Raw genomic sequence first — 144,179 nt, 5'->3', positions numbered from 1 at the left:
GTGATGTTTGCCCTGTCCTGGACGGGGTTGCACTCTCCCTAAAGGATCGGGTCTGTAGTTTGCGGGTGCTCTTGGATCCAGAACTGACACTTGAGGCACAGGTAAACTCAGTGGCAAAGAGCACCTTTTATCAGCTTAGGCTGATATACCAACTGTGTATCTGGACAGAGATAGCCTAGCTACAGTTATCCATGCTCCGATAACCTCTTCTTTGGATTACTGCAATGCGTTATACGTGGGGCTGCCTTTGAAAACGGTCCGGAAACTTCAACTGGTACAAAACAGGGCAGCACATTTACTAACAGGGACTGGCCGACGAGACCACATCACGCCAGTCCTTTTCCAGCTTCATTGGCTGCCAGTCCAGGTCCGATTCAAAGTGCTGGTATTAACATTTAAAGCCCTAAACGGCTTGGGGCTAGGCTATCTGAAGGAACGCCTCCTCCCATATGTACCTGCCTGGACCCTAAGGTCATCCTCAGGGGTCCTTCTCCGTGAGCCCCTGCCAAAGGAAGTGAAGCAGGTGGCTACTAGGAGGAGGGCCTTCTCTGCTGTGGCACCCCGGCTGTGGAATGAGCTCCCTAAGGAGGTTCGCTTGGCACCTACATTATATGCTTTTAGAGGCCAGGTGAAGACCTTTTTATTCTCCCAGCATTTTAACAGTCTATAAATAAATTTTAACTTGGTGTTTTAAATTTGTAATTTGTAATTTTGCATTGCTGCTGTTTTTATCTGGTTGAGCTTTTATATTGTATTTTATATCATGGTTTTATACTGTTGTTTTATACTTTGAATGTTTTTAATTTTTGTGAACTGCCCCGAGAGCTCTGGCTATTGGGCAGTATAGAAATGTAAAATAAATAAATAAATAAATTTTAAAAATGTATTTATGTATGTATTTACAACATTTCTATGCTGCTCCACATTGAAGGCAGATTCCAGAGTGGTGAATGTAAGAGTAAAACATTAAAAAGACAAAAAAGGTTAAAACACCATATTAAGATTGTTCTTTTATTTGTATATATTTATTGCATTTGTATACTCCCCCCTCCCCCTATAGCCGAAGCTCTCTGGCCAGTTTACATAGGATAAAAACACTTAAAAACAATATACAAATATTTTAAACCACAAAAACATACAAAAACAAACCCAGGCTAATTACATATTGCTAAATGCCTGGGAGAAGAGAAAAGTCTTATCTTGGTGCCGAAAAGATAACAATGTCGGCGCCAGGTGGGCCTCGTCAAGGAGATTGTTCCACAATTAAGGGGCCACCACAGAAAAAGCCCTCTCTCTTGTTGCCATCCTCCAAGTTTCCCTCAGAGTAGGCATGTGGAGGAGGATCTTAGATGTTGAGCGTAGTGTACGGGTAGGTTCATGTCAGGAGAGGCATTCCATCAGGTATTGTGGTCCCAAGCTGTGTAAGGCTTTATAGGTTAAAACCAGCACCTTGAATCGGACTCGGAAACATACAGGCAGCCAATGAAAGAGGACCAGAGTGGGTCTTATATGTTCAAACCTTCTGGTCCCTGTTATTACTCTGGCAGCTGCATTTTGCACAAGCTGCAGCTTCCGAACCGTCTTCAAAGGCAGCCGCATTGCAGTAATCTAACTTGGAGGTTACCAGAGCATAGGAAACTGAAGCGAGGTTATCCCTGTTCAGATAGGGGCATAGCTGGGCCACCAACCGAAGCTGGTAGAAGGTACTCTGTGCCACTGAGACCAACGCACTCCAAAATACCAGATGACTGCACCCAATGGTTTAATGTAGATGTTGAACAGCATGGGAGACAAGACTGACCCTATACTGGATAATCCATGGGGCCCGGCAATGTTCCCCAAGCACCACCTTCTGGATCTGCCCTGTCAAGTAGAAGGGGAACCACTGCAATGAAGTACCTCCCACTCCTAACTCAGACAGTCATCCCAGAAGGATATCATGGTTGATGGTATCGAAAGCCGCTGAGAGATCAAGGAGAATCAACAGAGTCACACTCCCCCTGTCCTTCTCCTGACATAGGTTATCATACAGGGCAACCAAGGCTGTTTCCATATCAAAAACAGGCCTGAAACCCGACTGAAATGGATCCAGATAATTGGTCTCATCCAAGAGTGCCTGGAGCTGGTTCGTAACCACCCACTCAAGGACCTTGCCCAGGAATGGAATATTTGCTACCGGCCTATAGCTTTTAAGATTGTCAGGGTCCAAGGAAGATTTCTTTCAGGTGGCCCGGGACCACTCCCTCTTGCAAAGAGGCATTAATAACTTCCCTGGCTCAGCCAGTTGTTCCATCCCTGCTAGCTTTTATTAGCCAAGAGAGGCAAGGATCCAATATGGAGGTGGTTGCACGAACTTGTCCAAGTACCTTGTCAACATCCTCGAGCTGCACCAGAATACCCATAAAATGCCAATAAAAACCATGGATAGTCAATTAAGGAATGGTTCCTGGAATAGGACTGTTTTCAGGAGGCATCAGAAGGAACATAGTGTTGGGGCCTGCCTGACCTCCAGGGGCAGGAAGTTTCAAAGACAAGGGACCACCACACTGAAGGCTCTTCTCTGAGTGGACACCAGTCAGACCACAGATCCATGTGGAACCACCAGGACCATGTATCCACCCCACCTCTTCATTAGCTTTGGTGGTAATGTGGAAGGCCCATTCTCCAACAACCAGGAAAATGTAACATACTGCCTCTCTTCTTCTCTTCAGTGGAAAACAGGAGTGAGCATCAGCCAAGGACATGTTGGTCCTGATGAAACTCACATACTTTTTCAGCAACTTAATTTATAATGCAATCCTATGCATGTCTACCCAGTTGCATTGAATTCAAGGGGCCTTACTCCCAAGAAAGTGTGTAGAAGATGATAACAATAGTCCAGTAAGAAATGTTGACAAATGTATTTGGTGTAGCCAAAGTGGATATGATCATATGCAATGTTAATGAATGATATTCAGACCTTGCACTACCATTATGGAACAAAGCCTCATGGTTTGTGCCATCGGCTCCACATTGCAGGAGGCTCCATGTTGAACCAGAGAAAAATAACTATCAACAGCATGTGTCCTCTTTTCCTTGCTCTCTTTTGTAGCCTTCTCTCACTCTTGAGAATATGAGGCTGATGGCAGTGTGATTACCGCCCAGAGAGCTTAGGCTATGGGCAGTATATTATTATTATTATTATTATTATTATTATTATTATTATTATTATTAATAATAATAATAATAATACATACATACATACATACATACATACTATGCATACTATGTCCCATGCAGTGCTGGTTCCAGGTTTTGGAGGGCCCTCGGACAAGACATCTTCAATGCCTCCCCTCCCTCAGTGAGTCTACCTTCTCACGGCCATTGTCACCAGCTGCTCTTGCTTCTCATCCTTTCTTTCTCACCATTACTACCACTTGTTTGCTTGACAGGCAGAGTGACAATGAATAAATAGGCAATGGAGCATCTACTGCTCCTCCTTCTCATCACCACCATTGTCTGGGCCAGAGCATGATGCTGGTCAAGAAGTAGGGTACAGTGGTGAAGCAGCAGCAGCAGCACTACTACTACTCCTGGGTGTTCTTGTCAGTGGGCCCCTGCTGGGGTGTGGATCCTCAGCAGGAACCCAACCATGCCTACCTTGACTCTGGCTCCATGTTAACTCCATTGACTTCAGTGAGACTTTCTCCCAATCCAATGTTTGGACTGCAGTCTGAATCAAGCACTCGCCCTTCAAGAGGTTGTCCCAGCAGCAGATAAGAAAAGAGAAGACTTCCAGGGAGGGAGAAGGTAGGCAGGGCTCTGTGTCTAAAATACGAGATGCTGAATCTGAAGCCTCCCTGGGATTTTAGGTCTGAGCTATATAACCTGTCTCCTCTACTTATTCCAGACATATCAAATACAGCTGTAGTTGCCCAGTGGTGAAGGTAAGGTGCTCTGTGCATGCTTACACACATTTCACTTAGGTCTGACATCTCAGCCTGGAATCCTTGCCCTGAAAACTGGTTCTGGAGCAAGGCTCTGGCAAGTCCTTGCTCAAATGAAACCTGGAAGTAGAAACTGGCAATAGAGAAGCTGAGCAGGGAATAATGGCCAGAGGCAACCTGGATTAGTTTATGGCAGCCTTCAATGGAGGGCACCATGCCAGGGAAGGCTGCTTCTGACGTGCTATTCCTCATTTTACACTTTCTGTTCAAGCCACCCAAAACAATATTAAAAAGGTTGTTCTTAATGGTTTACTAGGTTTTTATTTGATTATGTTTTCTATTTTCTATTGGTTAACCGCCTTAGTTGACTTCAGAAAGGACAACTGATTGTATAGAATTATATAGAGCTCCTTCAGACTGGGGGAAATCGTGTTCTCTTACCATGATTCTGCTTCCTGCATCTTTTCTGCTTCTACCAAGAGCTGTAATTACACAAGGAAGAGACCAGCAACCACAAGGCTTGCATATCCTCAATGCAGTTGAATGGGACAGTGCCCTCTGGAAGGAAAGGAAAGGAGCCTCTCGTGCAAGCACTGAGTCATTACTGACTCTTGGAGGGATGCCAGTTTTCACTGACGTTTTCTTGGCAGGCCTTATAGTGGGGTGGTTTGCCGTTGCCTTCCCTGGCCGTTATTACCTTTCCCCCAGCTAACTGGGTACTCATTTTACCAACCTCGGGAGGATGGAAGGCTGAGTTGACCCGAGCTGGCTGCCTGAAACCAGCTCCCAGTGGGATCGAACTCAGGCTGTGGAGAGGAAATACCAATAAATACAGACTTTTTCAGAAGAGTTGGGTTTTCTGAGCCTTTTTTAAAATTGCTAAAACTGGGAAATGGAGGATCACTGCATCATCAAAATGACACATGAACATCCATGCTATAAAACTCTTGTTTAAAGAAGCTTACAGACAGATAGAAGATAGAATGTTGTTATCCCAGGCAGGTTGAGCTTTCCTAGATTTTGGACCATTGGAGGCACACTTCTGGCACTGTGCAACACACAATGCCATTACCTCAGGATGTAGTGATGCCACCAATTTGGATGGCTTTAAAGGGTGGTTGGATAAAGTCTTGGAGGAGAAGACTATCAATGGCTACTACTCCTGAAGGCTATGTGCTACCTCCAGTATCAGAGGCAGTAAGCCTATATACACACCAGTTGCTGTGGAACATGGGTGGGAGGGTGCTGTTGCATCGTGTCCTGCTTTAGGGTCCCTGGTCAACAGCTGGCTGGCGACTGTGTAAACAGAGTGCTGGACTGGATGGACCCTTAATCTGATCCAGCATGGCTCTTCTTATGTTCTTAAGTATTCAAGTATATCCTTTCCCACTATTTTGGTCTGGCCCTGGGGGTGGGTGGTGGGGGTAAGTAAGCTTGTATGAAGTAGTGACTATTGAGTTCAAATGGGGGTCAGCCAGTATCCTGAGAATGTTATTTTGAGAAGAAGCTGCATTGCCCTCTTTCATGCTGTCTTTCCTGTGATCCAGGATTTCTCACTCAACAGCACCTCATGTCATTTTCCAGCACATACATTAACCTCTGCAGTGTCCGTGTTTGCTCGGTTCCACTTCTCCTCTTGCGTTTTTTGGATTCCGTTAGTTCCTGCTGGGCCTATGATGTCACATTCTCTTTGCCGCACCCTCCGGGGTTATCCCAATGTCATTTTGTGCATTGCGCGCCTCCTCCCTTTCAGGAAGACGACAACTGCGGGTGGCCTCTGAAGAGCAAGTTTGACACATGATGCAGATTCTATTAGTTTCCCTATTGAGGAATATTGTAAGATGAGACGGGTAAATTAAATGGAGTGTGAGAAAAGCCTCGTGACCTAGTTTGCCCACCCTTGGGGCAGCTCATTTATTCATGAGTCTGCAAGGTTCTTCTCCCCCACCCCTTATTCTCTATACAGAATCTTGCTGCAGACTTGAGACAATTATCACTTATATTCAAAAGCTGGTAAGTGAAATTGGCAATGCCTGAAAAACATTCAAAACATTATTAATGTGAACAAGTGGACAAAAGGACTGTCAGTGGTAGGGTGACCACATGAAAAGGAGGAAGGGGCTCCTGTATCTTTAAAAGTTGTATAGGAAAGGGAATTTCAGCAGGTGTCCTTTGTAGGCATGCAGCACTTGGTGAAATTCCCACTTTGTCACAAGAGTTGATGCTGCAGGAGCCCTGCCTTCTTTTATATCTGGTCATCATGCTAGGCAGGGAATTTCACCAGGTGCTGCATGCCTACAAAGGACACCTGCTGAAATTCCTTCTTCTATGCAACTATTAAAGATTCAGGAGCCCTGTCCTCCTTCCCGTATGGTCACCAGTATTGTCAGTGGTGCCCCTAGGACAGGACTTTAGGCTAGGAGCCCAGGGCTCCACTGAACGGACTTTGCTGAAAAGTCCCCAAATGCAGCAGGGCTGGCTCACCACATTTTGATGTTAAGTCAGACAAACTGTGGACCTCCAGATGTTTTGGCCTTCAACTTCCAACACCTCTCATCACCATTGGCTATGCTGGCTAGGGATGATGGGAGTTGAAGGCCAAAACATCTGGAAAGCCACATGTTGCCCACCCCTAATATGTGAAGTAATTATCATCTAAGGAGCCTCTTGTAAGGCCATTAAATTTAGAGTTTAAAATTATGTAACTGCATCACAGCCTATTGTTATTCCTAACACCTGAAATGCAGGGCTTATACTACCCATAAACATGGAAGTTTTTTAGTTGCAAATGGATGGAGAACTACATTTTTCCAGCAAAAAACTACTGCAATTTGAATGATTTTGAAACCATTCTCCTCAATAGGAGTCCTATCTTGGGTAAAGACATTGGAAGGCCTGCGGTGGCTCAGTTAACAAATGCACTTCTTTGAAGGAAGATGTTTGGCTATCCTACAACAATTGAGCAATTGTTGGATGTTGACATTTTTAAAAAACTCTATAGCCTGATAACCACATTATTAATAGTGGCCACTCACAAAACAATTGTTTCTGATGGCACAGACATCTTGGCATCGGTAAACTAATTAAGATATGTGGCATGATTTAAACACACACACAGCCTTAATCTCTATTTAGGGTGTTTCCAGATGAAGGGTAAAACCCAACATAAATCCTATTTAGAGTTAGTCCCATTCCTTTCAATGGGTCTATTCTAAGTAGGACGTATATTGGATTTTACCCAAAGCTTTTATGGCACCATCACCCTGCCTCATTCACAGAATGATATGAGGTTTCCAGATGCCATTGTCCTCAACCTGTAACTTCTGTCTTGTTTTTCATTTCGATAATCCATTAAGAAAGAAAAGATAGAATAGTTGCACAAAATGAATGCCTGCCTACTCACTGGTAGTGCTAGGCGCCCTGCTTCTAGAATTACCCACAAGCCATGCATCTCCTGGTGGATTGTAATTCAACAGTCTCCCTTTGAAGTTCTTTTGTTCAAGATCGTTTCTCTTTCATCTCAATTATTTTTGGAGAAGTGCTTCCTGGTTAGGCAGCTTGAGTGTGTCTACTATTTTTCGTGTGTGCTTCCAATTTCTCTATTGTGGGTTTCTATAATGTAATAATTATTGAGCATTCAACAATCGTAAACACCATTGTGAAAACTGATCTACAATACCAGTGCTGCAGTCCTAGAATATTCACCCAGCTTCTCAGCCAGAAATTTGTCCTTTCTTGATCAAGTGTTGAAGGGGGAATTGTTGACTGGTTGCACAGAGTGTGCTTCCAGATGGAGGGCTCCTTGCACTAGCAAATAGAAGATACTGTGCAGCAAGTCTGTCATTTTTTAAAAGGGTTTTCTGTGGTAAGGGAAAAGGTAGAAGGTAGGATGGGAAAACTTGAGATGGTAATGAGTAGAAGATCACAACGTCTGACACCTCCCACCCACCCCCACCCCCCAATGTCTGTGAAAGTGACAGGGCAATAGCATCATAAATTCCCGGTCTGCAAGCACCCAGTGCCATTCCACTTTACAAAACCTCCTAATGTTGTTCTAACTCTTCATGGTAAGGTGCTGCTATCTGGTGGCCAAAACATGTTCCTGACATTTTATTTATCAAAAATAAATAAAATGAGACGTGTGTGAAAAAAAGACTGACTAATTTTGTTGGAAGTGCAAAGTAAAACCCAGGCTCTGTCTATATGTGGGGAAAGCCCCGCGGTCGCTGTGGATCTGCGCTGCCTCTGTTAGATGATGCAAGTACAGCTTCACGGCCACCGCAGGGCTTTCCCGTGATGCTGTGATATGAAAACATCAGAGATTTACCCGGACTTTTTCAAAGGGAGCGACGTCAACACGGCGCATCTGCTGTGTAACACCGCTCCATGGCCAATCTGGGGTCAACCCAGGGGTGGATCCTGGTGGAAGGTGACCAGCAATTGGTCGCCTTCCATCAGGAAGAGGGCCAGGGTGGCTCTGGGATCCAGATGGCCGCCTCCCCCCTTGGCGCCGGGAGAGGGAAAGTGCAGAGTTGAAGAGGGAGGCCCGGCCAACCTGGTGCTGTGAAGACAGCCCCACAAAGATGGATTCAAGTCAGCTCTTCTTTCATTTCTATGCTAAATGTTCTCTGAGTCAGCTCCCTCCTCCTAAACCCCACAGTTTTGCTTACCTGGGGTGGCTTCAGGTAATCCCCCATACCAACGAGGGAGCGCAGGGGTTTCTGGCGGTCATCCGGCTGCTGGAGCTGCTCCTCCGCCCCCTTCCTAGCATCCAACCCCCTTTTAAAGTCATCCAAATTGGTGGACATCACTACATCTTGTGGTAGTGAGTTCCATAATTTAACTATGCGCTGTGTGAAGATGTACTTCCTCTTATTTGCTCTGGATCTCCCACCAATCAGCTTCATGGGATGACCCCGGGTTCAAGTATTTTGAGAGGGAGAAAAATGTCTCCCTGTCCACATTCTCCATACCATGCATATTTTTGTATATCTCTATCATGTCTCCCCTTAGCCTCCATTTTTCCAAGCTAAACAATCCCAGTTGATGTAACCTTCCCTCGTAGGGGAGATGCTCCAGCCCCTTAATCATTTTAGTTGCCCTTTCTGCACTTTTTCCAGCTCTATAATCCTTTTTTAGGTGTGGTGAAAAGTATTTAGGTGAAAACCCTACCCTGTGCCTGTTTGGTGCATTCTCTTCCCCTCCTTATTGTTTTATTATGATTTTATTAGAATGTAAGCCTATGCGGCAGGGTCTTGCTATTTACTGTTTTACTCTGTACAGCACCATGTACATTGATGGTGCTATATAAATAAATAAATAAATAAATAAATAATAATAATAATAATAATCTGGTGACTAATTACTGGTTGCCTTCCGCCAGGATCCCCACCACCCTGATGGGCCACGGAGTGAGGTCAGACAACAGAACAGCTAGGATGACCTCACTCCCACCAAAGAAGTCAGAATAAGTCACTGTGCAGCTTCACGGAAAAGCCCTGAGGTGGCTGCAAATTCGACACAGTGCAGATTTGCAGCCATCACACATCTTTGAGCACGTACAGACATCCTCTTATTCAGGTTGCTTTGGCCTGAAACCTGAGATCTGAATATCACAGGGTGGAAACTTGTAGGCAGAATTATAACTGCAGGGAAAAATAGCCCACCACCACCACCCCAGTTGAGCTGCTTGTCTAATCTTCATCAGAGTGAATGGACTGACAATTCAGAAATTCACCCAACACATTCCGGCTTTTGTTGCCCCTTTCCATTCCAGCATTATGCACCCAGGCTGAGAGGAGAGACAAACAAGCAGACATCAAAAATTCTGGGGCAGTCTGTGATCTATTTAATGGTGTGTGTGTGTGTGTGTGTGCGCGCGTGCGTGCTTGTGTAACCTTTTAATTAATATAAAATAAATAATAACTAGATTTAATTTTCTAAATATTCTTGTTGTTTACTGTACACAGAAAAGGTTAAATACAGAGACCCCAAGATAAGAATATGTAGGCTGGCCTCTTCCTTTAAAACAACTAGGTAGGCCCATCCTATCCTGAATTCTACCTCTGAATTCTACCCAGTCCCAGCTCCAGGTTTTTGAGGGCTCTTGGACAACACACCTTCAATGGGTTCCCTCCCTTCGTGAGTCTACCTTCTCACGGCCATTGTCACCAGCTGCTATTGCTCCTCATCCTTGTTCTCATGGTTGCGGCCACTCACTTGTTTGATAGGCAGACAGCCTGGGAGCAAGGAGGCCGTGGCATCTCTTGCTCCACCTCTTCCTCCCGCTCACCATCACCACTGCTGTCTGGGCAAGCACAGGAGGCAGGCAAACAAGCAGGTTGCAATAGTGAGAAAGAGCAGCAACTTCAGGTGGGTCTTGTCAGTGGGCCCTTTCTCAGAAGGCGCCTAACCATGCCCACGCTTGACACTGGTCCTGATCTTCCTCCAATCCCAATTTCTGAATATTAGAGAACATTAACACACCCTAATCCTCATACTCCCCAACCCCCTCCCCCACTGATAACCTTCTTGAACACATGTATTCTGTATTTCAGTGAATAAATGTCAATTTTCAACCAGAATAAAAATTATTTTAAATTCCGCTTAAAATTAGCATATATGCGCCTGCCTGGGAATGTGCACGCTTTCTTGGAAATAATTCTCTCTGCATAATCTCCTGTTCCCAGGAGACTACATATTGTACTACGATCTAAATAACATTCCTTGAGCACACAAATGGAAAAAAACCCCACCTACACTCCCCCTCCACTGAAAACTAACCATATTAGCCTAACAGAGATCTACAGAATTAGGCACTATTAATTAGGCAAAAGAACATACTCGTCCAAGTAGTAAAGCAATTAATCAGAAGCAAAACACACGAGAATACAAAAGTAAGCAAATAATTCAAACTAATTAACATTTACTGATGGAATGTGTAGCTGTCATGGTTAATAAGGATATTAAAAATAACTCGCATTTAATTTGATTGCTATTTCCTTTTTCACTGCATTCACCACCTGCTTAATGTGAGATAGATAAGCCTCCAGGGCAACAAGCAAAGACACGGCAGATAGGACAGACTTTCGGCAGCATTTATGAAATAGTTTAGCGTGTTGTTCACAGAGACACTCACACAAAGACAATTTAATGAAATACTCTAGGAACAATGAGGAAGCGGGAGCTTTCTTAAAATAAGGGGAAATGAGTAAGGGCAATAAAAAAAGTGCTAACCGTTTTTTAAGAATATGGGCAAAGCAATCCTATACCGTCATTATACTGGGGTTGGGGAAATAGCCTTCTGCCATACCAAGTACCCACTCAGCCCAGAAGGTCAAGGAATCACAAACTAATCAGAAGATGGTAGTGAAAAGGTAGACAGCGTGTGTGTCCCCCACCCTGAATCGGGGACTGTGCTAGCAATGGTGGCCACATACAGAGGGACATTGCATGTCCATGCCACTAACATGGAAGAAATGCAGAGAACCAGGTAGCAGCCCCAGGTTAAAGCAGGTACAAACACACTTCCAGAGTTGTTGGTATTGGGAAAGGAGCCATTGTGGAGATGTGCCCATGATATTGGGGGACTAAACTTCACTGTGGCAGGGCTGGCTGTTGCTAAATGGGCAGCCCAGAGATGTCTGCTGATCAGCAATGCCTGGGACATTGCAGGAACATTCCCCAGATGTCCCAGGGTGGTGCTGGCCACCACATGCCTCCAAGGGGGCACTGTGGGGAGTGTAGTTTTCTGTTGATGTCACAGATAGCCCCCAAATGTGCCTAGTAATGGAAGGAGCAGAATGGGGCCAGGGGGCTTTGACCAGTAAGCCAAGGAGTCCACAACTGCTGATCTTCAAGGGGAGGGCCACAGCCCCAAATGCCAGGGACTTTGGGGAGATCTTGGTCAAGATGACCCAGCTACATCTTCACAAGCATGGGAGGACTGTGCATTGTGGTTATTCTCTGCAGTATGCTGAAATCAGCTCTGTTCCAGCATTATTACACGGTGGAGCCAGCCGTCCCCAAAACCTGGCTTTTCAGTGCTGAAGAAGACATATTTCCAGGTGCGGGTGGTGGTGGTTGAGTAAATCAATGTCATCGAGAGAGAGGCTTGTTATCTTCCCCTCTCCAGGTTCTCCCTGTCACTACAAATTAATGAATGTGAATGGGGAGTAACTAACTCACAATATTTGCTCCCAATGAGTGTACCCCATTAGCACAAATAAACCCCACTCCAAAAAGTATTGCACCAGCCCTAGCACTACAGCAGAGAACCCAATTAACACATCCCAACTCTGGAACTGCACATCTCTGGAGCTAACACCACAACCCAGAAATGAATGAACATGTTCCCTTTTCTGCTCTGGAGCTGCGCAGCTCCGGAGCTAACAACGCACCAGAGAAGCGAATTAACAAAGTTACAGAGTTAATTAACGCAGGAATCGCACAGACATCTCTCAGAGGGAACACAAGGAAAATAAGTGAATAGGGAAAGAGCCATCCCCCGTCACAGTCAGGTCACAGGCATGCCCAGGATTTAATGTGGAGGCACAGGAGCACATTGCAGGTCAAGCGCCTGGGAGCCATTTTAACTAAAAAGAACGGAGTAAAAGGAATTCTCTACTTTTTCAGGCGGAAGTGTTGGGAGCATGCTGGCCAAGGCATCATGTGACACAAAGGACCTCACAAGGCAACCAAGCCACAGAAACCACCCATGAAGACAGCCCCCTCAGGGGTGGACGACTTCTCCATGGCCCAGCTCCACAATTAGTGAACATTTCCTGGCTGCTGCAGACTGGGAAACTCAAGAAAGAGAGTGTTACATTTCCTCATGCCAAACTACAGTAGGAGCCATGAGCAGTACCTTGCGGGTGCTGTTGCTGCCGTCTTTAAGCCAGGGTTGGAGAACATGTGGCCTTCCAAATGTTGTTGGACTACAGTTCCTGTCATCACTGGCTATTGGTCACACTGGCTGGGGCTGGTGGTAGTTGGTGTCTAATGATATCTGGAAGGCCATGTGTACCCTATCCCAGCTCACAGCCCATGGCAATCTCCACTCATGGCTACTACTACATCCTAAGGCAGCAATTTCCATTAATTAATTCTGTGTTAAGTGAAGAAGGATCTTTGTGCTTCATGGATCTAATGCCAATCAATTTCATTGGTAGACACCGTGTTCTAGTTCTGAGGTAAGAATCTCTCTGTTCTCTCTCCACAATAGCTGTAATTTTATAAACCTCAACAATATTGTCCCTTGGTTGTCGGTCTGTCTGAGGTGAAGGACAATATGGCACTCCACCCTACTGCACATACAGAAGCCAGCCAGATGTATAGCTGAATCTTTCTTCAGCACTGGCAATGGGACAGTATCCTCCATCACACTTGAGGGCAACAAGTTAGTTTAAGGGGTGCAGGGCACACAGCTCTGTCTTCCAATTGGGAACTCCGGAGGAATCACTAGAGGCTGCCACTGCTTTACCTCAGCATCTACTACCTCAGGCGGTTGCCTCACTCTGCCTAATGGTAGGGTGCATCACTGCATCACTCCAAATACTTTAGCATTTTCTTGTAAAAATAAAATAAAATCTTCCACCCCTTTAATCATTTTGATTGTTACAATTCGAAGGACAAACTCTGAGATCAAAATTCATATTTCACCTGTCCCATTTTGCCTGATTTTTAGTTCTTAGTTAGGTGTTATTTTGGTTTTTGTTTTTTACAAAACTATCCAAGAATGTTCTAAGAGCTTCATCCCACGTCCCTGTTTCCCTCAAATTATCCCCACAGCGCTAAACTGCTGGCGTTGTTGTTGTTGTTGTTGTTGTTGCTACCAGGCGGCAAGACCCTTTGCATACCAGGAAATGGGTTTAAGGGGGAAAATGTAAAAAAATCATTAAAAAATCAACAGATGACCCAATCCGGTTCAAATTTGGTATGCTTAAAGCTCTCCTTAATATCTATTACTGTGCCAATTTTGATGTCTTTATCTTTAAATCTTATGCAGATGTAAGCGTTTGTTTAATTTTTCTTCAAATCCTGCTCCTGCGCCCCAGTGGCAGCTCAGATGATAAGCTCGAAAACTAGTAGCAAAATACGGCGAGTCTTTTGCTTTTATAGCACAATTAAAGCAGGATGCATGGGAGTACTTCACAATAAAAGCAGTTTATAAGATGGAAAACTTTGGAGTCCTTTGCACGCAATTTGCAGTGACTGCACAGTATAACGCTGGTGTGATAAAGTTATAATTAGGAGTATGCAGAAGGTGGCATTGATGTCTTATAGGCAAGCAGAGAAATAATGAAACCAGACTTCATTCTGAAAGCTATTTGACTATAACAATGAATGTTAAAAATCTACTAAATCTTCACTGCCAGATAATGAAGTAGGCCATAAAAATCATTTATGAGTCACAGTGGGGAAATTATTGCTCCTAATTTAATTTAATGTGAACAGTTTTAATAAGCAGGACACTCAGTTTATGCAAGCTGATCTTTGTCATTACTTCATAGCGCAGGATGAACCAGATGACTGCTCTGCAGCCAATTTCACAATGTCCCATCCAATTTTGGGGAAACCTGGAAGCCGACAATAGTCCAGAGTCCCACCATTCTCTAAAGAAAATGATAGATTCTTCCCAGGTTTCTGCTTGGCAATAAATGGCCATAATTGTAGATACTGTCCACTTCATCACGTGCATGAAGTGTTAAGCTCAAACTGGCCAGTCTATATACACATGCAGGGGGGTACAAACAGTGATCTCAGAGGGGACATAACATTGTTATGTGTGAACTGGACTACCACCCCCATCCCCAGGAATTGAATCTGGTTGTGGGCAGATTGCATTTTCAGGTGGGTAAGGTGAGGCCTCTGCTCTTGGCAAATGTGGGCTCAAATTGTATGGCAACACGGTAAAAATAAAAAAAGTCATGACCATTTCATTAGTTTTAACTTGTTTTAATTAAAGCTAGTTTTCTTCTTTAATTTAATACCCTTCTTGTTTTCTTGATGTGATTTCACACAACGCTGTTAACGAATGTCTCCAATGCAGGGCGTTCATTTTCAGGCTTTTTTTGTGCATTTGATAATTCTGGTCCTTCAACTGATCTACTTTGTCATTCACATGACGAGGCAGAAGGTGACTGCTTTCTTTCAGACCATAGCACTCTATTCTTCGGTGTAAAAGGAATACTGAACTGAAGGTGTTCTATTGTGTAGTTGTCCGCCTTCATTCATTTCCAAAAAACGTAGCACCAAGATCAAATCAAAATTATTATTTTTAACCACAAAGTGACAGCACTGCAGTACAACTCTGGGGGAAGACGGTGTTCAAAGGATATAGGGACAGATGTTTGGAAGAAATCTCCCCCTGCCCCCCACATACACCCCAACCACCACCACCAAGGAAGATACAATGTAGTGTAGGACAACCTGGCACCAAAATCTCACCTTTGCTTGTCATCATAGTTAAGAAAGGAATGTCCAATTGGAATATATCACTGATTGCCAGTTACTTGGCAGTAAACAACAGGGAATGCTTATTTCCCTCTTGTTGCAAGGTTCCCTTGGCCCAGTTTTGTAAATGGAATGTTGGATAGACAGACCTTTTATGAAGCACTTCCTTCACAAAAGAATGGCACTCCATACTTTGCCTAGGCTCTTTCTTCCCAGGAAACTCTGTATATGTTCAGAGGTACATAACTCTTTGATGTGCAAATAAAAGGTGGAATTCCATTGGTAGAACTTTCATTTTAGATATTTAGTGTGGTATAGTATTGGAATAAGATGGAGAGATCTATGTTCAAATTGCTGCTCAGCCATGTGCCTCCTCTCTTAGAGGTGCTTCCAGATGGGCCCCTGCCTTATTTCACTTGAAACCCTCAATGTTTTACCACCACTTCCGTCTCTTTTCTTACTGCAGAAAATCTGCCAAAGAGGAAACGATGGAATAGCTGCACAATGCCTTCTCACTGCTAGTGCTAGCAACCCTCCATCCTTGGTGACATTGGGCCAGTCAGTATCACTTAGTCCAGCCTACCTCACAGGGTTGTTGCGAGGATGGAACAATTATGGTAAAACTAAGTATGCTGCCATGAGCCCTTGGAGTAAGGGTGAGATAAAAATGTAATAAAAATGTATCAGTCCCCTCTCTCACTTTTTTTGCCGTATAGTTACAACTTTTTTATTCTGGCAGGTATTTGGCTGCTGCATTAATATTGTTATGCTTGTCCTTGCTTTACTTGTTTTATTGTTTTTAAGCATATATGTTGATTTTTATGATTTTATTTAGATTATTTGTTGTTAGCTGCCCTGAGGTATGTGAACGCACTGGAAGACTGGGATATAAATCTCTAATATTGCCAGGGTGAATCCAAACACTGTACTTTCTTAAGTGGAATAGTACAATATGAGTGATCACTCATATTGTACTATTGTTATTTTCAACCACAGCCTTCTATTTTACTTTTTCTTTCTTAAGTGGAAGCAGTTCACACATTTGGCTGAGAGTCATTGTGTAGTTGGACTACAACTACTACCATACCCAGTCAACCTGGCATGGCAACACTGAGAATGATGGGGGTTGTAGTATAACATATCTAGTGGGCACCAGATTGGATAAAGCTGGCTGAAGACTCCAGTAGGGGCAGCGGGGGGGGGGGGGGGAGGCAGAAGAGATCAAATAATCATGTATTTGCATGTTTCCATCAGACCATGAGATTAAATTAACTGGTATGTATGCTTAGGGCAGGGCCGGATTAAGACATGCTCAGCCCCTAAGGCATATCAAGATTTAGAGGCCCTGTACCATAAAAAAAAGTTTATCTCATTATAATAGGAAGGGTAATGAAAGGGTACCAGCCAGCATTAAGGGGTGCTTGAAGTTACAGTGTTAGATAGGCTTCTGTGAAGAAGGGTATAAAAGCACTAATAAAGTAAGTTGATTTGAACTTCTTCTAAACAGGCTCTAATTTGCACTTGCCTCCAATACAAAACGCTGTGTTGCCGTGCTTTCTCTATATAAGTCACACTACACTTTCCAAAATATTTAAGCCAAAGCAATTTCGTCTTAGTTATCTTAAATCTTAGTCACCAACAACATATTTAGAGGTTCCTTATAATATGAAGACCTAAGCCATGGCTTACTTGGCTTGTTCCTAAATCAGCACTCACTTAGGAACACCCAAAGAGTAGCTTCCCTGTAAACTTCTATACAAAACCTTTTGCTTTTATACAACTTGCTGTAAAATACTCCAAGATCTGCTATGATCTGTTAACTCAGGGATGACCAACTTCAGACCCTCCAGATATTTTGGTCTACAACTCCCATCAGCCCTAGCGAACATAGCCAATGGTGAGAGATGACAGGAGTTTTGGGCCCAAAAATCTGGAGAGGCACAAGTTGCCCACCCCTGCCTTAACTCAGCCTTTCCCAACCTGGTGCCCCCCAGATATGTTTCGAGAATGATGGGAGTTGTAGTCAACATGTTCGGAGGGCACCAGGTTAGGGAAGGCTGAGTTAACTGGTTTTAAACTAAGCTTGCAAGTTCTGCGTGGTAGACCCAACTCGCGTCGTGTGCTACCATTGTCAGCTAGAGCGCTGGGCTCGCTGCTCCGGAAGGAAGCCCCATTTAGTTCAATGGGATTGACTGAAGGAGCCCAGCTGGAAACAACGCGGGTCGGCTTCAGATGGACGCTTCTGCTCTCTCCTCCCAGCGAGGAGGGGGGCGGGAAACGAAAGGCGGAGCCGGCGAGTCCTCCGAGGCGCTCTTCGCCCAGCAGAGGGGGCTGGCTGCGGCCCACGGAACGCGGCTCCGCCTCCGCCGCTCCTCGCCACCAGGTTGCGAGGGAGAAGGGGGAAAGGACAGGGACGAGCGGCAGGGCCTGGAAGCGCCGGGCGGAGACAGGTAGTGTGGCAAGCGGTGCATTTGCACGACACACACACACACCCCGCCGCGGGAGTAGGGCGCGAGCGAGCCGTTCGTCTCAGGGCAGGGAACTGCCACTTCCCGGCGAAGGCGCTGCAAATCGGAAGAAGGGCCCTGCGGTACAGTAAGGCGTGGGGGTGCGGAGGTCGGGGGTGGTGGTTACACTGCCGATGTACACCCAGCAGTGTGGAGCAAGCACGGGCTTCCCGGACAGCCTGATCCTAGCCATATTCACTTATTTAATTTAATCTATTAAAGCATTTGTATCCTGCCCTATATCACAAGGATTTCAAGGTGGCCTACAGATAAAATCATGCAAACAATATACACAGCTAAAAAGCAAACCATTAATAAACTAAAACCAGTATAGAATTTAAAAACAGTAAAACGAAATTAAACTATGTTCAGGCTTGGTGAATTTAGCCATCAAAAGCCTTTTTTGAAAAGCCACGTCTTAACTTGACGCCGAAATTAAAGTAAGTCCCATTGTGTTGTCTCCAATGTTAGTCCTACCTAGAGTAGGCCCCTTGAAATAAATAGGATTTAATTTACACTAACATTGGATACAGCCTATTGACTTAAGTGGGATTTGCAGACTCTCCTTATGGATGTATACTCAGAAGTCAGTTTCGTTAAATGGGGATAGGATTGCAACCTATGGGTGTTCTGTTTACTTAGTTCCTAATTTACCCCAAGCAATCTATAGCCCTACATTGTTACAAGAGATTGGCTGACATGCTGTGCATGCTTATTTAGGAATATTGAATTTACACCACAATCCTACTTGGAAGGAGGTCCCGTTGAGATCAGTGGGGCTTACTGCCAGGTAAATGGACATAGTATTGGCGCCATACTGATATTTATTTCTGAGTAAACGTCAGTACAATTGGTTGTGCATCTCTCTAAAAATAAAGCTTGCTTACCTATTTAACTCACTGGAACTTGCTTCCAAAAGATAACAGGATTGGGCAGAAATCCTAAACATCAAAGGGACTTACTTCTGAGAAAAGATTCATGCCCAAGAAAAGCAATACATCTCATATATTCCATGAAGGTTGTAGAAAAATCCTTTTCTTTTTTGAACAGTTTGCTATGGTGAAGAGGAAGAGCAACTCCAGGAGGGTTCTTGTCAGTGGGACCCTACTGGGGTAGATTCTCAGCAGGTGCCCAGCCAAGCCTCCTTTTGATGTTAGCTGTGCATGCCATATATGTAGATGAATGATCTAGTAGGCTTTACGAAGACCTGACTTCTGAATTTTCAGGAAGAGACTGTTTCCAGATTTTCAGATGAGATTTTTATTGTGCAATTTACAGGGGGATCCTGATGCCGTCTTCTGCTTGTGTCTTCTCCTGTGTTTTCCCAAAGCTTCCACACATGCACACTCACAAAGGAAAGATGGAATAGCTGCACAATGCCTTTTGATTGTTAATGTTTGCAGCCGTCCATCTGGGAGCACCCTTGAATACAAAGATGTGCGGTCACTAGACAAGTTCTCAGAGAGCAGAACTTTATTGGTCTTGCTTTGTTGAATTTGTATAATTACCTGTGACACTGGAGCTATGCAGGGAATAAAGTCAGAATGATGCAAGCATTTTCTGCTTATAATAAAGTTTGATTGACATACTGTTGCATATGATGAGAAAGGGCTACATAGGAGCTAAAAACAATGCTGGGAGTTATAGATAGCCATCACACTTTTCTCTCAGTATGTGGTGGTTGGAGGTAGGAAGCTGTTACACTGTCGCTCAGCTATGTGCAGGGTGGGCTACCACAGGATATGATCCAGTTAAGCACTTTTACATCCCATTGAATACAATAGAATTAAGTGGAAACAGAGGCCTTAAAACTGACTGGATGGAGACCAGTGATGGATGGATGATTATTACATAATGGTTACAGATTGGCCCTCTGACATTAAAAAAAAATAGTCTTATGGTGCAATCCTAGGCATGTACACTCAGTAATTAATCCCATTGAGTTCAATGAAACTTACTTCCAAGTAAGTGAATATAGAATTGCAGCCTTAAACTCTTGATTGTCTAAGTGCTATGAGCTCCTACTTTTAATATCCTTCTTCCTAAAGGATTCATGTTTTAGTAGCCTCAGAGAAGTCCTTGATTGCTGAATCCAACTGAGTGTTCCTTCTTTTGTTGCAGGGTATGCTATGACGGGTTGCAGGCTGCCTCTTGGTGCTTTTAGAAATCTAAATGTCTGGCTTGGACTCTTGGAGAATCCTCCTTATAAACTCTGCACACCTTGGAGGAGGTTTCTTTCTTCTGCAAGCCATCAGCCAGTAGTGACAATCACCCAGAAACATTTCTGCGTTTCTCCCATTAAATGCCATGCATTTTTAATACCTTTGCCCCCAAACATGCCAAGGATTTCTGTGAGACTTAAGAGCAATAAAAGCTCTCGAAAGAACATGAAACAAACTTTGCAAGAGGAGACTGACGAGGAGGAGGAGGAGGAGGAGGAGGAGAAAAGTGATTCAGAAGATGAGTTTGAAGATGATTCTACTGTACTGAAAGACTACAAAGATCTTGAAAAAGTAGTACAGTCTTTTCGGTTCGATGTAATCATGAAGGCTGGTCTAGATATTGCAAGAAAGTAAGTATAAAATATTAAAATGGCTTAGCAAATCCTTAGCAAAATAGACTGACCAGCTAAATGTAACTCAGTCTTTATTTGCATTTGCAAATATTTTTAAAAGAAGCACACACAAAACTTGAAGAGACCTGAAAAGTTTAATTTGCAATTCAGTGATTTTGCCTCTAACCCAAAGCTTGCAGGCACTGCATAAACAGATATCCTCTTTCACTTTAGTGTTTGGTGTCCTCCGTGGGCACAGTGAAGACTTTCTCCTTTCACTGAAGTGAAGGTGGATGTCCCAAAGAGCAGAGGGATCAGGGTGCATATTGTTATTTTACTTGCAGAAAACATGGTGGACGGAAGCGTTGGATACAACTCATAGTTGTGAAATTGGTCATATGGTTAGGTTCTATTGGCATCTTGATTTTAAACTTAAATACTTGGAAGTATGCTCTTCTATGTGTAAGAATTAAGGATTTTTGTTTTTGTTTTAAAGCAAAGTGGAAGATGCGTTCTACAATGGCAAACTCAGGCTGAATGGAGAGAAACTATGGAAGAAAAGCAGAGCGGTAAGGCTTTCTGGAGATATATTTTCTGTCTTAAACTAATGAGGATATGTGAAAAAACTTAAAAGATATTCAGTGGACAAAGACGTTTGCATTTAACTCATTCTACACATGTAATATTTATCTTAATAGAATCATAGCACTAAATAAAGAGCTTTGCAGGATCAGAACCTAGTATTTGCCATTTATCTCATCTTCATTGCTTCCTAGTAATGATTCATTTAAAAATCCCTTGATTCTTTAAAACATCAAAAGGAGAATGGCCAAGAGCTGTTCAGATTTATGTGAGTAAAGATTACAGTGGTATGTGCATCCTGTTTTTCACTTTGCTGATATGTATAAACCAGAGATTATGGTTTAAAATTAACTCTAGTCAGTTTCTAAACAAGCCAACTTCAAAACCTGGTTTACAAATTTGGCTAGTTTAATTAACCAGAGTTTATTTTAAACCACAATCTTTGGTCAATTCATAACAAGAAGCCAGGATTTTTTGAAAGTAAAACTAAACTCAAGTGAAATCCTTCTTCTGGATGCATGGAAAGAGAACAAGGGGAGTGTGCGAGCCTGATGCTTTGCTCGGATAGTGCTAATCCATGGTTTAGGGCTGCATCAGGACCAGCCAGTGTGAGGAATAGAAACCATTTCAGCCCTACAGGGTCTGGTTAGGTTTCTAGTGATCATGGCAAAACGGGGAGGGCTACACAAGTACATATGGACTTTACCCAAGCACTTTCCCAGTCCCTGTTTCCCCTCACTTGATCTCCACTGCACCTGGCCCTGCCCCAAAATAAAAGTCAATCTTCACAACATGTTTGAACAATGTATGTAAATCTATACATATACTCAAGTTCATTTCATAACAGTTGGATTGGTCCTGTAAAATTACTCAGTTAACACATTCCAGTAGGGTAGCCACATCAGTGTATGATAGCAAAAAGGGCAGAATCCTGGGGTGCCTTTGAGAGAACAATGGGCGGTGTAGAAATGTAATAAATAAAAATAAAAATAAAAATGCAGCCAGGTGGGCAGCTTTCATGAAAAGTATGGGAATCAACACATCAGGCGAGCTATTTCAACTTATTTCTGGGAACAGGAAATAAAATTGAAGGTTGTTGGTTTTTTTATTCCCTACTTGTCTTCAGGTAAAAGTTGGTGACACTCTGGATCTCATCATCGGAGAGGATAAAGAAACAGAAACTGCTGTAGTTATGAGAGCTGTCTTAAGAAAAGCCTCAGACAAGGATGACAATGATAAATACAGAGTGGTTTTAAGGCGTTGGAGAAACTTAAAGGTGCCCAAGCAAGATGTCTTTAAGTGAACTAGGATTTGCATGTGGCAGTAGTTTCCTTGTGAGCAACTACATTTGTTATACAACATCTGAATTTTGGTTAAACAAAATTCTTGCACTCTAAAAAATATTATTTAAATGGGTATGGAATGACATGCCATCTTCCTTACTGTAAACATCACCTCTATTCATGTGACTGTCAGTTAGCTGCTTTTGTTTCATACTAAGGGAACAAACAATGTTTCTATGAGATGAGGTAACAAAGCAAGCCCCTCAACCCTGCCACAAAGGGTCCTTCAAACCTAGAGCTGATTTTGGGAGAGGTGCAGGGAGGAGGGAGAATCACCCCCCCCTCCTGTTCCAGTGACAGAAGCCTTCCATTGGGAGAGGATCACTAATTGGATTTCACCCTTATTGTTCCCATTAATTTCAAGGTACAGCTTGAGCAAACACCTGTAGAAATCAGTTTACTTCCATAAACAATGTCGGCTTAGCAACCAGTTGAAAAATTACTAGATGATAAAGGGCAAAATATGTGACGACGTAATGATAATTCTTATCACCTAAGCTTGTGTGGTATAGGAAAGCAAAATAAAGACTTCCAGGTTAAAGGTAAGTATTGCATTTCACCCTGGGAAAAATATTTTCTTCATTATTATTATTATTGTCAATACAAAATTGTGCCTGCCTTTAAATGAGATTTGTTGCCATGTGAAAATTTCTGGTGTTTAATACTAGCTTAATAAAGCCCAACAATATATATAAAACTGTAAATGCATTTTTTGTGTCCTTAAAGATTTGGTGTTAAAAAGGTTGGCCAACACAATGAAAAAATTATTGGATTGTTAGGGAATATTTAATTAATGTTTTAAAAAGCTTAGCTTAAAACAGGGCAACAAAACTGTTGGGAGTAAAACTTGGCTGTTAAATCGCAGTTAAACGTAAGACAAGTTTTCAAACCCTCTATCTTTAGAAAATCTTTTCCATGATGCTTACTTCCAAGGAATCCCTGCACATTGGCCATTTGATCCATGTGTTGCAGAGGATTCTGGGAAATCTTCAAGGATACGTTCTCACACTGCTTAGGTAGTCTTGTTGGGCCTCACCATTCCCACAAATTAACTAACAATTCATAGTTGGGTAGCAGAAAGCTAGCTGCCTTAAGAGGACAAACGCCTGTTATTTCTGTTCTCATTGTGCAACTCAGGGTTTACTGGAACAGGTTAAATGAAACCTGCTGATGTGAATTCCAGTCCTTGGAATTTACAGAAAATCCTACTCAATATTCTGGTTTTCTTAATTAAATGTCTCTGTTTAGCCACCCTATGGTAAGGATTTTATTATAGTTGATGCCTATTTTTGCCTTTATAGACTTAGAATAAAATGAATTGGGACACAAAGGAAGTTTACATGTCAAGATTTTAAAATATTTTACAATAAAGGTGTACTGAAAAGTGGAACTCTTTAACTCTTTTGTGAACTGCCCAGAGATCTCCGGCTATTGGGCGGTATAGAAATGTAATAAATAAATAAATAAATAAACAGTATGGAATGAAACACTGAGGGGAGGGAAGCTTCAGTCGGAAAGGAGAGCTGGCAAAATTGACTAATGCATAAGTGCCTTCCATTCACAAAAATGTTTGGATTTATACCAAAACTTTTTAATGCAGTATTTTCTAAATGCAGGACCCCCTTATGTTCACTTACCTACTGGCTATATAAAATATTGTTATATCCAAAATAATTTTTTTGTGCAGTTTTGCACCAATTACCAAGCACTTGGATCCCTATCTTTTATATAAATTTTGATTTTCATGGTGTTGCTTAATCAACCTTGTAAAGGTAAAGAAACTACAAAAGCTGATAGCCATGATGCTTATGATAAACTGGACAAATAAAAAAAACCAGTTGGTGCTCATCTAACTGAACTAGCGATCAATAATACTCAGCCAATTTAAAATGTTCTAAATAAACAGGCAGAAGAATCTTTGTACCACTTCAGTTGGCTGATAGATCACGTTTTTAACAGAGCTTAGATGTTTTGATAAGTATTTTTTAATTATAAAATTGGGAATAATTTTTCTCTTAATGATTGGTTTCAGAATGTTTGGCATGTGATGACATGTACTTCCTGTGCAGCAGCTGGAGCCACCACTAGCACAACAGGAAGTTAGCATTTCCTAAAGTGATCATGGAAAGGAATGGGACATGTCAATGGAGCTCCTTCTGTGATCCTTGTGCTTGTGGATGGTGTACACCTGTAATACAAATTAGGCATGATGACATGGTATATTTTACCATGCCTGCAAGGGTTACAAATGAACTACAGTGCTTCCTTAGCCCTTTTCTAAAGCAGTATGCTTTGAAACTTGAAAACAGCCGTATGCCTTCAGCCCACAAGCATACGCTACACTAAAAAGGATTTCAAGGTTCATTATTTCCATATATAGTATATGTGGATAAACCCCTTAACCTTACTTCAGTAGCCAGATTGGTTGAATGAGGAACTGAAAACCTGACTGTTCTTAAGGTGTTATAATGGACTTAAGCACATATCAAGCTTTCTTCTAAAAACTCCAATGAGAATCTTCAAAACTACTATTTTTTCAATCCAGCGACCATAAGGTCCTCAGTTACGAAGATGCAGTTTTTTCTTTTCCAACTCTAGAAGGAGATGAGATGTAATGTGCCTTTAATTTGTTTAATCACACAATAAAAATGAAAACCAATCACAGTTTCCTAAAACAGCATGTGGTGTATATTGAGATCAGACTAAAATGCCGTAAAAAATGAAACTTGGCAGGAGATCTGCAGGAGAGGCTCTTTTGGGGGACATCATCATCTGCAAAGGGCCATTTCTCATGTAAAAATGATTGCTCATTTTTCAAATGTGTTGCTCCCAAACTATTGCTGTGACACATAGTAGTTGTATGCACATGCAATTCATAGCCCACTGGTATTAACATAAATAGTACTCTGATCCTTCAATAATAACACAGAGCTGTTCCTGGTTTTTCAGTGAATGGGGCAGCCTATCCAAAGACAACCTGTGTGTGTATATTGGCATCTACATTCTCTTAGCAAATCGATCTAAAACTGAATTATTTAAAATGTCAAAATTAGGAAGAAACAGTAATCCTATACACATTTACCTGAAAGTATGTCCTGATAAACTGAATAGACTGGTTTGCATTATTCCTACAGCCCACCATGGCTTATTCAAGCCACGGTAGGTTGTGGTGCTTGCCGGTGGCCATTTTGAATAATCAAGCTGTGGTGGGCAGTCACCATGGCTTATCAGCGAGGGTGTTATTGGCATGGTTAAGAAAGCACCCACAATGCTAAAATCCCATGAGATGCGGATGGTTTGTTAACCATGTCCTGCTTGCCACAGGTTAACTATTCAAAGGGCCTGCCAGCCACAGTGGGCAGCAGAGATCACGCGAACTAGGTCAATAGGGCTTACTTCTGAGTAGATGTGTAGGACTGCACTCTTAATTTTGTCATATCACTTTGTCAAAGCCACTTATAAGTCAATACAGTGTTTATAAAGGAAATCTCTTATCTTCTAAACATGGACAAGAATCAAGTTATCCCTAGAGCTGTCAGAAACAAAGCAGAGTACAAATAATATATGTAGACAGAGTTTGAGCTGCAGAACAAATATAGTTACATGTCAAAGCTAACAACCTGATATTTTCATACTTTATGTCGTCCAAAGAAGTTGGAATTAGATAGCATACAACTAAAATAAGCAAACCCTCCCATCATTTGGTACATTCATTTTGCTAAGTATGCATTAACATTGTAGGAGAAAATGCAGACGTTTTGGTCAGTTTATCTTTGCAAAAATGTTATCTTGGTTCTGATTATGATGCAGGTAGTACATTGGCATGTTTTACATGCATACTTGTAGAATGTTGTTAACTCATAAGGAAAATTGGTTAGCATTTGTCTACTAGTAAATGGTCTCAATAAAGCCTGGCTAGTTCTTGTCATTTAAAAAATGCTATCAGTGTAATAATGGGAGCAATACAGTCTTAAAAACGGCATTCAAATATCACATTTAATTCAGTTGCTACAATATAAAATTTTATTTGGATATATGATAACTTGATCTAAGTAAACACACAGCAGTATCAAATGAGTGTGTCAGACCAGAAATGACTGTTATTAAATTATCGACACTAGCATCAGACAAGTGTCCCAGTCCAGGAGCTATTATGGAGCTATCATGCGTGTGGTTCACAGGCAAGGATTGGTTTCCTTTACTGAACTGAATGCTGGAGAGCTCCAAGGATTTTTCAATAATCCAGTGGTTTGAATACAGAGAAAGCTAGTCATTCTTCAGTCTCACTGACATCAATGAGACGAGATAATGGACTTGTTAATGGGACTTGTTAGGCACAGCTGATTTTAATAGAACTAAATTGTAACTAACTTTCTGTGGAACCAACCCAGAGCCTATAAGAAAACAGTGGTTTAGGGCTTTCCTGTCATGAGAACTTCATAATTACCAAAGAAAGAGGAGAATAATGCCTTGACATGATGCAGCACTCTCCATGACAACGCTAAAAGGTTAATTTTTCACTGCAGTTTGGATATACTCAATAGAAACATACAATCAATGATCCTGATTACCTGAACTGAAGTTAACTATGTAGAAAGTGATTCCAACTCAAATCAACATACAAGGAGAGGGCCCTTAGTATATATAATTAAAAAAAATCAAATATATAAGTACATATATTTAATATCTTAAACATTTGAAAGGCTGCAGTAATTTTACTGACAAAAATAATATGGGCTTAAATGTTTTTGTACATTCTTCAATTCAAGTATCGTTTGTATAAGACTTCTACTAAAAGTAGTGAAAACAAGAAGTAATAGCACCATGTTCTACTGATACAGGGCAGGATTCTGTTTCACAACCTCTACTCATACCAGTAGTTTTTATATCAAGAGGTCACACTGAAGACAATAAAATAACTTATATGAATAAAAACTGAAGTATCAGTTCTACAATCTTAACATAAACACACATTTTAAATAATGCCATAATCATAATCTTAATTAAGCTACAAAATGGAAATCTGTCAAAGAAAAATTATAACTTTTCTGTTCATTGATTTTGTAACATTTTCACTCTTCTGATATTCAAACTAATACAAGGAATAGCTATAATTGGGAAAGAAACTATCTTGATTTTCCATTCTTTTCAGTGTATGGCACTTCAAAAACTACAGTTTGAAAGATTAAAAATTGGTTAATTTCCAAATGACTGATTAAAGATACCTACTGAAAACTGCCTTAATGAGCAGAAGACTACTTACTGTTAAAAATCAATTGAAAATTTAAAAGCTATTTAAGAGACAATATTCATTGTCTCTGATGAATATTATATTTAAATGAGATATTACTGGATCATCTCTGATAATTTACAGTTTCTTATTGTGTACCTAGGTAGGTAGTAAGGGCACTGTCTATCAAGAACCTTGTCTACATAAAGGCATACTGAAATGAATGGAGTTATAAAATATGTTCTCCCAACATATGCATTCATTTCAATAGGATTTTCTAAGATACCTTTCTACTGGATTGTACCTTCCCTACACCCAGAACAATTTTACTGGTCAGCTGCCCTAGTGCTGAGTGAATATACTGAGTAGTCAATCTGCTTCAAAATAATTTAAATAGTCAACATCTTTGGAAACTCAACAGATCCCATCACTTTTTTGCTTTCTTGGCTTTTTTCAGTATGTCACACTTTTTTCTATTGGGACGTCTGCATCTTTCATCAATGCTTGGTATACATTCATAATGCCACACTTCGTCCATTTTCTCAACAGGGTAAACCGCCTCAACGTAATGACGGATTAGTCGCAGTCTGACAGGATCAAGCTGCTTTTTGTTACAAGCCCCTGAATGATTGTATTGCAGTCTGAGGTTATCTGAAGTAAAGAGCTCTGGAAAAAGTCTTACTAGAAGCCTGGCAGCAAAGTTACCAACTGAAAGGCTCTGCTGTACTATCTCTCTTACTTCTTTATCAGACAGCAGATACAGAGAAGGCACAGGAAAGTCTGGAGGAGGAACAACAAGTTCCTCAAGTGGTATCTTGCAAAAATCTTTGTTGCTTCTTTCTGGAGGCAATGGCGGTCCTTCAAATTCTTCTTTAAATCTTTCTGGGTTTATTGCATAGGTCAGAAATTCTCTCCTTTCAGGTCCTGGCACATGGACTTTTCGCTGCAGTTGGTATGTACGTCTCTGCTCAGTATCTCTGCGACGACATCTTTCATCAAGCTTCCCAACAAATTCCAATGTCCATACTCTATCATTCTTGGCTCTTGGGTATAGCATTTGCACATAGTGTCGAATTAATTTAATCCTAATGGGATCAAGCTGTTTCTTGCCCAGAGATCCACTACAATTATATTGCTTCCTTAAATTTTCGTGAGTAAACAATTCAGGGAATAAGTGAACTAGCAACCTAGAAGCAAAATTGCCTATAGACAAGCTGCTTTCATATATATTCTTAAGCTGTTCCTTGCTTAACAGGTAGTCTGTGATAGGGACATCAAAATCAGGGGAAGGAATATCAAGTTTATCAAAGTCTATGGGCACAAGCCAAATCTTTTTTGACCTTCTGCCTGGCCTTTCATATTCAAAATTATCTTCCACTTTTACAATAGACACATCATCGGGCAAACTAGAAGAATCATAGCAATCATCTCTCATTTGTTCACTCTCACTATCATCCAGATACATACTTTCGAGTTCATCATTTATTCGTTGAACACAATGCTGTAGCCAAGCCTTTCTCTCCTGCATAGCAGGAAAATAAATCTCTGTGTACCTGCGGATTACCTGAAGTCGCTGAGGATCCAGCTCTTGTTTCCCACATTCTCCATAACAACTGTATCTTTCAGCTAACTTTCTGTGATCAAAGAGTTCTGGAAACAATCGGTGTAGCAAAAAGACACAAAATTCCCCAGGAGAAGATGCTTCATCTAAAAATTCATTTATATCCTGAGCATCAAATACCCATTCAGAGGCAATGGAATTAGTCCTCTCAATGGGCAGAGGCGCTTCTTCATCTTCCTTATCATCAATGACCTGATCAGTCTCATAAAAACTGGAGGACTGTGTATCTGGCTGGCTATTTTCCATGTCCCTCTGAGCCCAAAAGGTGTTGAAAAAGTCATTGACCTGAGGCAAACACTCTGCCTGCCAAACAGCAGTATTCTTCACAGAAGGATAACAGACTTCCACATAATTTCTTATGAGTTGCAAATGTAATGACTCAAGTTTTTTTTTGTTAAGATAACCACACGTACTACAGGCTCTGCTTAACTCATCCTCATTGAAGAGCTCTGGGAAAAGTTGTACAAGTAATCGGCAGGCCAAATCACCACCTGATGTACTCTGATCCATTATCTGTTTGAGTTCTGAGGCAGTCAGTTGGTATTCAGGAGGTGGCCTGAATTCTGCTACTGTATCTATCGGGCTGACATGCTTTTTAATTCTACTGACTTCTAGTGATAGCAAGTCAACTTTGCTGTGAAGTTGAGTCATATTGGAATTTAAGGTATTCAGTGTGTAAAACATTTTTTGTATCAAAGAATATATATTTGGATCAGACTCTGTAGCTGTAATAGCATTTGTATCTCTTTTCCGCTGCTCATTCAAAGTCCGAAGATTGGAGGGACTGCTAGGATTAACCTTTTCAAACAACTCATAGGATGTGAACTGCTCGGTTCCTGGCAATGTCTTCTTCTCTGTAATTTTGTGTGAGATCCCATACAGAGGTTTCTTATATGATGGCATGACTGTGTTATTCAAGGCTTCTTCTTCACAAGTCCATGTTACGCTCTGATTCTTGCTCTTGTTTGGCTGTTCCACATCTTCTCGGGGTGACTCATCTCTGTGCTTCGAGTTTGAAATAAGCCCCTTTCAATGAACAAATGTGCCATTAGTACTTTCAAAATACATTATTTCTCCTTATGGAATAGATTTTTTAAAATGCATTCCCTAATTTTAAGCAGTGAATTAATTTGATACAATATTGTCATAGGGTTGGATCCAGACTAAGTAAATTGAACTTAATTCTGATTGAAATTAATGGGATTTCACTTAGTCATGATTTAGTCCCACTGATTTCAATGTGACTTAAATGCAACCTAGAAACAAGAAACTTACTCTACATGCATTCCATAATGTGCTGTCAATAATTAAAAGTAAACCATTATTTTAGGAGTAATTTATTATTTATGTGGTAGGATTTTAATCACATCTATGCTGAACTGTGAGCTATGTAATACATCAACCCTGCGGATTTTTCATTTGTATATTTGCAGATATACAAATGAACTGTCTGATTCCCTAATCTCATGAGAGTGAAACCATCAGATTCATTCATTAATCCATATACAACAAGAATGGAATTGAGATCAATGCAGCCAACATCCAATGGTGTTCAAAAAATAATTGAAGCATTCATTATCAAATGAAGTACAAAATGTCACCTAAAAAGCAGTCCTGATAGTGCTGTTTGGGGTATCAGAAGATCATGGCTCAACTTTGCTGGAGCACAAATGTTTACTTATAGCACAATCCTAAAAATCTTGTTTTGGGTCTATTGGACTCCACAATGTCTTTTCAATAAGGGTTTGTCTAACTTACATAACTGCTGGAGATGTAACACACCTAATGCTTCTTTAATTCATATGTTTTGGCAATGCCCAGTAGTTGCCCCCTTTTGGGAGGAGGTTATAATAAGGATAAACTTTATACTGAAACAATATTTCATATGGAATGATGTGCATGTCCTCCTAAACTGCCTACCAGCTTCCTGGAAGTAAAGACATAGTCAGCACAAATGGATTTTCAGAGCTCTTATGACAGCTAAAAGACTTATACGATCATGTTGGAAGGACAAATACCTTCCATAATGCAATGGATTGAGGACTTAATGCTATCAACATTTGAATGGGTGTAATATACACACGACTTGTGAGTTGATAAATAATGGCTATATGGTCTGCTTTTCTTGAAACCTATGCATGACTCTCTCCCCCTTTTTTAATGAATGGTATACGTGATGAATGATGATGATATTTCTATATATGTAATTTCCCCCCACGATATATATGTTTTGTTAATATTCACAATAAAAAGAAAAAAATCTTTATTCAGAGGGAAGTGCCATGGAGCTCATTGGCACTTATTTCATTGTAAGTATGCTTAAGATTAGACTCTTTTAGATGAAATCCACAAGAAAAACCATATTAATCACTACAGCAACAAAAATACTAAGAGGGCTGTTACTGGTGTAATAAGTCTTGAGTTTTTATATGCAAAGTCCAGTTCATCATGTTCTCAGCGTACTGCAGACATCTGATGAATTTTGCTTTTTTAAAAAATAACATTGTGCACCAATAATCCAATTAGTCTCCAAGTTGTCTCTTTGGGGCACTTTATCTCTTTAATTTTTAGATAAATAATTGTGTGTATAATTGCTTTGTTACAGCCTAAAACATCTATAAAACAAAACACCCAAGTGAGTACTGAATATTTCAGAGCAAGGATTAACTAGCTCTGACTAAATACCTTTAACTGCTGGCCAACTTGAAGGCATTAGTTACAAATCTAAGTAAGATGCTTTAAAATCGAAATGTAAAGGAATCACCTCTTGTGCAAGGCCTCTTTTTTTCACACTTGGTAGAATTTCTTGGTGGCTTCCTGAGCCATCACAACCAAATGAAGTCCGTTTTCGTTTGTTGGTGTCTTGTAGGCAAGTCACTAAACCATCCAGTGAGTTTTTTTCAGGTCTTGAGATCACAGAGCAATCTAGGACTTCATCTTCTTTGTCCATTTCTACTTTCATAATATTTTTGATAATAACTGTGAAACAGATAAAATGGTAAGAAATGAGTCAGTGACAGGAAATTCATTATACTATTGATTCCAAGCAAATGTTCTGGTGTTACTGTCTCCCACATCATACCACACCTTACTTCATTTTATATTCTACTTAGGAGGGAATCAGCATGTTTGTATCAAAATGTGTTTTTGAAATAGACTATATCAGTATTTTGGTTGATCAGAAAATATTTATGAGCCAGTGTGGTTTAGTGGGTAGGGTGTTGGACTGGGAATTGGGAGATCTGGGTTCTAGTCCCCTCTCAGCAATAGAAGCTCACTGGGTCATAGACTCTCAGCCCAACCTACCTCACAGGATAAAATGGAGAGGAGGAAGATTAAGTATGCCTTGGGTTCCTTGGAGGAAAAAAGGCAGTATATGCAATAAATAAATAAATAAATAATATCAACAGGTAGATTGCTACCTTCAGCATTGTCTTCATCATCAAATAATTCAGCAGAATTCATATTCTCTTCTTCTATATTAACAACAAAAAAGAGAAATAAGCAAACAAACAAACAAAAAACACCCCACACATCTTAGAAGGGACAAGTCATAAGTATAGTGTAAAGACAACTGCTGAAATCCAGTATCTCTTATGCAGGGTGCTTACAAAGTGCTGTATGTACAAAGACTGCCCCTCTTATTTCAGTGTTAGGAAACACTGAATGAAATGTTGCATGCAGGGTCAATTTCTGTTTTGGTTCCTGATAAGCAAGAATCTATGAAATGAAAAAAGGATTAGTACTGGTTTTCCTAAGAATGTGGGACACCAGTGTGAAACTTCGTCAAAGTTTCACAAAAAGATAGGTTATCATGGATTAAGAGGGTGGATCCTTTCATAGATTAGCAAAAATTGCACAATTTTCACACAATATCATAATGGCATTGATACTTGTGACATAGATAGGTTTGGATCCAACAGAGTGCTTCCATGAATACAAGGAATCCTATTTACAGGACATTAGATTCAGTGGGGGTTCCAAAACAGAAATCTGGGTGATAGGAGGCAATTTTTTAAATTATTTCTTATTGCAGTGCCCCTGCATCACCTCCCATGTTGTTAGAGGGTCCCCCAGCCCTTCAGAGGATATTTTAGGGGACTATAGGAGCAAGGAAAACAGAGACCCCCTTTCCCTAAAAGGAACTCCACTCACAGAGTTCTGGATCCAATCTATAGTGTTTGTTCTAAGCTCTTAATTCTTTATTTTAAATAGCAAGACAAAATATCAGTCAACTTGAACAAATAAGCATTGATCAGGCATGAAACCCATTATTTTTTTCTACAAATACCTAATCCTAAAATAAGTCTTATGCATGTTTATTTGGAACCTAGTCCCACTGTTCAATGGGCCTTACTCTCAGTATGATCAGTAAACACTGGACTGGAGCCCTAAAGACTGTTGGTACAAAAAGATTGTCTCATCTTACCTTTCTAATTTTTATTGGACCAATCAATGATCACTAACACACTGAAAATTATCTGACGGTTAAGTATAAAATTGAAGGTCAATGATTAAGATAATTATATAAACGAAGTATTACATATATTTAAGTAATTCATTGCTCACTTTTTAATAAAAAAAAATTCTCAAAGCAGGATCACTGGAGAATTATATGCACAATGTTGGATTCCAAAATAACTGCTATCTCTCTGAAGAGCACACAAGAGGTAGTACCACAAACAAATCCAGCAGCTTCAGGAGACAATCCAAATGATTTAGGGAGGAAGCCCCATTGAACCCAATGGGAGTTACTTTTGAACAGACATGTATATGATTGGGCTGTTAAATTCCAATTCATCTATTTCAATTACATAGATGACAAACTCCAAAAGGAGCCACTAGCCTGCTGACCCCTAATTTGTAGGCTCCTTTTGAAGCTATTTCTCTAAATTCTTATAGATGTGAATTCTATAATGAATAATTAATTGCAAGAAATGCATTGGGATTTACACCACTTAGATAAATATATTTTCTTCTTGATGTCTATTTTTGTCTCTGAAGTCAGAGTGTGAGATAGGGCAGTTCACTTAAAATGTTGGTTCAATAGTCTAACGACAATGTGCACACACAAATCGGATCTTCCCCATGACATAAACTCCTAAATGTGAGCCCTCCCATTTGTTTAAATGAAGTATAAAGTTGCTGCTTCCTAAGTCATCGAAATTAATAGGCATTTCCCAAAATTCCTGATTTCCACTAGTCACATTTTCTACATTCATATGGGTAACTCTATTTGCAACTATATATGGAACTATTAATTGCAAACACTACACATTATTTATTGCTTTTTTTCTTAAAGTTTTGACATTCTAAAGGACAACAGTACTATTCTTTCTCAGTATTTGGGGTATTAGAAGAACTTGGGGGAAAGGTTTCTTCCACAATTTTCCCACTCTGAGCCCCTCTGACAGGCCCCCAAATCTTTATATTGGCAGGTAACATGGTTTATTTATTTATTACACTTATATACCGCCCCCATAGCCAGAGCTCTCTGGGCAGTTGGGTTATTTAAAGCAAAACGCTCTTAAGCAAAATTATATTGTGTGTAAAATACATGAAAAAACATACTTCACATATTTGTATTTGAACATACACACTGAAATGAGAAATCCAAATGTACTGTTCACACAACTTTGGATATCTGTCTGGTTGGCCATTTGCAGTGAGTAAATACGCTTTCAGATTATCAGCAAGTTCCCAATATGTGAATAGTTACGTGAAAGTTTTCTGTTCTATCAGAGGTGAATGCACATGAAACAGCCACTGTTTGGCCCCTATGTCTCCAGATGATGAAACTCACAATTGCAAGTATAGTTGCTTCATCTACAGTTTTTCTCAGCCAAGAGATTTTATTTTTCTGTTCGTACAATCTTGCGAATTTATGGGTCTTTGTTACATCATTAATGTATGAAAGACATATACATGAGCAGTATCTTTTTTACCTTCTTTATTTTTTGCTTACAATAATTTCTTATGTACCATCAGAACAGACTAGTTGTCAAAGAGACTCACAAGAGCTTTTGTACTGTTCTTCTGTAGAATCACAGTGCAACATTATGGCAGCTCTCCATCTCAGCAGCAAATACTTGGCTGTATGCATGTGTGGTGCTGTTATCTATGTGACCCATATTATTTGTAATCTTTTATCTAGTTCACAGGAGTTTAACTTTTTTTTAAAAAACACACACACAAAGCCACACAAATAGGAACCAATGCAGTCAGCAGATAGTCAGATGGATCTGCAGAAACTCCACCATTGCCATGGACTAATTCTGTGATTGTTGCAATTCACCACCTTATATACTATCCAATTTACTCCAATAAAAATATACTACCTTTTCTTTTTTAAATTGTCAGCAATTGTGACAATTGTGACACTGATCTCAGTGTCAGGATTAATGCCATCAGACAGCTCTGAGGCCCAAGCACTGTAGGAGGGCCTAGAAGTCAGTCAGAAGGGGCAAAGTGCATTTGTTGGTGGGCAAAAATAATGGTATATTTCTCATGAATGCTCCCATCCTAAATATATTTTCTGTGAAATAAATCTATTTAGCTTTTTTTTTTAATTTTGCAAGTACTAACCGAATTCAAATTACACTAAGTAAAAAGGTATTCAAACAAGCTACACATACACTGCCTTGATGTACAAATTATAGAACATTTATGTTTCTATGTTTGCCATGCTTTCCCATGTTTTTGTGGACTGCACACACAGCATTTTCCAACTATATTCCAATCAGTAGTTTGTTCCATGCGTACTTGAAAAATCACCATGATTTGGCACAGGCTGTTGATGGAATTTTTCTTTAGAAGTGGTTGCACTGGACTTTCTTCTTTAGACTGTGCTCTGTCACTCAGACCAGGCAGCTTGTTTACATTGATAGCCACGAACTCAGCCAATAAACCAGTATCCGGCAACTCCAAAACATTTCCCTCTTCAAAATCATTAACTTCACAAACTTAAGATTCACAACTGCTGGATAATTCCTCCTAAGACTGTATAGATGTTGAGCCTGAACATATGTGCACACCCCACCCCAGGTTCCCTACCTACTTTGAGGCCTAACACATTCAGGTTGAACATCTAAATAGGGCTTCAGTTCATTCCTGATTCATTTGGTCTTTTTGAGGAACGCTGCGCTTGTATGGCATCAGTCTTTTGTTTTTTAAAAAACTTTTTGACACGTTTATGAAGTAGTAATCTAAAACTTCTGAAGATTAAGCTTGATCTTTTTGCCTAGAAAATATTGTAAGGCAGGAATGTGTCATTTGCACACAGGATTTAGGTGTTCCTCTCCCCTAGCTTTGACTCAAACTCAGTCCAAGGTGCTTATTAGGCTCACTTCCATCTTAAAGGCACACACAGAGAATGTGGCTTACATAGTTGAACTGTGTATATGCCTAATGATTAAGTCATAGCTATGTATGTCTACCATGGACTGTCAAGTGCAATCTGTATGCCTGCCTACCCATCTTTAATGCCCCCCCTCTTTTTTCACTAAAATAGTTATGTTTCAGAAGCCAATACTAAAAAGCAGTTGGGGATGGTGGAGGTCTGAAAAGTCTATAAAAGTGAGCAATCCTCACTAAATCATAATACCCATACCAATCCCCTATTTATTACTATAACAGATATTTACAAATCAAGGAGTTATCTAGTGCTGGCCCTACCGTCATGTGTGTCAGTCCGCCATTTTGCAAATCCTTGCTCCTTGCACATGTTACCAACCCCTTGCAAATAAAGCCCATCTGAATCTAAGCTCCCTGCAAACAGAGCAGGAGGGGGAAAGCCAATGGACCAAGCTAACTGAAGAGGAGGCAGAATGGTAAGACTTATGAGTTCCTTTCGGTTTCTTTTTAAAAAGTCGAGTGATTGCCTCCCCTCAACTGCGTTGTGTGGCCACCTGTTGTAGCAGCAACACCTCCTATTCTTATCTCCTTCTTAAATCTTGACTTTGAGGGCAGGTTCCGCCTGCCTAAACACCTGCCAAAGCAGGTAAATGAGCAACTCCTGCAAAAATCTGACATTTCTGCTACTTGCCTGCAACTTGGGCTACAATGGAGATCGGGCCTATGAGAAAGAAGGCAAACAAACTGAGATGGCTCTGTCTTCTCCCTGCACAAAATTTTAATGAACTCATAAGGAAGTTATTCTTACATTCAGATGCAACCTACTCTTCAGGAAAGGTGATGGGAAGCCCTATTGGAAGGCCCTCAGCAACAAGCTTTGGCCCCCTATCTTCCCCGCCATCCCCCAAGCGGGTCTAATCCTAACCACTGCCCAGCACAGGCGGGCAAGCAAGCCGAGTATGATTATTTCCCCCCTCTTTCTTTGGTTGGGGTGACAGTGGATATTGGACTCCTATATCATCATAGTAATGCTACCCAGATGGATAGGCACAGAGTTCACAGGGAGAAATAAGAGTGCAAGCAAGCAAAGGCAGCAGCTGGGATTCGGTACAGGAGCTGCAATCCTCACAGCTCTGCCAGCTAGAGGGAGAATGCAGATGAGCCAGCAAGTAGATGTGATTTCAAGGAGCCAACAGCTGCATGCTTCCTTTAGCTAGAGCGGAAGTTTGGATTAGACCCAATCGTCCCTGCCATGCAACCTGAAGAGAAAGAGCAAGCAACCATAGAAACCATACCTATTCATAAAAGCATCACTCCCCACTTATTTCCCTCAATGCTTTCCCTGCCTCCGAGTAGCATGGCGACAGTGATTTGATGCAGTAGGTTAATCCTCACAGAAGTTAGCTTAAGGAGCCATGCCACCGCCCATTCACTTGTGTTTTCTGTAAATCACTTCCTTGCCTGTGCTTTGTCTTTCTGGGCAAGAAGGCTGTGAGGATTGGTCCAATAAACCCATTCCCTACTGGTGTAACCCAGAGAGAAAGATGAACTGAGTGGGGGTAGTTAAGTGGAGATGGCTCCCTCTCATCTCCAGAAGGGGAGCAGGAAGTGTTCAGGGCCTCTGTCATCAACCTGTTGCCAAATTTGCCCTCCCAAATCCGGAACTAGTCCAACATCACTTTCCCCAAATGCAGAAAACATGCAAGTTTCAGAAGGACCTTAGCTTTCTCATCCTTATGAATGAATTAAGATCTTGCCTGGGAAAGAGCAGGAGCCACTTGGAGAAGGAGAACTGGGAATCTCTCCTCCAAGACTTGTCTGATAACCCAGAGCAGGAGGGGGGTGTTGTCGTTAACTCCTGTCACGCAGGGACCATGCCAGGAAATTAGCCAATAAGGAAAGGAAGGCACTGGGCGCGCGGGAACTTGGGATCTCCTCCCTTGAATAGCGCTAGGCAGCAGAGTGCTGGGTCGCGGGGTCACGTGGCCATTCCTTCCCCAAATCCAATGGCCGACGATGGGGGTGGGGTGACGAGGAAAGGAGGGTGACGAGGCCGTGAGAGTCATGCTTCATTCCTCTCGCAACTTCACTAGCAATGAAAGAAGCTGAAGAGCTTAAGCCCAAATTCCGCTACAACGGGCGGGGCGGGGGCACGACGATCCTGGCACAGGCCCCATGACTAGCCGCGAAAGCGTATTCTGTTGGCAAAAGGGAAGCAGTTTCCAGGCAACATGAGCTGGCGGGAGGTGTGCCTGGAAGCAGCTGCGGGGAGAGAGGAAGGCGGCGGCGGTGGCTCGGCTTGCTCGCCACCCCGCTAAAGCGCGTTTTGAGCCAGCCCTCTTTTGGTAGTGCGCCCCGTCGCGGCGGCCGCCGCTTCCGGAATGCTCCCCGACGCCACCGTTCTGAGCTGGTCTATGTGGCAACTGGAAACAGGGGCGCGCAAGAAAGAGAAGAGGCGTCCTACGTCTCCCTGCCCGCCTCCCCCTCAGCCCCCGGAGATGGAGGCGCCCTGGCTGCCTGGTGGCCAGCCGTAGAGCGCAGCCATGGCTCCTTCCCACCGCCGCCAGGCTGAGGGAGCGACGGCGGGGGCTGAGGAGGGGGCTGCTCCTGCTGCTGCACCGAGATGGGGCGGTCAAAAGTAAATTGGGGGGTGGGCGAGCGAGCGGATCATCCCCGCAACGAGGCGACACGCGCACACCCCGTGGGGCCGAGCCTCCTTGGCGGGAGAAAGTTGGGAGCGGGAAGGGGCTTACCTGGGTCCTTCTTAGGCACTGTGGAAAAAGGAGGGTGGGGGTACCCGGCCCCTTGGTCTCGGGTGGGTGGCGTGTTTTAAAAGATCGGCCGTGGCTGGCTCTCGTGTCTTTCCCCTCCCCCTTAGCTCTTTGTGTGTGTGTGTGTGTGCGTGTGCGAGAGGGTCCGCCGCGCGCTGCGCTCTCGCGTGACGTGACGGGACCGTGTGTCATTTCCGCACAAGGACACTGAGCCTCGAGGAACCACTGCGGCCACCCGGGACAGAGAATGTGCAAAGGGAGGGAGGGGGGGAGGCGGGCTGATGAAGTCGAGGCACCACAGCGCGCGAGAGAATGCAGCGGCCCCTTTCGTTCCACACACAGCCCTCCTCCTCCTCCTCCCCGCGCGCGCTTGCGAACCCCGCCCCCTTCCCCGTGGCTGTGCCTGGTGGAAGAAGCCGTTAGGGACAGTCTGTCACTCTCGTGCTCCTTCCTCCGTCAGTGCTCGCCCCCTCCCAATTTCCACACCAACGGTCACGCCGCGAAAAATAACTGCTAATAACACCTCGTGAGAGGCGTCCACGCTCTCTCCCAAGTCATATGCTGGGTGGCGTGGAATTTCCCGGGGGTGGGCGAGGAAAGGGAGAGAAAAGAAGGGAGATGGCAGTTACGTTTTAAATACTTCTGCTCCGTCTAGTCCCAGATTGCCGCTAAACAGACCTTCCTTTCCTAGAGATAAGAGCGGAACAATCCGCCCTGAACTGAGAAGCAAGCACTTGGTTGAGTGCCGTGCTACCTGGCCACCCCACCACCCACCACCCACTTCTGTGTTCTAAGCCCCGCCACCCCCAGCCAGAGGTGAGTAACTTGTGGTCCTCCAGATGTTCTGGCCTACAGCTCCCATCAGCTGTAGTCAGCATAGCCAATGGTGAGGTATTATGGGAGTTGTAGGCTGGAGGACCCCAAAATGCCCACGCCAAAAGGTTTCTCTAGCCCTGCTGCTGTTTGAGCAAATGTGGCCACTTATGCTTCTTCTAGCCCACCATGTTTGGTGGCAGAATTATTTTCTATGCTTAGATTTATTTATTTATAACCCACCTATATACAAAGTACTGTAGGTGGCAAAACAGTTTAACAACAAAAACCCTAATACAGTCTAGAAGCAGTATATAGCGATTGTCAAAGAGAAATAATTCTAAAAAGGGAAGGCCTGCCAGAATAAGAGTCTTTTAATTCCCACTCTAAAACATTCAAAGAGGTCAGCAGGTGCATTTCTAAGGACAGGTCATTCCACAGCTGAGGGGTGGCAAACAAATTGTGTGTGGCAGCCAATCCCACATTAGGCAGTTGCAGCAAGTAATCCTCAGAGGACCCAGTGGCGGACTGGGACATAGGGGAGGAGGTGCTTCCTGAGGTACCTAGGAGCTAGACAATGTAAGGCCTTAAAGGTAATACCAGCACCTTATATTTTGCCCGGAAACAAATTGTCAGCCAGTGTAAAGATTTTAAAACTGTAATGTGGTCCCCAGGGGATGTCCCAAAACCAGCCTGGCTGCCATATTTTGTGCCAGTTGGAGTTAACGAACTTGCTATGTAGTTTTAACGTGGAGCACATAGGACAATAGTGGGATGGATGTAAAAACGTCCATGAATTTATCCTTGGTAGTCCAATTGAGCCTCCAGGGCCAGAGGCAGTATACCTTTCAATGCTAGTTGCTACAGAGCAAACAACACAACTGAGCAAACACCACAACAAATACTGTGATCATGCAAGATAATAATAATAATAATAATAATAATAATAATAATATAATATATTTCTTACCTGCCCCTCCCTTTGGATCGAGGCGGGGAACAACATTAGAACAATACATCTTAAAAATTCTTGATTTAACATTGATCTGGATAGTCCTGCCACAAAAGGCTAGTCTTTAAAGCTGCCTTAAAATCACACAGAGTTAATTTCACGAATCTCCTCCGGCAGGCCATTCCACAATCTGGGGGCGACAGAAGAAACGGTCCTCTGGGAAACTGATGTCAGCCTAGTTTTAGCTGACTGAAGTAAGTTCGCCCCAGAGGACCTGAGTGTGCAGGGCGGACTGTATGGGAGAAGGCGATCCCGCAGGTAACCTGGACCCAAACCATTTAGGGCTTTAAAGGTAATGACCAACACTTTGTACTTTGCCTGGAAACTAATTGGCAGCCAGTGGAGTGATTTTAATGTTGGGGTAATATGCTCACCCCTAGATGTACTGGGGTGATACAACAATTCAGAAAATATCCTAATAAAACAATTGAAAAATATTTCAAATTTCATCTCTGACAGTTTTATGGTATCACATTTGTGTTTTATAGCAAGGGCGGGCAACTTATGGTCTTCCAGATCTTTTGGCCTTCAACTCTCATCAGCTTAGTCAACACAGGCAGTGGTGAAGGATGATGGGAGTTGTAGAGCAAAAGATCTGGAGGGCCACATGTTGCCTAATGCTGCATAGGATTATTTCACACTGAATGTATAATGTACTATTAATTTTGCACATACTGTTTTTCTGAAATAATTTATGTTTTAAAGCATACAAATATATATCTCATAGTGCTGTAGAAAAGGATGGTAACACATAATATGATGCAGTGATTCCCCTCCCCCAAAATATGATCAATCCTGATATGAGGAATCTCTTAAGAGAATAAGGAGAACATCACAATGTAGCAGAACTTTATAAGATCTACATTTCATGATACAAAATACATAATAATCAAACTGTTGCTGTATAGTTATAACATGATGTATCAATATAATATGTAAACACAAGGAAGGTGCTCCCTCTCTCCCTTCAAACCTGCCCTCAAAATTCACTTTTTTCTGGAACCTTTGGTTTACTCTCTTAGAGCACCATCTTATGAAAGTTTAGGCAGAAAAAAGTCCTACAATTCCTAGCATGGCTGGTTGGGGAATCCTGGAAGTTGTAGGACTTTTTTCCTGTCTAAACAGGCATAGTTCCCATTCTTTATTGAAACCAAGGCTGAAAAATTGCATGCTTACATGGAAGCATGTGCCATTGAACAGAGTGAGACTTAACTTTCAAGGAAGCATGCATAGGGTTGCACTGAATGCATAAGTACATATCATTTTATTAATGCAGATATGAACAATGTTGATCCCTGTGCCTTGTTTTTATCCCTCTGTTGTCTTCCCTCTGCCAAATATAGATTACAAGCTTTTTGGGGAGGAACCTCTCTTTTGAATTGTGTTACTTTTTCATGTTAAATGCGATAAAAAATATAATTGCACAAATATATTTTGAGTTCCATTTTTGGTAGAAAAGGGGTACAAGTCAAATAAATAAATAAAATAAAAATATTGTTACCGAGTGTCTTCTGGTGTTGCTGGTAATTATAGCAGCAGGCACTTTCTGCAACATATTAACACTGCAGTGCCTTTTGAGATAGGCCTAGAATATGACTGTGGAGTTTCTTGGAAAGTGAGTATCCCCACTTCTGTTGGTGAGTTTTTCCTTCTTTTGGGCCATCTATATTATTTACAGGACATCAGGCTGGCTATTTATCAAAGAGACCCCCCCCCCTTTTCTGTAGATTTTACTCCAGACACTGAAATAATATTGGTGGAAGTATTACCCTCGCTGGATGCAGCTTGTCATGACGTCCAAAGTTGGTGAGGGTGGGTGATGGGGATGGTTTACAAACCACTCTGGAACCCATGGCTTATTCTAGAGTTTGGGGTGGTTCATAAGTCACTCCACCCAATCTTGCCAGTTCAGATGCCTGCATTGTATTACTCTGCTATATACAATACCGATTCATTCAGGTTTTTGAAGGAAAGTTTCTCTCGTTGCTTAGTACTTGGCCAGAGTAAAACATTTGGATTAGCCTGTATTATGTTGGATGCATTAACCAATTTACCTTTGTTTATGGGTATTAATTTTACTAATTTAAATAATCTTTTCCTAGGCAAATACTGCATGTGTTGTGAAAGATTTCTTTTCCTGTTTCTCTCTTCAATCTGGATCTCTAAGATGAACAAATGTGATACAGTAGTGAAAGTGTCACATTTCAAGTCTTTTTCTTTCTTTTATTACATTTCTATACTATCCAATAGCCAAAATACTCTGAAAGGTCCACGATCTGATAAAGTATAATGTAAAAACTTTACATTCAAAAAATTAATATGTTTTGAAACAAGTTTCACTTCTGCCATGGAGGTAGTGTGTGGCCTTAGGCACAACATTATGACCTTGTCCACACATCAACCTCTGAAGCAGGCATCATGTATTTAGAGGCATCTGGGAGACTGTGGCAGTTAGACACAAAGAGTCCACTTCTAGCTCTTTCACCATCAGTACTCGCTCATTCTTGCAATAGAGCCAGGCTTGTTCCAATAACAAAGGGGAACAAAGAAGTCATAGCAATTTTTTATTCCCTGCTGTTTGAAGTGAAGCCAGATTAGGACTGGAGAAGAGTTAGACAAACCAGTCAGCTTTATTTTCTTGCACATTTCATTATTTAAAAATCTCTAGTTCTTGTGATCCTTATTATGAAGAAATGTGCACATTTTAGAAAGCTCTTAACAAACAACAAACAAACAGAGCAAAATTCTTACCCATATGTATCAGCCAAATTCAAGAGATATAGAGAGGAGCATAGTGTAACTGCCTGCCTGCAGCTCTTAAATATGAGATTGTCAGGAAGGGAAAAAAAGGTGACAACCTTAATTCAGCACCACAAATATGATTGAATGCACAGGACAGTACTCAAAGGGGTGCTCTGCCCCCAGTGTGTCTCAGAAATTTAGTGCTTCCATGGGTAACCGGAAATGAAAAGGAACACTCATTTCTGGAATGGGGCAGTTCAGCAGAGCATTAGGAAGATCTGTCCTGATTCAGAAACAAGTGTTTCCTCACATTTTGGGTCTTCGACCTTGTGTACACCAGCCGTTTATTATAGAATAATATTGAAGTCGCCCCTACTGGACCAGATGATGCACAGCTGATCCCGCTGTGATCTCAGCTCCACCACTCAGTTATTTCAGGATTTTGCTGATTGGTTTTGTCACAGTTTTTTACCCTCTTTTGCTACAATCCCAAAGTCTGTGGCCAGTGTGCCCCTCCCCTTTGTGAGGTTGTTGCTGTTCGCTGTGAGTTCCGGGATCAGCAAACAGCCAATGACCTGTGAGGGGCATGTGCATGGGTATTGGCGTGTTTCACCACCAAGTTTTTTTAAAAAAACGTATATCTGTGCAGCGTTGCACATTTGCTGGACTTCCTATCCACCCCATGTGTAGCTATGCATTTGCGTTTGTGCGGATCTCTGAAGAGTCATTAAAGAAACATCCCCATAGCCGTGTAATCTGCCTATCCCCGCCCACCTCTCCCAATACACATGTAGAAGCACCATCACGGGACATACGTCCTCCAGCAACGGCACTCCTGAAAATGCAGGAAATTTCGCTCGTGTGTGTTGATCTCGGAAGCGAGAAAACTCACAACCACTCCTTCCTTGCGAAAGGGCTGTAAGAGTAGATTAGGCCTTTAGGAACTGTAAAATCTCAGGTGTGCAAGTGGTGGGTCCCGCTTGCACAACAGAATCAGTGGGATGTGCCACTTTTGCAATAAGAATTGGTGGGAGCACAGCATCCCATTGGATATTGTAGTTATGGACAGAAACCAAGACTTTTAAGACCTATACACTCAGATTACCTGGACCAATAAATTGAATATGTCAGTTTTGCTTTCTCTCGCATTCTTTTAAAAAAATAAAAAAATCTTAAATTCTTTCCGTCCTCTTCTAAAGAGATTTGGGTATTTTGGCAAGTTCTTGTCAAGAAATGAGAGGTCACTGAGTTCATCCGAGGGCCTGCTCCTGGTGGTTCCACCTAGATCCATCCTCCAATTGGAATCCACCAGGGGAAGAGCCTTCAGCGTGGTGGCGCCCCTCCTGTGGAATTCCCTGCCTCTGGAGGTCAGACAGGCTCCAACCTTGTACTCCTTTCGGCGCCTCCTGAAAACATCTTTATTCCAAGAAGCCTTTCTTTAACATGCAGCCTTGGATTTCTGTGTTGTTGTTGTTGGTTTTTGCTTCTTTTTAAATTTTGTTTTAACTGTTTTATTCTGTTTTTATTTTCATTTTACCTTGTACACCGCTCCGAAATTTTTTCAATGAGGAGCGGTATATAAATATTCTAAATAAATAATAAATAAATGAAATGAACAAAATTCTTATCCATCCCTAGCTGGAAGGTGAGTGAGTGACTGAGTCAACTAATAGTGGTGATGAAAGAGCGGGAAGGGTTTTCTCTGCAGGTGTCTCTACCTGTCAGTTCTGACAGCTGTTGCTGGTACAGTCAACCACAGGCTATTTGGTTGACTGTGCTGCATGCTGGATCTACATCTCTTAATCTGTATTTCCCATCTATTCAAAAGCAAATAATTGAACTATTTGGTACAAGGGTGAAGGAAATAAATTTTGAATAGTGACTGCTAATGAGAAAGAATTTTATCATATCTTATCATATAGTACTGTGTTCTAATTTCTGTTATCAACTCTTCTCCATTCCTGTCTGCTTCCTATAGGTCTTCTTCTCTGAATAATTTGTGTAGCTTTTTTTTCTTTGTCTCAGTTGTTGCTCTTTGCTCATTCGGATCTTTGGGCATCACTTTGCCTCTTAGAGTCCACAAATTCCTCATCATCATATTCCTTATATTTTCCCTTTCACTAAAATCTATTTCCTCTTTACCTTTGTGAGAACATCAAAAATCTACATTACTCTATCTACTGTACAAATCATTAACTGGGGGCATTAGCACCAAATCTGGCCCCAAGTATCAGCTGGCTAATGTTCTACATATGTTTGGAAAAAATGAGTACTATTATGAACACATTTAAACATAACATCATATACCAAGCTAAGGCATTATGAGATTTAGATTTAAAATACAGCCCAATCTACTGAAATTTATTCTCCTACAACACAGTGAATTTCATCAGCTGCTACAATTTCTCTGTCCCCTTTCTGAGAAGCTGCACTGCTGGGATTCCTTCTTCCCCTGCACAATTATTAAAGGTACAGGGAACCTACCTGCTTTTGTGCCTGGCTGCCTTAACTCAATATGTAATCAATAGGTTAAATCATTTGTACTTAGTTCTACAGAGTGTTGTTTTACCTGAAAATGCTTTACATTATGATGTTTAGCAACACACAGAGAGAGAGAGAGAGAGAGAGAAGGGAAAAGCAAACTTGTGCAAAGCAAACTCTGCTTCACAAATGAAAAAACATTTGCCAATCTGAACTCCACCTTATTTTTTTACTCTATAGCGTTGGCCTCAGGCACAGCTGCTATTAGGGGACCCAAGCCCAGAAGGGACCCTGCAGGGCCTCAGCTACCCATCTAGGAGTGTGATTATATTGTTCCCCTAACAGCTCTTATTGGAACCAGAATAATAAGCACACCAATTGCAAATAGACTACATAGTACTCTTATATTGGCTTTCCACACACTTTCACAAATACAAAATAAAAGCATTTGGATGTGTGTTCTACAAATCATTTATTGAGAAGTGTTTTCTGCTTCCTATTTTTTTGCCTTTGGCTAAAAAGCTACTCTTTGATACTTAAAGAAAACCCACTTTATTTGGATGGTAAGTGCTTTCAAATTCCATATAATTCAAGAATTTTTTTTTAAAGATGATGGGGGGAGGGGTCATGAATTTAGGACCATTGCAGAAATAATCACCACCACCACAAAATATATATCTCACTACAGCAATCCTCTCAATATGTTCATGCCAACCTGGAACTTCGGTACATTTCTCCTACAATGTTGTAGAAAGAAAGATGTTGCTGCCACCACTCTAGGGATACATGTCCTTAGGCTGCAGTCAATCAGTTTATTATGTTACATTTCCTAGGTTGTGAGCTTGCATTGACTGTGTACTTAAATTTATTTTCTAAAATTAATCTCTAGCTTTCCTAATGCAAGGACTACCACATTTTTCATTTCTCTGACTTAAAAGAGATATGTGAATTCTGATTATTCAACTAACTCCTGGTTATGTATTTATGTCCAAGGGAAGAGCCACCATTTTCTTTTCTTTCTCAATATTGTTCTGCAGAATGTGAGATCTTTTGCTCAAGACACAAATGCAACTAACAAGCTTGCAAAATCTTCTGAAGGCTACAATCCTGAGCATACATGCTAAAAATTGACAGTGCAGTGCTACATTTACACTGAATGGACATCAGCTTTAGGTGGTAATCCTGTACCTGTGTATCTGGGAGCAAGCCCCATTGAACTCAATGGGACTTATTTCTGGGTAGACTTTCATAGGCTTACACAGTATTAACTCAGTCTCCTGAACAAGATCTTGAAAATTCACAAGTGCAGGGAACTCTACAGCAGCCTTCCCCAACCTTGGACCTTTCAGACATGATGGGACTATAACTCCTAGCCATTATATCTGGAGGGCATCAGGTTTGGGGAAATCTGTTCTAAAGTGGATTGCCAGAGTTATACTTGTATAACGCCTTTGGTGCAGGGTCAAAAATGGGTCTGGGCTCTCTTGGCACTCCACAGGCAGCCTACAAGAGTTAAATAAATTGCCCTCTCCCAATTCAACGCAGACCACAAATGATGCTACAGCAAGACCTGCAGAAGAAGCCAGTCTGCCTCGAGCTGTTGTTCTGTGATGTTGTCACCTTTATGTTCCAGCAAAGCTCCCACTTTTCCAAGCTGTTTGACAGTCAGTTATGTAACAGGTGCTGCTCTGCCTGGCGTGAGAATGCCAGATTCCTTGTAGATTTCAAAGATACAGGAGGAGCCCTTCTTGAATAAACCAATTCAGACATCATTCTGCAATATGGGTCAATAAAACCATTGTCTTGCAATCAAGAGATTTTTTTCTATAACCACACTAATATAACAGTAAAATGAACTCCTCAGTGTACATGTGTAATACAACTCCATAACCCTTCTAAAGTGCTTCAATGTACTTTGGAAGCAAAGGTTCTTTAATTTGAAAGCTTGAGACCATGTGCAAAATTTCAATAATCCTATTGAAGTAAACAGGCTAAAACTACCAATAAATTTCATATTTATATCTCTATTTGTAATATTTTCCTTTTATTTAAATATGGGATTCAGGGATATATTATTGCACTTTTTTATCTAGTCTATAGCTTGAACATTGGCCCAGTAGTATTAGATCCTCAATTGACTATGATTTGTCAAACCCAAACAGAGCATCTTTCAAACCTCCCCACACCAAAACTATGTTAGCCAACTCTTTCGTACTGAGGTGTCCTGACTTGCTCCTGCCCCTTCATTCTTAAGGAAATATTAGATCCCACTAGTAGTATCAACAACAAAATGTTGCAGTGTTGGGTGCTCCTGCTTAGAGTTCCAGCCAACCAAGGTTCCAGGATACTCCATTCCATTCCCTCTTCCCTAGTTTTCCATACTCCTCCCAAGAGTCAGCCATATTTCCATGGCTACTGAACATGCTCTGTCCTCCTTTGTTTGGTTTGGGGGACTTCAACCCCCTTACATTTGAACTTTGGCAAACACTGGGATTCTCCCCAAACCTAGTGATATTCTGTTGCTCATGTAGTCATGCTTGATGAGTAACTCAGACTGGGTAACTAGATTTACCAACAGACATAATATACTTGTTGATATACCATTGCAGGCAGATATGCTGGGACCAGAATTTAGGATGGGCATAGTATTAGTAATCTAATAGCTGAAAGTTTAAATTACTCTGAAAGAACTGATGAACACAGCCTATGTATTTCTGTCTTCTATGAAGAAGCTGTTTTATTAGCTAAAATGTGAACGGGAGGACGGACTTGCCAAGACAAAACCACATTTTGGTAACATTCTTTGTGGCATTCGCTTTGTTATGCTGCTGTTGAGCATAATGATGCAAACAAGTATGCAATTGTACAAAATTATTGCCACTGATTTGCATATGAAACGCACACCTTTTACTGCTGCATGCTGGCATTGTTTAACTAGGTTATAAATAGTGGGGCTGAGTGCGTGTGCGTCCATAACAGAAAATGGTCTCTGATGAGCACATGCAAAGAACGAAGAGCTAGTCAGACAATGCTGAAATTGGAAGAGCTTTCACTGAAACTAGCTATGGGAGCTAATGCTTCATTTCTCGATCATCTTTCTGTAAAAAGAGCTACGCCGAAAGCCCCACAAGTAAATTTCTCTGTCTCTCTTAAAAGTGAATGAACCCTCTCAAAGAATCAGGTAGGAAACAAGTGGTGGATCTTTGGTCCACAGGCCTTTAATTGGTAGGCTGGGTTACACGACTGCATCACAGCCTCATTTCAGAACAGCAGCACTTCCACCATAGGAGTATATGGCAACAAATTAAGTGGATGTTTTCTCTTTTGAGTGAACTCTTCTGCCATAGAAACCCCAGTGTATTGCAGAAAATTAAGTGGTGTCTTCTTGAGTCCACACTCTTCACATGGAGCAGTGGCCAGCCCTTGTGCTACTAGCTGAACTATAAATGCAGAAGCAGCTATGCACCATAGGAGAGTATCAATAAAAGTGGACAAAGTGACTGTCAGGAAAGCTTATATACTGAGGAAATACTGATAATTTTTAAAAGAATCCTAGGGTTCCTACTGCTCTAAAGTCTGTACAAGAGCAGTAAACACATAATTTTTAACACTGCCACACTTCCATGTCTTCTAAGGTAGTTAATGTCAAGGTCCGGGGTGTGGGCAGCAAGGCCTCAGCGCAGGAATGGACGGCAGTGGAACCAGCAACAGAGTCCAGGCAGGGCCGGAGGCAAAGGGCGTGGTCCAGAGACAAGCAGGGTTCAGAGTCCAAAGGCAAACAGAGTCCAAGCAGGGCCGGAGGCAAAGGCAAGGTCCAGAAGCAAGCAAGGTTCAGAGTCCAAAGGCAAACAGAGTCTGAGCAGGGCCGGAGGCAGAAGGCGTGGTTCAGAGTCCAGGAGCAATAGGGTTCAAGCAGGGCCAGAGGCAAAAAGCATGATCAGGCATGGTCTGGAATCACAGGAAGGGGCTACAGCAGGCACAGGAGACCGTGTTGCTGTGGCAGAGGCTGCAGTGGAAATGCCATTCTTATATAGCCCTTTCCTGGCTGCTCCCAGCTGGTCTGCATCAGCCCATCTGGGAGTGCTTGCTGATATGTGCCTAGGTCCTGCAACTACTCTGCGGCCGGCAAGGTGCACTGCAGCCCCCAGGTGGTGCTGTAGGACAGAACCGGACAGTGAAAACAGTAAATGCTACAGGAATAACTTCTAGCTTTTGGTTGGTAATGAGGCAATGATGACAGCTTCCTCAACCCACACTCAGTACAATGGTGGATAAATGGACGTACTAGATAATTCAACACAGAGGCTGTTCCTAGCAAATAAGCAAAGGAAGGACTGGTTCCTTCACATAGCTATGAGGGCATGATACGGATTGTCTCTGGAGATTGTTTTGGTTCTGATATTTTTCGACTCCACATCTCTCTTTAGAGAAATAATTGTCAGATCAAGTTTGTCCACTAATGTAAAAATCGGTTTTTAAATGCCATTGCATTTTTAACAACTTTGTTGGGAAAAAGTTGCTGACCAGTAGAATTTTTAAAAAATTCTGATCTCCTAAATTGTACAAAGCAAAAGATTTCACATTATGCTTTTTTCATGCACATAGGTTTTACATTAAAAGAATGTACTTTTATACATTTTCATTTTAAAGAAAAAACAGTGCATGAATTTTCTTTTATGGAAAGGAAGAATAATCTTTCATCCATCTCTCAAGCATGGTCATACAAAAGAAGACATACTGACACAATCATTTGAAGGGGGGGGGTGAGATTCAGAGCTTCGTGAAGTGTAAGAATCTCTTACACATGGGGGAGCCAAAGTACTCTTCTGTCTAAAGCAGAGGGTAACAGTGATTGTAGACAATAATATACCCATGAAGCAAGGACTTAGAAAATTTGAAAGGAAAAAAATATTATAACGTCTGTATATTATGAACAACAGTCTTAAAATTAAAAGGAACACTCTGAATGTGAGGAATCAAATCCTGTTTGTTCATGCATTTTTTCATCTCCATTTAAGATTTATAAGTATTCTACACTTCACTAACCTGTCCCAGTCATGGCAACAAAGTTGTGTATCATGTGCAAACACACCTACAGTATATAATAGAATGTGGGTTGTTACAGTGCTTGATGAGAGATTTTCAGTTCTTAATTACACTACAGTAGGATAAAAGGGTACTTACGTCATATTGGGCACAGAGGAAGGGACGGGTTGCCCTTGAAGAGAAAGTATTTTAAGATTCCTTTGATAATAATGATATATCACATATATAAGGACAGTTGGGGCTCATCTACACCAAGCATGATATTCCACTATGGAAGCGGTATGGAAGCGGTATATAAAAGGCAGGAGCCACACCAAGCAAGATATAGCAGTATGAAAGCAGTATATGATATGTGTCAATGGGCCCCAACAGTTGTCAGTACACTTCAATACTGCTATAAAGCAGTAGTGAGGCCTTTTATATACCATTTTCATACCACTTTCATAGTGCAATATCATGCTTGGTGTAGATGAGCCCTTGGTCTTCACTGACTCCCCAAGGTATAAAAATGATCAAGGTTCTGCTATTATAGATAAGTGGGGGGGGGAATAATATGGGTAGTCCAAGACACTTTCATTACTAAATATATCTGCAAACACATGACATGAAGTCTACAGTACCCTATATAGAATATGGTTAAAAGTGCCTGTCTGAGGGGAAAAGCTCATTGAAAGTGAAAACCAGAATCGAAAACACTGGTAGCTGCAAATGGGACAATGAGTACAGTTTGAAGGTTTGTGGCTGTTATTCTTCACCCACCAGCACACACTTAGGAGGGACATTTGCAGTAGTAGCCAAAAATGTGACATTTACTAGCAGTAAATAACTGCGCAGCGGACTATCCCAAAGCATTACACAACGAATCAAATTTCACGATTTTTCGGCACATGAATGACAGTTTATCTCAATGTTACAGGCTGAAAAATATTAGCCAGGAGATTGAGTGGTTTGTGTAAAGTCACTCTGCAATCCTGACAGAACCAACTGAACCACCTGATCATGTTTCCTAAAAGAGCTCAATATATAGTTTGCTGAAAGAAGCTAGTGTGAGTTCAAGAGGTAAATAGGGATAGTGATTTATCTGTAGGATTCCAATGCCTTCAATATAGAACAAAAGCATTCATTAAAAAGACACCATGAATAGCTACCATAGAACTAGAAGAAATCTCTTAAGGGTCTAGGCCATAGCTAGACCTAAGGTTTATCCCTGGATCGTCCAGGGGTCAAACCTGTTCATCTAGGTGACACACAGGGGATCCAGTGCTCAGGCAGGGGTGAACCCTGGATGATCCCAGGATAAACCTTAGGTCTAGCTGTGGTCCTAGTCTCTCTAAGGCACAACTTTTAAATGTCCAATCATTTCAATGGGAATTTGCACAGGACCATTTGCTACTTAACATCCTTTAAAGTCCCTTTTAATATCTTTTAAAGAAATGCTAGGTATGCTAAGTTAGAAAACAAACCTAAACTTATTAAAGATGGTAAATTAATCTCAAATTAGGAAACACCTATATATGCGCCTCCTTGAGTTCTGCCCATAACTTCAGTTATTTCACTCATATATTGATTGTACAGATACTTATAACAGACAAATTTTAATGTCTAATGGCTTAAATTGCAATCTAGAGTACTTGGCATATGCAATTGTGTTGATGGGCAGTGTTCTATATTGCTGCTGTGTTTCCACTAGTTTTTTTGTGCCAGTGGGACCCACTGCTAGTGCAACAGGAACTAGGGCTTCCTAAAACAACACTGTAAATGAACGGAAATACTTGTTTCCAGTTATGCCATTAACTTCTAGCTTCCTATTGTGCTAGCAGTAGCTGCTGTTAGCACATAGGCAGCATAAGATATTTCCCCAGACCTTCATCTTCATGTAGCTCAAGTGGTAGAGGTTTTTGTTGAATCTTTCAATTAAACTTCCTGATATTGTAGAACTTTTTGGGTTCTATTTTCCAGAAAATTCTGCATGAGTGCCATTCAAACAGGAATATATCCCATAACTGCAGTGATGATCTCTTTATAGAGTTGCTTAATAAGTGAACCTTTATTGGCATGGATTCAGATTTCTCTCTTCATGGTTGTTCCTACCACTACTAGATGTGTGCACAGAGACACACAAATTGTTTTTGGGAAGTGGCAATTCTTTTTCCAGCTAGTACACGTATTGCTCTTGAGAGTGTGTTGTGGCACATGGTTGCACTAGTGTCAAAGGCAACTATTGGATAGTGCTTGTGACATCACTAGTGGCAAGTCACATAATTCCAAAATTGACAATGCTAATAAAGCACACACTTGACCTGACTAGTACATACCAACCACAGATGAAGATATTACACACAAAAATGTGAATATGGTGTACAAAAATATAGGCAATACTCTGAAAATCTTAATATATACATGGATGATGATTTTGATCTTTATAGGATCCCAATGTAATCCTGTTTTTCAGACACTGCTTCTTCAGAAAATGGGATGAAAGGCACATAATTCCACAATGAAGTTAGAAAGCATGCAAAACTCCCATCAGATTCAATTGTGCTTGCATAGGTAGGTTTCTCTGTGCTCAAATCCCCAAAATTCAGACTTCAGAAATATATTTGCTGATTATTTGAAGAAGTTGTAATACAAGGTAAATATTAATATGTCAAAATCAGACACCCAATGGAATGCCAAGCTGAATCCCACAATTCAGCCCATAGAATGAAAGGCTGCACTAGGTGCCATAAAGAGCTCATCTCTAGATGTACACTTCAGCTGTATTCAGACAGTAGAGAATTTTTGTGTGCATACATTGGGCCCCAGCTCATTTTTTCACTTTTAGATGAGAAATGTTGTCAAGAACAGGGCTATTTCATATTTTCTGGAGTTGTGTGAGAACTTGGCCTTGTTGAAAAGATGTACAATCCTCTGCATGTGTACTGGGAAGTAAGTCCCTTGGAGTTCAATGGGATCTATGCTCAGGTAAAAGTTTATAAAATTGTAGCTTTAATATGTCACAACTTTAGGTCACTGAATGTTCAGTTAGGCTGGGACGTCTACTGCACAGAGAACATAGTTTCTGAGGAGTATTGGCAGCTAAGTGATTGATAGCACAGTGCTGGCAATCAACAAGTCCTCCAGAGATCAAGCAGTGGGTGAGAGACCTGTTAGATCAAGCCATTATGGAGACAAAAGCATATGTTAAGAGAGAATAAAGAGAAGTTTCAGGATCTCTGTGATAACTTTTTGGATCACTCTGGGAATCCTCTGCCTATTTCTAGCAACACCAATTAGCATCTGAATTCACTTTGCTTAGCCACCATCTTTTTAGTGGCTATCAGCTTTATTAGCCGGACTGGCACTGGGCAACGTGGGGGCTAATCTTGATGGTCATTTTGTAAGTTGTAAATTACTGTGCCAAATGTACTTAAACCCCCGCTCCCATACAACTATTAACAACAACAAAAGTAACTGTTTCCTATATAATTCTTGATGCCCTCTTTGCCAATACTGAATGTTATTCAGGGGTTTGAAAATTTAACTAGTTTGATATACATTTTCATACATTTACTAAATAACTGAATTGTAGTAATGCTACTTTGGTGAACAAGAAATACACTAAAATTATCACTCTGACAGGAATATCAAAATCCATTCTATCATGGTAATGTGAATCTTGGAAGTATAACTAAATATATAATTTTAAAAAAGTCCTTTGAGGAGTAACATACTGGTCCATTGTATAGAAGGTTTGTGACACTTCACTTTAGTGTGTGTGTGTGTGTGTGTGTGTGTGTGTGTGTGTGTGAAGAAGTTAACTGAAATAACTCCACTTAGTGTTTGAGAGAGCAATGTAATGAAATCTGTTTGCTGTGCTAGCTGTCTCCAGATTGGGCTGTAATTACACCACAGAAGGAAGAAAGGTAGCTGAGTCTCAATCTGGATCATTTATGTAAACTCAGCCTTCTTGTCAACGACGTTCTCAGATTGCAAGCATGCAAACCACAAAAATCATCTCCTATGAACAAAATAGAGACAGTGTCAGATTCCAGGCTTCTGATATACCTTGTATTCTCTCTGTAATAGGACTTTAACATTTGACACAGTAAGGTTAAAAAACTTCTCATGTAATATACATCTATTCAGGGAATGAAATCCTGTACTGACTGGGGAGGGGTGGGGGAGAAGAACTATCCCTTAATCCTTTATGGCAGAATAATGAAGCACAGACTTATGAAGAAGCATTTATTTCGTATGAACAGAATCAGAATGTTCACTGAATCGAAGAAAAATGTAGTATCTGTTTTTGTTGAAGGAAATGAAATGATATACAGAAGTCAAATACTTCACTGTCCTGGAAGTTTAAAATCCCATTGCTAGAACCAAATTGAAAACTTTACCAAAAATGTGTTCAAAATTGTTCTTTTATACAGAACCACATCAATATCCTAATGCTCTTACCATACCTGATGTGCTCCCTCAGCAACACTTCCAAACACGCAACACATTAGGCACAAGGTGATTTCATATTTAAATACACAGAGAAACAGTAGGCAGACATAGCTGCATGCAGTCAGATAAAAGATTCCCTCCTTTCCCCTGCTAATTCATCGAGCTGCCCTTCATGTTGATAAATTGGTACATTAATTCTGGTTTTAAACAGCCCTCTCTCTGGCAGATTTAGAAAGCATTCCTCCTGACACCTGCAGCTTCACGCCCCCCTCTGTCTTCTCTAGTGCAGGAAAACCACAGGCCACCACACTGGCGCCATCCCTGGCTATGTCCAATCAATAAGGACTTATTTCCTGTCCATTTGCTGAGGTCACAGAAGCGAGTCTCATTAATTATTTCTACCAGTGCAGCCTCAAGTGTGCTTCTGGCATGACAAGTGAAAACTGTTTGACCTTTTTTCCCTAATTTTGTTTGTAGCAGTTCCGAAGGATAGATGTTCATTTGGGAATGTGGTGAGTGGAACAGAAACACATTTTTTTTAAAGCCACCGACACATTTAGATTCTCAGCAATGGCAGATTTTGGCTCTCACAACTATGATGCGTTCCGCTCATTTCTGTAAATTAACAGTAGTTTCTTTTTCCAGTTGTACATCATGAAAATCTTGTCACGGCATAAACAATGTTTTCTAAAGCAGATCTGGCCTCTGAGGGAGGGAAGCACTCCAGAGCCTCCAGTGCTCTGTTTCCATGGAAACGGCACAGGTCAATAGCTGAAGTCACACCTTTGCCAGCCTTGATTGCATCTTGCAACTGTGAGAAAACACATACACAATATCATCAGTTTTGACAGAAATAACTAAGAAAACATTATGGATTCTGTATTTTCATGAGTGGATTGTTTAACTAAATGACTAAAAAAATGCCATACAGGTAATCTTCTAATAAATGAAACAGCCCCAATCAATTTAAATTAATCTATCACTTATTGATAACTCAAGATACTCAGCGATTCAAAGATGAACGTAACTGCAGTAGGCGGCTTCCAAATAATCATGTATGTAATGCTTGCCTAAAAGGGATAAACCCAACAAATAATCTCATACATAATAAATTAATCAATTCACATCACAAGCAAGTGGATTAATGTACACATTTACTTGTATATGCTATAGCAACATATTTTGCTCCGATTACACACTGTGCATTTTAATTTCTAGAATATAATTTCAAAATAATTTTTCTGTGATGGTTCAATCCACAACCCCTTTACTCTGGGGAGACATTCTCCCTGCTCTCTGACCTTAATAAAATTAACCACGAAGCAAAAAGGCTGCATATTGAGTCCCATGGGAGTGATCCACCAAACCCTATAATTGTGCAATCTTCTTTTATTCCAAGGGGAATCACATGGGTGTCTGAGGTAGTCTAATTTAGATCAACATACATTGTGCAGCAGCATTTGCAGGAGACTGAGCTTATTGGAAAACTTGTTATCAACAATGATACCATTCAAGAAAGTGAGGAAATGCTAACTGAAATAGATGATAAGTGAACAACAGCCCATTCCTGGATTTGTTACGAGCATGAGGGGTAGGCAATCTGGTTCCTTACAGATGTTTTAGAATGCAACTCCCATCAGCCCCAGCCAGCATGGCCAATGGTCAGGGATTATGAGAGTTGTCATCCAAAACATCTGGAGGGCACCAATTTGCCTATCCTTGTTAGACACTTCCAAGTTGCATTGAAAAAGTTTATCATTTGCTTAACTATCCTGTTAAAATAAATTGAAACATTGCCTGGATTTATATCCTATATGAACTAACTCTTCAGCAGAGAAAGGGAATAATTTTGAATATGTGCTGTTAAGATGTAATGGAGAAGATATTTATTACACCTTATATCCCACCTTTTCTTCAAAGAACTCAACACAATATACATGGTTCTCCTCTCCCAATTTATCCTCATATTACCCTATGCGAGACATTGACTGGACCAAAGTCATCCAATGAAATTCATAGTGCAGCAGTGATTTCAACCTCAGTCTCCTCTCACCAACACCAATCATAATACTCCATCACTAATCTCTACAACTTACAGGGATACTCTTGTGCATCAGTGGGTATCACAACATCATGCAACATATTTGCACACTACCGAGGCAATGTATAGAACATGTGCAAGAGAACAGAACATGTGTAATGTATATAGAACATATGCAAGAGGAGAATGCCTCATACATCAGCAAGTGAGGTAGTGTGTGTGTGTGTGTGTGTGTGTGTGTGTGCTGTTGTACCATGTCCTGCTTGTTCATCCCTGGCCAGTGGCTGGTTGGTCACTGTGTGAACAGAGTGCTGGACTAGATGGACCCTTGGTCTGATCCAGCAGGGAACTTCTTATGTTCTAATGTGCCCCCTTCCTACTTTCTAAAGACCTTGTATATAGGCAATGCTTCTAAATTTCGCTTACACATCAATTGCCCTGCGACAGGATAGAAGGGAAAGATTTATTGATAACTGTATCAGGGACTCCCCACATTACTTAACCTTCTCCAACTTTAAATCCACCTCATGATGAAGGAACCAGAATTGAGAATGAGATCAAGAAATGATCTGTCTTGTTGGCATATGGACACTCTTAGAAAAGTTATACACACAGCTACTGAAACATGAAAAAACTGTAAAGAATGTTTTCCTACAGTCTTTAAGTAATATACTTCTTTAGAAAATTGGCTCTAAATGATCTGAAAATAACTTGAGAAGAAGAACACATTTGGGAGAGCCATCTATTTTATGTAGGCAGTTGCATTTATATATAATGAATGATTGTTCTTATCTAACCATGTAACTTAAATGAATTAATTATGTATATTTGAGGATGAACTCAATTCTTAGCATGGCATAGTACTTAAGTGCTTATGTCCCAATTCATAAAACATTAAATTTCCCACATTACTTAGAACTATACTTTGGGGAAATAAGTTTTTGAGATATGCAAGTACTTCACAATGTTCATTAAGCTTTTCTTTCAATGTGTGTAAAGCCAACTCCACAATATATAGGATGGCTAGAATCAGGTAAAAATCAGGCACTTGATACCACAACTATGTTTGTTTGTTTTTTGTGCATTTCTGACATTAGCAGGTGGTCAAACTTTGCAACAAGATTTTGTTAAATGTTTGAGGGTATATATCTTAAATCATGTCAATAAGGAACGGGTTAGAGATACCACTTTTAAGAAGGTGGTAGGCAGTCATCACTGATGAAACTTTTAGAAATGATCACATTCAGAGGAAAAGCTTAGGGCTAGCTACAGATCCTGTAACTCAATGTTCCTTAGAAATTTGAGATATTCTGTAATTGCTCTTCCTAAATGCCCTTGGACTTATGACTTACTTTTATCTCTTTATTTATATCCTGTCTTATTTTTAAATAACCGAATATTGCTTACACTAGAATGCAATAAAACAAGCTCAAAATCATCAAGACCAAAACAACAGCATAAAAAAGTAACAGCTATGCTTGCCTAAACAGGAAGGATTTGTACAGTTCCTAAGTGTTAGCAGGAGATCACACATAAAATCTTCACAGAAAGGTGAAATGGGCCAATTAACATATTAGTAAGCTAGGATTTTTTCCCGGCTTGTCAGAACAAGCAACCATAGATCCTGGTTTGGATGTAATGTTAAGCAAACCATGAATGGAGTTTTAGTCATTCCCACTGGCAGGAGTAGCCAAGTGGGAGCAATTGGACAGTATGTACCAACATGCTTTCTTGTTCCCCAATAAACCAGAATTCTGAGGAATTCTGGATTATCATTATGTACAAACTAGCTCAGTGATATGAATTTGAAGTTTGCCAGCTTAACTGCATCTGTTTTTTCTTTAAGGCTGTACGACACATTTTAAACAGTTTTTCCAATAAGAATACATGACCAAGAAGTATTCTGTGGATACTCTTGCCTGTTGCAAAGTAAAAGTTTCCCCAAGTTCTAGCATATGATAAAATTAACAGTTTACCCTTTTCTGAGTGTTTTCTTTCAAACCCTACCTTATGCAGCATCATAGGACTTGTCAACTACTCATTAGTTCACTTTGCAGGTACAGTCTACAACCAACCTGTTCAATTGGCTCCGGCTATTGGGCAGTATAGAAATGTAATAAATAAATAAATAAATAAATAAATAAATAAATAAATAAATAAATAAATAGTGAAGCTCCCATTTTTGAAGGGCAGGACATGGCAAATTCAAGAGATTTTTTTCAGTTGGATTTGCTGGCCATGTAATAGATTTCTCCTTCATTTCTTTGTTCCCTCTTGGAGAATATGTGCTGGACCATAATAGAGCCTAGTGGACAGCCTTCTATGGCCTAGATAATGCTTTAAGAAGGAAACACCTTGTAGTATCTTGCAACTACACAAGCACATATGTATCTTGCTTCTCCAATTATAGGCAAATAAAGCCTACACTTTAGATGGATTTTAAATTATGTTTTTTTTCTTGTGTGTACCTCAGATGCATTTGATTCCTTAAAATTAATAAATTTTCTTTTATCTCTAATATTATGCCTGTTTTTAGCCTGTTTAAGACTACTCATGTTAACTGCTTTGCCATGTTTACACTACTGTTGTTACAGATATTTTGGGAGGCTTAGGTAAGAGCATTTAGGGCAGAGAAAATTTTTTTACAGAGAAAATTACCGGGATGTAACGTCAGAAATGGTGGTGGTGGTGGGTAAATTCTGCTTGGCTTCCAGCTCTGCCACACAGATGAATTCCAAAGTCACCGTTGAAGAAGTCATGCTCTAATTTTCACAAAATTCTACTGTAGCAGTTCCCAAATTATGGAGTGGACAGGAAAGAGGAGCAGCCCATAGCTTGATTTCCCTCTTTTGCAAATCCACCTCCATTTTTTTCCGTATTTGCACCATCTGATTTGAAGCTTCAACGCTTCTTCCTACTCCCACACCTGAAGCACCCAGCAAACCCAAGAAAGAATATTGTGCCACGACACAGGCTCTTTACAACAGGCCTGTCCGTGGACACTCCCTGCTCAAGCTAAGCGCCACCACTTTATGATCTTGACGTGAGGGACAAACACCACCTTTCTACAAACTATGTGGAGAAAGGGGTTAAACAGGAATAATTTCAGGAATAAAATAATGTGCTGTGAATTATATGTGCTGATGGTGAATTAATGTCAGAACGGGTGTTATATGTATATACGTAACTGCAGATGATAAATGCCAAGGAGACACATGGGATTTTTGTGGTAGTAAAACAAACTGAATAAAAATTTATTTCAATGTTCACAAACTCTGTTTCATAATAAAACTTTTCAGACCCTTGTTAAAACTTCTCATCTAATCCTTTCTCTCTTCTCATGCACACTTTCCTTTCTCTCACACCTTCACTCTTGAACTTTATTATCAAGATTGCTTAATATACACCAACTGACTATCTGCACACTACACTCAAAAGACAACCCTCTTTACTCCGATCCTCTAATTCTCCATCAAACCAAAGTACTTTTAAAAACATCCCCCATCACCTCAGTCATTCCCTTATATATCTTCCTCCCCACCCCCTTAAGATATTCAATCTCCACCCACTCAGGTCAACATTCTAAACACAATAGACTTACAAATCCTAGACATACATTAGGGAACTGACTTGTGGGGTGTAACGCCACAAATACCCATACAGGTATAATCTCACAAGTACGGTCATTGCCTTCCAGCTGTCCACAGCCTCTGCTTCATAACCCACCACAATCAAGCTCACCACTGGAACAAAACAAAGCCACACTTCAAGCCTAAAATCCCACAGCCCAAACATGCCAATTATAGTTTTTCTGCTCTTATCATGGATTCCACTCTCACCCAAACCAACTGCCCTCTGCACAATAATCCCATATAGATAAAGAATCTTGCTCTCACCTGGTTCTCAGCTGTCTTTACATAAAATGGATGCTCTGCTCTTATAAGGGCATTCTCTATCTAACCTCATAACTTGCAGAAGGAGGAGGAGGAGGAGAAGGAGAAGAAGAAGAAGAGGAGGAGGAGGAGGAAGGAGGAGGAAGGAAGGATGGATTAAATTGATTTGTGGTCAGGGAACTAACTAATGCACTAAGTGTTTGCCATGTAATGTGCTGGCTTTTCTAAAGTTGTTTTCTCTTGTGGGGAACCTTCTACCTCACTAAGTGGTGATATTTAGACTACCAAAATGTTACTTTGAAATAGGGCCAATATATTGCATAACTAATAGACTTACTTACCCCCGCTACTGTTGGAATGCTTCACCATTAGTTGCTATAGATCTGATCAATGTTTGTGGTCCAAGTTAACCTCTTCCTCCTCTTCCTTTTTAAATGGTAACTGGACAATAGTTTATTTTAAGGGCTTTCTTTTATGCAAAAGTTTGTCTATGCTATAATTCAACTCTTCCTGGCAAAGCACAGCACTGGAAAGATATCATAACCGGTCAAGTATTTAGCAGCCTAACTTTAATATTATATACACGGATTAAAACTTTGCTCACAAAATTATACACATTGGGTTGGATCCAGACTTTGCCATCTGCAAACGGAATGTCTTCTCTGGCCCACAGAAGGGTTTCGATTCAGTAAAGCATCTAGCTGGCAGAAAAGGGGGAGGTGACATTTGCAGATTTTCTCTTCCTGCAGCATCTCCCAGTATCACCTCCTATACTGTTCCAGAGGATCTCCCAAACTTCCAGAACAGGGCTTTGGAGGGTTCCTCAGGGAGAAGTTGCTTCCCCCCCATCTTCTGCTGGTGGGAGTGATGTCTGGATCCAACCCATAATATTCGGTATAAAGCTAAAATGTTTAAATGCCAAGGAAGAATGTGGGCCTGTTCAGAAGACACCTTAAACTACAGCTTTAACCATGGTAAATAAGGCCTTTTGCTTTATTCACCATGGTTAAAGCCGTAGTTGAGGTGTCTTCTGAACGAGCCCAGTGTCAGTAAGGTTGAGTGTTAAAAATGGTAGTCTAACAGAAAAAATATGAATCTCTTCATATAAAACTTTCTCAAAGCAAAACCTAAGAGAATTTGTTGAAATATTTTGAAAAACATTACTATAGTTTTTCCAGAAAGAAAATGACTAGCCACCTCCTCGTACACATTTATTTGTACGACAGGCCAACTGTTTTCAATGTTACTTTCAGTTAAGTGTGTTTAGTTCACAGCTTGACATCCTAATCCTACAGTTGCACAAAACTACACCTTGTGGCTTACACCTATATACTTCAATAGTTTCCAAGGCTAGGGTCATCCAAATGTTTTGCTACCTTTCAGTTGTAAACCCATCGGATCTTTTCAAAATAATACAACATAAATAATTCATTTTGTGAACTGCCCAGAGAGCTTCAGCTATTGGGCAGTATAGAAATGTAATAAATAAATAAACAGGCTCAATTCAGACAACGTTTCTCAATGGTGGTTTTAGAACTCCACACTGTCCAAAGGAGAGTTCCTGCACAACTGTTGTGTTGCATGTTGTGGCAGGCATGGAGTTTTCCGTTGCATTGAGTTGACTTCTCCCACTGGCTACAGAGTTCCCTGGCAAGACTGGCGAAAGGAGCAAGTGCCACTCTAGGAGAGCCGCCAGGATTTTTTTTTTCCAGGAATGGCTAATGGGATACCCTTGGGAGGACTGGGGGAAGAGAGAGAATGGAGGAACTGTCAATCAAACATCACGATGGACTTTACTCAACTTCACAGTAGCCCACAGTCACACAATGGTGGAGTTAAAACAAGTTGTGTGGGAAGTACCCCCAAAAAACTCAACAGTTGAGTGGAGTTTTCACACTGTGTTGACTAACGTGCTGTCTGAACTGAGCCACAGTGTTATGCTGATGTACTTAATGTGATGATCAAAAACCCTCTAAGAGGGAACTTAGATAAGCCATCTACACTCCTGGCTGTACTGATCAGTTTAGGTTCACTATCATATGGAACACAGGGTTCTGCCTTTCATTCAGACCCCATTCAGCAATATTATTGGAACAGAAACATGATTTTCAAAAAGGCTATTGACAGCTAGGCATCACAATAGGTTAATGTCAAAATATCTTCTCGGTTTTGTATAAATTTGAATTCTATAAGGAACTCAGTTTTAGCTTTACAGTATACTCAATTATAGCATCATACAAGACTACTTTCCCTTTTCAAAGCCCGTCGATACAGATTTAATCCAGCAATAAGAGACTATTTGCCATAGTTTCCATAGGCCTGCAGATGTGATTTTTGTTGTTAGGGCATTGTGGTAGGGGTGGGAGGTCGTTTTCAAACAGCCTTGTGATGTAAAGAATATACAAGCTACAACACAAAATTCTGAATGTGGGAGGGTAGATACTACCAGCTAGGTAGTGAAATGTATGCTCATATTTACGGCATAGCCTGGGTGATTTGGATTCTGCTAATTAACACTTGAAGCAAATTTCACATAATCATGCAATGCAGCATCTCCTCTGGCAGAAGTAGGTAGAAGTTAGATTAGGATCTACTGGTAGATGTCTGGTATGATTTGTGGTAGATAAGCAAGGTTTTGTCCAAATCAACAAGGTGTCAGCAGGGACTCCTAAATGATTAACAAATGTGTGTGTGTGTGTGGGGGGGGAATTCCCCTCCCACCCTAAATTAGGCTACTAAAATGAAGAAAACCAGGAGTGGATTTCTGCACGTTGAAGAACTGTGAACTCAGTTCTGGTACAGAAAACAAAAATGCACTCTGTTCCTTAATTCTAAGTGACCCTTCTCCCACTATTTTGCAGCTGACTCTAGTTGGTGGATCTTGGGGTTCAAGTACAACCGCCTTGAGAGCGTCGGCTATTGGGCGGTATAAAAATGTAATAAATAAATAAATAAATAAAATACAAAACAAAGCTGATCCTGCAAGCTTGAAGTCTGTCCATTCCTGTCCCATGGAGTAGAACTTTTCCAGTTCATGATGCTTTTTGAATCCCATCCCATCCACTATTGCTGCATTTGTTTATATCATAACATGGCATTGCAAGAATCCCTGCCATTTCCTTATAGATGACCATATCTAGCTTGTTCTTTCCCCTGTTCTCTGATCAGGATAACATATTATGTCTACACAAATATTCCAATAATGAATGTTCTCTGGGCAGATTACAAAAAAATAAAAGACAAAAATGCAATACAAACAGTTAAAATATAAAATTCACTACAAATATTTAACAGAATAAAATACAATATAAAACAACAAATAGCGCAGAAATAGATAAAGATATACAAGAACAGCTAAAAAGATTTCTAGAATTAGGACTCTAAAATGCCTAGAAGCATTCCATGCAGTATAAAAGCTGCTGGGCATACACCTCCTCAAAGAAGCAATTTTGAGCACTGATTCTAATTCTTATGCATCTAACCTCAATGCTCACTTTTCATTGCTTCTTTAGTCATGGAGTACTAGAGGGGGCATGTTTTCCTCTGTGGAACAGGCCATCAAACATCATCATCATCAATCAATCAATAATGTGTCTGCATGTGGTCGCCACTCTCTAGAATATAAGGCTGTAGGATTAACAGACTGATTAACTGCTTGTGAGTAAATGGCTTCTAATAGTAGCATCTAAAATGGACATTTTGAAATAATGAAGACTGGCTGCTGAAAAAGCATAATATGGAATACAAAGAACTTGTTGACAAAGAGGACCCGCAGAAGGAATATACAGTTTGCATTTTGGGTGGCAGATGGTGAAATGGATTCAAGCTGGAATTTACTTGCTAATTTGAAATTTCTGTACTGTGATTGGTGATAGGTTTTGCATGGGTCAACTTAACATCATTTGTATACAAAAATGAAACTGAACTGCAGGATCTACTCCAGCCTCAAGTAATTTCTACTGTGGTAACCTGTATAGAGTTACGCTCCCCTGCTGTTAACACTTTCCTTCTGGTTTCTGTTATGGTGGAGCAACAGCAGTTAAAGTGCCAGCACAACTGTATCTAAGTTAAGTTCCATCTAACCATCTCTACCGTTCTTCCCCAAATTTACTCTTGAAAGAAGGAAGCGGCAACAGTGAAAAGAGTTGATGGCAGCAGCAGAAGCTTCGTCTATAAGGCCCTGGCACTCATGTGAAGCAGCCATTGCCTTGGGAGGCCTGGAAATTGTTTTCTATATATACATCTCAGTGCAATGGTTTGAGACATGAGGCACTGGAAATTCCATTTCTCAGGTTTCCTGAAGCAATGCATTCTCCTGACTGTATGTGCATTCAGGCTGGAACATCCAGTCTACTAGAAGTCTTCTTCACCACGACCCTCTTCTCAAGGAAAGGGGCTGGCAGGGAACTTCAACTGCAGCTGTGCTGGGGTTCCTTAGCAGACAACACGTGTGGCCGGCGCCTCTTCCTGCAGGGGATCTTGCATTGGCAACGGGGTTGTGGGCCAGAGTCCTTCCTGGGCGTGGCCAGGGCATCTCCGGACTGCTGGGCCTACTTGCGAGGCCTGCATGCCACCCGCAGTGGTTTGGGCCTATTTGCCCAGCGTGGGCGGGGCCCCAGCCATGTGTGCAGCCTAGCAGTGCCCCTATGGTGGTTTGCTTTCACCCCACAATCATTCTTAGGGGAGAGTGTGGGGCAGAGTAGACGATGGGGAATAAGGTTGGGGTTCATATAGGATTCAAACCCATTGCTCCACCCAGGTTGGTGGAAGTACCTCCCCTTCAGGTGTCTTGCTGGTTTTGGTGTTTTGCCCCTTCCCCCCACCTTATTTTCTGCATCTGTCCTGGCCTTCTCTGGACAGGGCTGTGGTCCATTTGAGGGCCATTTTAGGCCTTGTAAACTAGGGGCCAAGAGGGAGAATGTAGCTCAGTGGATGGAGTGTGTGCTTTGCATGCGGAAGGTTACAGGTTCTATCCCTAGCTCCTCTGGGTAAAGAATAAAGAAAGGAGTCTGACTGAATCCCTGGAGAGCTGCTGCATTCAGTGTTGACAATGAAGGGCTGGGTGGACCACTGGTCTGACTCAGTTTTAGACTGCCTCCTAATAATAAATACATAATATTGCCTGGGACCAGGCCCATTTCTTTACCCTAAGTAAACACTCTGAGTTCCATGATGGAAGGATAGTATGATGTGCCCACGCCAGTTATATTCAGCTGAACTGGACATAACAGTTCATGTTAACCTGTCATTTTTAATCAATGTGGAAATGATGTGCACAAAGCACTAGTTTCGGTTTAACCCCCTTTCTAATATGTCTCCCAAACAGAGCAGGGGGACAGGAGGGAGAGAAGGAAGGCTCCATGCCCTCATACTAAGAGACCTTAATAGGCGCATTTCTTCTTTACCTAATGGTGAAGGCCCAGATGGCTCAGTGGTTCTGGCCCACCTACAGGTGGTTTGAAAGAGCAAAGGGATTATTCTTACCCCTTTGCATGCCACACTAGTGGGGAATTATGCTCGACTTAGTGTAATCTATGACTTTTAGCTCATCAAGCCCAGAATCCCCTTCCACCAATGACACATGGCTCAGGTTTCAGCTCAAGTATACCAATGTCCCTGCATCAGGTAACTGTACTGGAGGTGGATTCTTCCTTGCAAGTGAACCGGCACTGGAGTATTCTCAAGCCCAGGATACCTTTCTACTAACGACTGAGTAGGCTGCATCACGCATAGCAGTTTGGCACCAATGGGAAGCAAGCGTGGTGCCCACCTGGAGGTTCTGGGAAAAGAAGTCCCCAACTTTACAGGCTAGGGCAGACCTGGAAGATATTTAGATGGCCAGTTATTTGTACTGTGTGATCAAACTTGCTCCATCAGCACAGGAGGCCTGAGGGTGGGGAAGCCCATAGCTTAAATAGGGCAATAACAAAAAGTCAATAGGTAAATTTGTATGTATCCAAGGATTGGCAGCGATGAGTGATCCATCATCTAAACTTTTTTCACCAGAGGGGAACCTTATAAGGCAGATGGGTTCAGCTGTCCAACACAGGCAATGACATTTTCTTTCAGGATCTTCATGTGGGCCTGTGGGAATTCCCCATGGCTGGTGGGGGTAGGGTGCAGAAGCAGAGGTTTGGCACCCGCCTGTGGCGGGGTGTGCAGGAATTTGCATGATATTACAATAGGGATGGTGAGCACTCTGGCACCTTTTGGTGACTGGCATATCTGGAGGTCCTGCTCCTTGGGGGCTGTGCGGCTCTCATGTCAGGATATGGTTTGCCTTTGAGGACCTTCCTGCCTCACCTATTCGGAGCTGTGCAGCACCAGGCAGGGGTGATGCAGGTTGATCTCCCCAGAATTTTTAAAGTGTCACATGAGAGAGGAGTCGGGTTTACCTGACTCCTGGCTTTGGAGAGTGGCTCGCCCATAATGGCAGGCTAGGTGTCTGAAGAAAGGATCTAATAGATTCCTGCACTTTTACATGCAGATCCAGGGAGGGGTGAAGTTCCCTTATTTAAATAAAGAGGCCCTAGTTTATCCCAAGCTCTGGTGAGTGTGTCTTTATTGCATGCTTCCTTCTCCACTCAGAATGCTGGATCCATCATGCTTGGAATCAGACCCAGTTGACAACCCTTTCCCACACCAGCATTGTATACATATACCAGCACGTATTGCATCTTCATTGTTGTGAGCTGCTTTGCGAGGCAATATTTGGTTGAAACCTGGGGTAATGAATAAAATAATTGAAATGCTGAGCCCTACTCCCATGTTCCATCATGTATAAGAAATTGCCAGGCCAACTAGAGCATGTATACACTTGCGCACACTGGACCGATTAGAAGAAACTTAACATTTGTCAAAAATAAAAGTGAAATCGTTATGGGAATTCTGAAATGAAGACTTTAAAATATTTACTCACCTTCTTATAGTCTAGTAGGTTTCCTTTAACTTGAGCCTTAAAAAGCACAAGAAGAAAAGTTAAAAATTTGTTCCACTTGCTAGATTCAATAGCTTTGAAAATCTGCAGTTGCACAAGAATATAAAAAGAGAGAGTAAATTACAACTAAACTAAACAACAGAAAACATATTTCTGCTAGAACAAGCCTGAGGGCCACACATGGCCTGTCAGGAGCTTGATAAAACCTGCTCTACTAACAGTCTCTTTTAGGAAGTGGAAACCACACCCAGTGCACAAGTGAACTGGTTCAATCAACTATCATAGCAGTGGAATTCTTTCCTGTTTCTGTGACAAAGGGGTGTGTCTCTTACGAGGTTGTGGACAGGTTAAATATGACCATTGCAGCCATATTCAGGCATTAATTTCCCTTAGGAAATTCGAATCACATGAGGGAAAGCCAGGCTGAGGCACAAGCTTTGCGGCCCTAAAGACATAAGAGCAGTGCTGGATCAGGCCAAAGGGCTATCTAGTCCAGCATTCTGTTTGCACAATGGTCCATTGGATGCCTGTGGGAAGTGGGGACTAGCACGTTCCCACTTGAGTCCTCCAGCAACTGGCATATAGAAACATACTTTCATTACAATAAACATCAAGATAGCATTAGGAGAAGTGATAGAACAACATCAGTGAAAATATCAAAGTTGGGAGGCCTAAAATTAGTCCAAACAGCTGTGTTTTGAGTTGTAATCATATATGCATGAGCAGTTTTTACCCTCTGCCTTCTCTCTACTCTGTGCTTAGAAATAATTAGTTGTTGAAAAAGTAAATCTGTTATTTTATTTGTTTTAGTGGAAGAGAAGGTTGCATATTTTAAATAAAATTTAATTAAATATTTAATAAATTACCATGGAGCATAGTACCACCGAATTTTGACAGGAGTTTACCATAGGTGTCATAGATTTTTTTAAATAAAAAAACAGAAGCGAAATATTGTAATCTTCATTTCTTGGTATCAACACTTTATTTCCATTGTAGCTAAGTTATGAACACGCAGAAGCAAGATAATATTTTCCTTTTATAAATGTTAGTTCATTACCCATATGCTGGGTAAAAATAATGAATTACTATTTTATGTATTTATTTAAAATATTTCTTGGCTGCCTTTTAGGGGAGAAATCCTCCAAAGGGGGCATATGATAATAAAACTTATAATAAAAAATACACCCCCCCACACACAGCAAAAACACAATAAAAATAGCAATAAAAAACAGCAATAATAGAAAACATAGCAGAGGAAGGCCAAAGTAAAATAATATGTTTTCAGGGCCTTTTTTAAAAGCCTGCAATGATGGGGCATGGTGGACCCCTGATGGCAACTTATTCCATAGGCGTGGGGCCACCGTGGAAAAGGCCTTCTCTCATTTGGATGCTAGGCTAACTGCACTCACAGGTGGGCAAATGAGAAGGGCCTCTCTTGCTGATCTTAAAGTCTGGGCAGGCTGAAATGGATGTAGGTGGTCTTCAAGTAATGTGGTTCCAAACCGTATAGAAAAAGTAGCGCTCACTTGCAGCACTGAATAGTTGTGTTTGGACAGCACACTAAACTATGGACAGGAATGAGCATAGGCAGTCCTTGGGCTTCTGCACTCACAAATCCTTCTCTGGTACAGGCATGAGGCATTTGCTTAACTGTGGTTTGTTGGTATGTCTGTGTCATGGGCTGAGCCCATGTTTCCTTTAAGAGAATATCTTTTGCTTCATCCCAGGTAGAGGGAGAGGGGTTTCTTTGTGTCTGAAAAGGGAGTAGCAAGTGAAATGCCAAGGTCGCGCTGGGCGAGAAGTGCCTGGCATCTGATAATGCCTCCCTGGGCTAGTACCGGGGGGAGAGTAACAAGTTGCAGCTGTGCAATGTCTGGGAGCATTCACCCCTCCCTTCGGGAGAGGTGTGGGGTTTCTATTGGTCAGGGTGGGTCTGGTGACAAGGGGGTCCCAGAAAGAGATAAAAAGCCTAGGCACCTAAGGGTCTGGTCTCTTTCTTATGGGTGTTAGGAGTCTGGTGCATGCGTGGTGAGTGAAGCATCCAGGCTGAGCCGGCTGGATGGCTGAAGCACCACACGGCTGCTGAGGGAAAGAGTTTAGCTCGAATGGCGTAAAGCCAAGTCGGGGTGAGCAACAAGAGGTTGAGTCGCAGAGTTAAGTGTTTTGTTTTGTTTTAGAATAGGTTTGGGTACAAGGGGCAAGGGACCTTGCCGGAGTTACAGCTGCGGGGTGGCTAGTGGGGAATGAGTGTGAATCCAATTTGGTTAGAGTGTGTCAAGGGGGAGGGGGAGGTATTAAGTCCCTACTGCCCTGAGTGTGTTATTCCTTTGTCCGTGTTCTTCCCCCAAACCTCTTATGTGTTTACCTTAACGTGTGGACCCTTATGGGAGTGTGTTTGTGTGAAGAATAAAAGTGTTTTGGTCCCTATTTCTGGAGTGTGGTGCTGTTTCCTTGAGAACCTAGACTACAAAGGGTTAACAAGCAGAAGTGAAGGGGCGTGAGTCTGGGCTGGCTGAGTCAGACCCCCCTTCTCCGGCCGGGGAATCGCGGAGTCCAACAGAGCGATTCCATTACAGTCTGAACCAACAAACTGTGGTTAATGCTCTATGGCTAGTTTGAAACAAGCCTAGTTGAAGCCAAGGTTATAAGTTTAGTGTGATGTTATAGCAAAGCACACACCCACCCACCCATATATATTTATTGATGCGTATTTACCTACCTCTTTAATCTGTTTAATCCAGGCTTCTCTTCCAATGAACTCTTGATGCAAGATTACAGGAGCAGAATTTAAACCGAAGGCCACAGAATCTTTAGAACTTTCATTAACAAAAGGCTGAATGTCGACATTTAGCTGAAAGACAGAGGATCAAAACACGTTCTTAAATAAAAACAAAAGTAATTTTTTATAGCAAGTTCATTTACTGCTGGTTATACAAAAAGCCTTCAACAAACATGCAATACTCAGGACTTAGCAGGCCATTTCTCAGTACTTAATTAGGTTCAAATCCAGTTAATATCAGCAGTCTCTAGCTGCAAATTGCAGTTTTTTTAAAATAAGCATATTCAGAAGTGCATTGGAGAGAAGGTATATTGTGCATGTGCACACGCAAACAATGCTTCACAAACAGTGTCGGGGTGGAGGACAGATTTTGCTCTCAGCACAAAAATGTCTTTGAATACATCACTTTACTTTCCCCATAGGAGCGAAGGACAACCCTTCATTGATAAAGGTGAAAGTAAACATGTGCAAATGGGACACCATTCAAGTGGGGTTTCAGCTTGTTCCCTGCCCCTGGAGATCCAACCATTAAAAATTTCTGCACAACCCCATCTGGGTTTTGATTCTTTGTCATTCTAGACTGTGACAGAACCCTTGGGACTTAACTCTTTTCTATATTACTTTGTTATGAAATTGACAAAATTATGTACTACTGGTGTAATCCAAAGTAACTCAGGCATGCCTAATACCGCTGAAATCAATGAGACATGCATTCATTCGTCCAGTTCAGTACCTATGCCAGTGTAACTCATGACAGTTTTATTTGTTATGTATGTTTTTTTTGTTTTCAGCTAATCATTGCTTCCTAGCAGGAAAAGCTGTTCCTTAGTATTCAACATAAGCATGCACCCATTATCCCTATATATAATTTTAAAGGGTTTAAATTCACAGAAGTAACATTATATAGAAATGAACTCTTTCACACATTAAATACTGTGCATTGCCTGGAAGATGGAGAAGGCATACCTTATGACTCATAGACATGTGCTTGCCATACTTAAAGGCCATATTCTGAATCCTTGTGTCATGTTTTGCCAGTTCCATTGCAGCTTGGCAGCTCTTTGCCAGCAAGGCACCATGGGACAGGAAAACCTGTTCTTTCCAAGTTGATATTCCAATGTCATCAGTGAGATTATTTTCCTAGAAACACAGGAAAAACAGGTTGAACACATTAAAAATCAAGGTAAGAGTAAACAAACCACTGCAGCCACCTCTGTTTGGGACAGGTGAAGGAGTAAATTCCACAGACATCTTCTAGTTCATGGTGATGGAATTATAGAAACCAACAAATTTTAACTTCTGCACTATGCCACTCCTTCCTGGTCCCCATTACTTACTGAATTTCTTTCCCCCCCCCCTTTAAGACTTACACCTCCTTTAAACTCATCAACCAAATGGAGTGTTGATTCCTGTGATTTTTATAGTTTTGCCTATTTGAACGATCAAGTCTAAATATATGTGAAGAGATGAATAGTTTACCAAACAACAAAACAAAAATTCAGACCAAATGATTTGCAGCTATGAGTCTAGAACCTCAGCTGGAGGAAAAACAGCTGTGGAAAGAGAGAGAGTTACAGGAAGCGCATTGGGCAGTGATTCCCTCCTGTTGCTGCTTTGCAGAGGAGAAGCAGTAGCTGAAGTTACAAGACATAGACGTGTATTTATTAAGCCAGCTTTCCCCAACCTGGCATCCTCCAGATATGTCAAACTACAACTCCCATCAGTAGCAATGCGGGCTGGGAATGAGGGCATTTGTAGTCCAACGTATCTGGATTAAGCTGCCTTATAATGACCTGGTTCAGATGACACACTGTGGTTTGCCGGGCGTTATTTAATCCATGATGAGCAGCAGTGCCTGCGGGCGCTAGGTCTGCATTTCATATACAACCCTGCTCTGGGGTTGTTGTTTCATGAAAACTCAGAGAGCATAGACTATGCATGGATAGTTTAACAGACCATGGCTTATGTGAGAGTTGTTAAACCTTGCATAACCCATGCTCCCTGGGTCCACACGACATGGGTTGCATATTCAAAATATGACCATACCTGCCCTGCACACACACCAGCCTCACTATGGGTTAAATAGCCCACAGTGGGCTGTCATGTCATGTGAACAGCCCCACTGAGTCCATCTACCAGCACTGTCTCCTCCAATGGCTGTAGCTCTTCAAAGTATCTCATACCGAGGTCTTGAAAGCCCCAATAGCACAACTCTGAAGCTGGAGATACCAAAGATTGAACCTGGGACCTTCTGCATGCTAAGCCTGTGCTCTACCGCTGAGTTATAAGCCATCCTCATTAGATGAAGATGAAATGTGCAATTTCACCTTTATTTCCATGTGAAATCTTTATATGCTGAGAAAAATGCAACCGTTAACAAAGAAGGTAGCACAAAAGGAAGAGATGCTACTTGTGAGTTCAAATGGTTTAGCTGCATTGAATCCAAAGTATTTAAGCCAAGTTAACAAAAGCAAATGTTTGAAAGTAGCCTGATTCATGTTCCCCATTTAATTGTTTATCCTCCATTCTATGACTCTTATATTACATCAAGCTTCCCGTAGAGGACTGTGGCTTGGATGGCGCATTGGGGTGGGGCACTGCAGTGGGGCAAGGGAGGTGCTTAAAATCCAATGAAGGCATCTTGCACAAGGGGAGCTCCACTCAAGCAAGGTCCCCTTCTATAAGCTTCCTCCCACTCATGGTTTGTAGGATCCAAGCCAATGTAACAGGCTAAAAAATATTCATAGCTTAAAAAGATAAGTTTCATTGGAACCCTCTGGACCAAGCAAATTGATATTCAGGACTGATATTCACTGCTATAAGCCTTTGCAAATCTACACTTTTTTGGTATTTCTTCCAAATCTCCTCAAATTATAAGCTGAATATGCCACATTTTAATTGGTTATTATAGTTAACAAGATGACCCTGAATCCTCTAAACACAGGTATTTGGCTGCAAAACCTACATCTGAAAGAGCACCCTAGCCCTTTGTACCAAGTGACCTATCTTCCATGTCTCTTGGACAATTTGAAGAGATTAAAGAAGCCAACATTGTAACTAGAATAAATGGCTGCAAGATTTCTAAAGCCTAAGATATGTTTTGTCGCTGCCTTCAGGTAGTTAAAAGGTAGTTTAAAAAATCCCATCCCAAAAAGTAAATGTAGAAAAAGACCCATGCCATCTAAACAATCCTGTCCCTGTGAGCTACTTCAATTAAATTACTCAGAAACAAGTAAGAACTAAATCTGCATGACACCATAATTTTCCAGCAAGGTATTATCTGTCATGAAATTGGTAACGAATGAAATAAAATCCCTCCATTCAGCTCTAATCTTTCTCCCTTGTGGCTTTGCCAAGGAGTGCTGTGTTGCAAGGGAAGAGATAATATGAGACTGATGGGAAAAGTAGTACAATTCTGCAAAACCAACTTGCTGAACATTGTATCAAAATTCATTGCTTTCAAATACACCATTTACTTGCATGAAGGAAAGGGGAAGGGGGGAAGAGAAACCACATATTTACTGCTATACATGTGACTATAAAATGAAGACTAAAACTTCAGTGAAGTCTCATTTGACATATTTACTCTAAATGTCATATTTGTTTTGCAAATTTTCTGGATTTCCATTATAACAAGAGATAAGAAAGGGCACTGAAACAAAAAGTCCTATCGTTTGGAAATAATAATTCCATTTAAAATGAGCTCTTTGGGTGAAATGTTGAAGAGCTGGTGAATGAGGACCAAACGTCCCGGATTTAGAAAAATAATTATGAATACTAAAAGGTTGATGGGTAATTGACATGAGAGTCAGCTCAAAAATGTGATTTAATATTATTTGAATTGAATCCCACTAAATCCCACTCCTTATGCTTCTTATCCCAGAGATAAGAAGCATATGATTAGCAAAAGTCTACAAAGGAACCTGACAGGGATGGTTGAAGGGAGCCCCCAAGTTTTCAAGTGAGGTACACATTCAGTTTCAATGTTTACATTCGTATCTATATTATGATTTATTTGGGCCATCTGAACAAGCGAGTCAGGCTTGATAGGAACATCTTTCAGTCTCACAGTGCAATCCTATGCTAAAAGAAAGTCCTTAAGAGTTCAATGGGATTTAGTTGAAGTGTGTATAGGATTGCAGCCTTATTGATAGGTGTGTACCTTCCAAAGAAGTCTTTCAGTTTAAGCACACACTGATTTCTGATACTGGTGTTCAAATCATAAACATCTGTGCCAGTGGATCTGCCTAGAATGCTGGCATTAAGGTATTGTTCGTAATAATGATGCACAGGCATCCTAAGCATCGTTTGGTGGCACAGGCAGTCTTATGATCAGGCCACAACATAATACAACATGATTTTTCTATGACAAATAGTTGTGATTATACAAAAATAATTTAATTTCATAGAAAGTACAAAGAATGTACATGTTATAAGTGTTATCTTAATTCTTTTGGAGAAAGTTTTGTAAAATGAAAAGCCTAGGAAAATATTTGGGAACTGCAATGGTAAGAACTTCTCTACATTGAGCTTTTGGTGTGCGTGTGTTTGTATGTATGTATAGGAATTCAATGCTGCCCTATGCAAAACCTACTCATTTTCTGCAAGGACCTTGTTATAATTCAATTAACAAAAAAAACGTGCTGGTTTAAGACCAGAGTTAAGGTTATTACATGTTGGTTCAAACTCCATAAAGCCAGGATATTAGAAGTTTAGGCTGATGCTTTAACAGACGTGCCCCATGATCAATAATGATATTGTGCAATGTAACAAATTGTGCTTGCTTACAATTTACGCTCCATGCACCCATACCTTTCTGGGATCTTTCAGTCCCAAATACAGATGAGGAGGTTGGAGTGTCTGGGACTAGCAAAGATGCCCCACATTGTCCTGGCCCTGTATTACTTTATGGAACAGCTGAATCTTACTGTATTGCTAGAGGAATCCTCTGTGAGTTTACCGATGCCTATTTGTTGCTTGTAAACTACTGATCAATGAAATTTCAGAGTGTATCCCAAATGTTATCAAACCACATAATCTATTTCAAATTTTAAGAGATAATCTGCACACATATACCGTCTCCTAAATTTGGAAAAACTCACTAGGCATACCTTCCCGGCTACTGAGGAAGGTTGCACAATGGTGACAGTGAGTATAATGGGAAATTAAAGATCTTCCTGAAATATAATATAAAATATATGTTTAAGCCATAGTCAACTAGGTCTTGTTTGGTCTAAATCCTGGAACTAGACTTTAGCACCTGGAAGTGGGCCCCACTGACTCCCCTCCTGACTCTCTTGCAAATTCCACCTAACCCTTCTGCCTTGTTCAGCATTGCATATCTGTTGCTAAACCCGATTAAAACAAACCTACATATGTCTTAAACTCACTTGGAGTATCTATCTTAAAAACCATAGCCTGTTCCTCATAGATATTTCAATTTCATGCGTCTTCTTTATTCCATCTCAACTAGTTTCATTTATCCCAATGAAATGCAATAACTGGAACTCATATGCAATCACTGGAACTCATGTACAAATATATTATTATTATTTACACCCCACCTCCACCCCCACCCCACATGGGCTACAGAGAAAAGGGCACAAAATAATTATCTGAGTACTTCAAAATGAAATGCATGAAGTGATATAAACTAAAGTTTCTCAAATTAAAAAAAGCTTCTGCATGTGTAGCAGTACATTTTAATTCTGATACACTGCAGTTCATTACACCCTGTCACACATAGCACTTGGCATTACAAACTTCAGTTAAATCTAAGTCTGAACAATGCAGAGGCTTAAAAAATTGCAATTTGGATCACTCACTGTTTCAGCTATAAGTGAGATGATTCAACAATCTTTATTTTCCCATCTGTGTAGGAAAGAAGCCAATAAAATTATGAGTCTTCAACAGCAACACAGTTATCCTGCAAGCATCTTGCATGTGATTGATGTCTCACTTAACAGATGTCTTACTGCTTGTTGAACATGACAGGACATATTTTATTGGTCTATTAATACATGCCTTTGATGTTTGTGATGAAAAAGGGTTAGAGTAAATGGGCCCATAAAACACACCCTGGAGCGCCTTAATACATTTTATTTTACTCAAATTCCAGAGAAAACCATGTTTAAGTGGGGGGGGGGGGGGAGAGATTTGTCACTGCAAAACACACCTAAAGAAGGGAGGAAACCGAAACAGAGAAGAATAAAAAGGAAAGATAGTATAACTTTCCCTTATTAAAATGTTATTTAGGGATGTACTTCAGTTTAGATCAGTCTTCGCTTCTATTGTATCTGTCTCTTACCATGCAATCTTTGAAACACACCATGAAACTCTACAGCTTTGTCTGAAAGGCCTTTGTCTAGTACTATGAAGATAAATTCATTTGAAGGGAATGTCTTGTTTAAAGAGGCACATTCTTCCTAAAAGCTTTGAGAAAAGCAGATGTTTTAAGAGTCATATCCAATATACTCATCCCTTATTTATTTTTAAAACACCCAATAACTAAAGTTCTCTGGGCAGTGTACAATACATTAAAACCATACAGTACACATATTAAAACAAAAAGAAGAATGGCACAGAATAAAACAAAGATAAAACCAGCAGCGAAGAATAAAACCATTCTAAAATTATAAAATCAGATTAAAACCAGGAGGAGAATCATCTGCCAATCACCTACCATTTTTTTTCTGCATTGGGAGTGGAGTATGACTACGTTTCTGAACCAATTTGGTGAAACTGTCACTTTATAAACTAAGGAATAATATTTACTTCCATTATGAGTTTGGTAACAACTCTCACCGGCCAGGATGCTCATTGCTGTATTCTTTGGCGGCAGTTATGTGCGTGACACCTGCTTTCCCTTCCCCCAGCGGCCATTTTGATCAGTGACTGATGGGTAGGAATAGTAATCCTACGGGCCCTGAGTGAGTGAGGATTCTGAAGGCTTTTCCCTTGGATATGTGAGGGATCATAGCAATTAATGGGGAGCCAGTGCGGTGTAGTGGCTAAAGTGTCGGACTGTGAGTCGGGAGATCTGGGTTCTAGTCCCTACTTGGCTATGAAAACCCACTGGGTGACTTTGGGCCAGTCACAGACTCTCAGCCCATCCCACCTCACAGGGTTGTTGTAGTGAGGATAAAATGGAGAGGAGGAGGAGAATTATGTACACCGCCTTGGGTTCCTTGGAGGAAAAAAGGCGGGATATATATGCAATAGTAATAAATAAATAATAATAGACAGGGGTCCATAGATGAGCTTGAGAAGTGCATGGAGCACGTGGGAATTGGCCTTGAGATTGCAAAATGGTGGCCAATGTGGCTGTAGCAGCATGGCAGGAATTGGCAGAGAAGATCCAGCTTGCTGGCTAGAGCGTCCTAGCCAATTAAGGCTGCTCTTGCCACTTAGCTCTATAATGCTGGCCTATAAACCCCAGGGAATTGCATACAACACTTTAAGCCAGGCTTCCAGCCACTAACCCTGTTAGTGAAGATGGTCTGACTGTGGTTACAAAGTGACCAGGGTTTAGCAAAATGCATCGCACACAACACACTAAACTCTGCTGCTTAGCCAGCTGAGTTTGGTGTGTCGTCTGAACATGGCCACTATGAAGTGTAGTCTCATGTTTGTGTAGCAAATTCCAAGCAGGCAGCAGAACTGAGGACTGCTGTTGTCACCACCACAAGCACTACCAGCTAATCCAACCCAACCCAAATGGCTGTCCTCTCTTTCCCATCACCACTCACCCAGTGAGCAAAGCAGCCAGCCTCTACCTTAGGACTGCCTTCACTATTCTGTCTCTCCTCATCTACAAGTATGCTTTCAACCCCTCACCTTCCTATATCTCCAAGTCCTACAGTTCCTTCCCAATGTGCTATTATTCAATCTTGATAGTGTTTTAGAGGAAGCAAAAACAAAACAAAACCAACATTTGACCCAGGAATAGTCTGGAAGGTGGCTGCTGTAAGAAATCAGTGAACCTAGATGATACAATCTGAGCGCTGAACTAGATGGATCCTTGGTCTGATCCAGTATGGCACTTCTTATGTTGTTGTTGTTGTTGTTGTTGTTGTTGTTGTTATTTATTTATTTATTTATTTATTTATTTATTTATATAGCACCATCAATGTACATGGTGCTGTATGTTCTTAAGCCCCACATGATGCAGATATTTCCAGTTATCCTGTTTCATACTATAAGTGGGAGAAATGAACGTCTGAATTTTCTCCCACATTATTTATAAATACAAAACATGTCAGTGAAAAATGAAAGAAATATTTTAAGCAGCAGCACATTCAACATCTATTTCTCCTACCTACTACCAGAAATGGTGAAGCCCAGTAACTCCAGCTTCACAGGAAACTTCTGTTTTAGCTTAGTCTATTCCACCCCTTTTTTATTTTAAGTGGGAGAACGCAAATAATTTAGGGTGCAATCCTACGCCTGTTCAGACAAGAAACAGTGCTACAACTCCAGCATTCCCAACCAGTGTAGTATAGTGTCTAGAGTGTTGGACTGGGAGTCGGGAAATCCAGGTTCCAGTCACCACTCGGCCATGGAAGCTCACTGGGTTACTTTGGGCCCGTCACAGACTCTCAGCCCAACAACTCCACAGGGTTGTTGTTGTGAGGATAAAATGGAGAGGAGGAGGAGGTTTATGTATGCCACCTTAGGTTCCTTGGAGGAAAAAAGGCAGGATATAAATGCAAAAATAAATAAATAAATAAATATACTTTCTTCTGTCTAAACATGCAAAGGATTGCACCATTAGGCACATATCTGAATATAGTATTTTGATCCATGGACTTACCTTTGTTAAGTTTGCATTTTCATAATATATCCCTTGTACTAATTCACCAATGGCACTTGACATGATCTCTACCACCTGAAAGATAGAGAGCAATTTTAAAGTAGGATGATTAATTACACATTTGCTAAAGTGCTCTAAACTGAAAGAGCACAAGGAGACATTAATAAAGAAGAATCTTTAAACTACAGCCTCAAGCATAATATTTCTACTTCCTTCCACATTTCAAGTTAATTTAAACAATAGCAAAGCAATATTTTTATTTTTATTTTAAGTAGAAGTTAAATAAGCTGCCAGGTACACATTATAATATCCTTCTGTGGGAATTGTTACAAATTCAACTTTTATGCTAATTCAAAAAAGCTAAGAGTCCATAATCAGTTAATCTTTAGAATTCATTTTCATACATTGGAAACACACTGTCATTGTATTTAGGTGCTTGCCCCGAGGGTCAACAGTAACACAGGCACTGAAACTTTCAGCAACATGGGACTGTTCATATTATATTTAGCAAACTATTATCTTTAGGGTTCTCAGATGTTCACGTTAAAAAGCCCAAAAAGCTGAATTGGATCCAAAATGTAAAAACGAACCAAAGTCTCACTGGAACTACTGTAAGAAATCAGAGCTCTGTGCATTAAATCCCTTAACTGGAACAGTATTCCAGGATTTACTGCATTATATTCAATGCAGGCATATCAAGTAGGCACACCTTAAGGCTATCCTGCCTGCTCACAGGTTTACGCTCTTCAATGATTAATTTCCTATGTATATGGAGCTATATCCGATTCCCACTCTCACTTTCCTAAAATTTAGCCCATTTGTTATTGAATTAAAAGGATTTAGTTTCAGGTTTTTATCATTCTTGTAACCAAAGACACTATGGCCAACGATAAAGCCCCCCAAAGCAACATGTATAAACCTCTTAACATTCTTGGTGATCATTATTGCTTCATTTGCAAACCGCCCACAACCTTACTATGTTTCCTATGCACCCTTGCCTGTGAGTAAACCCAAATGAACAAAATAAGGTTTACTTCTAAGTAAGAATGCATAGGATTGCACCTTGTCTCTTACACAAACGCTTATGCCCACACCTTTGCAAATGGTACCAATTAAAAGTAATGCTTTTTTAAAAATCACAGATGCCTAGGAATTAATTTGTAAGGCTTATTTAAGAACAGCCTCGTTTGGGGAGAGAAAAATTGTCTTGCCCTTTCAGTAATCAGATACTTAAGGAAATATTGTAGCAATATGAGCTGCAGGAGAACTGAAAGGACAATGATCCTACAGTGTTAACCCAGATGTGTTGAGTTATTTAAGTGGGGAACAGAGAAAATGAGGGGCTTTTTGGGGGAAGGTATCAGATAAGCCTTATGCCCAAATCCAGGAGGATTGTGTATCGCCAATAGGTCTATGAAAGCCTGTAACTAAATGCTCAGTGTCAGATTGTATTACAGTTTATACAAGCAACATCTCAAGATTCCTCTGATGGCTGGGACACATAATACAGATCAATCACTCACTAAAAAATATTATGGTTTGTGAAACGGTTGGAGCCCAGAGACATAGCAGTAATACGAAGAAGAATTTACAAAGACACTGAGTCCTACCTCTAAATGTCAAAGTGATAGTATGATCTTTAACAATGCACCTAGCTGTGAATAGCCAGAGCTCCCCCCTTCTCTGAAACTCTAGATAGAGCACGACTCAGTGGAAGATCCTTTACTTTAATCAACACACATACAAGGAAATGGCAGGTTTTACTGATTTCAAGAACATACATTTTTAGAAGAATTTAAGTATCATACAGCTTTATCATGCCTTTTCTTGTAAACAAGTAATCATAGAAGATCTATAAAATGCCAAAACCTGCACTATATGAAAATTGATAGACAACCAAGATACTAGATGGTGAACTATATCTTATGCCTGAAAAGTCCTCGTTTCCATTGGCAAGCACTAGCTTTTTGAAAAATGTGACTGGTTAAGCATTTGTATAGCATCTTAGAGTGTTCAAGATGTTTCACAGATTCTCTCAGACATCATTGTGTTTTATCCTCTTACAAGCACCCTTTAAAACTTATTATTTCAGAAGCTTGCTTAAGGTCGCAAAGTTCCTACTGTAGTAGTAACATTTAACCAGAGCTTTTAGGAATCAGGAGTTGACCATGCTCCCTTCCCCCACTTCCATGCACACATTCTTGGATCCTGCTTAACCCCGTTTCTGTATTACATAAGGCCACTGCTAGCCCTTATTAAAGTGAAGGCTAGTGTCCTCCTAACTCTAATTCAGAACACTGATTCACAGCTGGCAACAAGATCTATAGTCTGGTTAATATTATGTCTGCACAATGGTGTGATGAGTTCCAGGCTAAAGCGATATTGGAACTGGGAATTCCCGGACTCAAAGCTCACACTTTTGGTCATTATAATACATTATTATTATTATTATTATTATTATTATTATTATTATTATTATTTTTATTTGTATCCCGCCTTTTGCCCAATGCTGGGCCTCAAGGCGGCCTTACAAAGTTTAAAATATACATGGGGGGGAGGAGGGAAACAAAACCATAAACAATTTTAAAAAATACACAACAAAATTATAAGACATTAACATAGATGGAGGACTGGATTATTCTCCAAAGGCCTGCTTGAACAAAAAAGTTTTAACCTGCTTCCGAAAGCCCATCAAGGAGGGAGCCAGCTTAGCTTCCTCGGGAAGAGAGTTCCAGAGCGCCGGAGCAGCCACCGAGAAGGCCCTCTCCCATGTTCCCACCAGGCGTGCCTGTGAAGTTCACATACTTCTCTTTCTCTCCATTCCATCCCATCAACCCATGTTCCAAGGTCAGAAAAAAACCTCGCTGAAATGCAACTATTCCAGAGCATAGTAAGACATTCAGTCAGCACTTTAACCCTATTAGGCAAAATGATAAAGAATATGTAAATTCTTGTATCTTACCATCTGTATGATCCCTGTATGGTACCATCTGTTGCATGATACACTTCCTTGGTAGTCTGTTAGATTTCAATGCTCTCACTATCATGGTCCAGGTTTGCTTCCCAGTCAGAGAAAATTATCTTCAGGAGTGGTCACAACTCAGTAGCAAAGCACATGCTTTGCATGCTAAAAGATTCAAGTCCCTGGCATCTCCAGGCAGGTTGGGAAGGAATCCTGCCTGAAACTCTGAAGAGATGCTGCCAGTAAGCTACATGGGCCCAATGGTCTGACTTGGTCTAAGGCAGCTTCCTAGGTGTACAACAGGGATTTTCAGACCTTTGACTTTCAGCGAACACTTTCCCCGTGAACAGTGTTGGTGAATATCTGCATGTTACAGAGAATTATGAAAAAAATAGTAGAGCGTACACAGAATTCAGAACTCACTCTAGAGCACAGACAACACCGCCCCATGGCTGTGCATTTTAGACAACCATTACTTATTTTCTCATTGAGAAGCTTTCCTGATAGGCTTCTGAGGAAAATCCACATTTTCCCAGATCACAGTTTGAAAATCACTGATGTAGAACTATGCAAAACCTTTGACAACTAGAATATTCATAGAATGAATATCCCCATCAGTCACAGGACAGCTAGGCTGATATAAGATGACACCATATTTTGCAATAACCATCTGGTAACAACTGCCTATACACATGAAAAAGAAAAACCCAAGCCAAAGCCCACTGGACAGCATTAGTAGGATGTGGTTTTAGAATGCAAGGAAAGGCATCTTAAAATGGAAGGGGGGGGGAAACGATGTTTTAACAGTTCTGCACTTTTTTCTTTCAACCTTACTGAGAATCGGGCAGTATAGTTGATTATTTTGGGTATTGTCTCAGTTGGTATCATCATTTGGGTGACCTGATTAAATCCTTTCCATTTTCTTTTCTTTCTTTCCCCGCCCCCTTCCATCTGTTTGGGTAACTTAAGGAAGCAGAGGAGTAAGTGGGGAAAAGTATTCTAGGGATTTTTTCCCCATTGAATACAAATAGAAGCTTTTTCTTAACATGAAAAAACTGCAAGAGTTGTATTACATGATGGAGCAGAGACTAAAGACAAAATATAAATGCTGGACAGGAAGAGCGAGGAAGTTGCTTGCTCTGTACTCCTGTGGGTGAAATTCTCTTCAGCTGGCAATTCCTCAAGACCCTCTGTAAATTTCGAAGTAACAACCAAAACAAAAAAGGCAGCTGCACCAATATATTGCTTTTGATGTGTTTCAAGTTGTGTCTCTTTTATCAATGAAAAATCAATTTGCTACTAAAACTTCCTAGCAAGCTCTGAATAGCTCTTTAGGAAGTTTTAGAAGCAATTGAAGAGTTTCCCTTGATAAAGAGACACATCTCAAAATGTGTCAGGAACAATATACTGGTGCAGCTGCTGTTTTGTTTCCGCTTTTGACTTCTCCGTGTTGTTGTTGACATTTCCAATTAAGCCTCTAATTTTTTTATTGATAAGCAGAGAATGTTTTAAAAAGTAGAATTAAGCAGGAAAAGAGGCAATACTTCATTCCTAGAAAGTAAATGGCCAGTTAAAGAGAGCCTGTTGGGTGTTCCAAATGCTGGGAAATGGCATCAGGGATAAAGCAATTTTACAACAAAACAGTAGACTCCTTTATAGAGATTACTATAAAGTGGCAGATAACTTTGCTTCATTGTATACTTGCGAATGACCTGGCTTTGCACAGGTTGGAATAGCCCTTAGTTTGATTCAGCTGTTAAAGAGTTGATACATTGTGCCCACCCCATCTAAACAAAGCCATGCCCACTTGTACCCGTATGCAGGGCCCCTGCCAGGGTGCACCCCTATAGCTTCATCCTGTCAATTTCATTTCCCTCAGAGTGGAGGGAGGGCTGCCCCTCAGCAGGGCGGAGTGTTAGGGGTGGCTAAAGATGTTACCGCAGTCTTCAACCACAGACACATTAAAATTAATTAAAATCAATTCATGCATTTATAAAATAACACACACACCCCATGTGCACACCGCTAGGGTCTCCTTAGGATGCATGCCAAATTTCAGATGTCTAGGTTTTCTGGTCTCGGCACTATGGCACTGATGGACAGACAGACTGCCAGACACACATCCCCTTTTATTATCGATTTGTTTTGCCCACCTTCAAATTAGTAGAATCATAAGTAAAAGCATGAAGCAGATCTTCACATTGACCATCTGTTTGGCACGATTCTTTCAGCCTTCTTGGAAATAGAGAACATGATATGTACCATTGCTATATTGATAGTGGAGCCCAACACAGTAATGTATCAGAGATTCAGTAAGCATGTGAATTATAAGATTAGTATTAAGCTGTTGAAATTAATACTGCCTTATGTTTAATGATCTTCCAGGAAGTTTCATCTACCTAAGGGCTTTTTCCCCCTCTACCATAACATCCTATCATAGCTATTTAGGTTCTACGCTAGGTCAATGAAGCTAATTTAGGCTAATGTTTTCCACCAGCAGGTAAAAAGTGTGTAGGGGAAATAGGCTTACTTGGTAGATCTTTCTTAATAGCGATCAATTTCACGAGAACACACTTTTCAACGCACAAAAAGAAGTGGTTAAGGAGCAGCAAAAAAAGTAACTGTTCCCTTCAATACAGGTTTTTGTATGATACACAGATTACAATCTGCTGGGATGTAGATAATGGAATAGAATTCATAGGTTATAGTTACGTAGGACAAATTATACAAAAACTCTTACCCTTGCATATGTTCTTACCCTTAGTCATGTTCTAATCCACAAGTCATAGCAAACCACCATTCCCTTTATTCTTCTCTCATACTCTTAGCTGACTATAGAAAAAAGTAGGCTAGGCTCATAAAAAAACGTGTAAATTCGATAGAGGAAATCCTTGATTCAATGATCTCAAGAAAATGAGAGATTATTGCTACATGCATCTTTTTGGCAATAATAATTGTGCTTTAGTATTCATAGTGCTGAAAGAGTAATGAAATACTCACCTGAGGGAATTTGACAACACTCTTTTATACAGAATATTTCAAGTTATGACTATGAATTTTCCTTTTCTGGGCTTTACCACAGAATTATATTGATTTCCTACCAAGTCCCACTTAAGGATTTCTGCTTCCAAAGTAGGAAAGCCCTTAGATTAGCTCTTAGAAGTTCATATCCTAGATCAAGTGTAGGATTCCACCTCCCTGCCCCATTCTCTTTGAATTGAGAATTCCCAACCATTGAATTACCCAATATTCTAAAACTAGCAATGTGATAGTCCAGCTAGGCATATGAAGTGCAATATTACACTAGTCTACATGGTTTAAATAAAAAGAGGCATTTTTATCAGTAATGTAGACAAGGCAATTCAGAAAGGAAAATAAAAGTGAAAATATCCCTAGGTTGTTTCACATTGATAGTTTTGTGGAGTCAGAATTCAAAATTTAGAATATTCCTAAACTAAGAAATAGGATACCAACAATCTCTATAGCAAATATGATGGATTTGAATTCCTTAGGATATGTGGTCCTATTATAGGCCACAAGCTATAAAAGGGGATCCACCAGAGATTTGATAAATATCCTATTCTATTTGGGATCGATTCCTGCTCTCTCCAGGCACAGCTGGGAAAGTTTCCTATCTGAAACCCCAGAGAACTGCTGCCAGTCAGATAGGCCAATGATGTAACGACCTATGGCAGCTTCCCATTTTCCTATTCTCAAAATTTTAAAAATGATACATCAAGTCACCTCAAATTATGGAGTTCAATCATGACAAGATTTTGCAAGTTTATTCTGTCAAGTTAAGGAATACATGAAGAATTTATCTAATTACAATTCCCCTTCCTTAATACCTGATTCCAAAAAATATTTTAAGACTTGTTACACCATGAAGCAGGAAAATACATTACAGATTTTCCTGTCACTTTACACAGAGGGTGATCAAAGACATCTTAATCTTTCCTATTAGTTGCTTCTCAGGAATGTTCTTAAGTCATTGGGCACTCAAGCATTTGCTGCAGTAGCAAAAGCAACCATATACAAATTTATTACCTTCTTTCTGAATAAGAAAGCACCATTAAAAACCATTAAGTAGAAGGTAAAATGTTCTGAGTGGAGGGAATTTAATGTCTGTTGATGTGCTAAAGGAGTGGGTCATATATTTAAGCAAGAACCTCAGTAGTCAAAACAAGATCAACCAAAGGAATTTTTTATACATACATGCACACTCACTCACTCACGCTGATACAAACTTCTAATCCATCCTACTAACATCAATTTAAGTAATGTAATATAAAACCTTTAGAAGAATATTATGTGATTTGGTTTTCCTATAATTTATACAGCTCACTTTAGCACAAGTTTGACATAAATATTCATTTTACTCTACTAATGACCACTTACTTTCCTTATCATAAGGCTCATGTATTTTGAGCCTGCAATGTTGGCTGGAAAATACTTAAGGGATAGGAAAAATGGATTTGATAGCTTATTTATAGTGGTCTCTTATAGATGATAATCACCAACTGCAAAGAATGATATAACATACTACTAGAAATGCATCACCATTATACAGTAGTGTAGCAGAGGGGGAACGCAAGTGACCACAGCTCTTGAATTTTTTCAGCACAGAAAGGATGAACATCTGCCAGAGCACCATGGTAACTGACCAACTCCCTTGCTCAGGCAAGTGAATGAGGTGATAATGAGGCTTTCAAGTTTGTTTGCAACAGATTAGTATAGTATATAGGAGGACAGAGAATAAGGAAAATAATCAAACAGAAACTGGATAGGTTTTATCAGAACTTTCATTCTTTTAAAAATAGTAATTTTTAGTACAGTGTTTTTATTCTATCTGTTGTTCACTACTCCGAAATCTTTTGGATGTAGGGTGGAATACAAATATTGTAAATATTCTTTCCTTTTCAATGTGTTTTACAAGTTGAAACTATGCAGTTAGAAGTAAGACAGGAGTTCAAAGTCTGGATGTGCAAAGTGGTGCCAATGCACAAGCCTTGAGAAGCTAATGTATATAAGTGAGAAGTGTGAATGGGCAAAGTAGTGTTCACCACCCACAACACCCACCCTGATGTTAGAGTAGAGAAACTTGTGACAATCAGACCCAACTTTTTTTTTTTTTTAAAAGAGAAATTTAAAAATGAAAAAGCCAGCCAGCCGGCAGCATGCCCCGTTAACAGCAGCAGCTTGTAGCAGAGTGAAGAAAAGATATTTGAAAGGGAAAGGGAGAATGTATCACACAGAGTATAACAAAAGCTTCAAAGTACAGCAAAAGTTATAAAAGTAGGAGTAAGTGAAGTTAATTTCAGATACACTGAACATCTCACTTGTTCTTTATTCCAGTGATTTTAACATTAAGATGTTATGTAGAACAGGGTTGTCTTACTGAGTGCTGTAAAATCAGATATGTGACCAAGGCTATGTTCAGGTGGGCACACACCCTTGGTGCTGGGCATGCCCCCTGGGGCCAGACATGTTGGTAGGAACGCTCCCTTGGGGGCCGACCATGTAGTCCTCCTTTCTGGTTTCCAAAATCTGGTCACCCTAATAGTGCAGTTCTTACACAGAAAACAAAAGAATCTCATTTTAACAGGAGGAAAGTTCCATCAGGTTTCATGATCATGTTTTATTTTATAAAAGTAGAAACTCTCTGCCCACTCTCTCTCTCACACACACATATATTGCTGATAAGACTCAGCTTTGTTAACACTGAGGGATGCCAGTGACCTCACAGGTCAGGTGCTTTTTAAACCAATGGCAAGGATTTTGATTGCATTTTCATATTGTTTAAAAGTTTAAAGCAATAGAGGGCAAACACTTTTGGTCTGGAGGCTAATTACCCCCTGGACCAAGCTGATAGGCCAGATGACATGAAGGGGATGAGGCTCCATCCCAAAGCCCCTCCCCTCCTCCCATGATGTCATCCACATCTGCCCCCTCTCTGCATGGAGAAAGGGACTAGGGCAGGGCTTGTACTGGCTCCTGCAAGCCCTGGCAGTGTCGGGCTCCTCCTCCTTGTGCACTTCGCATCCTGGGTGGCGAATGAATGGTGCAGGAAAAGCCTCAGCCAAGGCTTGCAGGAGGGTAAGCGGTGCAAAGGGGAATCCCTTTGTAATATCTAATTGGAGATTCCACTCCCCTAGGGAGTTGTCCAGGAAGGCTTGACATCAGGATGTCTAATATTAGAATTGAATGGATATCGACATTTAAACAGCATATATCTAAACAGAACAAAAGGTCGGTAAAGGCTGGAAGTTCAACCTGTCGGTCTATCAAGTTTGACTCTAATAAGAGGACCTATAAGCAATATATCAACATGCATCATAAACCTCAAATCTCTTATGATGCAGCATTGCTGGAGAATACTGACTTGGACTCAACAAGGCTCTAGCTCTAGAAAAAGTCACCTATTCAGGCAGGGATGCTTTATTTCTGATTTCTGTTCATTCCTTCTCTTTCAACTGCAACCCTTTGCACAGCATCTAACACGATTCCAGATGGTCACCAGTCCCTTAGGAGCAGTTTTTCAAGGGGTGCAAGGACTGCATCAAGGAGGAGCTGGAATATCCTCTTCTGCAGGGTTCTTAGGATCCAACAGAGTCTGTCTCCCTGCCCCCTTTCCTAATGGTTACAACCCAGAGCCAATAAAATGAACAGGACTCTTGGCATAGATTTTAAATAGAACAATGTACTGTTTTCCAAATTTCAATGGCAGTTCTTGTCTTTTCCACATGGTTGCATTTTACTTGCTGTTAATCTCGTTATCTTGTAGTTTCAGACCATGCTTTCATCATTCATAATTTGCCCCCAAATATTCTTTTTAGGGCTAAGGGTGGTCTTATACTGGCAGAGTCATATCTATATATTGAAACTGGTGATAAAACCCAGTTATTATTAACACTGGGGGGTGCCAGTATACTGTGCTAATTGCAGCTTCACCACTATATTCATTGTATCAGATAGAGCTGCTTGTGTTCCCATTTAAGCATACAGCCACTATATTCATTGGAGAGAAACATAAGATTACTTGAAATTCAATCTTTGGCCACCCAGGTCAAACAAAAATAAACTTCAGGTCAAATCTGGCATGCTGTTATTGTGACTCTTATTAGTAATGCAGTACAACTATAAAAGAACACAATTTGACCTCAGATATGGAAGATTCAGAAGATGAGGTATAATAGAGGCACAAAGTATCCCTTCTATGGGGCCAATTAAACTCTAATATTTATTTGACAGCACTGTACTTTCAACATGGAAGAAGTCACATTTCAATGTTACACATGACTTACCTTAATTCCCAGATGAAATGTATTAGCTTAAATTAAAATTCAGTACACAGCTAACAGAAAACGCAATCATTTGCTTAGCAAATATAAGAGCACTAGGGCAATGTCAGCTGGAAATCAAAATGGTCACAAATGGTACACTCTTTGGTGATAATGAGATCTGTCCTCTGACTGTTGCTGCAGAGTCCAAGCTTTTTTATATATTTTTTATTTTTTTAGACGAAAATAAGTTTTTAACCTTCAGTGAACAATCAAAAACATAGACAAAAACTAGTACTAATAGGCTTCCACAAGCCTGCACAACATCTTTACTCCTCTCCTTTTTCGAGTTGGGGGCTGCATTGCATGCTGGGAATGCTATCAGGGGCTGCACTAAAAAACAAGGTGTCCAGAGACATAATTGTTTGATTTCATATCATTCCCTCTTTTGCACCCTCTCTTCCCCCCGCACTTCATACAATTCATCCCATCCAATTTATGAGGTCCATCCCCATCCCCTCATTTGAGTTTAAGATGCCTTTTTTGTCTTATTTCCCTTCACACATCCTGTTTATTCCACTTTATACAGTTCATCCCAGTTTACAAGATGCACCAACATGTGTTTAAAATGCCATATATATTTTTACCATCAGTTTATCCCACTCCTCCTCCCTGCATCCCTCTGCTGCCAGTATGAATACCACTTCCATAATATTATTCGCCATTTACATTCAGGAGAAAATGGGGAATGCTGAACCAAGTTTCAAAATTGGTGGCTCAACTGGAGCCTCACCCACTGTGGCATTGTACACGGTTGTGGTCTGCCCATGCAATAGGGCACTGGAATACAAAGCCTGCTCACGTTCACTGGAAAAGCCAATATAGCTCTATAGTGATGGTATCACTGCAGGGTCATCAATGTGTATTCTATGATTCTTAAGTATTCTATGATTCTATGCTTTACACCGAAAAGCAAGGGAAACTATAGGTGGCTTTGCTACAGCTTTCTTCTATCTTCCTTTGCAATCAATGTACTTAAGAAGATAAACACCATTGTTACTCACTACCTATGCCATACTGGGGCTTATGACATCATTACATCTCACAAAATTTAACAACAAAATTGTTGGAGCCTTGTGGCCAAACTGCTCTGCACTAAAGGGCAACCATGGCAGGTGAGAGACAGGCAATTTAGAACTGGATATTAAATCATGAATCTTTATCCAAGATTAAAGGCTGTGGTTAGGGACCAGCTCCACTATTGCTCTACTTTTAGTAGGAGATGCAGGAAGCTGAGACCATGACATCTTTTTATTCCCTGACACACTGTTTCTAGGCGCTTTACTTCAAGAGATGCAACTTGGCTGCTTGGCTGCCTGTCTCACAGCATCCCAACCTCAGCTTATCAAGCTCACTCCCTTGTGTGTGGCTATTTGGAGCCACTTCCCCCCCCCTCTACCCCTGCAAGCTTGAGCTGTGGGCAGCTGGTTGGCCACAGTACGAACAGAATGCTGGACCCTTGGTCTGATCCATACTGGCTATTCTTATATTGTTATGTTTTTCTGAAAAACTACTCCTTTATCCTTGTTGATAAACATTATGGAGGTAATCAGTGTTGCAGTGAGACCCTGCCAGACTTCAGGTCCACCAAGTCATCTTCTCCGTGGCACAGGGATTTGGCATGTCAGCAGCTGCTGAAATGACAATGAATCTAAACAGCGCCATCTACTAAACAGGTCACCTACTAACAGGCACTGGCTGGTGAGACCACATAACGCCTTCTACAACTTCACTGGTTGCCAGTCCAGGTCCGGGCCCGATTCAAAGTGCTGGTACTAACATTCAAAGCCTTAAACGGTTTGGGGCCAGGTTATTTGAATGAAAGCCTCCTCCCATATGTGGCTGCCCAGACCTTAAGATCATCCACAGGGGTCCTTCTCCGTGAGCCCCAGCCAAAGGAAGTGAGGCAGGTGGCTACTAGGTGGAGGGCTTTCTCTGCTGTAGCACCCCGGCTGTGGAACGAGCTCCCCAGAGAGGTTTGCTTGGCGCCTACAGTGTACTCCTTCCATCGCCAGCTGAAGACTTTTATTTTCTCAGTATTTTAACACCTAATTTAACTTAAATTTAAACTTTGCTGTTTTAATTCCGTATTTTAACCTACCGATTTTTGCTGTGTGGTTTTATCCTGGTTGTGCTTTTTATATTGTATTTTGTATTTGTGTTTTTAGATTGTTGGTTGTTTTTATGCTCCTCATGATTTTAATTTTTGTGAACCTCCCAGAGAGCTTCGGCTATTGGGCGGTATAAAAATGTAATAAATAAATAAATAAATAAATAAATAAATAAATAAATAAATTTTATTACATTTATATACCGCCCCACAGCCAAAGCTCTCTGGGCGGTTTACAACAATTAAAAACAGTAAACATTAAAAGTATACAAAATTTAAAAACCATCAAAAACATAAAAAAACAGTATAAAAACAAATAAATCTCTCAGGGAAGACCCAGCAAGGATAAGGAATCATACTTGAACACATCTTCACTCCCATAGTTTTCTCTCTTTACCACAATAAAGGTGGACAATTGAAACAGAGACTTGATTCACATACTTGTTAACCATGGGTTGATTGCAGGAGTGTGCTGGCTCCTGACTGCTCGCCCACTTCTACTCCAATCAGTTAAAACACTGTATTATTTCTCCCTCAGCAACCCAAAGTTCTTGGTTCAGATGTCTCAGAGCACAACCCAGGAATGTTCTTGGGTTGTTTAATGAAGTGGACAGGAGTCAAAATGCTTGTTCACTCCTGTGTGCATCAAAAGAATCTATGGGTTATTTTATGTGAATAGGGTCACTGGAAGGCCTAAAGGCCTCAGTTTTCCTTAGAAAAGACTTGCCACAGAAAAAGACCATGTGTGTGTGAATGAGAGAGAGAGAGAAAGTGTGTGAGAGAAAGAGGGTGTAAATTAAATTAAAACACAAGTATAAAGTGTTGGTTATCACCTTTAAAGCCCTACATGGTTTGGGTCCAGGCTACTTGTGGGATCGCCTTCTCCCGTACAATCCGCCCCACACACTCAGGTCCTCTGGGAAGAATTTACTCCAGCCAACAAAAACAAGGCTGACAACTATTACCCAGAGGACCTTTTCTTCTGCTGCTCCCAGTTTGTGGAATGGCTTGCCGGGAGAGATTCGTCAACTTAACAGTCTTCCAGAATTTAAGAAAGCCATAAAGACTGACCTCTTCCGGCAGGCCTACCCAGTTGAATTTTAAGATGCCTTTTTTAATGGTGTGCTTCTTTTAATGATTTATTTATTTATTTATTACATTTTTATACCGCCCAATAGCCAAAGCTCTCTGGGCGGTTCACAAAAATTAAATGCACTGGTTTTAAACATTTGAATTAGTTGTATGTATTTTATGGTGTTTTTATTAGTGTTGTACCCTGCCTCGATCCAGAGGGAGAGGCGGGTAACAAATTATTATTATTATTATTATTATTATTATTATTATTGTTGTTGTTGTTGTTGTTGTTATTATTATTGATTTGATTTTCTTTGTATTTATTTCAGAAAGTTTCTATACTGCTTTTCATTTTAAAAAAATCCTGAAGTGGTTTACAAAATCATGACAAATACAAGAAAAGTAACAATTAAAACAATAAAACAATGCTGGGATTGTCAGTGATGTCAGCAATCACTGACATCCCAGCCAATTCTTAAGTCAATGGCAGCGTGAGATGTCAATGGTGCTGTCATCAAATTTTTATATCTATCCCATTAATATCCACAGTAAGACTAATTTATTTTTAAACTCACTTCAGCCACATATGACACATTCGTGTCCTCTTCTACCAGATTCATCTATGCTAGATTTTTTTTAACTATGCACCCCAAACAGATCTCAGATATATACCTGTCTTTCAAATATCCTCACAGACAGAAAGAATATCCTTTCTGGAGTACAGCTTGCATTGTTTTCTTTTTAAAGCTAACCTGTAGAACCAACACAGCCAGTTTATTTAATGAACCAAATGGTTTATTAGATTCTGCGCAGAAGGAAGATCTACTTGCATAAATCAGTGATATTTGTGTAAACAACAGCTTATTTGGTAAGCAACATATTTGTGCCTTTAGGAATATATACAAAGCTAGCATATGGAAATTCATCCACTATGTAAGTAGTACATCTGTGCCACTGCTTATTTATAAACAACTAATGTTCAACAAAACAATATTGTCTCGTGGTACAGCTTCAACTGACAGACAAAAATACCAGTGTTTCATACAACATACAAACACTTCCTTTGCTGGAGTATCCATCTGCAATGAGGACTCAGTGCTTTGATATCAAAGACGGGCTTGGGTTATGTTTTCTTCCAGATTCAGGCCAACTTGAATGATAATCTCCTGTCCCTGTCTGTGTTCCTCATGCTATGTCAGGTCTTTAATTGTGATCTGAAAACACTTCTGTGTCAAGGGCTGGCCTGTTGTAGGAAAATGCTAAATTTAACTATTGCCCAAACACTGTGCTATGGAAAGACCATAACTCAGTGGTAGAGCCCTTGCTTTGCACGCAGAAGGTCACAGGTTCAATCACCAGCATCTCCAGTTAATGCTGAGAAAGACCCTAACTGAACCTCAGACAGCTGCTGCCAGACAGTGTTGACAATGGCTGTGTTTGGATGCCTCAATGGTAGGTTAACAGTCAACTGCAGGTACTCCCCACACAATCAGAGAAATAACCAACTGTATCCCATCATTCCTTGCTGCCGAAAATAACGTTCTGCCAACTCGAGTAGAGCAGCAGTCACCACTTTGACCACTCTTGCCTAGAGACTCTGTAGCTGCTGAAAATAATCAATGGTGCCCTCCACATGACACAATAACCAACAGTGGTTTAAATAACTCACTTTGCACAATGTCGGTTTTTTGTGTGGTTTATTTCAGAAAAATAGCCCAGTGTGGGTTAAAAAAACTCACCACTTGATATGATAACCCACAATGGGCTAGATAACCCATCATGGGTTATCGTGTTGTCTGAACCCAGTCAATAACAAGCTAGATGGATCACTGGCCAGACTTGGTATAAAGCAGCTTCCTCTATGTTCCAATTGGGGTTTAAGGAGTAGCAGAACAAAATTTGCTGTCTGGTGTTGCACCAAATACACAGCATGTGTAAAAAAATGACTAACACAATCTAACCTGGTCTTGTCCTTAAAAAAACGTCATCAAATATCATGAAGAATATTCTCAATAAATACAATTTCCCTGAAATTTAGCTTTAGGTTTTAATATTCAATATGGAACAGTGTTTGAGCCAAGACCAACCTCCTTGCTTCCAGGATCAAGAGTGGGTAGTGCTTCCAAGTAGATATGAACTACAGCACTTCTTTTTATTTATATAGACTTTGAAAAACGGCAACATAGTTCTTCAGAAAAGGGCTGCATCTTGTCATGTTAGGACTACTTCACTCAAAGTATTTTCACAATCACAGTAAAGCTTAATAGAGAAACCTTGTAAACAAATCATAGTTTAATAAGGAAGGTGTTAAGGCAGTGCAGTAAATAGATACCCAAAGATTTGGTGCGGTTCTCAGACACTTTGCTTGCAAGCTGAATCAACCATACAGTTCCTCAAGAAACAGTGGATTTGACAGCCCTCTTTGCACACTGGAACTGCACCACATCATTTACAATTAATACACACTGCATGCAAAAAAAGAGAAGAGGATTCCAGGGGGAAAAATGAAAATAGTAGTTTTAGTTAGATTTAGAAAATAACATGTTTTTTTCTTAAATAGCCATTTACTAAATAATGTTGTTCCCTGGCTATTACACATAATGGCATGTTCACACCAGCAAGAATTAAATAGCTATGACACTGATGTTTTTAATGTGGACACAAAACGACTTTTCCTTGTAAGGAGTTTAGGCAATTTGCAATTTCATAACTGACATTTCAATATAGGTTCAGTCCTTTGACAGCACAGTAGTTATATATTACAGCAGTTGTGCAAAGAGGTAAATTGCAACAAGATTAGCAGCAATTCCTATATTTAATGTTATTTAAGAATCAAAGTGTTACCTAAGGCAATTATCTTGCAGCCTTTTAATATCTACAGGGAAAAGCCTAAGGGGAAAATAATTGACTTTGCTAATTTTACCCTTGGCAATTATAAAATAGCTCTGCATTTCATTATAACTGCAAATGTTCGCATCTAATTGTCAGCCTTGACAGAAGTACAGCGATAAACGCATCATACAAAAGCACAGACAATTGGCCATAACACTGTGATAGAATTAGCTTGGGACTAATGGTGCAAAATAATGGTAGAAATCTTGAATGTAAATTATATTGAGTACAACAATTGAAATCACTGAAACAAATATGTGCTTATTCAATCATTGTAGTCTCTCATAGCTAGTACTGTTTGCAATGTGTTACTCTCACACTTATTTTCTCTCTATATATCCTGTAAGATGTAGCAACAGCTAACAGTGTAGCCGGCTTCAAAAGGACACTAACCAATTCATGGAACATAGCCTTCTATGAATTTGTCATGGAAGACGGCCCCAAATGCTAGGAATGCAGGAAACTGAAAGCAGCCTACCAGGTCCAGAGTATCCTATTAGCACACTGTAGCTAAAACAAGAGTGCTCAAACCTTGTTTGGGAGCCACTTGAGACATGAATGAAGTTCACATGTTACTGAGTAGTTCATGTCATGGGAAATAAAATAATGAAGATTGATTTTTTTGTGCATGCATGCATGCTAGAATTGTAGTGCAGGGTTGTGCTTTTCCATATCTGTTCTCTTGGCTACATACAAAAACAAAGAGCTCTTAAGAAGGGAAGAGATGGCAGCAGCAACAGCCCCAACAGATGTTCGCTAGGGATTACATATCAGAATGGGAAATACAAGCAGAGTGCACAAAGGCTACAGGAGAAAGATGGAAACAGAGAAGCCCAGTGTTGCATGACTTCAGACTCATGACTCTCTGAAAATGTCAGTTATGTGGCTCAAGAGTTGGGAACCTTCGCCACCCGGCTTTGAAGTGTGAGGAATTGGCTATTTTATCAGACAGAAAACTTGCTGAGATATATGGATTGTTACAATGCTATGTTATACATCACAATGCAATATTAGACAAAAGCAGTACTGAGTTCAGTGGATGTACTCCCTGGTACATTTGTATAGGATTGCAAGTCTTCGTGTTACCCAGAATGGTTTTTATGGACATAACTCAGTTACATCATCATGGCGTTGAACAAAGATTAGTGCTTCAGCTGCAACTTTATTTCACAAAGCAGGAAAAAATAATAGGGGAGGAAAAACTTCATGACTTTTTATACTTCTTGTAAAACAAACACATTTTTTAAAAAAATCTCTTTCAAAATAATAGCAAATCAAGCCAGTGTATCTGTCAAGAAAATTTTACAGCTTATATTCCAACTGCTCAAACTTTTAAGTCATAAGAGAGAATGAGTTGATAAATAAATTGGCTGTATTCCACTTATGGTATATAGGAGGTATTAAAGTACTGAGGTGTCAAAAACGGGGGAAGTTGTTAACATGTTTTGGCAGAATTTTTAGACATGCAACTTAATTGCCTGAGAAATCAAGCAGTTCTTTTAGGTTACTGTGTTTCAATTTACTATAGGTTTGATTTGTGGCAAGCTAGAAATAATTACATCTTTTTGAGTAAGTATTTAAAGACAGAATAATGAAAAACGTTTTATCCAAGTTTTCCATCACTCTGAGTAGAACTGAGAATTATTTACAGCTACTTTTCTCCCTTTATGTTAAACACAGATTTTATCTAAAGGCCAATTCACACTATACATGTTAGCATATGTACACACATAATATGTTTGTAGATAATACATCTTTTAATCCTTGGGCGCATGTTCAAATGGAATAGTGCAATTACCCTGAGCCTGTAGCTGAAGCAAAATAGCTAGGGCAAGATGGCTCTATAAGAGTTGTTAACCCAGCAAAGAACAGGGGAAGACTGAGATCTTATATGTGAAAGGGTCCTTTTAGCAGCCAGGTGCAATGATGGCTCTGAGTGTCGCTACTGGTACTCTGGTGAGCCGTGGGCAAAGGGAGGAGAATCTGGAATCATGGCAGGGCTTGAAGCAGGGTTGAATGGGTTCTTGGGAGCCTCAGATAAGGCTTTGCAGCCACAGAACCCTCAGGTTGCCCCATATCTACTGTGGGAGAGTGCTGTGCTGGGGGATCAGACATCTACCCTTACTTCTACTCCAAAGAGGTCTTCCCTGGGCTTGGGTTGGCCAGGAACCTACTAGTAGTGTGTAAACCAATCTGTAACCAGGATAGCCATTCAGCAATTCCTGGGATCCCACTTACTGTAAAAAGTGCTATCCCGGTCAAGAAAACTGCTGCTGGCTAGGTCACTCCTCACCTGGTCCACACATTTACTTTTCCCCATGTGAACAGGTGATCAAGGATAAATCGGACTTTTCACAGCTTTAAAGAAAAAATGACCATATGATACAGTCATTAAGTTTCCTTGAAAAGATGAGAAATTTGCTAATACAAACTGGATAAAAACCAGTATTAAACATTATTACTATTAATATAGAAAAGGAAAGTACTTCAAAATTCAGTTTACCTTAATTCACTATTTCTGCTTTTGGTAGGCATAGGTTTGCCAACTAATCTCACTGGTGATTTGTTCGAGAGCAAATATGGTAACACAGAATTAATTTTACAGCGCACATTTTATATACTCAGTTCATTTGACATAGTTGACATTTCATATCTGGTAAAATTTCAGACAGCTGGGCAGCATGCACAGTTTTCTATGACATCTACTGCCTCAAGGGACACGGATTTCTAACAAAATTAGCTCACAAAAGGCAGCAGCAGAGAAATCTCCTGAAATAAGACACAAGTATATATGTGCCAATTCAAAAATAAGCCCCACTGAGTTCAATGGGACTTACTCCCAGGGAAGTTTGTATAGGATTGCAGCCTTAAAGTAATAAAAATCCCATTACCTTCGTATTTTGCAGTTGAGCAAGGTTTGTGCAAGCATTTGCTAGAAGAAAATCACCACTTAGGACAGCCATTTTATTTCCAAATTGCATGTCCTTCAAACGGCCATCTGAGGTTGTCAGTTCACCAATGTTTACTATCCCACAATGGACCAGGAAAGCAGTGTGGATCAGCTCCGTAATCTCAGCCAGAGTCCGCTGTCTTTAAAGCAAAGATCAGAAATAAAATCAGTTAGTTGTAAAACAAATGTATAATATGCTGGTCTCCCCCAGGAAACTGCTGAAGCACAAACTCAGCAGTGCAAATCCAAGATACAGTGTTATTGTGAGCACACCATTTGGGGCCTATCTTGTCCGACTGGCCTCTTTATTTGCATTTCCTTCCATTTGACATGGGGCCTTTTACTATACTTCTTGGACTGCTTAAAAGCAGTCAATTTTGAAATAAAAATGCTGGTAATTGTTAGAGGGGGAAAAAGGAAGAAGAGTTTTGCCAAATTAGTCCAGCAAATTTCTAAAGGAGAGCTACCCTATTTAAGGGCACTCCATCATTATGCACCACACTTAGAAAAATTGTAGGGGTGTGTGTGTGTGCGTGTGTGTGTGCGTGCATGGCACAGTGGGTGGGGGGAGACAAACCTTATTGCTTTACAATAAGGCAGGAATAAAAACCATTTATATAGACAGGAAATTGCATATTGCTATAACCTTAGGTCTAAAGAAGGGTTAATATATTCTAGAGTGGGGCTAGAGGAGGGAGAGGGGAGACTAACAAGACATCCTGATGCTCCTGCTGACATTGTCAGGGCAGCCCTTGGAGAAAAATGTCCATATCAATTCAGTTTATCAGATGGACAGCTGATCAACATTAAACAGACTTGCTCTGGGCAGATTGAGCTGAGATACCTGCCATGAATACCAATGAGGGCTCTCTGCTCTCAACAACTGAGGCCTGCCATTTCTGACTGCTGCAGATCCCAGGACATATGGGGATCCCTAGTGACGAGCACATAAAGCTGCAGCTTCCTCAAGTGACGGCTCATTTCCCCCAGCTGAAGGCACACATTAATATCCTGAGATCAGGCTTACCTCTCTGATCCCCCCACCCCCTGCTATTGAAGCGAACCCACTCCTGTCCTTTCCCTCCTTTTAATAAGCTTTTAATGAAGGAAACAGAAATTCTCTCTGTACAGCTCACCATGAAAAGGTTACCCAAATACATCAGTGTCATACTTTCCGAGTCTTCCTTTCCATTTTCCCCTAAGGTTTCTATGTCCTGTTTGCTTTCCAAACAGCACCTGTATTATTTAGCCAACAACATTAGAACTATGTTTCATGCATTCAGGGGTATAAAGTTAACATAATGCAACAGGATATCTTCTGATGGAGTGTTCCTAATTTGTAACTAAAACAACATGCAATTCAGGTAATATTTGAATATACGAAATAACTGTAGGCGCTTCCCAAGGATTCAGAGTTCTCTGAGAACACATCAGAATAGCAGGTTTTTAAACAGACTCAATTCAGATTAATGCATAGGGGGAACTTCATCTTCCACACATACCTTGGAGTGCTCAAATAATAGTAATTAACAAGAATCCACCTTTCAAGAGAGTATCGAACAATGGTCTTTTTAAAAAACAAACAAACCACAAATGATAAAATGCATTTAAAGACACAAAGATTGTGAGGGAATGAAAGTCATTCACTCTGAAACCAGCTATCCGATATCAATGAAAGAAGGCACACATTTGACATTTACAGAGTTTCTTTCATAACACAGCAATCATCTGGATCAGAACTTGCAGCCTAATCCTAGGCATGTCAGCCAGAGAAGAAGTAATCACAGGAGCTCTCTCCCATCTACCACACTCCAACTGAACAAACACTAAGCTCCAACTGACAGTTACCCTGGTACTGTAAAGATGAAGGGCAGTACACTCTGGGTGAGTTCACATGCTATGCTAAGCCACCCTGAGAATAAGCCATGGTGGGTGGGTGGCTTGTCCTTTACTACTGACAAGATGATCAGCTGCTCACCATGGCTTGTTTCTCATTTAGTCCATCTCAGTCCTACCAGCCACTGCCAGCATGCATTTCAGGGACCTTTAGCATAGCCATATTCCCCCTTGTCAATTTCATCCTGCACTTTGCCATTTACCTTGCTAGCATACACATTTTTTAAAGGCTGATTCACTTTCTACTGAAGTAATAACATGTGTTCTCCTTTTTTCCTGCAGCTGCCGGACACTTTCTGCTCCCCTGCACACCACCCTTTGTGCTTTTCACTTCCACTGGTCTTCTGAGCAGTCACCGCCAACTTCCAAAGATCAGGAGAACTAGTTGAGACAGACCTGGGTCACATATAATGACAGCCCAGAGTATGGGTTGTGTATGGATGTCATTGAATCATAGGATGTTACTGAATGGTGAGTTGTCGTTACATGTGAATCCTACACTATGTTTAACTATAGGCTGTTAACCACAAAGAACCCAGAAAAAGAACCCATGGCTTGATGCTACATTGTGAACTCTGATTTATTCATGGTGCAGGGTTCACACATAATGACAAGCCACAATTCAATGACAAACCACGATTCAATGACAGCCCATACTCAACCTATAGTCTGGGTTGTCACTATGTGTGAACCAGGTCTGAATGTCTTTTAGGCAGGCTTCTGTCCATAGCACCTATTTAATAATTATATGTGACACTTCCACATTTCTCTGTTCTAATGTAGTATAAACAAACAGAACCACACTAATCACCATCAAATCACATGTGTGATTCTTGAACATTAATTGCAGAGGCAACAGCCTTCCAAAAATAAATTTTGCCTAACATCCTATTATGTAACTGTGAGACTGAGTTGACAGTTGTACACAGAGAGTACCAAAAATAAGAAGCACCAACACAGTAAAGCTAATAGGGGATGAAGGATTAAAAAAAGAAACAGAAACACTGATAATATTCTGCATTTTTAAAAATCCAGTTTTCCCTGTGAGCTTTAGAATGTTTCAGTTCTGTTTCTTTGGCATTCCTTCTTTAAGACTAAAGAATCATTAGCTATTCAACAAGAGAATGCTACTCTTTAGGCTGCCAGACTGGAAGACACTGAAAACAGTCTGTTTTATTTGTCTGCTTGGGAAGCCACTACAAAACTAAAAGACTGGAATGCACTTGAACGTCCTAAGTCAAAGACATATGTTCTGGACATGTAGACATCGTCATCCCACATTCATCTCTTTCACTGAGTTCATGTATATGCACAGATCTCTCTCTCTCTCTCTCTCTCTCTCTCTCTCCACACACACACACACACACACACACACACACACACACACGACATGGATGCATGCAGGTGCTTTAAATGTAGCAGTGTATCTATGAAGCAACTCTGCATCAGAACAGTTAGGTATACTGGCTACTAGCAAATTAGGTGGTATCATCCATATTAAAATGCACAGTGGTCAGGAAGCCACAGTTAATCATAATTTCCTGTTACGTCCAAACCAGGAAAATATGGTTAATGGCTTTCAAATATGCCAGGATTTAAAGCTACAGTGTCAAATTGACATCTGAAATCTGGCTTGTTTGGAAACCTGATTGGAAGTTCCTGGTTCAGATGTAATGGGAAACTATGGTTAACTGCCTCTTCCTTTGCTCACTCATGCAAAAGGAGAAGTGAAGTGGGAGCAAAGGGAATACATGCTGGTGTACAAAGCTCATGCATGATTTGATCATCCAATATCAGCCAATAAGTCATAATAAAATACACATTGCCAAACACACCTGCAGCACGAAGACCTTCTTTTTCACATGAATAGAACAAAAGTCTTCCTCTATACTTAATAAGTATACGCAGAAATCATTTTAAGCAGAAATCATAAGCGACTGAATTTTTTGTGGAGTAATGCATATAAACCCCACAAAATACTTGCATTCTCACATTTCCTTAGGTCTTTTTATAGACCATTGCCAATAATAAAACTTCTTTATGACAAATTCTGCTGTGCTCAACTAAAACCAAAACCAGTAGCAACCACTTCAACAACTAGGTAAGGAAAACATAGCAACTCATGGAGAGGAACCGGGACCTATTGCTACAAATGTCAAGAAATACTTTTGTAAGCCGCTGTGAGAGCCATTTTTGGCTGAATGGCGGCATAAAAATGCTTAAATAAATAAATAATAAATAAAATACAAATTCTCAGAAGTAGGAAGGAAGTATCCTTGTAAATGCAGTGTGCAAATGATCATTCACTTAAAGATGTTTGAATTGTCTCAGTATTAACTCTACCCTTCCATCTGAAGGGCATGGCCCCATCTCAGTATCATATTACATAGCAATCAATGGGCATTCGTAATAATGATGATCAAGTGTTGTGGATATGTCTGCATGAGTTCTAGAAACCATATTACAATGGAACAAAATGGAACAACAATCACTGCAATGCACCAATAATAAATAAAACTATAAATACAGTTTATATATGGATCTCAATTGTCTGGATAATAGGATTACACATTTCTTTTCTTTTTTTAAAGAAATTGGTAGTCTAACATTTAATGCACACCACTTTTAATCCTTTTAAAATAGTTTTGTAGTTTTAAAAATAAGGTTGCTTATGAGAAAAGTACATACAGGCTCAATCCAACCCCTTGCACTTGGCTATTCCTGTATCAGAAGTCTCCCTCCCCGACTGATGGCTCTCCCACAAATGCAGAATGATGCACCCACGGTGGTACATGCACATTTTGCATGCAGGAGAGTCTGGATCATGCCTCTAGTGTTTACGTTACTTAGTTTATGATTCATTATTTGGAATAACAAGTTGCTTTAATGTTACATAATTGTAACATTAAAGATGAGTTTTAACAATAAGATGAGTTTTATTGGCAAGTGGGGCTTGAATTTCTTAGCACTGGTTAGCATTTCCATCTTGCTGCATCTGAAGGAGGGGTGAATGGGACCATCAGCTTGGCTGGCACCAATTGCTATTTGGCTCATCCCCTTCAGTCATCATATAAGAGCTGATACTTGAATTTCTTTATTTCCCTCTTCCTTCCATGTCCCTTTTTCATTTTGTATTGCATTGGTTAAGTTGTAGCCTATTATTTTAAACTTTCGGAATTGGCCGAAGTAGATGTGTGTCTGTAAGGAAAACAACAACAGTATACTTAAAGGGCTTGGAATGGGCATGTGTAAAAAACCTAACAAGTTTAGGAGGAGTGGGTGATTTCATGAAATCTAAGAAACACTGCAGTAATGCAATGATGTAACATGAAAAATATTTTCTTCAAGTATGGGAACCCAGAAAATAGTATGGGAGCCCCTGATGCTGGAGCACTGCTGAAGTATGCTCCAGCATGAAGTATGCTCCAGGTGTGGATTGACTTTAATGGTCCACCAGATGGGTGACTACATATAATTAAAAAAATCATTTGAGGTTTAATCATAATTTAAATGCCACATGGTAAATTGGTATAGTTTCTAACAAAAGGGCTACATCTCTTTAAAACAACATGGACTACCTGATACAAACAACATGTTTAATATCCCTTCATGAATCAAATACTTGTCTGTCTAAATTACAAGTAGACTTTATCGCACATTACGTGCAAGTAATTCCTACTGGTTTTAACAGAATTTACTTCTACATAGTCACTCTAATCCAGCTAAGGAGATGCATGCTTGTAGGCAGCCTTCTACATGTATTTAATTTGCTAGATCAGGAATCTGGATGTGGCTCAGAATGCACATACAAGCATGGATGCTACCTAGTCATACTGCATTGCTTTCAATGGGATGCTCATTAAATCTGTGTTATATTCTAATGCAACTAATCACTCAGATACACTTTCAAAGTGCAAACAGAATTGTATTTGGGCACCTACTTTGAACATCAGGTTCTTTTTTTAATTATTAAAGGAAATTATTAGATTCTTTAACATCCTCAAAATAGTGTTTGCTATGAGATAATGTAAGGTCAAATCATATATAAAAAGCAAGATGTCAATCTGAAAACTTACAGCTCTGCTTGCAAACATAGGGATCCATCCAATATTGTGCAAGCACTATGGGACTTCCCCCTTCTCTCGTCTCCACCCCCCACAACCAAAGTGCACTTTCTAGCAGATTTGGGAGGGCGGATGGGGGAGTCCATGCCACCAGTGGGGTCCATTCCACAGGTGGACAGACACAAAAAAGACATGAAATAAAACGGTGATTTTGTCTGGAATACTGCTATATGCATGGGAATACACTTGCTCCAATTATGAAAGTCAGACCTCATATCGAAGCAGGTATTTGCAAACAGATTGTTCCTTCTTATTTTGTTCCAACACGTGACCAAGGGTGTTACAGGAAAGGAGAGGGAAAGCTTCTGATTCCATGATGTGGGTCAGGTGGAAAATTTTCCATTTCATAAAATGATTAGTAACAATGAATGGATGCCAATTGGAAATACAATATTAGTCAAGTTTGGCAGTTTCAAAAGTATAATTAATGCTTCTCAGGTGATAATCCCAAACTAGTATGTGAGGAAATAAGTATATGTCACTGAAATACATATATGTCTGCATGTGAAACGGAATTAATAAGTAGTGACAGCAAAACTGAAGGTGCTTCAACAACATCAATGGAAGAGAGTTGTAACCTGTTAAAATAGATGAGTGGTTGTCAGAAGGGTGCATCAACATGCAGTCCTTTCGATTACTAAAATTTATTTGTGTGTCAACAGTTTCCAGCACCTTTCTCACCTTAATTTTTTATAAGTACTACAATAAAATTACTACATAAGTAACATTTAAATCACATTAAGTGTGCTTTAATTTGCCCCCTCAAATATTTAAGATCAAATTCTTGTTGTATATTGGGATAAATATCAACATGAAGTACTTCTTTTAGCTTTTCTATTTATGAAATACAAGTAAAATAAACATGTTAAATTAGAACACTCTCTGGGGCATCCCAAAATTTTCTAACACAAACTGAAATTTTTCTGATACAAATTGCCCTAATCTGCATAGGAAAATTTTCTGGAACATTTTCCGATTCAAAATTTTCTGGGAAACCCACACAACTAGGTATAGGGTGTGGGCACTGCTGAACAGATGGTTGGCACAGTCACCTATAACTAATACCACCAATCACCTGTTTGGACAAGACCAATTCCAAGCACGCACGCAGACACTCGCTCCAAAATGTGATCTTCACTGTCAGAACTGCCAGAGCTCACCATCTGTTCTGTCGCTGAGGATCTGTGTAGGTGGCCCTTTGTTGCGCACAAGGATATCTGGATTGGGACCCAGATTTGAAACAGTTTCTCAATATGCGTAGCATGTGTGACAGTCTCTAATTCTCTTGTTACGGTTTCCTCTATATATGAGTCTTAACCAGGCAAGTCACATTTATTAAAAGCAGCATGTCAAATAGTTCACAATTACAGACTATATCAATACAGATTATGCCAGATGGTAATGAGCCATACACAAGGAGCCATCCATCCAAAATAATCACACTGTTTTCTACAGAACTGTTGAAGAGGTTATGGTTTATTACACACTACTCATTAGATATACAGTGCCAGCATTAGCAATTTTTCCTTCATTTGTGTCTCATTTAAGATTCTACCTACACAAGCATATTCAAATTAGTACACAAGGTTAAAACCATTATGGTCAGGAACAAAATTGCTGCATTTTATGTTACAGAAATGGTGGATCAAAGGTCCCTTAAATCTATTCTTTTTAAAACTATTATCCAATAGAAAGCTCTAAGAGATGTAGTGGGAATATACTTCCTAAGTAAAGCTTTTGATACCTACAAAGCTAGATTAATAGAATGCATGGTTTGTTCTAAATAAAGACAGAGTTCAATAAAATATTAAGGCTAGCATTTCCCCCCAAAAAACACTAGTGGAATTAGCTAAAACAACAACAACATCAATGAACTGCTGGCCTTCACTTTGAATTTGCCCAAGATCAGGAATAGGCTTAACAAAGATGAGGTTTAACACAGACAAGGCAGAGCTAGCTTTTGGGAAGCAAGCTGATTTGAGAAGTGCACAGGTGGCTCTGGAAGGGGATGCTCTCCCCTCTAAGAAGCCCATTTGGAGCCTGTATGTACTGCTAGATCTGGCACCACTTCTGGATGACCTGGTGGCAGCAGCGGTGAAGAGCAGTCCTGGCCACAGTCATTCATAGAATCATAGAATCAAAGAATAGCAGAGTTGGAAAGGGCCTACAAGGCCATCGAGTCCAACCCCCTGCTCAATGCAGGAATCCAGACTATCATAACAGCATCCAAGTTAGACTTCTGCAATATATTCTAAATAGGACAACACTTGAAAAGTCTGTAGGAAGGACAATTAGTCCAAAATGCAGCAGCCAGACTTCTACTTGGACAAAGCATAACAGTCTGAGAAGGGCCATCAAATCCCACATGTGCCAATCCATGTCTTAAGGGTGCATCATCTGAAACCCAGGGGCCAAATCCAGCCCTCCTGGGTTCCCAATCTAACCCACCTGAGTTCCCCAGATAGCCACGCCCTCTTTCCCCCAGTTCCACCCCTTTCCCCCCAACCACTAGTTAACTGGATGGTTTCCCACTTTAGTATCCTAAATGGTTGAAATGCTGCTTGTGACGCCACCCCCCTTGGTCCTCCTTTATTTCTCTTATTAAATCAAAGTATCCCAACTATGGGGTTGGTCATCAGATTGCTGCACTCTGACTCCGTGACTCACTGACTCTTTTTGGTCTCACAGCAGCCAGCCAGCACTCTATATTTCCCTTACTTCTTCACCGCTGCCACCATTGACCACTGTACCCAACAATAGGTACTCTAAGAATCCACTCCAGTTTATGAAACAGAAAGAACTTTAATTAACAACAAATAAGGTTATGCAATTACAAAGCTTATGGTTTCATCAGTTTCAATGCTTGTTTCATACAGCTTTGTTTGCAATCCTGCCTACTCTACCCCTCTAAACTATACTCTCTCCTCCCAATCACTCTGTGCCGTTGTTCCTACACTCTCACTAAACTTTTCATAGACAAACCCCAGATCTCAGCTAACTTGCATTATATAAATTGGCAGCGAACAGTAAAACATCCCACTGCTCCTAAAACGTAGATCCTGGCCGTAACAGCTTTACGCTAAAACACATGGGTATTTTGAACCCACCCACCCCTTTGCCTTCAGCCCCAACTTCCACTGGAATGTGCCCCCCACCCAGAGCTTCTCTGACATTGAATTTGCCCCTTGGGCTGAAAGAGGTTCCCATTTTAAAAGATCAATGTTTTAAAACCACCCATAATTTTCAGGACCGTTTCCCAAACTTACATCTTGGGAGAAACATATAGTGCTTTCTGAAACAAAGCTGGGTATGCTACCTTTTAAGTTAAATGAAATATTTTTAAAAAACTAAATATATTTGTTTTAGAATTTCCACTCCATATTTTGAGTCAGGTAGGATGTTTGTTGCATTTGTGCTCAATTGTCTGTTTAGTGATTTGTTTGTTGCAGACAAATGAGCACAAGAAAATATCCAAGAACAATGAAGAGTCTTGTGTCACCTTAAAGGTTAATATTTATGGCATATGCTTTCATGGACTAGAGTTAGTCTTTAAGATGTCAAAAGACTCTATTGTTTTTGCTGCAATGGATTAACACAGCTACCTGACTAGAAGGAAAGTTGCAATCTTTTAGCCAACTGGCCATAGCTTTACATTAAAGTAAACTCATGTTACTCTTAAATGTGAGGATTTGCTTTCATCCAAGTTAGCGTTTCGCCTTGAAAACAGATTCAAGTAATGCAACATCAAATCACTTTGCTACATATATAACCTGTAGCAGTGTTTTCATGCAAGGTTTGTGTTTCCTAGCAAGGGTTGTAACATACTTCTCTGGAAATTTCTCTATATTATAAAATGCCATGCTTTGAATATGCCATTCAAGAGAGATTGGCAACTAAGGCATGAAAACACTGCTACAGGTTATATATGTAGCAAAGTGATTTGATGTTGCATTACTTGAATCTGTTTTCAAGGTGAAACGCTAACTTGGATGAAAGCAAATCCTCACATTTAAGAGTAACATGAGTTTTCTTTGTGTGCCTAAACACTTACATTACAAATAGGGGTGGTATGTTTTAAAAACAACTCAATATATCAGGCTCAAATGGAATTCCATAGTTGAGTTTTAGATTAAGGCTCACAACTATTCAGTCTTGAGAATAATGGTAGAAACATTACTGGCCCAAGTAGGAAAACTACCTCAAAGTGTTTCCAATGAACTATCATTCATGTGGCTTAAATATAGGAGTCCCAACCCAGGGAAGCCTTTGCCAGGAATATGTACAGCCTGGTGGAATAGTTGCCATTCTGTGTAGTTAGAAAACCAGCTAAAGATGCTTATCAGTGTCCTCTCACCCAAAGACAACTCCAAAGAATTCAGCAAAGGTTGCTGCAAACCATCAAGGCTTCCAAACAGTGGGCTCCTAATGCTAGCAATCAGAAGACATTAATCTAGTTCGCATGACACGCTGGGGCTCACTGTGGGTTATTTAGGCCACATTGAGCTGTGGCACATGCTCGTATGATTTGAATATGCAACCCCTGATTAGGGGTAGTTGTGTTGTGCAAACCCAGCCATCAGGATTTATGGGAGGGTTAAACAATGCTTACATAAACTTACAACAAGCTAAAGGTTATTAAACCCTCACATAACTCCGAATAGCTGGGTTTGCATGACATGGCAACCCCAGAATTGGGGGTTGCATATTCAAAATGGTGGCCGGCACGCACCGCGGCTCATGAGGAGTTAAGGAGTCTTGTGTCATGTGAACTGGTCCATTGTGTAGCATTAAAGGAAAAATGAAAGAAGCAGTAAGAAAATACAGGAGGGTCAAGAGTAGAAGATGACATCATCTGGACCCCCTGTAAACTTCCATGAGTGAGGCAGGGTGATGGCGCCATAAGCAGCCCACAAGTAGAATACAGAGTGCAGCATGTACTGAAAGAAAAAGAAATGAAAATGGCTGTCTGTCAGAATCTGAGAAGGTGACTACGGCCTTGCAGAAATTAGGTAGATTTTTCGGTGTGCTATTTTATGCACTTTAGGCTCAAGCCTTGAAAACTCAGTTAAAAGTTTATATGCAGTGACTATACAAGACAAACTGAAGGAAAACAGATTCCCATTAATATGCATTGCCAATTATGTACAGACACCACCAAACCTGTGAACAGATGCTCATCTGTCCAAGTGTTTCCCTGAAATATTTCCACATAACTTTAATATATATATATAACTGTACCAACGTAGCTAAAAAGTGACAACACTAGGATATTCAGTTCTAACAGGCATGAACAACAATGCATTTTCAAAAGTGGCAGTTTCAAAATATTTGTTTCAATCCTCACATAAAGATGAAAAAGTTGAAAATCATTTGGTATTCCAGGAGTCAAGCACATGATGGGAAAGACACTGTAATAAAAAATGCTTTATCCAAGTAAAGAAAACATTTATTATTGCAACATAATAACAGAAAATCAGCCAACTGTATTGTTAAAAACTACATAAACTGCTTAAATGGGGAAACATTACATTGTGAATGATGTTTTTGTTACTAGATCGATTTTAAACACACACACACACACACACACACACACACACACACACACACTGACACTCTACTATCTTCATTATTTTTGAATGGATTCCACAATCTTACATGGGCCATTTTCCAACAAGTTGCAAAAAAGCAACTATTCCCCATCTTGTATCATCACATGTACTATGGAGAAGAAAACAGCATTGAAATGATTCAAACCACATATACAGATTTTTATTTTCTCCATTTTACAAACTAGGTAAGTATATAGATTTTAAATAATAAAGAGTTATTAAGTAATAAAGAGTTATCTCAAAGGGTTTCTACTTCAGGATAAATTGAAAAATAAGAAAACCTCTTTTCAAAACCCATACAAAGCATACAGGCAGAACCAAACCCTTCCTTTGCAAGAGTATAAACCCATCTCTAATATTTAAGATCTCAAGTAGACATTACTGCTTCTTGCCAGTTCCGACACTGAAAACGAGAGGTCATTTTTGAGAGTAAAGTTAAAGTTTAAGCTACCAAACAAAATGATTTTTCAATAAATGGTGAAGGATACGGCATACTAATATGGCTTTAGGAACAAGTATTCATTCATAGGCAAAGCATGTCAGTGTGTGGGAGCGTATCCCTTTTAATTAATGGGGTTGAGAGAAGATTGAAACTGTCCCCAATTTATTTCATGACACTCTGAACCCTCCAACTTTTGAACTTGCTTCAGAGAAATTTCTTCCATCCCTCCCCCACCCCACCCCACCCCACCCCCTCTCCTGGCCATGGCATTTTATCTTATCAGTGTGCTTGTTTCTCTGTGCTTTTGGCAAAATATAACCATGAAGCAGATGGGTCTTGCTATGTATATGCAATGATGCTAAACAGTTAAAGGAGATGGCAAGCTGCCTCTGAGCCCTTGCCCCTATCACCAGGTGTGCTGCTATAATCAGCAGCAGGGAAGGGATAAAAACCCCTCCAGAGCCATGCAACTGCTGCTGCCTCTGGGACATGGTCAGATTAATCACAGGCATTTTGGAATGTTGGGTGTTAGCTAATTTCTATTATTACAGCAGATGTCCCATTACTGATTTCTGGATTTGTTTATGTTTTAACATTTGTAAAATGATTTCTTGATGGAAGGGAGCTCATAAGCAGTAATGGTGCTGCTTGATTTTCAGTAGAGAAGAAAGAGTGGTGTCTTTTTGTTTTTGTTTAATTTTTACCTTATTTATTTCCATTCTGTTGGGAAGTATAGTTTATTTTATATATAGATTTTGACAGAAATTCATCTACAGAACTATAAATGAGAAAAAGCAATCCACACATAAGTGTAGCCCTGCGTTTAAGCAATAGCCTGGTAGCCATAAGCAATAAAGAAGTTTATGCAGGCAAATAAGTGGGCTGGTGGAGGAGGGATGGAATGTTCCGTCTCTTCTCTATGCCTACCACAAAAGCCAAGTCAAAAGAGGAAACCCCTTCTTCTATGCCCCATGTCTTCCCAACAAAGCTATGGCTGAGGATCACCACAAAAATGAAACATAATTCTTAGAATGTGCAGGATGGTTGAGGGTTAAATGTTTCTGCACCTTGCAATTAGCTGCGCCTCAAGATGTATGCTACTGGAAACATATATCTTAGTTAAAAGCTAGCATTGCTAAGGAGGTGGATTAAGCCACCAAGTCCCACAAGAACGAATGTGTGTGACAGAGTTCTAATGTAAAGCAGCATAGGTTAGAATTCATTGTTATGGTCTGTCATTACTATAACAGGAAGTCAAAGAGCAATTAACAAGCCCCTTAATAAGATATATCACTACAATATATGGAGCTGAGAACAGCCTAGCCCTTGTTTAATTGGCTTATACCTTTCCTGGAATTAACTTGTTTTTCAGAGCTGCACTATTTTGCTCATAGTTACATATTTCAATAACTTATATTAGTACTTTATTCTATTTAGTGTTTTCAATTCTACTGCAAGTCATCTGTAGTTGTCAAAATATTTCCTAAAGCCATCTCTCCCCTCTCAATTGACCATAGAACTAACAGATGAACCAAAGGTGTGAAATTCTAGCGCTCCAACAGAATTAATGCAATTTTACGACAACTGTAGTTCTATACTTTGAACAGGAAATATATCATTTTTATTATAAAAAATCTGTTGAATTCTGGGAAAGCTGGTGTATGGATTTTGTGCGTGTTCCAAGGCAAGTCATATTTTGTGGACCCAGCTCTTTAGTACATCAGTGACCATTGTCTGACAATATGAGGTTTAATTTCTGACATTTATGTTTGGTGAGAAAAATGGCTCCTGGAGGTTCAGAAATAAAATAAGGTATGCCTGGCAGATATCCATAGATCAAAGACAGATTATTCTGTATCTTTTCTCTCCTCATCCTCATTGCTTTAGCTCAGTCATTGTTCGTCACCTTCCCTACAAACCTATTTTTTGTTGAAGTATTCCAAGTTGCATAAACAGTGGCCCCACAATTACAGAATGTTCTCCCCACTAAGGTCCACCTGATGCCAACACTGTCATCTTTCTGGTGCCAGGTTAAGACTGCCTTCTACTCCCAGGCATGTGATGGCACACCATGGGGCATTTATGTCAGCTGTTAGATCAAGTCCAATATCTTACTGTACCAGGTTTTTTAGTAGTTTTGATTCTTTCTTTTTTTAAAAAAATGGTATGTTAATGATTTTATATTATGATTTTATTATATGTATTTGTGACTTGTAATTCTTGTGAACTGTCCAGAGACTTTTAGCTATTGGGAGGTATAGGAATGAAATGACAACAACAACAAAGCCAAAATCTGCTGCTACACTAAATTGCACAAAATCAAGGCACATTATGTAACGATAACTAGCTCGCATAACTATTGAGCTCATTGCACTTAATTTTGGATTTTCTTGATATAAAAATACATGCAGTTTTAATAATTTACTCGGAAACACGGGAATAGAATAATTTATCCAGAATAATTTGTTTTTAATCATTTTTGCCCAGACCCAGGGGAAGGAAAAATAGTTGGCTATGTTATTATAACACTTGCTTATGACATTGCCAATAACCATACATTCTGATCATGAGCAGAAAGGTGGATTTGGAAACTTGTTGATATAAATCCAGGAAGAACTACAAAATTACCTTCTGAATAAGGAAGTAGGAATGATGGGGTTTCCTACTTCCTTATTCATAAAGTAATTTTGTCAAAAAAAAAAAAAAGATGAGCATTCAGCCATAAACCTCTGAAGTCTTGACACAGTCTGATTGTTTTTAAAAGAGCTTAGTTAAACTGAATTGTGTACAAAGTTATTCAGACTGATATTTCTAATAGCCTAAATTATGCCATTCAGAATTATTTTTGAAATGTGTGTGTTGGGAAAGCCAAGAGAAATGTATGTACTATTATGTACAAAGTACTTAATGTTGTATGCAGTGCTGCATAAAATGCATAGTTAAGCCTTTCTGTATCTACAGAAGCTGAAACAGAATCAGACCATCTGAACTTTCTGCCCCCACTGGCAATAGTTCTCCAAGGTCTGATCCCTACACTAAGAGAGCCAATGTGGGTATAGTGGTTAGAATGCTGGACTGGGATTTTGGAGACCTGGGATTTTCTAGCTCCTCCCCACTCGGCCATAAAGCTCTCTGGATAATTTTGCGCCAGTCACTGACTTTCAGCCTAGCGTACCTCACAGGGCTGTTGTGAGGATAAAATGGAGAAGGGAAGATTTATATATATATCTTGCGCTCACTGGAGGAAAGGTGGGATATAAATGTAACAAACAAATAAATAAATAAATAAAGTGTCATCCTTATCTACTTCCCACTCCTAGAGATCATGGATGCATCACTCACCAAGACTTTGTTAGTGACAAAGTTGCCAGTCAGCCATTTTAGCAGAGCAGAGTGGGCCACTTCAGCAGAATCCTCAACCAAATAAAGTCACTTCAGAAGGAGTTAAGCCTTCGTTAGATGAATTCTAGGCCTAAACTACACAGCACAGACTGTTTTGTAACTCTCTCCCAAGGAAAAGCAGATGGGGTATGCATTTTGAGCAGAGAAGTTGTTTGAGCAGAAAGAGTTAAAAAGATTGCATCTTGTTGCTGCTTTTCATAAAGAAGATTATTAAAAAAAGCAGGGAAAAGTTACGCACAACTGCCCTGAATGATGACCTTTACATGAACAAACATAGCAAACTGAATCAGCTCTGAGATTTCCATGCTCATTAGTTTGGTAATTCTCAATGATAAAAGGTGATTTGATGGCAGTTCAAGGGTTTGGAAAACTGGTTAACATCATACTTCCTACGAATGGTTAAGAATCTACACATTGCTTCTATTAAAGCTCCTCAGCCTCTTTATGAGCAGTTATTTTGCCAAGAGTATTTTTTAAAAAAAATAACGGACTGGTGATCAGTAATGGTCAATGAAGATATACAGGCTGCTTTTGGACAACATGATAGTCAATGGTGGGTTAATAGTCAACTCCATGGTTGATTATCGAAGAGGTACTGCCCACACGACATGATTATAATTGACCATGGTGTCGTAATTCACCAGCGTTTATTATTATTATTATTATTTTATTTATATAGCACCATCAATGTACATGTTTATGAGATAAGCAGTCTGGAAATGTCAACAAGCAGTCACTGAGTTCAGGAATGCGCTAAAGAGTTGTCAGGTCCTTTCCAAGGTCGGGTCACGTCCAGGCAAGATCAAGAGTTGGTATGCAAGGAACAAGGGCAAGCTCTATCCCAAGCTAAGGCACAACACTTGGTGCGGATTAAGGCCAGCGTTGAGTTGACTATTATGAGCCTTGTGTGGCGCAGAGTGGTAAAGCAGAGCGAATATTTTAATGAAGCTGTTTTCTTCACCTTATAAATCAGATAAGATCTTTTTTTCTAGTTATACACATCACCACCAAAAGACCCTTGAGAAGACAAACACATTTGCATACCTCCCTCCTTTGGACCACTGTTAGCAGAGGCCTAGCCATCCACTGTTCTTGTGGAATTCTCATTAATTCTTCCCATATTTTACTACAATGGGAACCAGTGATTTCTCTGAGAAACAGGAAAAGGGAGGGTAATTAGGACAAGAAGAAATGCATTAGAGGATTGCTGCTTGCACTTGATTTAATTTCCAAACTTAAAAAAAGTGATGGGAATGATATGTTAAAAATTCTATAATAAAATTTCTATAGAAATTTGCATTTCTCAGTAAAACAAGTGAGTATAGCAAATATACCCTTCCTTTCTTTTGCTTTTCATCAATTATGGTTTCAACAAAAGCCAAATCAGGCTAATCAGAATTTAAAGGATGGATCCCACTCTAAAAATGTAACAAAGAATGGATTGGCATCACTGTTGGCAGGGTTACAAAAGACTTAAAATCAATTTTCACTATTTATTTATTTATTAAATTTCTATGCTGCCTAATAGTCAAAGCTCTCTTAAGAATTACTTTAAAAATTATCAATAGAATTATATACAATAGCTAACCAGATATAACAGGCTGTCCACATAAGTATCAGGCAATGAAGACATAATTATAATGCCAGGAATAATGATTCAGATATATTTTATACATATACTTCATCCATGTAACTACAAGACATTTGCAAGGTCCACACACCCTGGAGCAGAAGAATGTTTTCTTTGAAGAGTGCATTATATAGCATGAGCAGTGCCAAGAATACATATGATTAAATAAAATGAAGAACAATTCTTGTCATACTAAAGAAACATTTGAACTGTCCTAAGTGTATGCATCTGATTCCTATTAACATTCAAGGGATCACCTGCACCACTGTCTGTTGTACATTACAGTAAGATCAGAGAAAAGATTAAACTGATCAGAAGTGATGTTCTTTGGTTATTTTGTAGGCTATCATTGAAAAGTTTACTTTTCCATATGCAAAGGCACTAGAAGATAACATGTTATACATGTATAAAATGTTTTATATACTTATTTAAAACTCACCAGTAGAGGCTTGCCTTAATCAAGCTGAAATATTCATAGTCAGAGTTGAGAAAGAGTAATGTGACAAAACAGAGTTAATGGGGAAACACAATCGTTTTCACCCAGCTAGACACATCTACATACAAAGATAGCCTTTGCTTGTGTTTCCTTAACTGTACAAGGTATTGTGTGCTCAAATGATTGCTGCACATGTGGTTCGTGTCACTAAAAAGCCTGATACAGTGACCGGGGGTGTGCATGTAGACTTGGTCAAATCACTGGGAATCATGTCCATCATGTTTGGGGAATGGATAGGAGGAGAAGGGAACCAGGTCTAATTCCCTTTCTGTTCTATTTTCTCCAAGCAATGGGATTCTTTTCAATCACCTGACAGCGGCTAAAAGTGCAGTCAAGGAACTACATGGGTCGTTTGAGAGTGCTGCTGCAAACACAGATTAGAGCCTGTGTGTTTGAAGTGCCACCATGAAATCAAAATGCAAGGGAGACACAAAGGGGTTCCAAGTTTGCGGGTTAAAGAAACACTTACTTGGGTTGCAGTGCTAAAACAGTAAACAAGGGAAAACTTCACATCCTTGCTGCATGTACAGTCTCCGGTGCATTTCTTTAGATCATAACCATTATCGCCTTTAGTGACATTTAAGATAAAGGGCTTTCCCCTTCAGTGACATTTAAGACAAATTAGCTAGAGTACTTAAGGTTGCCATCATTAGAACTAGCATTACTAGCATATTAATATAGAAAATGTTATTCCTTTTCTCCCCTGCCCCCAGTTTCCAAGGAACAAACAACAATGAACTTCTGAAATGGAATGAGCTATTTTGTACACTGCCAGATCATATAGTGGACCAACACAGACAGAAATAAAACGCCATTCTACTGGTGGATTACTGGCCAATTCATGGTAACTTTGTGTTTGTTGGCTTCTGAGATTCATCCAAAACAATCTGAGCTAGGAAAACCTTGGGATGATCTAGCAAGGCACAAATATTCTTAAGCAAGAGCACATCCTCATGATCACTTAACACACAGATTAGTTACGCTTCAACTAATACGAGATCTGTAGCATGCACTCTTGCTTTATACATTTAATACAAGTTGGTGGATCACATGGATTCTAATAAAAGAAATATAAGTAGAACTTGCAAGACTGAGCTCAGCCCACCTCTTCAGTCTGTCTTTGGAAGCTTCCAATTTATACAGGTGTAGTCCAGTAGAGAGAGGGGGGATGGGGAGATGTTATGAGTGTTAGATCTTCACCCATTAGAGCTGGATTCAAAGCCAAGCTAAGAATCTCTTTACAAGTTGTTTTTTCCCCTTTCAAAGAGATACATATAGGGGGAAAGGCTTGTATTATAATGTAGAAAGAACATTAACTTCCACTATGCACGAGAGCTCCAACAAAAAGGTATTTTTTTAAAAAACAACAACACCCTGCTCCCACTCCTGAAGAGCTCCGTGCCCCGTGCCCGGCTCCTCACGTTTACTTGTGAGGAGCCGGGACGAAACCGGGACAGCGGCTCACACCTCACATGGTCTCAAGACAATCCTGAGACTGCGGGAAAAGTCGGGATTAAAGCCATCCCGGTTATCCCAGGGAAATGGAGGGATCGTCCCTCCCTGCCCCTGGGATCCCCTGTGCATCATGTGGATGCACAGGGATGATCCCGGCGTGATCCCTGGGACAAGGCCTCTTCCAGACATGCCCCCCATTTGCTGTGGTTCCACTTAAAACAGACACTATTTTTCATCATTAGTGTCCTATCTGTAAATTCCATGTATTAGGGCCTAGCAAGGCCAACTCCCTTCTTCACCATTTCCAGTGGCTGCTGCATCCACCAGATGGACTGGGGCCCCTCCTTCCTAACAGAAAAAACTTTGGAAGGAAGGGAATATCGGGATGCAAGACTATTTCTTGGAGCCTTCCAAGCCTGCTTTTGAGGTGTGAGCAGTCTGCAACAGCAAGTCCATATGCCTATATCTTCCAGATCTTGATGAACTACTACTCCCATCATCCCTAACCATTGTCCAGGCTTGCAGAGGCTGATGGGAATTGGAGTCCCACAACATCTGTGGATTCACAGGTTCCTCAGCCTTGCTTTAAATAAACAAATAAATCATAGTTGTACTGACCACTGACATGGTAAGTATTGTAGAACTCCATATAAAAAAATGTTGCGCGGATTAGAACACAAAATAATTACAATGGTGGAAACAAGATGGGAAACTGTATTTCTGAATATTATTCATATATTACTATGTACATTGTAAATGGTATTGGAACACTTTGCTAAAGGCAATTTTTGGCACAACCTACAAAGAAAACACACACACGTAAGTCTATATGTTGTTTTTCATTAGCAAAATGCTTACCTGGAATATATCCCACTGACCATGTCATTCTGGAAGGAATTTTCTGTTGTTATGCTGGGTCCAGCTGCCTTAGACACAAGTAAAACTACCAGACCTCTCATCTGCAGATTGTTCTTGCTATCAGACACAAAACCCCTGTCAAAGAGAAAAAATAAAGAAAGTCAGAACAGCATTTTGGACTCTCAAATTATTTTTCATCACTCATTACCCCAGTTCAGATCACGACCTAAATAATGGCTTAGATCACAGGTAGGCAACCTGGTACCCTCCAGATGTTTTGGATTACAATTTTCATCGGCCCTAGCCAGCATAGCCAATAGTCAGTGATTATGGAAATTGTCATCCAAAACATTTGGAGGACACCAGGTTGCCTTCCCCTGATTAAGATTGTTGGAAATGAGCACACAGTTACTTGTTGCATGGTTTAGGTGACTGCCTGAACCAAACAAAAATTTGGAGGCATCTATAGAACATAAAGCACTGTTGATATAGATGAATCATCACTTTTTTATAGGTAGCTAACTACACACATACAGTTAATGTCTGAACTTTCTGAAAAGCAGCACATTCAGAATTCATTACTACTAGATATTTGGAGATTGGATGCATGTAAGTGCCAACCAATTTTTCCTAGTTCCCTAATCCTTTTACCAACTATAGCCAATACTAGGGTTCACTAGAGCACTATCATAATGAAACATAGCATAACATTTGAAGTTAAAAAAAAGTCATAAGCAGCAAATTCAGACATATCTGGGTTGAGGAAAAAGGACATTTAGCTCTGGAAAACCAATATATTGTTGCTGCATTAGAGAGAAACCAAATTTCATATGTTCATATATTATTAATTCCTATGCTGGAGAAATAATATTTGTGGGAGGGATCATTACATATAGCCTATGGAGATGGCCTATATAGCAAATAGAATTAATATAAGGGATTTTCTGTTTAAGGAGATAAGCATGAAGGTTATGTGCAAGTTGCATGATTAATTTAAAAGAAATAAATATTCTAAAGTTAGAAGGCAAGTTCAGGCTTCAGAGCTATCCTCACTTCGGTTGACTGAAAATGTAAATGAAGTATATTACCATATGACAGAGTTTAGATAAAAATAGAATATCGAGGAAGAATTCAGGAATAAACACTAACCTGTGAAGTATTCCAGTCTAATGATAAAAGCTGCTAATTAGTAGCAACTCTAGATGGAGAAATGTCAGTGGGCAGAGTACAGAGCAAGAATCTAGACGTAAAGTAATTGACATACAATGCAACATCCAATTATATGACCTTCATCACCTAGCATTCTATAGTTATTTACTGTCCCTTTGTCTGAGTTACCAGCTACTTAAGACTTGAAGTTCTTTTCCACCCATAGTAGTAAACAGAATTACATTACTGACATGTACTCGATCTTCACTACAGTAAATTGCATGAGACTTGAAACAAATAAAGCCTAGGGTGACCATCCTTTAGTAACTAGAAGCTACTGCAGTCACTTGACATGGCTCCAGGGGTCACATTCACAGTCTACCTGAATCCAGTTCCCTAGAGATATTCAACCCAAGTTATAGGTACATAAAAGTCTTCCAGATGGTGCAATTATTCTTGATGGGTATGTAGCAGAAGACAGGTGCCTCTAGGGGGGAAAAGTGAACTGGAAGCAGCCAAGTAAAATTAGGTGTTTATGTGCACACACACATTAGTATCAGAGACAGATTCTTTTTTAAAAGCTTGTACAAAATGCAACCACAAGTGTAAATATAAATATAAAACTCCCTAGATTATGGTGTTGCCTGTTCTAGTTTGTGCACCTTGGTATTATTAAACACTCTGCCCTCAAGGTAACTGAAATTAGACCAATACAACCAGCCACAGAAAATCCAATTTTATAGAACAATGTAAAGACTGAAGGGGAAAAACAATTATTCTCAATGTTATTCATGTGACAAAACCTAGTTTTTACAAACTGACAGATTCATAGATTTAAATACAGTGCTCTTTTTCTAAAAAAAATAATCACGTTGATCCATGGGGAAGCAGGGGAAGTCTAGCTCTGAAACAAGTGCACTACTATGGTATGCTGATATAAGACTCACACCACCCACACAAGCAGTAACACTGGCTAATAGTTTATGTGCTGAAAGAATTACACCTCCTACTACTGTCCATCTGTTTAAAAGAATAAATCAAGCAAACATGAGCATTCCCATTAAAGCTTTGCACACTTCGTAATGCCCAGCTATTTCACTTTTCATCTAGGGATATGAGAGGAATCCAAAATGTCTATGGTTTAGTTCCATATTCATAGAAATATGTTACCAGGAGAAAAAAAGATCACTGAAACTTATGAACATTTTGGGCTTGCACACGGAGTCCTATTGATAAAGGCTGTTTAATAATTATATTTTTGAAATCTTATGTCTATAGTGTATCAGACAAAAAGAATGCAGATAATGTGGTGATAAAATGCATCCCACTTTTTCTATTATTATTATTATTATTATTATTATTATTATTTTGTATTTTTTTTAAAAAAAAATTCAAATAACAGTTTGGCACTTGATGAGTAAGTCTAATTCAAACTGCATAAATAGAAGAGATAATTAATGCTCCAAGTGAAAGTGTTATAGAACACTTTCAAATATTGAATATAGTACACAAATTCCATCAGGGCAAGGAGTTATCAACCCTAAGTTCCATGCGTTCCCAACCTTCTCTTCTCTCTGACTGAAGACAGTTCCTTCCACTCTTCCCTTTGCTCCTGCTCCAGTTTGCATAAAAGCGTTCTGAATCTAGCAAGAGACACATGTTCAGAGCATGCCATGGAAAGAATTGTCAACATTTAGAGAATTTCCCTTTCACAGAATTGAACATTAAGGCTATGAATTGCAGGCATTCAGTCCAATTTCTGCTCATACATCTTCAGTACTAGAATCAGCCACTGAATAATAATTGTCAATATCACAATATTTTAAAGGCCTTTTGCTCACTTTAAAAAGTTATGTACTGATGCTCCTGAACCTAGATACATTATTAAACACCTATAAGGTATCTAAAATGTTCTGAGCATTTTACGGATACTAAAAAGATAAGACAATCCCAGGCCCATAATAAAATAGATATGATCGAAAATGAAAAGGGAATGGGCAGGGAAGAGGAAAGCAACCATTTATCTAGAAGCAGCAGTGTGCCTTGAATCAGCACCTGGGAGCTATAATAGACCAGAGAAAGACTAACAAAATTAGACTGAGTCAACACAAAATGGAAGTGATAATGGTCATGAACACTTGTAGTGTTCAAGATGTGCCAGATTCTACCATATATGGGCAGAATCGTTGTCACTGTCTTCTTTTTAAAAAGCTGCCACTTTCTCTGTAAGGCTGAAGAAAGGGTTAACAGCTAACTAAAGTAAGCCTTGTGAAGTTAGCACCGAGAATCAGTGCCAATTCAACAAACCTCAGCGGGAAGTGTAATTTCCCTCTGAATGACTCCCAATAAACACAATGTCATCTGAAATGGAAGATACAGATATCCACACAGACATGCCAAGGAGTCATGACTGACTACAGTTCCATTGGTTCTACCTTGTGTCTACAAACATAGCTGCCCCACTTTAAACTTTATAGACATTCACCAGGGGACATACAGCAAACTTGTCTGCCACATCCACTATATATCAGACCTGCTATCCTTACGATACCTGGGTAAGAACGATAGAATTGTACAATGTTCATGTGTCTGGAGGCCATCTGGTACAGTTTCTGGTACTTAGGCATGATTGTCAACACTTTTACACTGCTGCTATTTTTTTGCCTACCAAATCCAGATGATGATGATGATGATGATATTTATTAGTATCCCGCCTTTTGCCCAATGCTGGGCCTCAAGGCGGCCTTACAAAGTTTAAAATATACATGGGGGGGGGAGGGAAACAAAACCATAAACAATTTAAAAATACACAACAAAATTATAAAACATTAACATAGATGGAGGGCTGGATTATGCTTGAACAAAAAAGTTTTAGCCTGCTTCGGAAAGCCCATCAAGGAGGGAGCCAGCCTAGCTTCCCCAAGAAGAGAGTTCCAGAGCACCGGAGCAGCCACCGAGAAGGCCCTCTCCCATGTTCCCACCAAGCGTGCCTGTGAAGAAGGTGGGACTAAAAGAAGGGCCTCTCCAGAAGATCTCAAAGCACGGGCAGGCTCATAAGGGAGAATACGTTCTTTCAAATAACCTGGACCCGAACCATATAGAGCTTTATAGGTCATAACCAGCACTTTGAATTGTGCCCGGAAACAGACTGGAAGCCAGTGGAGCTGTTTTAACAAGGGAGTTGTGTGCTCCCTGTAACCAGCCCTGGTCAACAATCTGGCTGCAGCTCTTTGAACCAGCTGGAGTTTCCGAACACTCTTCAAAGGCAGCCCCACGTAGAGCGCGTTACAGTAATCCAATCGGGATGTAACTAAGGCATGTGTCACCGTGGCCAGGTCCGACATCTCTAGGAACAGGCGCAGCTGGCGCACTAGCTTTAACTGTGCAAATGAACTCCTGGCCACCGCCGAAACCTGGGTATCCAGGCTCAGGGCTGAATCCAGAAGTACACCCAAGCTGCAGACCTGCATCTTCAGGGGGAGTGTAACCCCATCCAACACAAGCTGAATCCCTATTCCCTGATCTGCCTTTCGACTGACCAGGAGCACCTCTGTCTTATCTGGATTAAGCTTCAATTTGTTCGCCCTCATCCAATCCATTACCGCCAACAAACAGCGGTTTAGCACAGAAACTGCTTCCTTGGAATTGGGTGCAAAGGAGTAGTAGAGTTGGGTGTCATCAGCGTACTGGTGGCACCGCACCCCACAACTCCGGATAACCTCTCCCAACGGTTTCATGTATATGTTAAATAGCATGGGAGACAAAACAGAGCCCTGAGGGACTCCACAGGCCAATGGCCAAGGAGTCGAACACAAGTCCCCCAGTACCACCTTCTGGGTCCGTCCATCCAGGAAGGAATGGAGCCACTGTAAAACAGTGCCTCCAAGACCCATCCCAGCAAGGCGGCCCAGAAGGATACCATGGTCGATGGTATCGAACGCCGCTGAGAGGTCCAGCAGAACCAGCAGGGACACACTTCCCTTGTCCAGTTCCCGGCGAAGATCATCCACTAAGGCGACCAAAGCTGTTTCTGTCCCATAACCAGGCCTGAAGCCAGATTGAAATGGATCTAGATAATCCGTCTCATCCAGGAATCCCTGGAGTTGGGAGGCCACCACACGCTCCAATACCTTGCCCAAAAATGGGATGTTGGAGACTGGCCGGTAGTTATCCAATACAGTGGGGGCCAAGGAGGGCTTTTTCAGTGTGGGTCTTACCACTGCCTCCTTCAAACAGGCTGGGACCCTTCCTTGGCGAAGGGAGGCATTGACCACTCCACTTACCCACTCAGCCAGTCCCCCTCTGGCAGCTTTTATAAGCCATGAAGGGCAAGGATCTAGTATACACGTGGTGGCTCTCACCAATCCAAGGACCCTGTCCACATCATTGGACTGTGCAAATTGAAAGGTATCCAATAATACTGGACAAGCAGGTGCCAAAGTTACATCCACTGGATCTGCATCAACAATAGCATCCAAGTCAGAGCGGATCCAAGCGATTTTGTCTGCAAAGTGCTGGGCAAATTGGTCACAACAGGCTGTTGAAAGGTCTGAAATCACTTTTTTGGGGCCAGAGTGTAGAAGGCCCCTGACCACCCGAAACAGCTCTGCTGGACGGCTCTTTGCAGACGCAATAGTGGCAGAGAAAAAAAAGTTTTTTCGCTGCCCGAATTGCCACAGAGTAGGCCTTCAAATAGGCTCTAGCCTGTGTTCGATCAGATTCACTCCGAGTTTTCCGCCAAAGTCGCTCTAGTCTCCGTCTCACTCGTTTCATTGCTGCCAGCTCACTGGAAAACCAGGGGGCTGGTGTGGCTCCACAACGTGAGAGAGGGCGCTCAGGAGCAATCGTGTCCACTGCCCTGGCCATCTCTGTATTCCAGAGATCAACCAGGGCATCAACAGAATCACCTGCCGAGGCAACAGGAAAATCCCCAAGAGCCATCAGGAAACCATTTGGATCCATCAGCCTCCTGGGGCGGACCATCTTAATCGGTCCTCCACCCCTGCAGAGGTTCTGAGTGCCAGCAAGTCTAAACCCCACCAGGTAGTGATCTGTCCATGACAACTGAACTATATAAAGTTCCTCCACTCTCAGATCCCTGTCACCCCATCCAGCACAGAAAACAAGGTCCAAAGTGTGCCCAGCAACATGGGTGGGGCCAGATATTACTTGGGACAGACCCATAGTTGTCATGGCGGACATGAAGTCCTGAGCCGCTCCCGACAGGGCAGCCTCAGCATGGATATTGAAATCCCCCAGAACAACAAGCCGTGGGGACTCCAACACCAAATTTGAGACTATCCCGGCTAGCTCAGGAAGGGAGACTGTTGAACAGCAGGGTGGACGGTACACCAACAGAATCCCTATTCTATCCCGGGCACCCACCTTCAGATACACACATTCAAACCGTGCAGACTGTGGGACAGGGCACCTGGTCAGGGGGATGGAATCCCGATAGACCACTGCCACTCCACCTCCCCGCCCTCCAGGCCTTGCTTGCTGCTCGACAGGGAACCCTGGTGGGCAAAGCTGAGAGAGATTAACTCCCCCAGCTTCGTCCAACCAGGTCTCTGTGATACAGGGCAGGTCGGCATGCTCATCCAGGATCAAGTCCTGGATAGCAGTTGTTTTCCCATTAACCGACCTGGCGTTCACCAGCAGCAATTTCAACCCAGGAGGTCTGTTGCCAGGGCCATCCAAATTATTTGAATTGGGGGGAAGTTTGGGGACAACCAACACCCTGTCATTGCACTCTCTCTTATGACAGTGCAGCTGTCTCCCCGCCCTGTATAACTGTGATGGCTGCTCCCGGATTCCCATCATCTCCTCTACTCCCAGAAAAGCAGATGTTCATGACAGGCTGGCAGAACCCTCACACGACTAAACGGAAGCAGGCCGAAAGTAGGGTGGGGGGAGGAGAAAAGAAAAGAAAAGAAACAAAACAAACAAGGGGACAGGCCCTCGCCCTTGTGTACTGCCCTGAAGTGGCTTCCCCAAATTGGCAAACCCCTTTGGAGTCCCCCTTTCGGCGGTGAGCCCGCCCCCAAAGGAGTCTGCCTCTTAAGCTCCCAGTCCCCCAAAGTTGTTGCAGCTGGGGGTGAGATGTTTCTTTGCTGGGAGCCTGAGTCTGCTAGGAGGCAGTTGGAGGTTCCGCAGACTAGGCAGGACAACAGCAGCCGCTGATTGGTCCCTTGCTCTGCAGGCCTTCCTCTCCTGGCTGGATCAGATGGTCAAAAACCCAGGTAGTAGGAGCCTGCCTCTTAAGCTCCCAGTCCCCCAAAGAACATGCCAGAAAGCACAAACACAAGAAAGGCATGTCTCACCAAAGGCGCCTGAAGGCAAGGAATAAAGTAAACATAGTCCAGAAGAAGCTCTTATAAATAGCAGTTCAAAATTCTAAAACCTACATGGTGGTATTTTCACTCTATTGTGGAACCCCAAAGTCCAACTAATAATGTTGTTATATATAAATATAGATGTGTTGTAGATGCAAGCTAAGACATCACCTTGTCTGAAATACCAAGAATTCTATTGAAATGTGAGTGATAAAAGTTTTCATTTGTGACAAAATAGATATATTGAAAACACTGTACAGTTAATAGTTGGTCGGAAAGTAGCTGAAACATTTCTGATATATTTTCCATGTGTGTGTATTCATTCCTTAGGGAGCTCAAGATTTTAAAGGTGGAGAATTGAAGCAACTTGTGGTTTTGGAAATGTTAGTTTCCACAGCAACCAGCATCATTTTCTTTATATAGCATTATAAACAGATGGCAAAAAGAGTGGTCATGTTTATTTCTTTGCCAGCATGTCAATAAAAACTTCTGTACCACAGTATCATATATTTGAGTTATTAAATAATCCTAGTATAATAGCAACAAAATCAACTAAAGAAGACAATTACAATTACATCTTTATTTTTCTTCTTTCACATATGAAATTCTGAAATAGCAAGAATCACTGCAATCTTTGGCAAAGCTTTCTGAAAAACATTTCCTCACTACTTGGCGTATTTATAAAATTTTGAAAGTAAAATAGCAAAGTACAATTGTAACATTTTGTTTCTTATGTATCTTTTGTTACTTAACTGGCTTTAGTCAATTTTTTTTTTAATTACATTTTTATACCGCCCAATAGCCGAAGCTCTCTGGGCAGTTCTGGAATTCAAATTCTCACACTATGTCAGGGTACAGCAAAGAAATATTTGTGAATTGAGCTATAAAAAGGAAATTTAAAATGCTGTTTAAATCATATCATGTTTGAAAATTAGTAAGGGGGGTTATGGCTGTATTCAGATGAAATGTCAAACTGTGCTTCGGCGTTACATGAATAAATACCAATGGCCTTCAGGCGTACACATGCCTTCTTTCTTCTTCCACGTTGTGATTTCCTAGAGAACTTTAGGTTCTCAGAGTTTGCCATAATGTGTGAACATGCAAAATACAATTTGCTTCGTTTGCCCACATACCTGGAACGCAAACCAGAGTTAAGCCCTGGTGTGGGGCCCTCATATTCTGCATTCACATGCAATGACAACTATAGATTATATCATCTGATAGATTTTTTCCCTTCCATTTAGCATGCTCACCCTTCCAAAACAGCTTACAGAGCAATTGCTAGTGTAGCAATATCATAACAGTACAACTGATTAAAGTAACAAAAGCAAAACAACATCAAACAGCAGCTAAAACCATTATTAGAACACAGTGCCCCATAATCACCCAGAAGCAGACTGAAACAAAAGTGTTTAGGGCTGTTTTAAAAGTGAGCAAAGAGGGGGCCATATGCATCTCCCAATGCAGAATAATCCACTGAGAAGCTCCTATCCTTGGTATTTACCAATCTAAGAGTTCTTAGCACTGGACCACAGAGCAGAGGCTTCAAGGCCAATCATAAGCCTAAGGCATAAGTGGTCTTTCAGATGGCCTGGTTTCAAACCATTTAGAACTTGAAAGGCTAACACCACTATTTGAAATTGGGTCCAGAAACAAATAGGTAGCTGGTGTAACTGATGCAGAATGAATGCAATATGTATAGAATGCCACACTTCTAAAAGCATTCTTGCTGTCACAGGCTGCACCAATTGAATCTTCTGGACTCTCTTGAAGGGTAGCCCCATGTAGAGTGCATTACATTAATCCAGCCTGAATATAACCAATGCATGAGTCACTGAGGTGAGATCTGCAGTTGGCAAACTAGCCTAACTTGATAAAAAAAACACTCCTGGCTATCAATGACACCTGTGCTTCCATAGAAAATGGAGTCCAAAAGTACTCCCAGACTGCATACTTGGTCTTGAAAGAGAAGTGCAACCTCATTCAGGACCAACTGCACACTATCATCCAGGTGTTCAGGTTTTCCAACTCACAACAGTTTCATCATGTTTTTATTAAGTTCTAGCTTGTTCAACTTCGTCTACATTAAAACTGTTTCCAAAAACCTGTTCATAGAATTAGAAGATGCAAAAGAGAGGTGGTGCTGAGTGCTATCTGAGAAACTAGTAGTCCTTTGGGAAAGCACAGCATGCAAGGGGAAGAGGAATTGTGTAAGCCTTGAGGCTCGCTGTTGCCAAGAGAATCTATATTTCAATGCACTGATTGTTATTTGGAGTACTTCAAGCACTTAGTTTACTCTAAATATGCTGAGGGGACTCAGAGGAGAGGAAGACAATTTTCACTGATCCCTCTTCCCCACCCCAGCCCCTACACCACTTCTCCTGCTCTCCAAAACAGCTTTTCAGAGGACAGAGGGGAGGTGCAAAAGGAAGGAGGAACTGGTGAAAATAGCAACCCCCCACTTCTGCTCACAGGAACTCTGGCTCCAACCTGACATCTTTAAAACTTTGGCATGTAAGCTACCTTCATTAAATATTTCGATGTTATCTGGAGGCTAAGGCCCTATTCAAATTTCTGAAGGCTAAGGCCCTATTCTCTTCTCTTTCCCCTCACCTAGCAGAGGCCACTAGAAAAACACTGAGCATCTCATCTCTATGCAGAGAACATGCTTTAATGTTAGTAGTCCCAACAACAAGATGCCCCAGCATTGCAACTGCAGCTGAGCAGATTTGAACAAGTTTAGGAGCTAAAGTCTAACTGGGGCAAATCTGATTTAATGTGCTTAAATGTACCTCCAAAGTCTCAACAAGATATCCAAAGAGCTGGGCATTCCATTAACAAGCAGTTGAGATATTTGGATGTGTATTTGACTAAGAATCCGGATAAGGCACTGGGAACTATTTACAGAGTTGTTTGGAAGAGAATTCTCACAGATCCTAAAGCATGGACTGAACTCCCACTCTCTTTAGCCAGCCATATACCATCCATTAAAATGTCAATATTACCTAAGCTGTCATACTTATTCTATGTGCTCCCCATTGAGGTCCTGAACCAAATAGGTGGAAGTTTTCATATTTAAGAGTAAACATCCTAGGTACACTGGTACAGGCCTATGTCTGAGGGGGGATGGGGTATTCCACATTTAAAACATATTATGAAGCATACCAGCCCTGACATCTGATCTTGTTTCTTCTATAAGATTGCCTCCTGCATTGGGTGCAAATAGATAAAACTCTTTTAGATATAGATAATCCAGAAAGCATCCCATTTATAAAACAATTATTACAACAAGCGGCCAGGAGCCTGGTATCCACTCTTATGGGACCATTTAATTTTTGCAGATGATGGCTGGATAAGTTAATGCCAAATCTCTCTCCATTACTCCCATTATATTGTCAAATTTATTAGTAATGCAAGGCAAATCAGAGTAGAAAAATTTAAGAGAGCAGGACTGTATAGAATGTGGGATTTCTATCATGAGAATGCCCCTCTCTCTAGGGATCTGTGGAGAACTCATTTGAAGGACTTTAATATTACATGGATGGAGTGGTGCCAGGTGGGTTCATTTATACAACAACCACACGTTAAGGAACATGCCACACGTCCTCTTACATAGTTTGAATTCTTAATCAAGTCCTCTACAGGTACTAAGTCAGGTCTGGTGTCTTGACTATATTCGATTCTCCTTAATGTCAAGATGGGTAGTTCTGAGGGCCTAAAGAAAATCTAGGAGTTGGATTGGTTGATTAATATAGAGGATACAGACTGGGCAAATTTGTTGGGCAAATTCCCATTCAAATAGGTCTCAATGTCCATAAAGAAAACAATGTTAAAGATCTTGCAAGAATGGTATTTAACCCCAGTAAGGGTGGCATGATTTAATAAATCAATTTCACAATATTTCAGGAGGGGCTGTGGAGAGGTAGGCTCCTTTCAGCATACGTGGTGGCATGGTGCCAAAATAAAAGTTTTTTGGGACTTAATATTTAAAGAAATTTAAAAGATAACCAGACAAAATGTTGTTAAATCTCCAACATCAGCTTGTTAGGATTATATCAGGAGGATAATGAAAAGGTTTTATTTAAGTCATTGATAGGATCTGTTTTGGTTGCTGCCAGATTGGCAATAGTTAGATATTGGAAGGAATCTGGATGGCGCCACGTTAACAAATTGGTATAGCAAGGTTTGGCATGTAGCCTTAATGGAGAAACTCACCAATAAACCGAGATTGGTAAAAGGAACAAGATCTAAAGACACATTTAATATGGACTGGCATTGCTTTACGGTATATATAACTTTGTCGGAATGGGAGAATAAAATTCCCAAAGCATTTAAATCTTTTTGGTTGGCATAATGAAAGATATCTCTCTTGTAATTGGTTAATTCCCGCCCCAACCTATAAAGAAAGGAAAGAAATGCTTAAGATCTAAAGAATGGTATATTTTGTAATAGATATATTTATAATAGTTATAATATGATCATTGATTTCCTGTGTGATAGGGAGAGAGAAGGAATATCGTATTCAAGTTTATTTTGTTTTCTTTCTGTATGAAATTTAAAATAAATAATAGAAAAACACAATTCTGTCTTCACAGTGAGTACAACCTGTGAAAGGCTATGTCAGAACTATGGCCCATACATATGCCCTATCCGCATAGCAGCACAACTGCCAACACTGGTGAGCAGATCTTTCATGCATACGGGTTAGTGCATAGGCTAAATCTTTTAAATATTACATTTATGTGAAGTACCGATATGCTACACAAGATGTGGGGAACTCCTGCCCCACAAGCCAGATCAGCTTGCAACGCACCCAAATCTATGCACCCACAGCCTCTCCTCCTCATCTCCAGAACCTCCTCTGCTCCACCATAAAAACCGGAGCAATGCATCTACCCAAGTGTAAGCAAGCGTGCATCTACCCAAAATGTAAGCAACATTTATGTCAATGTGGACACAGTCCTTCTTCTGACAACAGTCCCATGCATGCTTCTAATTGCCATGGGGAAACTTTGAAATGGCTTTGGTTGGATTTTTACATGATATAACTTTGGTTCTGTTCTCATTTTATTTTGAGTGTATAATGTAGATTTATTTTAGCTTATGCTGTGAGCTGCCTTGAGGGCCTTTGGACGAAAAGGCAGAATAAAAATAGTTTGTTTTTTAAAAAATAAACAAACAACCTCCCACTTGCTTAGGTAGTACAATTCAACAGGCTGTTACACTTACTGTTAAAACATTTGTAACTTCTACACTTTATTTTTCCAGAGCAGAGTGACTACGGACCAACACTGTTGCTTTCATCTATAACAGTCCAGAGACAATTATGATGTCGAGGATGGCATAAAATCTGAGCTCTGGTATACTTACTTTTTTCATTGCAACAAGGACTAAGTACAATATTCCCTAGATAGTACCAAACAGTACCAAAGTGTGATTTTTTGACTCTTGCAAGATTATCTGCTTAGAGACACTCACTATGTAATAGTTACTAATTTATTCCATAGGTTAAAAAAAAAAACACTGCAAGAGCACGTTTGTTTCATGGCTATGTTAGTTATTTATTTCATTTCTATACCTCCCAATAGCTGAAGTTCTCTGGGCTGTTCACAAATGTACAGCATAAAACCACAATATAAAAGTACAACCTGAATAAAACTGATCAGCAATGCAAGATTTTAAACAGAGATTTAAAATACAGATTTAAAACAGCAGAGCTAAAAAACTAGAATGCTAAAATACTGGGGGGCAGGGAAGACTTCATCTGGCGCCCAAAGGAGTACACTGTAGGTGCCAGGTGAATCTTTCTAGGTAGCTCATTCCACAGCCGGGGTGCCACAGCAGAAAAGGCCCTCTTCCTGTTACTTACCCACTTCACTTCCTTTGGCTACTTCACTTCCTTTACTCACTTCTCATGGAAAAGGGCCCCTGAAGAAGATCTTAGGAGCCAGGCAGATCATATGAGATGAAGTGATCCTACAAATAATCTGGCCCAAAGCCATTTAGGGCTTTGAATGTTAATACCAGCACTTTGAATCAGTCCCAGACATGAACTGGTACTGGCAGAACGTGGACTCATTCGTCAGTCCCTATTAGCAATCTTGCTGCCTTGTTTTGGATCAGATGAAGTTTCCGGACCATTTTCAAAGGTATATAACGCATTGCAGTAATACAGACGAGAGGTTATCACATCATGGATAACTGGAGCTAGGCTATGTATGCTCAGATAAGGATGTAGTTGGCATATCGGCCTAAGCTGATAAAAGGTGCTATTTTACTCTTACACACACACCCAAAAGCTACAAAGCACCCTAATGCACTTATCAATATCGAATGTTTATTAATGATTATTATACAAAGGTAAAATTCAACTGTGCAAAATACAGCACTACTAAGTGCATATACAAAAGAAGGGGGAAATGCAATAAAATAAGAGTGAACTTTCAACATGCACAAAGGGAGATCCATTCAAAGATGCACAAATCTAAGAATGCACAGATGGCCAATGGCTAATGTTCCTGTTTTGAAAAGTCTTCGCCATGAGATCTTCTCTGCTTACGCAACAAGACCAAACATTTTCAGATTTTTTTCTTCCTGTGACAGCTCATCAGCCATTGCCTCTTTCCCCATGCCGATCTTAGGACAATAAATCATAAATGTTGACTGCAGCCTGCTGTGTGAACAAACCTCCAGCTTTTGCTGAGGGCTTGCTTTGCATGCAGAAGGTCTTGGGCTCAACCCCTGACATCTCCAGTTAAAAGGATCAGCTAGCATGTGATGTGGAAGACTTCTGCCATTCAGAGCTGAAGATACCAGGTCAGATGGACAAAGAGTATGGCCTTATAAATACATGCTCCCTATGTACATTAGGTGGAGGCCTGGCCCTGTGCCATTCGACTCCATCACATAGACCTACTTTTCATAACGATAGTCTCCATCTTACAATGGTTATATATTGACCCACCACCAGAAACATATGCTAAACCCCCAAGTAACCTTTCCAATTTTCACACAATCTGTGCATTTCTTCATATATATCAGGGAACTTGAAGTCCAGCAACGTTTGGATGACCACAACTCCCATCAGGCCTAGCTAGCACAGCCAATGCTCAGGGATGATGGGAGTTGTGGTCCAACACCTAGAGGGCTAACGATATACAACATTAATTGCTTTTTTCTCTTCTGAATTCTTGAAATCTCATCCAGAGCTTCTTCATCTGTTACCAGGACAACAAGTTCTAACACTCTGGTCCTGATACTTGTGACCTTGTTCCACTGTGTCTCTTTCAAATGCTGCATTAAAACAGTTTTTAATGATTTTGTTTCTTCCATTGCCTCCCCAATCTCCGTTCAAGGAAACACTGGAACACATCACAGGGTCATATATTTTAGGAAAATAAAAACTTCCAATTTAAGGAAATTGACAATCTTTTAAAAAAAGAAAATTATGTTTAACATCAACATCCACTTAGAAGTAGAGTTTCCACAGATCCAGATTTACTGTAAGAGACATGAAGCCACAATAGTACATTGGTCTATTTTCAGGGTTTCCTTGGGAAAACAAATTTTGGTAATCACCAGTAGTAATTCCAAGTTTTTACCAAATATTTACAAGAAAAATATATAATTACTGAAATTTATCATTTGTACCAGATACTCCTTGGAATTTTGCTTCTGCAAGTAATGCTAGCTGTTGAGTTTAATGCTTTATACATTTTTTAAAGAAGTAATGATCCCTCAAGGGTTGAGGAGCCCTGCTGAGTGGAGTGGGCCTGAGAGAGAAAGAGAGATCATGGAAAATCAGGGAGAGGCACTTTCTACTCTACTCCTTGAAGGACCTCTGCCCAGATTTCCAAAAACTCCCCCTTTCCCCTCAGCTTCCTTGCCAAAGCCCATTCCACTCATCAGCTCCTTCCAACCCTCAAGGGAGGGAAGGGAAGGGAGAGGAAGGGTGGAAAACATAACTTCCACCAGCTTCCTTCCACTAGCAGATATCTGGTTCCAAACCAGAGGGACTTGCTTCTTAGTAGACATGGTTTTAAATATTTTTCAATGGTTTAAATATTTTAACATTGTTTAACACTGTATTATCTTGATACTTTTACTGCTGTAATGTTTTATTTATTTTTGTTATGTTGGTGTTGTTTGGTTTTATGATTGTAAACCACCCCGAAAGAATTTGCCATTAATAAGACACATCTAAGGTTGGTCTGTTAATCCCATTGCTTCCAATGAAATCATGGAACTGAGTATTTCACTTGTGTCAATCATGTCTCTGGCTTTACTGTTAAAAACCCAAACTGGTACGTTCTATGCCAACCTAGTTGTTTTCAAAGGCATGGAGTGGAAGGAAAGAAAATGAGATGGGGGTTCAATGCAGACAAAAGAATGAACGAGAATCTGAGGGCACGTGACCTCTACAGCTTATTTGCAAGGCTGTACTGCAGAGCTGCTTATAAATCTTATGGTTAAAATAATATTTGCTTTAACCATAATACATCTGACCTCATTTATCATGGTCTGTTCTATACTATAGAAAGAGGAACTGCTGGCTTCTATCCCATCCACCACTAACATATGGCTCCAGACAGATCACCCATGAAGGAATGTGGCCCTGGACAGAAAAAAGGGTTGCCCATCCCTGGTCTATAGTTATATCCCCTATATAATCTAATTTCTTATTTTTAAAAAATCAAAACCTTTTAAAGTTCTGTTTTGGAAACAGAATTATGCACACATATTCTGGTTGCAAAATGTGTGTGTGCTTGCTGCTGACATGATACCATATTGGTAACTATGGTCTAATCTACACCAAGCAGGATATTGCACTATGAAAGCAGTATAAAAAAGGCAGGAGCCACACCAAGCAGGATATAGCGGTATGAAAGCAGTATATGGTATGTGTCAATGGGCCCCAACAGTAGTCAGTGCACTTCAATACCGCTATAAAGCACTAGTGTGGCTCCTGCCTTTTATATACTGCTTTCATACCACTTTCATAGTGCTATATCCTGCTCGGAGTAGATCTGGCCTATATCACTTAATTTACATCAAAATGTTTTTATGTTGCTCTCCTGCCCAAGTGTCTCTATCTCTCTCACTCAGCTTCGCCCGTTCTCTTTGGCTGCCCCTATTGCTTGGAATGTTCTCCCAGAACATCTACGAATAATGAGTTCTATCCTAGATTTTAAAAAGCGTTTAAAAACTCATCTCTTTTCCATAGCTTTTGGAACACTAGCCTTATTTAATGTTCACAATGCTTCGATTATTCCCTTATTCTGTCTTTGTATAACCTCTCACCCTCATATGTTTTAATGTGACTTTAGAGTATAAGCCTCTTGTAGGATATGGTTGCTGTTTTATTTGTACATACTGTACAGCACCAAGTACATTGTTGGTGCTATATAAATATTAATAATAATATAGGAAGAGCTGAGCCGGATCAGACTAAAGGTCTATCTAATCCAGCCTACTGTTCACACAGTAGCCAAATGGCTGCCTAAGCAGCCCATAAGCAAAACATGAATAAATTAGCACTCTCCGACTCATGTTCCCCAGCAACTGGTACTCAGAGGCATATTGCCTCTGATGCTGGAGGTAAAATATAGCTATTAGGACTAGTAGCCATAGTAGCCAACCTCCATAAATTTGTCCAATTCTCCTTTAAAGCCATCTAAATTGGTGGCCATCACTACATCTTACGGTAGTGAATTTTGGAGCTTGCCTCCATAAGCACTACATTGCTGCTCCACAAGCAGTAGGAAAGTGGTGGGGCTGCCCATCCACAGACCAGAATCAGTGGCCAGTTCCACTAGCAGATGGATAGCACTGGATCCTGTCCTTTATAAAAAAACCTGAATCAGTCCAAGTCCAAAAAACTGGTTTGCCCTCCCAAGTTACAAAAATAACTGTGCAAACCCTCCTCAAGTACAAGACACAGACTTCATTCCACAATGTTCACTCTTATACCAGATGAAAAGAAAAGGACAGACTCATGGGCTTGCAAATGTTTTCGGTGGCAGAGGGAAGCAGTTAGGTAAACGCACAGTTGTTCCACGAATTCTTAGCGTTTGCAGTGAACACCAGGTCCCAGACCAATCACAACAAATTCCAGGAGGCAGAGGCAGTCAGAGAGCTTTGCTCTAAATAAAACTGCAACATGCAAACCAAGAAGAACACTCATTACAGTTTTGCAATCTGAATCTATGATAAACTCAGCCCTTTGAACGTTTTCCTTCAATGGGTGAGATGACATATTAAACTAGAATTTGCAAAAATGAAACTTGTCTTTTTTGTTCTACTTAAATTTACCTCTTTTCCTCTGCCATGGTGTTAAATGTTTTTATTTCCTCTTGAGAATTTTCTTTTCTAAAAAAAAATAACTTTCTGAAATCCTCAGGAAAAGAAACTGGCATAGCATTTGTAAGGTTTGTGTTGTTCTTTTAAGCATGCTCTTCCCCTTCCCCCTTCCATCTCTCCCTTGGCATCATCACCATCTTACTTTAGAGCCAAGCAATTTTACGAAGGCTTTAATGGAAGGTTTCCTCAAGTGTGCCAGTATGTCTCTGCCTTCTAAATCCCTCATAAGTCACTGAACAAACTGAATCTCTGTGTGAACATGAAAAGATCATTCAAAACACCCAGAGCTAGCCAAGGCACCACAAAGTAAAACAAGTTTAACTTTTCTAGGAACCGAATCTTTCTTTTTAAAAGTTTCTAACACAGAAAAAAGTTAGGGGAAAGTTCAAAATATGAATGCTGCCTCATTTACAGAAATCCAGTATCTGCCAACTGTCATAAGTGATTTACCTGAAACTTTCCACACTACAGCTACCATAATATAAGAATACAACTGCAAAGTTCCAAGCAGCTTTGTTAAATCTGGAAAGTCTCTAGGGTGGGAGTGGAATACAAGGCAAAATTAGGCTTATCATACTGTAGAAGAATTTGCCTCTTATTTCAAGAGCCAAGTAACTTCAGAGACATGGAATACCCACACATAAAAGGTTCTCCGCCTTTAACTGCCAAATTTAAATCTGGACTAGTACAGCTGTACCAATGGCTTACATTTGCTAGCCGATTTAAAATGTAGTGAACCTAAAATAGCTGTCATCATAAACAGTCTGATTGTAACAAAAAAGTGTTACCCTTAACCTAACAGAATAAAATAGACATCAAAGAAGTTAAGGAAGAAGATTAAAAATAACAATTTTATAGATTCAATAGCAATGTTTAAAAATAATATATACAAAGCATTCTAATACATGTGCAAAAATACAATCAATCCATTGTATTGGCCAATGGAAACAACTTTACTGAGCATTCTTTGTTAAATGGTCTGATGGATTGATTGTATTTTTGCACATGTGATAGAATGCTTTGTATATATTATTTTTAAACATTGTTATTGAATCTATAAAATCGTGATTTTTAATCTTCTTCCTTAACTTCTTTGTTGTCTATCATAAACAGTCTGCCATCAGATTCAGAAAAATAGAGTTGTATGGAGATCATTGTATTGTCAATACATGAAAAATGTTTCATCTGCAATCAGGGACACTGTAAAGTGTACTTACGTCCTTTGAAATCAATGGGTTGTATCCAGACTTAGGCCATGGCTAGACCAGGCCTATATCCCGGGATCATCCCAGGATCATCCGTGTGCGTCCACATGATGCACAGGAGATCCCAGTAGCCGGGAGGAATGATCCCTCCCTTATCCCGGGATTTCACCCTACCCTTTAATCCTGCTTTTTCTGCAGTCTTGGGATGATCCTGAGACTGCGGAACGTGTGGGCGGGCGTCGTGGGCTGTACCGGCTCTTCGCGAGTAACCATGAGGAGCCAGGACCCGGGCATGGGTGTGGGTGAGGGGTTGTTGTTTTTAAAACTCACGAGTTTTCTGAGCGCTCATGCGCTCCTTCTCCTTTAAAAAAAATGGTGGCCGCGATGTTGCATGCCGCGTGTAAACCAGGGTGACGATCTCGCGATCATAAAATTGTCATCCTCCGATCCCCTCATCTAGCCATGGTCTTAGTTATATTTAGAGTAGATCCACTGAAATCACTGGGACTGGCAAGTCCTGTCTCACTTCTTAAAGAGGAGAGGTCTCTGATGGATCAGTAACTGGTTAAAGAACAGAAAGCAGAGAGTAGGAATAAATGGTAAATTCTCCCAATGGAGGGAAGTAAATAGTGGGGTCCCACAGGGATCAGTATTGGGGCCAATTCTTTTCAACTTGTTCATAAATGATCTGGAATTAGGAGTGAGCAGTGAAGTGGTCAAGTTGTCAATGACACCAAATTATTTAAAGTTGTTAAAACACAAAGGGATTGGGAAGAGCTCCAAAGGGATTTCTGCAAACTGGGAGAGTGGGCATCCAAATGGCAGAGTGGGCATCCAATTGTTCAATGTAAGCAAGTGGGAGGTGATTCACATTGGGGGGGGGGGGAAACCCAACATCAAGCACAACCTAATGGGATCAGAGCTGGCAGTGACTGAACAAGAACGATCTTGGGATTGTGGTGGACACTTAGATGAAAATGTCAACCCAGTGTGCAGCCACTGTAAAGAAGGGAAACTCCATGTTAGGTATTATAAGAAAAAGAATTGAGAATAAAACTGCTAGTATCATACTGCCTTTATACAAATCTATGATGCAACCACACTTAGAATATTGTGTACAGTTCTGGTCAACACATAAAAAAAGATATAGAGCTGGAAAAAGTGCAGAAAACGTCAACTAAAATGATCAAGGGGCTGGAGAATCTCCCCTATGAGGGAAGTTTATAACAACTGGGATTGCTTAGCTTGGGGGGAAAAAGAGGATAAGGGGAGACATGATAGAGGTGTACAAAATTATACATGGTGTGAAGAATGTGGACAGGGAGACATTTTCCTCCCTCTCTCAAAATACTGATTGGTGGGAGATTCAGGACCAATAAAAGGAATTACTTCTTCACACAGCACATAGTTAAATTATGGAACTCACTGCCACAAGATGTAGTGATGGCCACCAATTTGGATGGCTTTAAAAGGGAGTTGGATGAACTCCTGGAGGATGGGATGTGGGCCAGGGCTGGTCTGTCAACAGGAGTGTGGCAACGGTTTGGAGGAGCACAGCATTGTTCCACTATACATTTGTGCCTCCCTTGTGCTGCATACAACTCTGCCCTGTTTTATCTATTCCTACAGCATACATCATGGTGGTTATGTATCTGGCATTCAGCCAATATAGAATAGCAGAGCTTCAGCCAAATCCTATAGTTCCTCAGCTGGAAGACTCAAATATAGGACTATACCTTAAATAGTCTAGAAATATTATTTACAGTATGTTTCCTAAAAAGCAGATTCTGCACAAATTATAACTTCCCGTATTAGCTTCTAAATGCTAGATGCTAACCTTTAATGTAAGATAGACAATCTAATAATACTGCAAACTTGATTAATTTGCTTATTTTAGCTAAAACAATTCTTATTTGCCCAACGTATTAATTATGTCTGAAGATAATTTGGGAACATTATCGAGAAGAAAAGCTTTGAAGAGCTGAGGGTGACTCAGCAGTGCAAACATATCTACCCTGTACTCCTTAAATTTCAAGTTTGCTCCAGTGAAATATTAACACATCAATAAGTGTACTTCTAAGAAAGGTACTATAATATGTATTTTTACAGGTGTTGAAGGACATTTTCTTTTTTAAAAAAAAGACTCAGCAGCCACATCCTTGCAAGTTTCTTGGACTCTCCCAATCCTACCTCCACCCCGTACCACACACTTTGAGATATTATTGCTGAGGCACTCATCAACAGCAGAAAATAATTATTCAAAAAGATGGAAATAATTGCAACTTAATATTTGATTAGCATTTCCTGCTCAGTGCATCATTATTATGACTATTAGTCCCTTTATTAGGCCTGTGTTGTTGTTGTTTTGCCACATCACACTTCCTACTTACTGCAGCAGCTGGAGAGAACTCAGTTAAATCTGCATATCCATTCTAGTGAACAGGTAGCCATGATCCCATTTGTCACACCAACGGAATGCACAGTGAAGTAGAAGAAATAAAAATAGGTGGAAAGCAAAAATAAATAAATCCATATTCCTATTCCTACCCCATATTGCCTAGCATCCAAAGTTAAGGGCCTAGGTGTTCATTGGAACAGGTTATTCCAATGAACAAAATAAGCATGTACCCCTCCCCCTTGCCAGTAACAGCTACATATCAATCCTTCAATATTTCAAGGCCCAACCAACATGTTGATTTAGTCTGCTGGCAGCATGCTAAATTTGCACGTAGGCCTGTGGCGGAGCATTCAGATGACCATTCCACACACACACACACCCTTGCATTCAATCAAGATTGAGATTACTAAAAAAGAAAAAAGATTACTAAAAAGAAAAACAAACAGAAGAGGCACACATGAGAGAGGACTGATGTTTTCCCCAATATGCATCACTTCTGAGCTAAGTGCAAAATGTATACGATATCTAATGTTAAGGAGTCTCATTTTTGAGCCCAAAGACTCAGAACAACTAGAGCCATGCCACACCCACCAATATCTAGTAAGTTAAATACAATGCATGTCATAACACCATGGTGCTGTGCATTGTCCTGCCTCAGTTACCAATAGGCAATGCTGTGGGAGGAGGCAAAATGTTGCATGCTTGTTGAACTAGGAGTTATGCAATAACATAGAAAAGCAATACACCTCTCTCTTCATATTATGAAACCTCCCTCAAGTTGCCTACAAACAAGTACAGACTTTGGTTCTGTCTACAGAATTTATTTTCCTGAGAATATCACTCATTTTTAAAAGCAAGTTTCTAGACAATATGTAGAGCTGGCTAAATAAGTCTCAGAGGTGGCTAAATAACTCATCAACGGGCAGTATGACAGCTCCTGTTTCTGGAATAGCTCCTTGCTACTGTACATGAGTAGCAGCAATAGAGTAAAACTATGCAAAATATTATAATATATTGATTGCATAGTACAGTCACAATTCAGAAGTCTTTCTAATGTTTAGCACAGAGTACATTCAACTCTGCCAATAAATAGAAAAGATTCCTAAAACAAGTTTCTTTGGAAAACTAACCCTCCCTGTCAAAAGTCCATTTGTGGCACAGTTCAAAGAAGTCCAATCTAAAATGTTAATCAAATTCAGTGGTAGAGCATCTGAACTATATCCCAGATTCAATCCGTCCATCTCCAGTTAAAAAAGGACTTCAGGTTGCAAAGCTGGGAGAAACCCTCTGTCCAAAACTCTGTGGAACTTCTGCCAGTAAGAACAGCTCCTACTCAGTTAGACCAGGGGTGGGCAGACTTCAGGCTTGTCAGCTCCACTATACCTCTTGTCTGTTATTGTTTTTAACTAGAACCTCAAGATCCACGGACCAGAGACATACAATTAGAATTAAAAAATGTAGTGATTCTGAATACATTCAGAGCCTAGGGATTTGTTTTCAGCACTCAGTTTACACAAATTCCTTTCCTGGCTCCCCTAAGCTTTCACTTCAAAAGCCTAATTTAGGTGGGAAAAGTAATTTTGTTGCCTATTGTTAAACAATTGGGAGTCAATTGCCGATCTACTGCACCGATATCTTCCAGTAGATCCCGATCTACCTTCTGCCCACTCCTAAGTTAGACAATGCTGAAGGACCAATGATCTGACTCCGAACACGGCAGCGTCACCTGTTTAGTTTACTCCCAAAGAGCTTCACAGGCCCAGAACAAGAGCTCTTATGGCAGAGTGGAAGTTATGGATTATTACCAGAAATGCGACCAGGGAGGGAACTAAGACGACGACTTGGATTCACCTTGCTTGCAAGAGTTTCGCAGCACTGTACAAATCGACGCTCACGTCACGCTTCCGGCCGGGGTTCCGATGGAGGCGCTTACCTGGCGGTGTTGAGCAACGGGTGATTGGTCCCCACCAGCTTGCGCACCTGCATGGCGATGTTGCTCAGTTCGTCGCTCAAGAGGCAGCGGAGGCTCATGAAGGAGGTCGGGTAGCCCACGATCTTCTCCGCTTCAGAGACCACTTTGCTCCAATGAGAAGCCGACGAAGGAGAGCCAGAGAAGAGGCAGCGCCGCTGCCTCGCCTTCCCTCCTCCTTCCCAGAACGGCGAGAGAGTCCGAGAGCAACTTCTAGCAAGGGGCGCCAACAACGCGGGGCGCATCATCTTCACTGCCTGCCTTGGACGCTTCGGAGGAGTCAAAGGCAACCACTCTCCTCACTCGGAGCCAACACGGCCCAGCCCTCTGAGGAGGGTATGAAGCTCCACTCCAATCCACTCAACCTCTTATTCGTTCCTGCTTTCCCCAGACTATCCCATGAGGCGCCCCACACCGATTTAAACACGCCTCACAATTTGCATCTCCCTCCCATAGTGCCTTCTTCTTCCTACTTCATAGTAGAAGAACAGAACTGGTGAGTAATAATAACAATAATGCTGCTGCGTTATAAATTCCCTAAAGCCGGTGGCAGGAAACTGCCCATTCTAAACAGCAGCCCCTCCAACAGCTTCGCCGGTACTGAAGCGACAAGCTGGTCGCATGGAGGCAGCCATCTTAAGTGTCGCAAAAGGAGAGCGACGGGGCGTCGTGGAAGTTGTAGTTTTGCCCCGTTTCTTTGCTTTACGGCATCGTCTGAGCGGAGGAACACCTAAAAGAAGAAGTACGGCAGGAGGCATTGGTAGTCAGTAAGTGGCGGACACGGAGGCCGGGGACTCGCTTGGTGCTACGTTCTCGCTTCTCTGAGAAGCCGTAAAGTGGAAGTGGCGATTTGTAACTCGCAGTTATACAGCCGCTGTAGCAGAGTTGGAAATCTCCAACTTCCAAATCTCCAGTATAATTTCACAGCCTCTCCAGCAAGATCTTCCTCCATAATATCGGATTAGGTTCAGGATAGAAAGGGGGTTGCTTAAATCGTACGTACAGACGTTTTTGAATCCGTTCTCCCCTTCCACCTCATTGAGTTTTTACTTGAATCCCACTGAGACCAGTTAAATAACTTGGTGCCGAAGGCGGCAGTCCTTGCTCCAGGATATAAGCATGGAGAAAGACTTACAGTCAAATGCATATTCTGTTGTTAGAGGCTTGAATCGAGATAAGAGTTTTTGTTTGCT

General features: G+C 40.6%; 3 protein-coding genes across 5 annotated transcripts; 1 reads left to right on the top strand and 2 right to left on the bottom strand.

Moving 5' to 3' along the window:
- Window positions 1-17,739: 17,739 nt before the first annotated feature.
- Window positions 17,740-23,707, top strand: MTRES1 (mitochondrial transcription rescue factor 1). 2 transcript variants are annotated; one of them, XM_063125755.1, is made up of 4 exons: window positions 17,740-17,830; window positions 20,009-20,459; window positions 20,938-21,010; window positions 22,150-23,707. In XM_063125755.1, exons 2-4 carry the CDS (start codon window positions 20,017-20,019, stop codon window positions 22,324-22,326), a joined length of 693 nt encoding a protein of 230 aa, XP_062981825.1. In that variant the 5' UTR covers window positions 17,740-17,830; window positions 20,009-20,016; the 3' UTR covers window positions 22,327-23,707. The 2 variants fall into 2 exon arrangements, with proteins under 2 accessions (XP_062981825.1, XP_062981826.1); XM_063125756.1 differs by lacking the exon at window positions 17,740-17,830 and adding an exon at window positions 17,871-17,970.
- A 2,631-nt stretch (window positions 23,708-26,338) lies between these two features.
- BEND3 (BEN domain containing 3) lies at window positions 26,339-39,573 on the bottom strand. Of its 2 annotated transcripts, XM_063124826.1 has the most exons (4): window positions 39,324-39,573; window positions 32,640-32,693; window positions 31,982-32,196; window positions 26,339-30,243 (listed from the first exon to the last, which is right to left on the bottom strand). In XM_063124826.1, the coding sequence occupies exons 2-4, from the start codon at window positions 32,680-32,682 to the stop codon at window positions 28,024-28,026; spliced, it is 2,478 nt and encodes an 825-aa protein (XP_062980896.1). In that variant the 5' UTR covers window positions 32,683-32,693; window positions 39,324-39,573; the 3' UTR covers window positions 26,339-28,023. The 2 variants fall into 2 exon arrangements, with proteins under 2 accessions (XP_062980896.1, XP_062980897.1); XM_063124827.1 differs by lacking the exon at window positions 32,640-32,693.
- A 15,634-nt stretch (window positions 39,574-55,207) lies between these two features.
- On the bottom strand, window positions 55,208-143,622 carry PDSS2 (decaprenyl diphosphate synthase subunit 2). The gene is made up of 8 exons (XM_063124825.1): window positions 142,951-143,622; window positions 119,572-119,706; window positions 99,601-99,799; window positions 80,332-80,406; window positions 72,486-72,659; window positions 71,460-71,591; window positions 68,723-68,758; window positions 55,208-56,680 (listed from the first exon to the last, which is right to left on the bottom strand). The coding sequence occupies exons 1-8, from the start codon at window positions 143,232-143,234 to the stop codon at window positions 56,522-56,524; spliced, it is 1,194 nt and encodes a 397-aa protein (XP_062980895.1). The 5' UTR covers window positions 143,235-143,622; the 3' UTR covers window positions 55,208-56,521.
- Between the last annotated feature and the right edge of the window lie 557 nt (window positions 143,623-144,179).

The sequence above is a fragment of the Elgaria multicarinata genome, chromosome 4 (assembly GCF_023053635.1).
Source record: "Elgaria multicarinata webbii isolate HBS135686 ecotype San Diego chromosome 4, rElgMul1.1.pri, whole genome shotgun sequence".
NCBI classification, from domain to species: domain Eukaryota; kingdom Metazoa; phylum Chordata; class Lepidosauria; order Squamata; family Anguidae; genus Elgaria; species Elgaria multicarinata.
Note: the sequence above shows the minus strand (reverse complement) of the source record. Positions and strands in the feature narration are given on the sequence as shown.

Excerpts from the sequence above, each read along its gene's own strand:
- MTRES1 (XM_063125755.1), top strand. The coding sequence starts at position 20,017 with ATGACGGGTTGCAGGCTGCCTCTTGGTGCTTTTAGAAATCTAAATGTC. Across the intron at positions 20,460-20,937 it reads GGTCTAGATATTGCAAGAAA|CAAAGTGGAAGATGCGTTCT; the intron begins GTAAGTATAAAA and ends TTTGTTTTAAAG. Across the intron at positions 21,011-22,149 it reads TATGGAAGAAAAGCAGAGCG|GTAAAAGTTGGTGACACTCT; the intron begins GTAAGGCTTTCT and ends ACTTGTCTTCAG.
- BEND3 (XM_063124826.1), bottom strand. The coding sequence starts at position 32,682 with ATGAATTCTGCTGAATTATTTGATGATGAAGACAATGCTGAAG. Across the intron at positions 32,197-32,639 it reads TGATGAAGACAATGCTGAAG|TTATTATCAAAAATATTATG; the intron begins GTAGCAATCTAC and ends TCTGTTTCACAG. Across the intron at positions 30,244-31,981 it reads AAAGAGGCCTTGCACAAGAG|GGGCTTATTTCAAACTCGAA; the intron begins GTGATTCCTTTA and ends GTTCATTGAAAG.
- PDSS2 (XM_063124825.1), bottom strand. The coding sequence starts at position 143,234 with ATGATGCGCCCCGCGTTGTTGGCGCCCCTTGCTAGAAGTTGCTCTCGG. Across the intron at positions 99,800-119,571 it reads GTCAGTGGGATATATTCCAG|ACAGCGGACTCTGGCTGAGA; the intron begins GTAAGCATTTTG and ends TTTGCTTTAAAG. Across the intron at positions 68,759-71,459 it reads GGATTAAACAGATTAAAGAG|GCTCAAGTTAAAGGAAACCT; the intron begins GTAGGTAAATAC and ends GTGCTTTTTAAG.